The sequence below is a fragment of the Dermacentor silvarum genome, chromosome 2 (assembly GCF_013339745.2).
Source record: "Dermacentor silvarum isolate Dsil-2018 chromosome 2, BIME_Dsil_1.4, whole genome shotgun sequence".
NCBI classification, from domain to species: Eukaryota; Metazoa; Arthropoda; class Arachnida; order Ixodida; family Ixodidae; genus Dermacentor; species Dermacentor silvarum.
The window spans coordinates 43920648-44047278 of NC_051155.1; the positions used below are offsets into that span (position 1 = coordinate 43920648).

A 126631-nucleotide genomic window follows, 5' to 3' on the forward strand; every position below is an offset into this window, starting at 1 on the left:
GTCAAGTAATCGGTGGCGACAACAATCCAGCGGTTATCAGCTGAAGACTTGGGAAACGGGCCGAGTAAATCCATCCTGACCTGTTCAAAAGGTGAGCAAGGAGGTCGTACAGGCTGAAGCAGACGGGCTGGTTTCATTGATGAAACTTTGCGACGTTGGCAATCACGACAAGTTCGGACGTACTGCTTCACGCTTTTTGTGAGTTTTCGCCAGTAGTACTTCTTCTTGATCCTTGCCAGAGTACGCGTGAAACCAAGATTCCCGGACGTGGGTTCGTCGTGGCATGCACGTAAAATGTCGTCGCGGAGAGAAGCGGGAACAACGAGTAGAAAAACGGTTTCCGTGGGATGAAAGTTCCGCTTGTAGAGGATGTCGCTGCGTAGGCAGAAAGAGGACACGTGACGCGCGAACTGCCGCGGGGGTTGTTGGTGGCGTCGTTCAAGGTATTCGATCAGGGGTTGCAGCTCTGAATCCTGGCGTTGCTGTTGAGCTAGGTTTAGAGATGGAAGACTACAAAGAAAACCGCAGTCCTCGTCAGTATCTGTTGGTGCGGGTTCGACGGGGGCGCGGGAGAGACAATCGGCGTCGGTGTGTTTCTGACCAGACTTATAGACAATTGTCATGTCAAATTCCTGTAGCCGAAGGCTCCATCTTGCGAGACGTCCCGAAGGACCCTTGAGATTCGCCAGCCAACAGAGAGAGTGGTGATCGCTGACGACTCGGAAGGCGCGTCCGTACAAGCATGGCCGGAACTTCTGGATAGCCCACACGACCGCCAGACATTCTTTTTCAGTTGCTGAGTAGTTTTTTTCAGCAGCAGACAACGTGCGGCTGGCATAGGCAATAACGCGCTCAACACCAGCTTGAAATTGTACGAGTGTGGCTCCGAGACCAACGTTGCTAGCATCAGTATGCACTTCTGTGTCGGCCTCTGTGTCAAAGTGACCAAGGATCGGTGGTGTCTGTAGACGTCGCTGAAGGTCGTGGAAAGCGTGGGATTGAGCCGGGCCCCAAATAAATGTCACGTCGTTCTTGATGAGTCGTTGCAAAGGTTCGGCAATCTCAGAAAAATTTGGCACAAAACGGCGGTAATAAGCACAAAGCCCTAGAAATCGGCGTACATCGTGCTTTGTCTTCGGTATCGGGAACAAACCAACTGCCGTGGCTTTGTCAGGGTCAGGGCGAATACCGGTGCTGCTGACATTATGACCCAGAAATTTAAGCTCCTCGTATCCGAAGTGACATTTTTCGGGCTTCAGAGACAGGCCGGCGGTGCGGATGGCCTGAAGAACAGCCTCAAGCCTCTCGATGTGTTGCTCAAACGTGGTTGAAAAAACAACTACATCGTCTAAGTAGACTAAACACGAGTGCCACTTGAGGTCAGATAAAACTGTGTCCATCATGCGTTGAAATGTGGCCGGAGCGGAGCACAGTCCAAAAGGGAGGACATTAAATTCATAGAGGCCGTCCGGTGTTATAAACGCCGTTTTTTCCTGGTCCCGTTCGTCAACTTCAATCTGCCAGTACCCGCTACGTAGATCCATTGAAGAAAAGTAACGGGCATTCCGCAGACGATCCAAGGAGTCGTCAATCCGAGGAAGTGTATAAACGTCCATTTTCGTGATCTTCTTGTTCAGTTTGCGATAATCTACACAGAATCGTAGTGAACCGTCTTTCTTCTTAACTAGTACAACAGGTGATGCCCAAAGACTTGTCGATGGTTGAATGACATCATCATCCAGCATTTGCTTAACTTGATGACGAATAGCATCCTGTTCTCTCTGTGACACGCGGTAAGCGTGTTGGCGAACAGGTTGGATGGTCGGTTCAGTGATGATTCTGTGCTTGGTTAGAGGAGTCTGCTTGACCTTCGACGTGGTGGCAAAACAGTCGGTAAATGATGATAGTAGGCTGAGGAGCCTCTCCTGTTGGGGTTGTTTCAGCTGTGGATTGACGTTGATGTGACTGGTCAAGTCCACATCGCTGTTTTCCTGCATCGAGATTGTCGTTACCGAAGCACATGCGTTGGACTCGTCCACTGTTTCAAAGTAGGCAATGGTGGTATGCTTCGCAAAGTGCTTGTATTCGCCGCTGAAGTTAGTAATTAGGATCGTGGTTTGCCTATTTTGGAGCTCTACGAGACCTCGTGCGACGCCGACTTCTCGATCCAGCAAAATGGTGAGGTTACCTTCGGCGATGCCCATATCTAGGTGGTCTTGAGGGCACTCAACAAGGACGAAGATGCTACTTCGAGGCGGTAACGTTACGCAGTCATCGACCACGCGTAAAGCCGCGCGATTATGTTCATCCTTAACATCAGAATCCGAAGAAACATTGTTCGAAAAAGTCACGAACAAGTCACGCAGATTAATGATCGCCCCATATTCCTGAAGAAAATCCATGCCCAATATAACCAGTCGAGAACACTTGGGCAGCACAAGGAAAGACGCTACGAAGGTCGAAGTATAAATTGTAAGTCTGGCGGTGCATCCTCCAATGGGTGACACGAGTTGTCCTCCAGCCGTGATCAGATGTGGGCCGTCCCACGCTGTCAGCACTTTGCGTAACCGATTGGCCAGTGAGGCACACATAACCGAGTAATTAGCTCCCGTATCGACAAGTGCAGTTACCGGATAACAGTCGACGGAAACAGTAATAGCAGCAGAAGCTCTTTTGGCGAGGCGTCAGCGGTACGTCGCGAGGGGGTGGCGTCGGCGGAGGATATTTGACGGTTCGCATGACAGCGGCCTCACCCCCGGAGGTCGCCGTTTTCAGTTTCCCTGGCGCGGGCTTCCGCCGGTGACTCCAGTGGAATCAAAGGCGGGTCGAGCGCGGTTTGGTGATGTGTACCGACGAGGTGACGGTGACCGCGACTGTCTTCGCTGAGGGACAGGAGGAAGACGGTTGCTTTCTAAGTACTCCTCGATTTCGTGTGGGCGTTCGCCATAGCGCGGGCAACGGGCGTCCGGATGGTATCCCCGCAAACCAATCCGTCGGTAATGGCAGTCGCGATAGAAGTGTCCAGCCTCCCCACAGTGATAACACAACGAACGGACTGTTGTCGGGAGCGCGCCATACCGTTGACTTCCGCGGACCAGGACGAAAGTCTGATTGGAGAGTCGTGCGGTGGCTTGGGCTTGGGAAGCGTCGAGGAGGCTCTGTAGGTGGATGCGGGAAACTGGCCGTCGACGGCGTAGAAACCCGAAGAGCATCGGCGTACGAGAGCGTGGGAGGTTCGGTTCGCGTTGGTGGCGAGGGATGAACCACCTGCCTGATTTCCTCCCGAATGACGTCCGTAAGGGCCGCGGCACTCGGAGGTGCCGATCCATAATACTTGTGGAGTTCTTCTCGAACAACCTGCCGTATTAGTTCGGTAAGGGACTCCCTGTCATCCCTTGCAGGTACAAGCGAGCATGCCGCAGTCATGGTGGTCTGGTGTTCATACTGCGATAGCCGCTGCCGACGCATGCGCTCCATGACTGTTGCCTCACGGACGAACTGAGACACCGTTGTAGGAGGATTGCGCACGAGGCCCGCGAAAAGCTGTTCTTTTACGCCTCGCATTAACATGCGCACCTTCTTGTCTTCTGGCATTAGTGGGTCGGCCCGACTGAACAATCGTGTCATGTCTTCCACGAACATGGCGACGGTTTCGTTCGGCATTTGGAACCTGGAAGATAGTGCCTGTTCGGCTCTTTCTTTCCTTTCGGGGGTACTGAAGGCGTCACGAAGCAGGCGGTAAAACTCCTGCCAGCTGGTAAACGAAGCTTCGTGGTTCTCGTACCATACCCTTGCCGCGTCTAAAAGGGAAAAGTAGACGTTCTTCAACTTACGGCGAGCATCCCAGTCATTAAAGGTGGCGACCCGGTCGAAATGGTCTAACCAGTCCTCTACGTCCTCAAAGGCGTCGCCGTGGAACGAGTTAGGCGTGCGAGGCGCGTTGACAATGCAAGGTACAGCAGCATTTGGGATCACCTCGGTTTGGCTTGCGGTTGTTGTTGCCATTTTCCTCGCAGAGTTTGCCAGGGGACTGTACTGCGGTGGAAGACCTTGGAGGCGACGGCTGCTTCGATGGATTTCTGCAGTCTCTGAGGTACTGGCGTTGGTAGCTTCTGGTTCAGGATCAGCAGGCATAGGGCGTATGTGTACCCAGCACCTCCACCAGTTTGTCGCGAGAGGAAAAGGCAGGCAGTCAGTTCCGAGCGAACGGCTGTTTACTGTTTCGGCCGCAGCAGCCAACAACACTTCTTCGTCCTCGTCCTCTAGCGTTACTAACGCGTGGCAATATATATATATATATATATATATATATATATATATATATATATATAACCTTTAATAACCGTTACATGTGAAGCTTCGTGTGACCTCGAAAGATGGTTCACTGAAGTGACGAGCTTATATGAGTATGTCCTCAGAGTAGGCGACAGTTCAGTTTTACAGGCTGACTCTCCTCGCACCGCCAAGAGACTGGCGTCTCTCGGATAACCCATGCGACAAGCGGATTCAGTTATATATACGTGTTTTGTGCGTATTAAGACGCACAAATACACATCTATGAAAAAGGCAATGTAACGCCTTGTAAAAGTTTTAATACACAAAGATACAACCAAGAAATGTTTTCCTGACGAAAGGTCAGTTGAGCAGTTAAGACATAGCATATAAAAAATTGAGCGATATATAACAATTTCTGAACACAACTTATGACTAGATTTATTACCATAAAATAATGTGATTCCAAACGCAAGAGTTTCATTACTTGTCAAAGCATGTCTTATGCCACTGGTTTCGTTTGTTTTCCGGAGGCAGAAAAAAGGATTATAGAGTAAAAATTATCAGGTACCCAAATAAACGAACATATTGTCACGCTGCACGGCGCAGCCCGAAGGAAGAGAAAGTAGAAGGGTGCGCGAGGAGCTGGCCGCTGCCTGCTGGGCCAACACCACCTAGAAGAAGCTGCGCCGTTAGAGCAGCATCGATCGAAGAAGAAGGAACTGCGCTGGGAACCGACCAGTCGTCGCCCCTGCAACGCCGCGAAGATTCTTGCCAGGCCGGCTCGACTGAGGCGTTCGATTCCTACGTTCCTGCGTTTGATCCCTGTAATAGCATCTCCTGCTTTGTGGGCTTGGGTCAAGTATCGGGTGGTATTTTCTTTGTTCACCTTGATCTTACGTTACTCTTTTTATTTCCGTTTGAAGAATTCTTATGTGTTTTTGAGTTATTCAGCCTTGCTTCATGTCTGTCTCATCACCTGGCCTCGGGGCTTCCCCGTGGTCAGCCTCGGTGGCTCCCCAGGAGCTACTGCTTGAGTTTTTTCTCCGCAGTGGAACCGGCTACGTTCCCGTGGCCATGGTGCCTACCGACGGGGGTATAATTAACATGAAAAACCCGAAGACGATTCAGGTGGAGTTACAGAAGGCGTCAACTCACTACCGACAGATCACTGAGGTCCGCCAGTTCGGCAAGGGAGGTATGTTATGTTGCTCGCCAGACCACAACTGTGCCAAGGAACTGCTCAATTGCTCAACATTCGCTTCACATCCGGTGAGATGTTTCGTCCCACCGCATCTTGCATGCTCTAGAGGCATTGTACGAGGTGTAGACGTCAGTTTAACCCCGGAAGAGTTTTTAGAGATGTTTTCGGTGGCTGGTGTCATCTCCGTTTACCGGTGTAGCCGAGTGATTGATAATAAGAAGACTCCAACTGAGTCAGTGATAATCACATGTGCTGGTACATTGCGACCGACAGAAATCAAGGTCTGGCCCCTTATATATAAGGTTGAAGCTCTGGCTCCACGCATTCTACAATGCGCCAACTGTTGGCGATTCGGTCACAACGTGAGGGGCTGCAGATCTGCCCCACGTTGCCGTAATTGCGGTGACAACCACAATTTTACTGATTGCTCATCCGAAGAAGAGAAATGCTGTCTCTGTAGTGGTGGTCACCACGCTAACTACTCGAACTGTCCTGCGAGAACACAGGAACTTCAAATCCTGGAAGTAATTGAAAGCAGACGTTGCTCACGCCGTGATGCTGTTGCTGAGGTCCAGGGAAGATCTAAGGAATATGCAGGAGTGACAGCCCGTCAGCAAATGGTTGCAGACTCAACCCTTTCCGATGCTATTGCGATAGCTGTCGAAAAAGCGCTGTCAAAAGCTATGGAACGACTAACATCAAACCTATCGGAGACTCTAGCTCATGTGATGACATCACAAATGATTCAGCTTTTCAGTTCTGTAACGAGCCCTAACACTAGCTCACAGATTCCTACAAATCCCATTACATCGAACGCTGGGCAACTAATAGATCCCTCGCCAGTCATTGCAGAAAGCACTAAAAATACAAGACCATCAACTTCAACTCAGCAGACCGACAACGGATGCTTCTCTGGATCAGTGTCGGAAAACAACCAGGACGTAGAAATGGATCTTCCGACGTTTAAACGCACAAGATCACCTAATGATAATTCATCCACCTCTGTCCCTCACTCCCAAACCAAAAAAATTGTTAAAGATAACATTTCAAAATCCGATGCTAACCCCAATTCCTCAAGTTCTATCCATAAGTCAAAACCCGCAAAACACGGTAAAGACAGTCTTTCGAAGAAAGATTTTTTAAAAGACAGTATCTTAGAGCAAGTGATTTCTGCAGTAGGCATTAATTCATCATGGGTGTTTTAAAGGTATTACAGTGGAACTGCCGTTCCATTATTTCTGCAGCCACAGATTTAGTATATTTTTGTTCTCAATTTTCTCCCGACATTATTCTTTTGCAGGAGACTTGGCTATCAAATGGCCAAGATTTCGATTGGACCGTCCATCGAGAGGCGGAGGACTCGCTTTCCTGATAACAAATAAAATATGCCACAAAGCAACAATATCATATCAGTACATGTCTACGGAGTGCGAGATACTAGCAATAGATGTAACTATTCCTGGTTGTTCTCCGTTTTCTTTAGTTAATACATATTTTCCCGCAGGTGTTCAAGATATTCGATACCTTAATACCGTTGTCAAATCTTGTAGGAAAGAAATCTGTAGGGAGACTTTAATTCACACCATGTGGCTTGGGGTTTCCGAACAGACTCATGTGGAAAAAGATTATCGGACTGGGCAATTAATCAAAATTTTTGTTGCTTAAACACGAAAACAGTTACGTTTATTCAAGGCCGTTATAAATCAGCATTGGATCTAACATTTGCCAGCTCGAGGATGTGCGTCACTTCCTGGTCTACAGTCGACTCTGCTTCAAACAGTGACCATCTACCCATTAGATATGATATTCTGTGCCCTCTTACTTCTTTAGAGTCTCCGGCGCGAATTTTTGTCAATTACCAGAAATTTCAGAGTGTATTAAAAGCGACCCTCAACTCTCAGATAACGGTGCCGGATGACATCAAAGCCATGAGTCTTTGCGCGGTATTAAAAAGTTCATATGAAAGATCTCAGTTCAGTATTAACAAAGATAAACGCACTCATTCTCCTTGTTGGAATTCGGAGTGCACGCGGGATTATAGAAGACGAAAAGCCGCTTGGAAAAAACTACTTTACAATCAGTCTCCGAGTAACTGGAGTGATTATAAGTTTGCAGCTGCCACATTCAAGAGAACTGTATCGAATGCCAAAGACGAATATGATAAAAAAACATCATGAATTCCTCTCTAAGCCTAACAACAAAAAAACACTGTTCAGATTCCTTCGGTATAGAAAGTTCATACCGACATCAGCGAACTACTACATCGATAATTCTTTCACCACGCGAGATATCTGCTTCATTAGAATTCATATGAAAGGAATTAGCTCAACGCTTAACATCACGTTTGCCGAATCGACAATTAAGACCTCCCATCGCGGATGACTTTGTGGAAGTCACAGTGTCGGAGCTTTCCAATATCGTTAGATCTTTGCCTGCCTCAGCACCAGGTCCTGATGGCATTTCCAATGCCATGCTAAAAATTTTGTTTGCAATGTCTCCTGAGGAACTTCTAAACACCGTGAATTATTCTCTAAAAAATGCTTGGATTCCTCAAGAATGGAGGACAGCCAAAATAATTCCGCTACTTAAAAAACAAGCAGCTGGCTACAATCTTGACAATATTCGACCTATTTCTCTTACCTCAAATATGGTAAAACTTATTGAAAGAGTTCTATATGATCGCATGATAGATCATATATCTAAAAATTCGTTACTGAGCCCAAGTCAAATAGGTTTCCGGCCTGGTCTCTCTATTTGGTGTGCGCATGTAGACTTGGAAAGCCGTATCCAACTTGCTAGAAATAGAAAAGAATTGAGTGCTTTAGTGACTCTTGACGTGGCGAAAGCTTATGACAGTGTCGAGTACCCACTACTACTGGACAGATTACAGTCCTACAATTTTCCGAGATATATAACGACATGGATTTTTGCATTTTTAAGAAATAGAAAATTTTATTGTTTTCAAAACGGCGTTTCTTCAACAAAATTCGATCAGACAAGAGGGGTGCCCCAGGGGGCTGTTCTGTCTCCTGTCCTATTTAACCTTTTGATGAGTTCAATTCCACTGAGCCGGGAAGTTCATCTCTATGTCTATGCAGACGACATCGCATTTATCGCGACAGCAAGAGACATCAATTCCCTTTACCTGTCCTTGCAAACATACCTCAGTATGCTAGAGACGTGTCTTCACACTCTTCACCTGTCTCTAAACGTAAACAAAAGTGCAGTCCTTGTCTTTCCGCTTTCCGGGCCGATACATTTATCATTAGTATATGATCAGAGAACAATTCCACAAGTAGAGTCGCTTAAGTACCTGGGTATCACATATGATAAAAAACTTAGCTGGCGTTCTCACATAGAAAATATTGCAACGAAAGGGACACGAGCTGTAGGTTTATTACGTAGAATCAGTAACCGGCGATCTGGTATGCGAAGTGACACATTAATTATGATCTACCGTATGTATGTACGACCGATTATAGAATTTGGATGTGTTTTGTTTTCCGGAGGTGCAAAATATAAAATAAGACCACTTGTTCTTTTAGAGAGAGAAGCTCTTCGAATATGTTTAGGCCTGCCTAAATTCGTTGCTAATAATGTGTTATACCAGGAAGCGCGCTTACCTTCTCTTCACACGAGATTCTGTATGCTTATAATATACGGTTAAAACCTACTTAAGGGCTTATGAATCGCCTCTTAGACGTACAGAATATATATTTATTACTGAACCAAATTCATTTTTTGAGATCACGTGGCCTCGGTTACATACCCCACAGGTTGTATTTGTGCAGGCACAATTAGCACCTTTAAATGTTCACATTAGGGAAATCATTCCGTTTGATAGGTCCACATTGTCCTTTAAAATATAATTCGCGGATATTTTCCCCAATAACGCAAAACTGCTGCCACCAACATATTTGAATGCCCTTTTGCAAGATTATTTGGCCCATTTCCCAATAAATGTAATAGCGACTGATGCTTCCTCGTGTGAAGAGAAGGCAGGCGTGAGAATACACTCACCATCCCTCGATTGGTCTTTTTCACTTCGCCTGCCAGATTACACATCAGTTTTTCAGGCCGAACTTCTGGCAATAATTCTTGCATTGAGAAAGTTACCGCCATATGTTACAAAAGTTATTATTGTCACAGATTCACTTTCTGTATGCAGCGCGCTTAACGCATCTACAAATTTGACAGCTTTAAACACGTTTTATACATTAGCTCCTCCCCACTTAAAGTTAGTTCATTTAGTATGGGTACCAGGCCACCGAGACATCCAACTTAATGAAATAGCTGATTCTTTAGCACGAGCTTCTTTAAAGGGTCCGGCGATATCTGTGCTGCCGGCAACTGCGTATATCACTGCAGCCAGATATAGGCAGTTTTCTTTGACTGAAGACAAGAAAAGCCTCGCACTAGCAAAATCAACAGACTTTATACATCTAAATTATTCTTGGAATCGACAGTGGTGTCCCAACTGGCAATTCGAAGTAACATTTACAAGAATGCGTTACCGTATTCCACAACTAAATTTTTATTTGCACAGATGTGGTCTGGCGGCATCACCATTATGCTACCTCTGCAATGAACCAGAATCTATCGATCACTTTTTACTATCCTGTCGGCGGTTTTCTAATAATCGACAACTATGTTTAGAAATCCCACTTCGTAATCTAGGACTGCCGTTAAGCAGTTCAGTTTTACTCTCACTTGGAGCCACGGTGTTAGGATATGGCCACGGGAATGTTTGCCGAGCCATTTATAACTTTTTATGTGACACAAAAAGATTGCCTTATTAATATTTTCCCATTGTTACGTGATTACTTTACTTATCCTTCAATAAATTATAGCTTTAGCAAATTCAAAAAGTAAAGTCACAAAACCACAATTATATTATTATTATTATTATTATTATTATTATTATTATTATTATTATTATTATTATTATTATTATTATTATTATTATTCAAAATCTACGTATTTCCTTTGCTGTATTTAATTTATTATTAAATTCATATTACTATTCCTATTCAGGCAAGGCTGACTAACTTAGTATAGACTACTTATTTCTTTTATTATTGCTTTATTTCTCATTTTCAATTAGTCACTTATTTTTATTCTTATGCTTATGTATTTATAAATTAATTTATTCCAAATTTCTATCATAATACCACCCGGTTCGTGGCCTATCCTCCTCAGTGGGTTGTGCCAAGTGTTGAGGCATCATCATCATCATCATCATCATCATCACCACCTAGAAGGTGACCAATCCCCCCTGTGGCTACGAGCCATGTTTTGAGGCAACAACAACAACAACCTAGAAGACTTAAGGCCCCCGCGCCGCTTCCTCGCCCAAGCGCCTACGTCACCAAGCTCAGATCAACGCTCGGATCGACGCAACGCCACCTAGTTGGTTTCGACCATGGACGCGAGCGACGCGAGTGGCGTCGCTTGACGCGTTTCGACCATGGACGCGAAGTGTATAAATAGGGGACCACCGCTTGCGCTGGCTCAGTCCGACGAACGCCGTAGGCACGCTTTCTGCTTTGTTCGCTTGCGTTAGGGCACAAGTCCGCCCAATAAACTCTCTAAGGATAACCGTAGATCCCATTCCAAAAAATATGCACCCGGAAAAGAATCGAAATAGGCGCTCAAAAAGAACAAGTGTAATGCAGAGTACAGAGGATAAAAGCACGTACTACACAGATGCCAGTCATAATGCCGTAATCAGCAAAGCAGCGGTCGTGGGCCATGACTCGACGCTTGTGAAAAATTACTTGGGAGTTCCAATGCCTCACGACGCGGAATTGCTGGCAGTAATGCTCGCCATAACGGAAATGACACACACATCTGACACGATCACAATCCGAACAGACAGTCAAAGCGCTTGCAGAGACATTCAAAATGACGATCTTCCTTACCACATACGCACAAAGCTCCACATGTACATGCATGCTCACCCCCTTCTACGCATACGCATACAATGGGTTCCAGGCCATCAAGGATTGCGAGGAAATGTAAGAGCACACCAGCTCACCCGCGCAGAAAATCCGGGACCTCCCATCCTTTGGCCTGTTGAAGATACGTACAACCCCAGAGAAGAGCAGAAAATGCAGCGGAAAGAAAGGATACGTATTTTGAAGTCTCGCAGGGAAGCATCAACAATTCTCAACACACCATCCTGCACGCATTCGAGAGAGGACGCCTCAATCATACGAAAAGCACAAACACACACATTACTCACACCACACTATACGCATTATATTAACAGGGACCCAGGGTCCCCCACTTGTAAACAGTGCGGGGCCTATCCATCAAGTAAACACATCTTGTGGGAGTGCCCTGAAAACGCCATCTTGAAAAAGACAATACTTTCCAAATTACCACACAAACAGCGTCCTGGCAGCTGGGAGGAGTGGACCACTCCCCCACGAAGGTTTGAAAAACTATGGTGGCCGCTTCTGGTGCAGCACGTCAAGAACGTTCTGGGCCAGGAGGCATGAGCCTACCAGGAGGCCCGGACTTGGGCTTTAGTTCCTTCGGGGCTAATAAATGTCATTTCTCTCTCTCTCTCTCTCTCTCTCTCTCTCTAAGTTTACCGCCGACGCAGGGTCTCTTTCTGTCTGCTGCTTACCAGGTAGCTCACCGTCAGCTACGTGACAATATTTTTGATTCCGTGCTGTGTTTGTGCACGTGAACGAACTGCAAGAATGCCCGACTGCTGTTGCGCTCCCAACTGCAAGTCGAACTATGTGCACATGTTTCCGAACGACCCGGTGCGGCGGGCGGCATGGACAGAAGCGGTTTCCCGAAAGGATTTTGCTCCGACGAAGAACACAGTGGTAAGATATGGCCTATGATTCGATACGGGGGCTTTTTATTAACACTGAAACTTTTCATTGTAACTCGAATCAGTAAAAAAGCTAGCGCCAACGTGTGTTTATGAGCCCTTCCCTCCTCACGTGCAAGTCTAGGTGATACGTGCTCGCAGTTGCAAAATTGTTGTTTCGCGTGCGTGTAGCCGAACGCCATGTCACCAGATTTAGATTGTTCTCCATGCTGCCGATACGAATGTTCCTCTGTGCAGTTAATTTTGTATGACTGTGATACGCCTTTGTTGGCGATGTGTCAAAAATTGGTGTCCTACATATAGGACGCTAGGCAGATGGGGTGTCGGCGTTGTGTATATTTGGAACGCGTGCCGCGTCGTGCCCGTTAGGCTTGTAGTACCGTAATGACATACGTATGGATGCATAGTACATTCCTGTTTTTATTTTACTTGCAGTCATGAGATTCCCTGCAGTTCATTTTATTGCTCAACGACGTTTTGAATCGTGTGGACGCTGGCGAAGATGTGCCTTCAGTTGTGACCATTCTTCCGCCCGACAATTACGCTGCGGCTGTGACAGATGAAGAGAGCGGTGACGAGGAATGCACCAACATGGACCATCTGAGCACTCTTCGGGCCGAAGTCGTGGACTCCTGTTCGGAGCCAAGTGACAGCGAGAACGAGGAGGAGCCGCCATCTAAACTGAAGAAACGTCATGTCAAGTGGGATAAACGTGACTTGAACTCAAGCTTCCCAGTTGGTGACTCGTGTGAGCAGGATTCCGCCGAACGAGCACCGCTAACTCCTAGAGGCATTTGAAAAATTTTTCGATGAAGAAGTCGTCAACCTGCTTGTTGAAAGCACCAACACCTATGCACAACAGAAGAATAGGTCGCTGAACGTGAATGCTGGTGAGATGAATGTTTTCTCGGCATTTTACTACTTAGTGGTTGTGTACCAGTTCCAAGGCGTCGAATGTTGTGGGAAAACTCACGTGATTCTCACAATGAGCTCGTCGCGAACTCCATGAGGCGTCGATTTCTCTCTCTCTCTCTCTGCGACCACTGTTTAGGCTGTTGAATGAGCGGTTCTTGTTGTATGCTCCTTTACTTGATTGCTTCAGCATTGATGAAAGCATGTGCGAGTATTTCCATGGATGGTGAAAGGGAAGCCTATCCTTGGCTCTGCATTTCTGCTGCTTGAGCCCTATCAAGGTACGGCGTCAACACCGCTCGGCCAGCTCACCGTGAAAGAGCTCCAATATTGTTTTCATGTGTTTTTCGACAACTTCTTTTCAAGTCTAAAGCTATTCGAACGCTTTGACAATGGGTGTGAAGTGCACAGGCACCGTGCGAGATAACCGCATAGAAAACTGCCCCATCCTCACGCAGAAGCAAATGAAAAACAAGGCTAGAACGACTACAGAGTCGACGCCGAATCGGAAATTTTGGTATGCCGTTGGAAGGACAATAGCACGGTTACCGTGGTGTCAAATGCGCATGGGCTGAACCACAGCTAATGGTGAAAAGGTATTCCAGAGAAAACAGATCCACGATCATGGTCCCAAATACAATGCCAACATGCGTTGACCGACTGGATCAGAATATTTCAAAGTACCGCACTGCCATTGTGGCACTATGACGTATCTTCTTGATGCGAACAATGCATTCCAATTATACGGAACTGCGGCGCAGGACTGTAGCGATAGCGTACATGAAGAGCTATGGCTCCAAGCCATTGCGTGGGAGAAGCCGCCAATCTGTGCCGAGCCGATTTGACCGCACTGACCACATAGTAATCCCTCAAGAGAGGCAAACAAGGTGCGCTCATTCATGGCGACGGTGTGAAAAAGAAGTGCATGTCATGCTTCAAGTTGTACCATTCAACTAAGTAGTGCATCTGCCTAGTGTCCTACATAGGACGGCGCAGAAACCGTTGTTCGAATTTATTCCCGTTTCTGAGGCGGTAGAAGCAATCATTTCTCCCTAAGTTCAGGCATAAATGGGTTAACGTAATGCGCATTCTTTTGTCGCTGAACGCATCCAGCACCAGCTTAATCGGCCTGCTGGCGTTGTCGGAGCCTGAAACGTGAACATACGTCTTTTGTTGTGTGGAAAGCCAAACCGAGCCGTTTACGTTTTCGGCATTATGAAACGTGTTCCCACATAATTCATTTTTTTTTTTGTCATTTCAGCTCTGCGAGAAGCATTTTGCAGCCAGCGACTACGTTAAAACGCCAAAGTACACAGACGTGAAGACGGGGAAGATTAATAAAGTGCCGCTGAAAGCCTTCCGGCTGAAGCCGGATGCGGTACCGAGTGTGTTCCCGAATTGCCCTCAATACATCTCTCGGCAAAATGCATGCACTCGGGAAAAAAAAGAGAAAAGAGAAAAGAAAACGTGTTGAGGATGAATCGCTCAGCATTGCCATGGAAAAATATCCCGAAGAAAAGCAACAACAAGACAAGAAGAACTAAGTCGGAAGCTTTTCTGAATTTCTTCATGCTCTGCCAAGCTTCAACACCTCAATGTATTGGTCTGTGATCAACATGAAGTGGAGCTCATCCTTAACAACGCAGCACGCAACGCAGCACACCACTTCGCCGCACGCATACCGATTCCTGAGACGTTCACTGAAGGTAAATTTGCCTCATCGTGAAACAATAAGACGTCTCTGCTCCGCTCAACAAGTTAGCCCAGCCACAGAACAGCAAGACTCCGGTTTTTTGTCATATGCTAAGAAGGTTGCTACCGCAATGAAAGAACATGAAAAGATGGTAACTTTAATGATGCATGAAATCCACATTCAGTCATACTTTGATTTCAAAGCTAGATCAATAACAGGTGCAGCAGTGAACACTGCAAGCCCGGCAAAAAACAGCTTATGTTTTTATGACTTGGAGTATCTTTTCTAACCACAAAGATGATGTGCATATTTTGCCAGTGGCTACAATTGATGCAAAATGCTTGCATGATTTTTTGCGAATGCTAGTTGTCAAGCTTGAGCATACTGGGTTTAAAGTGATTGCTGTCATATCTGACAACAATTCCATCAACAGAAAGACAATGTGGTTGTTTTCTAGCCCCCCGAGACTAAAGATAGTTTATCAACATCCAGCCGACCAATCATGACCTTTGTTTTTGTCGTGGACCCTGTCCACTTGTTGAAATGTGTCAGAAATAACTGGTTAAACTAGCGCAATGTAGGAACGTGCATGTACTTCCCAGACCCAAAAAGTACAGACCCCAAACCCAAAATTTTGACAGCATCATTCAACACTTTATGTGAGCTGCATGAGTCTGAACAAAATGAGCTTTTGAAGATTGCTCCGACATTGTCATTGAAGGCATTAAATCCTTCCAACATGGAGAGGCAAAATGTAAAGTTGGCATTGAGAATTTTCAATTCAGCTACTGTGGCAGCACTTCGTAATAGCAACCTTCAGCATGCTAATAGCATGGCTCAGTACATAAACACGCTGCTAACATGGTGGAATATTGTTAACGTTAAGACTCCACGAAAGGGCCAGCAGCTTTCAGACGACCTGCAAAAGCCTATAACCTCAACATCTTGTGCCCAATTACAGTTTGTGGAGAAAATGATGCAGTGGCTAGAGTACTGCGAAAGCTTGAAGCACGATGCACGACATTTGACAAGGGAAACGCACCCAGCTTTGTCACACAACTCATGCGCTCCACGAGATCACTATCTACTGCCTTGAAGAACTAGGTATGCAGTATGTTTTGCTGGGCAAGTTTCAGACAGATTCTCTCGAGGATCGCTTTGGTCTGTACAGTCAGTTGTCTGGTGCAAACTATCATGTGTCAATTAGACAGATTTATGAGTCGGAGACAAAGCTGTGGTTACAGAAAGTGCTCGAGTTGCGAGACATTGACATGCTGTGCGATGTTCCTATCATTAGTGCCAGGTCGCTGCTAAGCCAGTTTGATGTCACAGTTAGTGACAGCGATATTGAGAAGACAGTGGCACGGCTTCCAGCTGTGGCATGTGTTGCAGGCTACTGCGCTCATTCAGCTCTAAAGAAGTTTTTATACCAATCAGGCAAAGAGAGAGAGGGGGGGGGGATTTATTTAGACCATCGAGGTTCGTTGACCTTGAGGACGAGTGGGTGGTGTCCTCAATCCAGGACTCCACTGGCCATGGCTGCTCGACGTACTTGCTGGACGAGAGCTTCTTGTCCCGCCAGGGTATCGCCGGTCAGCTGTACCTCCCACCGCTCAAATGACGTGTTAGGTGTCTTTAAGTGTTGAGTTCTGCCCCCGCACCCCCACGAGATGGGGAAGAGTGTGGGGCGTGTGTCGCCGCACCAGGGGCAGATGCCGCGATATGTTTGTGGGTATATTTTGCTGTATCTGTGTAGGTTTGGGAATGTGTTTGTTTGGATAAGCCTGAGAGCTACTGTCTCTTCAGTGCTGAGCTTTTTGTGAGGGGGAGGATAAATCCTGCGGTTGAGTCGCTGGATCTCGAGTCGGTCGCAGTAATTTGATGGCAGGGGCACGAAGGTGCCCCTGCCATCAGGTGGTGGGGTGGGGATTGATGAGACGATTACTGTGGGGGGGTGGGGATTGATGAGACGATTGGTTTTGCCCGGCTCGGTTGATTAGCGCTCGAGCTAAGGCGTTCGCCCTTTCGTTCCCCTCCAGTCCCGCGTGGCCCGGCGTCCACGTGATTTGATGGGATTCTTGCAGCCTCGGGCCTAGAATCTGAGCCGCCAGCAGCGGTGTTGGTAAAGTTACGGCAGGCCTGTTGCGAGTCGGTAACGACATGAACTTCCCTGCCCACCCTGTCATATTACTTTATTACTAGCGCCGCGGCTATAGTGTCAGCCGCAGCTGGGGTCTCTGCGCTGACGGAGGCCGCGAAGGTCAAGGAGTTGTCTCTCCCGTTCACGGCGGCTACCGCGAAGAGGCCCCCTGCAGGGTACGCCGCCACGTCCACGTACGTTACGTACAAGTCACCCTTGAATTGTCGGCGCTGTCGGTCGACGCGAGCCTTGCGTCGTCTTTCGAGGAGTTCATGACTCATGTGCCTTGTATGGGGTTCGCCTTCATCGTGCTTCTGACCTCGGGCGGGAGTGATCGATGCCCATCGAGGGCACAAAGCACCGTTGCCGTTCTGGTCCGGTGGAGGATGGCTCTGCCCGCCGCCGTGTTCTGTAGTCTAGCTTTTGCCAAAGCCATAACCGCGTCCGACAGCTCAGCGAAGGTGTTGTGGATCCCGAGAGCCGCTAACTTCTCGTTTGAGGTGGTAAAAGGGAGACCCAGGGCCTCTGATGATGGCATCGACTTGTTCTTGGTCGCGTTTGTTTAGCGAGTCGTAGTGATACGGCATGCTATACGTTACTCTGCTGATCACCAGAGCCTGGATGAAGCGGAGCGTGTCCTCTTCTCGCATGCCCTTGCGGCTTCTTGTTATTCGTTTGATAGGAACGCCCCTTGCGGCGTTCCTTTGTTAGGCTTGTCGATCTTATCCGATCGAGTCTGGCCTATTCCGATGGTTGCCGTCCGGCCCGTCAGGAACGATTTGACGTAATTAAAGATGCGCTCTCCGCAGCTGATGTCGTTCAGTCCCTTGAGAATGACCTCGTGAGAGATGTTATCGAACGCCCCTTTCAGGTCGAGTGCGAGCAGGAGGTGTTCTCCTCCCTTCGGGATGCCCTTGAGAACTTCTTCCCTCAGGATTAGGAAAGCATCTTGCGCAGAAAGTCCCGGCCTGAAGCCAAGCATGGTGTGCAGGAAGATGTCACCGTCCTCTATGTAGTGTTGGAGGCGGGCTCCGATGACCCTCTCGTACAGCTTGCCGAGGCACGAAGTCAGCGAGATAAGAGGCAGGGCTCGATCGCGGGCTTCTTGCCTGGATTAGGAATGGTCACGACTTCCGCGTGTTTCCACTCGTTCGGTACGTGGCCCTTGCTCCAGAGTTCCTCGTTTAGGTATTCGGTCAAATCCAGGATGTGCATTGGGCTCAGGTTTCTAATCTTTGCATCGGTAATTTTGTCAGCCCAGGGAGCAGTGTTGCGCTGTGAGGCTCGTGCCGCGGCATACACCTCTTCCTCCGTGATCGCAGCGTCCAGTTCTGGTCTTGGTTCCCCTTCGTATTTTAGGAGGCATGGTCGTATGGAGTCGCTACCCGGGTATCGAGTTTTTATGGTGTCAATCAGATCCTGGTCATTCCCGGGGAATTTGTGAGCGATTTCTTGAAGCGTCCGACTGGTTGTCGATTTGGCCTTGTCGGGCTCGATCAGACAACGCAGGATGGCCCACGTCTTCGCCGTACTCAAGGTACCCTTGAGCGAGGTGCAAAACTGTACCCAATTTTGCTGCGTCAGCTCGGTCGCGTAATCCCTGGCTTATGTTATATGCGCCATTCGTAGACGCAGTTTCCGGTTTAACCGCTGTCGCTTCCACCGTTTGAGGAGGCCCTCACGGGCTTCCCACACAGGCTTCCGATAGAGCCGGCGGTCGACTTCGGGCGTCTCGACCGTGCGCTGGTTTTGGTGGTTTGTATGTGGGCGTCTCGGAGGTGCTGCATCCATTCCGCTATGTCCGTTTGTATCAGCATGACACCATGTTCTGGGTGGCCAGGGCACGAGTGCCCAGGATTTATTGATCAGCTCCACCGGCGCAGTGGTTATACCATCACGATCAATGAGCATCACATACAAGACTTCTCACGTGACATCATCGACCGCTTCGGAGCTTGTTGCCCTCCGAGGTGCCATTGATTATATTAACAACCAACCGGCTAATCGGTGGGTAATATTATGTGATTCAAAGGCGGCCCTACAATGTCTTTTGTCAGCTCTCCGTCGCGGGTCCTGCGAACAACTCGTCTCGGAGATACGAGAAATGCACCACCATACGATCGCAAAAGGACACGACGTCGTGTTTCAGTGGCTGCCGAGTCATTGCGGTATCACCGGCAACGACATCGCCGACGAAGCTGCTAGGAAAGCACACGAAGGAGCAAATATTGTTTCTGTACCTTTATCGAGGACTGACGCAGCCCAACACCTAAGCAAGCTGGCGCAAACTATGACATTGGAGAAGTGGCATACAACTGAATTCGCCCAACATTGGTTGCATTCTCTCGACCCATCTATGCAGCTGCGGCTGTTGCCTGGACTTCCTCGAAATGAGGAAACAATGCTGTGCCGCTTACGCTTGGGTGTTGCATTCACCAATGCTTACACGTGTTTGATTGGAATGGCTGATAGCGCCGAGTGTAATGCCTGCGGTGTCGATGAGACTATAGAACACCTACTATGCTACTGTCCATCTTTTCAAAACGAAAGACATGACCTATGTAACGTTCTCAATAGGCTAGATAGAAGACCGTTCACTTTGAGCAAGATCTTGGGACCATGGCCTCGAATATCACAGCTGCAAAAGGCCACAAACGCGCTGCTGCGATTTTTAAAAACTACAGGACTGAGTGACCGTCTATGACCCGAACTGATTGATAATCAGTGATAGAACAGAGATCTGTTGCTACGTCGGCGATATCAACAGTGGACTTTCTATTCTTCTCTTAATCTCTCTCTCCCCTTTTTCCTTCCCCCAGTGTAGGGTAGCCAACCGGGCTCAGTCCTGGTTAACCTCCCTGCCTTTCATTAAATCATTTTCTCTCTCTATTGATCAGTTCTTTTATACTTTGAAACGGGGCAACGCCCCTCAGATAATCATGCTACGATATACAGAGAAGTTGGGCAACACCCTCTCAGCTTATCATTCGTAGCACGATACATCCTCTTTCCGTTACGAGACAGAAAATAAAATAAACCATGCAGGTATTTACATATGTTATATTAATGACTCCTCGAGGTTACACATTTGTAACGAAAGTAAAGCATATAAATACTGACACAACGGGCTTAATAAATCTGATGGAAGTTTCGACCGTACTCCAGTCGTCGTGGTGGTCTTATGGCGAATTCCATTGGGAGAACAGGAGCACTCAAAAGCACGCTGAAAGTGCTCGTTCTAGAGGCGACGTGTTTCAGTGGTCGAACAGGAGTGGGAGCGCCGTCATCCAGTGGTAGAACAAGAGCAGTTTCGCGGCGCCGAGAGCAGCTGGGAGCAGTCCGGACTGTACTCGCTTGAAAAGCGGAGTACGGAGGAAGTCACGTGGCTTAAACCGTCATATCCTCCTCATTTCTTTTTATTTTGCTTCAGCCGGCGCGCGCGGCGGCAATGGCGGCAGCCTAGCGTGGTTTGTGTTTTGACACCGCTGATTTTGACGTCGGTGATACGAGCGAGCTTCGCAGCGATTTAGCGACAGATCCTGGCATTTCTAGTCCGCCTTGCTTCTCGTCGGATGCGCGGGGGACAGCGGCAGCAAAGCGTCTTCGCCTTGCTGAAGTGCTTGAGACGCTCGACGGTGACAGCAGCGAAAGCTGCTAGAGCTCAACTTGAGATGATCTTCGCTGGCGGAAACGTTGAGGAATGCGTCGGCGCTGCACAAACGTATGTAGTACGTGGCCGCAAACGGTGACAGCGTTAAGCCCGACAGATTACAAGATTATCAGGCGTGTTTTGCCGCTCTCCTGCAGAGAATGGTGGGACGTCGATTGCTTTAGTCACATGGTACATTTCTCCTCACAAGTCCCCCTCCCACCTGCTCTCCGAATGCACGCCGTATTCCAGTGGCGGGTCGAGTGTGCCTGCTCTCACTGCGCTGTCACCCGACTCCGCACTGCGCGGCGCCCTGTTCCTCTTCTCCCAATGGAATTCGCCATTAGTTGCCTCAGGGACCTTCTCCGTGCTGGCGTTGGCGGCGACCCGTCCGAAATGTCCGCGGTTGCCGTAACACTGGCTGGCGTTGGCGGCGAACTGTTCATTATGTCCGCGGCTGTTGTAACACCATTACTCGGCGCTTCATCATCGATGTGCTGAGCAGATGTCGAGCACTGGGGTTCCGCGTCGTTGGGAATGAAGTCGCGCCGGAAGGTCTCCCCGGTCGGTAGCAAGTGTTTGCGATTGCGCCGAAGGGACCGTCCTGCATGCGTGATGACATGGTACGACGTCGGGTACTTTGACGGTTTCAGAACCTGTGCTTTCGTGGCCCACGTGTCGGTCTGGACTCGCACGACATCGCCTTCGTGGAGTGCTGCTACTGTCTACGCAGAGGTTTAATGCTGACGATGCTTGACGACCTGGTGGGCTGGTCCACATTGGAAGTCAGGCAGCAGTGTTCGTAGTCGGCGGCCTTGGAGGATCTCTGCTGGCGCCCGGCAACACTCGAAGGGAGAAGTCCTGCAAGCCAAAAGTGCCAACCAGAAATCCTGTTTAGCTTCAGTAGTTTTCTTAAGCAGTCTCTTCAACACCTGTACCCCCTTTTCGGATAGCCCATTGGAACGTGGGAATCCCGGACTTGAGGTGATTGAAGTCGTAAGTGTGTGAAAATGACGCAAATTCTCTGCTCTAAAATTGGGGACCATTTAAAAAAAAACATTGGTATGCCATAACGATCGAGCAAAGATAGCACTAGTCGCGTCAACGACGGTCCTGGCTGTAGTGTCTCGGAGGCATTCTACTTCTGGGAAGTTAGACAAGGCGTCATATACGCACAGGTCGGACTTGCCTCCGTAGTGAAAGATGTCGATTCCTACGCGATACCAAGGCTGGTCCGGAACGGGACGCATCATAAGTGGTTCCTTCGGCTGGTTGTACGCATACTTTTTGCATGCGGCACACTTCTGAGCGAATGCCTCAATTTCCTAGTTCAAGCCAGGCCAGAAGACTAGAAGACGAGCCCTAGCTTTGCATTTGGCGATTCCCAGATGACCTTCGTGAATCCTGTGCAAAGTCTCTCGTCTCATACTGCTTGACATTACGATCTTGTACCCCTTGAATAGGACACCTTTAATATGAGACAGCTCGGATGAAAAGGGTTTCAACGGAGCATCTATTGGTTCACTCGTTATTAACTTCTGCAACACCACTTTCACATAGCTATCTTTGGGCGTTTATGCTGCGAGACACTTCCAAGTTTCATCGCTGATAAGTGAAGATACCGTACTCCACGGCGTGCACTTCCACGTCAGCGGTGCCAACAGCATCCGTGCCCCGACTGCTTGGTGCTTGAGACAGCATATCCGCGAGCACGAGCTGTTTTCCTCGAACGAATTGCAGATCGCAGTCACACCTGAGCAATCGCATAAAAAATCGCTGTAGCCTGGGTGACATGTCACCGATCGCTTTCTTACAGATAGCAATCAAAGGGTGATGGTCGGTCTCAATAACGACCTTTCGGCCGTAAACAAAGTGGTCGAATTTTTCGCAGCCGTATGTAATGGCCAGTGTTCCTTTTTCTATTTGCGAATAGCGTCTTTCCGCTTCTGAGAGTGTTCTTGATCCATACGCGACTGGTTTCCATGTGCCATTGTAGCTCTGCAAGAGTGCGGCGCCTACGCCACTGCGTGACGCGTCACACGAGACCTTCGTTTCTCTTGCTGGATCGAACACCGACAGCAACGGTTGGCTACTTAAACTGTGGCATATCTGACGCCATTCTTCCGCGTGGTTCGGCGTCCATTCAAACACCGCGTGCCCAGGATTTATTGATCAGTTCTTTTATACATTGAAATGGGGCAACGCCCCTCAGATAATCATGCTGCAATATACAGAGAAGTCGGGCAACGCCCCCTCAGCTTATCATTCGTAGCACACGTGTCAGACGTGATACAATACACGTTATACCGCTTTCGAACGGGGGTTACTGCCTGTACGCCTCCCAGTTCGTGAGCCTAATTTCTCTTGAGTTTCGGGGTGGACACCGAGATGCTGATGATGTAGTGATCGCTGCCCAGTGTTTCGCCCAGGTGCGTCCATGAGTATCCCCTTACGTTTTTGACAAATGACAGGTCCGGAAACGTGTCTCGACTAACACTGCCTACTCAGGTTGGTTGGAGGAGGTTGGTTATTTAATTCGAGGCCCGTTTGGTCAACGGCATCGATGAGCGACCTCCCCTTCTGCGTGTCTTGTTGGTAGCCCCAAGCCGTGTGTCTAGCGTTCATATCTCCCACCACTACCAGCTGGTTGCAGCCAGTGGCTCTCGCAATGTCGTAAATGATGTTGCGGAAGTCGTCCTTTTGAGCCCTCGGCGGACTGTACAAATTCAGGATGAAAGTGCTACGTCTATACCCCTCTTCTGCGGGAGAACTTCCACTAGCACGTGATTAATGCCATGATGTTGATAATGTTGTCCCGCGGCCGTCACCGTTTTGAGAACCAAAACCGCGACCTTCGGTGATCACACGTGTTTAATTACGTAGTAACCCCGTAGCTTTATGGGCTGGTTGCCGACCTCTTGAAGGCAGATGAGATAGGGGGGGGGGGGGGGGTATGGGTTATTTTGGATGAAGAGCTGGAACGAACTTGCCGTCTTGTTGAAAGAGCGACAATTCTACTGTCAGATCTCGAGGTGTTCGTGGGTGCTGCGTGTGGTGTTAGCCATTGCTGACGTTCATGCCGCCGCCGTCGCAGTTGTTGGCGGCGCTGACGTCACCCGTATTGTTTATGCGCCTGTACGCCTTGATGCGTGTGTTGCTGCTCTCGTCGTCAACCCGCTTGCGCGAGCCAAACTCAACCTTGCGTATTCTTCTTTCAAGGTCTTCACTGCTTAGAGTGTTCTCCTTGATTTTATTGTTTAATTCGCCCATCTGGTAAAGCATATCTGTTGCATCGTAGCATAAATGCTTTCGAGGATGATGCAGACATATATATATTACGAGAAATGGCCTTATTACGAGCATGACCAGGGGTAGGCTAAAGTTCCCGCGTGAATTTATTATAAATGCTGTACTTACCACAGAAATAGTGCTCGACAAGCTTAGGAGTCCACGCTTCGCCACTCAGTTTTTTGCACTTGCTAAGCAGAAAGAAGTGGCTCTTTGTATGGTTTCCTCAATGATACTGATGACCTGGATGTTTGTGTTAATGGGCATTCCCTTCAACAAGTCATGCATTACATTTTGAGTGCAGCAGCAAACACCCTTCTAAACAACTTATTCAAAACAACAAACGACAAGTTGTCTGCCATAAAGGCATAGCGAAAACTTGAAACTGTTAAAAGTTGAGGTGTCTTCTATGCAGTTTTGTTTCCACAGTATAGTTTGTAAATAAAACGCTTTTTTCTCTCATCAATGTCAAATAAAATACCCAGCATCCTACCATTCTCCAGAAGGCTTCTAATCTCTATCTTTCTGTTCTGCTTCACGAAAATCATGCACGTCTGTGTCCCGCATGCTCGAAGCAATAATTCGCGCCAAAGCAGTAAGTGCATTCATAGAAATGTTATTGTACCGATTTTTTCCCGACACTGAGTTGCATGTGCACCTTTACTAATACAGTGGAATCTCGATGATACGATCATGGCTAATACGAATTTCCGGATGATACGAATTTTTTTGTGGTCCCGGCCGAGCCCCATTGCTTTGCAACGTGCTAGAGAACGGTTGTTACGAATCAATTTTCGACCCGCCTCGGTTAATAGGAATAAACGCCGCCCCATCCGACGGCCGCGAAAGAGAACAGCGCGCAGTCACGCGCTTTCTCCCTTTCTCTTTTGATGCGGAGGCGCGGACGCGGCGCCGGACAGCGCGGAGGCCGCGACTGGGCGCGAAGAGTTTGACGCGGAGGCGCTTTTCTTGCTTTTGCGCTTTCGTGGGGAAGCGCGGCCGCCGCAGCGAGCGCAGGGCAGCGAGCGAAGGTTCGTGCGGTCTATCGCTTCAACGGAAACTGAGCGGCGTAAGCACAGCGCATACAAACGTCAGAGCCGTGTGGAGATCGCTTTCAAGCAAGATACGGTGCGCGCGACAACCCCGACAGCCGGCACAAGCGCAAAGTACAAGAACGCATTTGTTGGCAGAGTAGAAGCCGCCCCCCCCCCTCCCTCCTTCCCTCCCACCTGCGCTGCCTTCCTGCTTTGCTTCTTTCGCGTGGGAGATAGCGTCGCCAGTTACGCTTGCGCCTGGTTCCCCCCCTCCCCCCGGCCTTTCGCGCGACGGAAGCAGGGCAGGGCTCGACTGGCGCGCCCGGCCATGACGGAAGTCGCGTTTGATCTCCGCTGTGCGTTCGCTCTCCGTGCGTGAAGGCGCGTGTCCCCCGCGCGAAAGGCACTCTTTCACTCGCACATACGGCGCGCGGCGACGTTTTTATCGCCCTTGGACTCATGCTCCACGTCTCATGCTCCTCCTCCGCATCGCCCTCGTTGATCTCCTCTCCCGTCGGTGGACGCACCTGGTTGAGAAGCGTGCTCGCTACCGCCCTTGTCGGCGAGATTTTCCAGCGGAAGCCGCATTATAACCGGTATTTCGTCTCACGCGGCTGCACTGTAAGCGGTATGCGTATACATGGAGTTCTATGGGAGGGTAAACGGCAGTCGAAAAAGGCCGCGTTGTAGCCAGTTCTGCACTATAAACAGTTACGTTATAAGTGATCTATACTGCAAATGCTTTTTACGTGCGTGTGCCTGAGTGAGTTCACCTCCGACTCTATAATTTAGCTAGTTTTAATTGTGTTTCGATGATACGAAATTCGGCTAATACGAATATTTTTCGTGACCCCGTGAGATTCGTATCATCGAGATTCGACTGTAATGTGTCGCTCTACACAGAACAGACTGTCAAGCTGTATATAATAAGCGATCTTATATTGCTGCTGGGCAGAAATAAGTGTCATTTTATGAGTATTCGTGTTCCTTCCACTTTCAACTGCTGTCATTTAATTTCATGTAATGTTAAATGTTGTCATTTTTCCAACAAACCTGTTAGAGTTTTTGAAGGTTTAGAAAAGAACATCTGGACGTATTAAATATATAGGAATCATGGCAGGGTTGAAAAGTGATTACCTCATACCTGCGTGATATGGAGGGGATACCCAACACTGATGATAAAAGTTTAGATTAATTCCTTCCAATCATTTAGAAAACGCTTTCTTACGTGTATACGTAAAGCGTCTACTTAAGGCGCGAGGCTACAAATTCTCACGATTTTTCCTGACCGAACTGCGTACGGTAACTGTAGACGCGGCATTTTGGTTAGTTTATACGTGTAACACGAGCGAGCGAGTTTATTTCGCGACAACGCGCCGCTGATATGGAGTGAAGCCAACTTCCAGTACGATCTGACCTGCGTGACGTCACGCCGCCGTGTTGGGGCCTTCAGTCTTTTTTTTTATAGGAGGTGTTGGCTGGACTCGTATGACCTTGCGCCACGCTAACCAAATCCAGCCCATCCTTTACAATATTACGAATAAATAAATAAGAGAACGATATCTCAAAAGCGCGAAAGGACTCGATAGCAAATATAGGAACAGCGTGGATTGCGTTATTGAGCAGCTAAAGCAGGATACGACGAATAAAAATTAATGAGGAAAATGCACAGCATGGACTCGGGAGTTTTACAAATAGCGCAACCACGCGTCTTTTCTTGCCCAAATAGCCTCACTCTGCTTGCGCTGTTATGTACCCCATTTTAGTTCTTTCGTGTAGCTTTTTGCGTTGTTTTCTAAGCCAGGTGGTTTGCTTTGACTTGAAGGTTGGTGCCTTTCTCTCTCCTATTAAAGATATCAGTTGGTTGTCTGATGCCATGATTTCAGCATCATTGAAAAAGTGTTCGTTCGGGCACTTGATCTGGAAATGAAGTCGTCGGCAATCTTTACCAAATTGATTTTGCGGGAGAGTTCTTTGTGGGCGTGCAAAATTGCCAGATGGTTCAAACGGTCTTGTCCAGTCGTCGACCGCAAGTACATTTTCAGTTGCCGAAGGTAAGAAAAGGACCGCTCGGATGTGGTCGACGAGAGCGGTATGGCCAACGCAATTTTTTTAGCTTTTTTTTTAGCTCCATTTCCGGCAAAAGGTTCCGAAGGTGTTCGCCCTTGACCCCCCGTAAACATGTGCACGACGTCCTCGAATGTGTGCAATGGTGCCGACCTTTTCTTGCTTAAAATGTCAATCAGCATATCTCTATGCAAAATCAGGCGTCCTGCTTCAAGGTCGTCACCGTAGAACGCTATCACCATAGAACATCTCTATGGCAAGCTGCTCAATGTGGGACTTATGCTGCCACATATCACGTGAATACCTGGTGTTTAATGAATACAGTGTGCCAAGTACTTCGTAGAAACTCGGGCGGTACATGTCACTCGCTGATGGGAACATGTGAGCTGACGAACCTTCTTGATAGCGGCGCGGAGTCTTCTTTCGCCTAGCAGCTAGAACACACGGGTCCTCAACTCCTACTTTTCCTGCCTCTGTCATACATACGCGAGTTACGTGCTTTATTTTGGAGGTAATCTGCGCCGGGTTCAAGCTTGGACCAACCGAGATGGCTGGTCCCTTCGCGTGCGCTGTCTCCCCGAGCGCTTAGTGTTATGTTTTCGCTGGTGCTTAACCGGCGCAAAATACGCTTCATTTTCAGACGGGTTCTGGCGATAAGCGGCGTGCCCACTGTTAATTGGCTTTGTCGTTGGTGTTCATGCTGTGTTTGTTGCCGGTGCACATTGCGAGTCCGCAGCCGCGGTAGAAGCGAGCTTCGACGCCTGTTTTCTATTTCTCCTTTTATTGCGACAGCAATTGTATCGACACCCCAGGCAATTTTCGCTGTCGTCGTCGCCGTGATATTCCGTATAAAGTCCTAAAGTCATATGAGCGAGCGACCCGAGCGACCCATGGGTGCGAGAAAAAGCCCATAACACTGAGCCGAAAAGGATGGCGGCTTGATGGGCATCATCTTCCCACGCGCTCAATATTCGGGTTGATGGAGGTCACGTGATCAAATGCGCGCACGGGGAGGAGAGCGCGCGTCTTATTCTTTAGCCCAGCCGCAGCTGCGAACGACTGTGCGCGGTTGTAATTGTTGGTAATCATTGGGGGTGCAATGATAAAGGGCGAGCAGGGATGTCTGCTAACTTCATGCGCACAGCCTTCCTTCCTAGGCTGTCTTTCAGCGCCCCAAGTGTTGCTGATCGCATAGTCTAAGTTAAGAGAGGGGTAATTGGAGAACGCTGACAGAGGCCATCCTGTAGTGGACATAAATATATGCAGATGATGATGATGAATCTAATTGTCGGAGTCGCGGTGAATCGCGCGGCTGTACGAACTCTTCGCCTCCACTGCCGGCATTCTTCATAATGCCAGCGTTGTGACAGTGACTGCTCGTGGCAGTGGCGCACCGACGGGGGGGGGGGGGGGGGGGATTCGGGGGTTGTAACACCCCCCTGAGGCCGACTTTGCTTAACCCCTTTTCTTTCCTTACGCATTTGAGTACTGCAACTAAGATGTAAGACGCGCAATCGTCTGCACACTCGCAAAAAACGCATTTTTTTGACAATTTCCCGCGAAGAAATCGAAATTAGCGCTGTTTAGATGGTATTGGCAAACTGTCAACCCCCCCCCCCCCTGGCAGAGATCCTGGGTGCGCTACTGGCTCGTGGTCATCCAGTGAGATATTTACATGTTTACATGGTCCGTGCATTGCACAATGTTTGTTATTTTAATTAGTAAGTCAATATTACTACAATTTGTATAGGGGATATAATTAACTAACGTATAGACTCGTGTGAGGGCCTCACTTTTTGCCGCGATTTTGACGCCATATCATTAGACATAATTGTTAGTTGGCTACCTCCTTCTCTTTAAAAATATAATAAACTTTGTCCTGTATTCACATTGAAATATAGTGCGTCTGTGCATGGTGTTCACAGTCGAAATTAAAAAAAAGATTAAGTGAGAAAATACGGATGAGGTAGCCACCATTTGTTCTTCTGGTGTGCTTGTCCTCCTATTCTCAGAATTTTCAGAAATAAAGCGAAAGTATGAATAAAAGCCGTGCACGCGTCCGCGTCAACAATAATGCAGTTAGCTTTTAGCCACAGTAAAATTTGAAGTGAGAAGGTAAAGGCAACTAAAAAGAAACCATAAATGATTAATTTAACAGGACTCTCGTAATGACATTTTATACGAGGGTGGGGGGATGTGGGCTTCGGCATATCGCCGGGGGAACCCCGGAAAACTCCGGAGGGGGCTCGAGCCCCGGAGCCCCCCCCCCCCCCCCCCCCCCGTAGTGGGTGCCTATGAATCTACTGAACATGCATTTCCAAGTGATGAGACGTGCTTTTGCATAAAATGAAGCGATTTTGCATCAAATTCAGGAGCCGAGTTTTTGCACACGCAGATCTGTTGACGGACACGAAAAAATACATAGTACTACTGTAATAGAACCCTAGCAATAGACCAGCGATTTCCCTAGCTCCCCCCCCCCCCCCCCTTGTTTTTCTGAAGGTACCACCTTAATACGCATCGACTTTTCTTTCTTAAGTTTTTACGCGCGACGGAAAACTTTGTGTAATGGCGCCGGAAGACGGGGATATGCACGCGAAAGAACACATTGTCCATAGCTTGCTTGTGATGGGAGACTACAACACGAAAGAAAGTGCGGCGAATGCGACGACCACCCGGGCTTTAAAGCGTCAGGGCCAGGGCGCAAGCGTGGAAAGCGTGCAGCAAGGCGGTGCTGCCGCGTGGTGGGACGTACAGAACGCCGCATCTGTCCCCGTCAACGGCGCTGACACGCCGTCTGTAATAGGGAGCCTACATGCAACGCCGTTTTAGGGTGGTGACAGCCTTTGTAAGGGCACTTGCCACCGCCAGCTAAATTGGCGGGTTAAATCTGGGGCACAAAATGGCGAAAGACCAGGTGACAGACCACATTTCCCGCAACCCTTGGTGACGTGAAATGAATTAACTTATTTTAATAAACTTTGGCCTCAGCAACCAGAGACAAATGGCGCGTCTGAGCGCCGTACACGGCACGTCTACGTTTTAGTTAAACAGGCTAGTAAGGCCAGTCTTTATTACAGCACACTTCGAAAAGCACCCTTTATATATTATGTACAACAGGAAGGCAACGACAATGCTTAATACAGTTCACGTTCTTGGCGTGAGATAATGCTGCCACGGGCACGCCATCGTGCATTATAACTTGTTGTTTTACATGTGTCGCACGACATGCAATAGAAAAGTAAGTTTGATGTGTTAAAATAAAAGGAAAACGCAACTAGTATATTAAAGATGTATGTAGGTTTCTTGTGCGCATTGGCGCAAAACTAAATTAAAGAAATTTAACAGATCGCGTGCCAACATGAGTACACCAGAGCGTGACAAAAAAAAAGGGAGAAAGACTGGGGCCCAAATGGCTACCCACCAAATTTGGCGGTAAATAGCGGTCAAAATCTAGGTGTTGTCAACACCCTAAGAGGCGTTGCATGTAGGTTCCCTAGTCTGTAAAGCCGCCATGGTACCCATTCTATCCACTGTAGCTAGGGACAACGCCGAGCGTTTACGGCGCGCGCGTCGGTGAAATAGAAATAGATGCTTTTCGAACAAACTCCTTGGCGCGCGCGCCAGCGAACATGTCCCAGTATACGGCCCTCCTCCTCCTCCCCGTGACCTTGGCGAAGCAGTGCGCGCCGACGGGAGGCTCGGCAAAGTTCCGGAGCTGTCAAGAAGACAGAGGGAAAGGGACGTAGCCTTCCACGTACTGCGGCGCCCACCCACATTCTTCTGGGCGCCCCTTTCCGTTTCAAGATTTTTCGAGCGCGCATATAAAGGAGCGTGCCCCATGATGTACTAATACGGCTTTAGGTCAGACACAGGTAGATGGGGCAGTCAAAACGTCCACCACTCGATGAACTTGCTGTTTCCACCCACTTCTGACCACAGATTTTCCGCATTACGATAAGTAATCGTTTTGCTACTCGCCTTCGTACGCAACATTTCTTGCTTTATTTCGATTTTTGACTTCGTATTAATAACAAAACCTCGAGTATCGAAACGATACTCAAGGTTTTGTTATTAATACGAGTATCGAGTATCGATACTCGTATTATGCTCGAGTATCAAAACGATACTTGAGCATAATTCGATTGCTTCATAATTCGCGAGTTACCCAATATGTCGCATTTCTTAATATCTCGTTGAAATAGATGGTGCAGAATAAACTGTTCAAAATTTTTTATCACAATATTAGATTAGATGACCAACCTTTCTGGTACTGTTTTCGATTCAGAGGGCTTAAGGCACAGAGATATATGCTTTGCCTAAATGTATATAAACGCTGATTTGTTTCAGCCTGGTCGATAACAGTCACACCTTTCATTGTTGGTATCCTGCGCAGAATATATTGACCTCTGTTCATAGCATAATATCCCTTGTATGCTACATGGTAATCTCTCTTATTCACAAATTTATTATTTCCCGGGTCATCAAATTATTTCTTTGCATATGTTTGCAGTGCTTTTTTTCTGAACAGCAAAATAAAAAGTGATAAGCGTTGTTGAAACATTTATTTAGTCTAATAACAAAAAGTATAAGCAACAAACTCATACTATCGATTCTAATTGGAGAGGTCTTTCAGCGCAAGGTGAAAAACAATTTATAACACAGGAAAAGTGTTCTGCCTCAGAAAACAAGAGTGAGTGAAATGGGCTAACCCACGAAGCAGACTCGTTACGGCAGATCATACAGTAGATGTAATTACCAAACAGATATAAGGATTCAATGATCAGGCTTACATTTTTTTTTGTAGGTTATGCTGGCAATGAAGCGGCAACAACCTATCCGGAGCTTCTTCCTTCCTTTGAAAACGTCGAAGCAAGATGAAAGTGTAAAACCATGGAGACGCTTCCACTAGTGCATCTGAGTGTAGTTTCCCGCCAGAAAGCCCGGAACCGACCACCGAAGACCACCTCAGCTGAAAGGACATTCACGGTGTTCATCGGTCATGAAATTCCCTTTCATTGAGGTTAACAGTGACGGCTACAGGTGCAAAGTTTGCAAAAGGGCGTATAATGAGGGGAAGCTTCTAGTTGACGGAAAAACGGGCGGTGCATGGATCATCAAGCCAGTCAGCAAGTCCAATGCATCCAAACTTGGTGAAAAGGCCGCAAAGCACGCCGCCTCAGGGCACCACAAACATGCTGTAAACATTTTGAGCCAGTCGTAGACAACTTCAGAGGTCAGAAATGAGGCTGCAAAAAGTGCCGACGATCAAACTAAGGTTATGGGAAAGAACATGACTGTAACATCCTTTCTTTTCAAGCAGGAAGTAGCCCACACTACGAACTGGAGATCCTGGCTGAGTACGTTTTCCATTATGAATCCCGAAATCGAGCAGTTAGTGAGTTAGACAAGTACAAAGCCCTAATTCTGGACAACCTTCAGCAGCGACTTGTCGACCCCAGCTCAACCCTGTAATCTATCTACGTGTGCCTATCGCAAAAGCAAGACAGAGTAAACTGGAGGGAAGTCCTCCCAGCAATTGGCTTGCCAAACGACGAAGAAAACATGAGGAATTTAGATGTGGAGTGGAAGAGCTTCCGACGCATGAAGGAAGATTTGACATACACAGCATTTTTATCTTCGCTTTTTGTTCTTCCCCACTTCGTCGTTATGTTTCCCAAGTTGCAAGATGTCGGTTATCTTTTGTTCCTACTCTTCACCACAGCCACCGTGGGGATTAGCAACGCAAGTACGTTCACAAACTTGATCTGTCTATTGACCGTCCAGCGCTCCTTTTCGTCCCTGAACCGGATTTTGTCGTTAGAAAGAAGCCGCCTTCTCCCTAACCAAGTGAATGAGCTGCTGAGCATCACCATTGAAGGCCCGGAACTGCCAGACGTCCGAAATGCCACTGACAGTGACCGACGCGTTTTTCAAGATTTTATCGCAGAAGTGGTGGGGTGTTACAACAAAAAACCCAGGCGGATGTAACTGTTCGTAATCTGGTTGAGAATGCCTACATATATATGTGGTGGTTTTTTATTGGTACGAAAGACATTGATGCCCACTTCTTGGTTCATAATTCTTTTATTAGTTTAGTTATGCAATGAATCGTCGGGATGTGCTTGTACATGCATATTCAACCAATTGTGCGTAGCAGCCGTAAATTCATATCTTGATATGTGAATGTCATGCATATCGTCGTGGCCGATATCGAAGCTCTCATATATATACACCTTCCACGTGCGCCTACAGTGTTCAGCATAGATTAGACTTCCTGGTGTTTGTGCTTAATTAAGAGTTGATATGTTATGCCTAGTGCACAAGCACGTGTTTTACAGCATTTTCCACGTCTGCGTTCCTGCGAGTGGGATTGAGCAGCTAGATTTTGTAGGCTTTATTGCAAGTAGCCTGAACTGCCACGTAGTTTCTCGACACGCTTTATGTAGTAGTTCTTTAATTTTGACTGTTAAGAAATCACTTTCGTCCTTGTGTAAAGTAACTGTTCGCAACCTTTGTCGCCAGTGTTGGAGACAAGGACACAAATAAAAAATAAGGATGACTACCGCTACTAGATCCTCTATTCTCAATGCCTCCCCCCCCCCCTAAAAATTTAGACACCGCCCCCACCCCCCTAATTTCTATTCCTGGGAAAACCCCTGCAGCAACGCGTTCCAACACAGTTTCAACCGCTCTATGAACTTTCGCTTAATGAGGTGGGCTGCTTCACCATCAGAAATTCCTTTAGCTCCGGTAAATTCCTGTGCATGGCAGTTTTCTAATTACAAGAAATCATCCGCGTGCACCTTCAGAGACGACTGCAATTTCATGGTTAAGCTAAAATGGGCCGCACTCTTGACGAGATGATCCAAAGGCTACTCTCAGCAGATGCAGTTACCTTTTACGATAGCTGAACACCAAAATAAACCAAGAAATGAACCCTGACCACACAAAGCAAGCGAGACAGCCCGGTAATAGCGTTACCTTAATGCAGAGAGCTGCAACTTGTATAATACCCAGCCAATTTTGTCGCTCGGCACCAAGTCGTCGCACAGTGTGTTGAAAACTCCTCTGTGTCAGGCCCATGACCCTCATGACAATTCACCAGGCCCTACGTACTTGACGAATACTTTTCCAGTGCGAGAACTAAGCACAGAACTCAAAACAAAGTACAGAACGAGCGAGAATCGTGTTACTCTACGGGCCGACGTCTTTTCCGTACTACCCTGCCAACTTCGTTGACCGACGCCATGTCACGCCACTGTGCGTTCAAAACTCCAGCCATAAAGCCCCTCCACCAGCTCCCGCTTTTTTAACTCACGGCGGTAGTACAATGGAGGGGCTTTAGTCAGCCCCCATAGGTGACCTACCTCCTTGCCGACGTTGCTGCACTCGAAAGCTTTTGCTGGATGACTCAAAGAAAGTCTGAAGAGACTGACCGATGTTTTTAAAAGCGTGTAGATGGGAATAAAACGTTTTAGCATGCTGGCAGGTGCTGATTGCAGTACACGGCATGCAAAATCCCTCCGACAAAGCATTCCCCCTGCACTGCGGAATTCTTTTCGCATTTATTTTTTGGCGGTAATGCAGAGCATCACCGCTGTATTCTAATGCAGAGCATTACCATATACACCGTTTATCGAGGGCACCGCAGGATGAATGGATGCTATGAGAGTCTCCTTTGAAACGGTGCGGTGGGTCACCACCATGCTCTTGTTACCTATGTTAAAAAAAAACACACTCAAAGAATTCCCAGCAATTAACTTTCTGAACCACTATTGGCAGCTGTTTTTGTACGCCTCCGTTGTTTGTGGTATCCCTACTTTTCTGCCACCAAACCTCCAACCGCCTCTAACTAATCTCTATTGCGGACATGTTTACTTTCCCTCTGCTATCCCTGAACCCAAAGGCTTCAACGAGGTCAGTGGAGCCTAAAAAACAGACAGTTAGGTAGATATCTTCATATTCCAATAAAACATGTTCCATTGTTTCCCTACCTTTACCGCAGCAAGCACATGCTGCTGCTTCTTTGGTTTGTAATTACACGTTCTAAGGCATCCTGATCTTGCTCTGAAAAGTAGAGAGCTTCCCTTTGAGTTATAAATTTTCGTTCCCAATTTCGTCTTTTCCTCTTAAGTAATTACTCATAGCAGGTTTATTTTCTATTGCCATCACCCATGAGATTGTCTCAGGCTCTCCGACTTTGCCCTTGACAATTCTTTGTTGTCATGTTGCTTACTATACCAGTCGCATACTTGCTGGTAAGCTTTTTAGTTCTTTTTCTGGAACAAGATGGAACACAACCTTGAATCCTGATTCATATATACTGTCTTTGAATGATTGTTTTTGATTTCAATATCAATGTTAACAATACTGCACATACATAAGCATGTCAACCACGCACATTTGTACATAATTATTCAGCCCTCGACCTTAATAAGGAATGGTGTAAAGGTCAAGTTACGAGCGGATGCGTTGCAAGCTAATATATAGTCAAATTTACATGACCACAATAAAGTTTATGTTGTACACTCTCATTGTCACCTCTGCCTTCACATGAATGACTGTTACTTGTAAGTTGACTGTACTGCCCCCTTCAAGCATCAGCCATGACTAGAAATAACATTTCAGCCAACAAACTCAAGTAATGGCCTCAAGCTGCAACAGCATGTGTTGAATTAAATGGAATATTAAATAAATTTAGAACATTGCAACCTCGAGTTTTCACTGCTTCACCCCCTTAAATAACTCTTTGTTTGATTATATATTAAAATATACCGCGCTCCTTAAGTGGGCATGTCAACCATAAATGGTCATAATGACTCATCCCTCAGTCGTAAAGAAAACTGGGGCAACAGGTTTATTCGTGATGCTGGAAGGCTTTGCCAGGGTTGTAGTACATCTGCGTGGAAGTCTTCAGCTGCCAACCGGAAGCACGCAGCTCAATGAGTTCAAGCAGGACCATGCGCATGCGTGGCGGTATGCTCGGCTCGAGGTAGGCATCGTGCAGTCGACCCATCAGTGCACACATCAGATGTGGCGCCACACGTTGCATGGTCTGGCCAGCGACCGTCACCACTGACCGCAGACACTCTATCTGTGGGCACAAGTTGAGAGTGCAGTTGGATCTTTAGAGGCATGAATGATCTTTGAAAGTGCAGTACCCAAGAGCCCCTTTTAGAGAATATAGTTTTAGGATAGTCGAACCTCATGATAGCAAAACCACATACAACAAAAAAATACCTTTGTTATACTGATACCTGTCGTAAGCATATATATTTGTTACGTGTGCTTATTACCGGTGGCAAATATTTTCATTTACATAGTTATATCCAATAATTTGTTACAGTTAAATGTCAATATAATATGGATATAAGGAATTCTCAAATATAGAGTGAATATAAAATGTTTCTCGGCAATATCAGCATGCAAGTTAAAAGTGTAAAATAATGAAATACAGCTTATAACAAATATTGGATATAATGAAGGTATTTTCATATCAGATGTGACTTCACTGTAAAGAGGTTTGACTGTATATCAAGAAAAAAAGGGGGAAATTCACAATAATAGGTTACGGAGACAAATTGGGAAGAAATAGCTATACATGATGATAACAAAAAAGTGGTCTTTTAAAATCAAGTTATGCCAAAGTGTCCGTGCAGACTTTTTGTTGGAACTTTGCATTGGCAACATACCACTCCAGTCAGTGCCTGCATAATACAGCCAAGCAAAGAACGTTGTTAAGCTGCTCATCTCTCAAACGTGCAGAATAGGCGACAGGCACACAAAAGTATACAAGCACTTTCTCGGTTCTCTCTCTCTGCACGGTAAGTGACTGCGTGAAGCGATCGAATGCAGAGGTGATTGCCTACTGATCCCTACCCATGAATGTGGAAGCGTTGACACCGTCACTAAAGGTGGAGAGCGATGAATTCGTGCACCATTTTGTCAGGTCCAAATGCCTACGGCAAAGGAACCACAATAACAAGCACTTCTCACGCGGTCTAATGACCTGCATGGAGACGGTGCCAAGAATTCCCCAATTGAAGAACAGCTTCCTTGTTGAAACCTCATAGAGGCCAGCGTAGAGACAGCATAGGATTCGCCAAAAACGCTGCTTTGACAGAGTGCTTGCAAATTGCCAGTGTGTGCGTCACTTCTGGCATTCTATGAGAGTGAGCTTGCGGACAAATTGTGCAGAAACGTGACGAGAGAAATTAGAGGCCACCTTGCAGCAAGGAATAGCTAAGAGCATAGGAATAGCATAGAGCACCATGATAGGAATGAAAGCTGGATGCTTGCCTAGAGTCTAACAACTATGCTAAAGAGATTAGGCACAACCCAGTAGATACCTAGGTGGTGGCTTAAATTCAATTGTAACCTCAGTGGCTAGGGGAATGTCAAGGTGGGCCAGAAGATGACACCTCCCCTTCTTATTTGTTTACTGAAATGTACTTAGAGGCTGTAATCACCAAACTGATAGATCAGTAAGACTCCGTACGATGCAACTCTTGTCTGGGCCGTAACCACTTGGTGGTCGACCAGCAGTGGCGTAGCCAGAAATTTTGTTTGGGGGGCGCTCAGGTTGCAGCGCGGCCTCCTCCTTATAGAAGTTGTCGAGGGATCAAATACATGAATAATAACTGCATTGCCAATGCCATTGTATATTAGATGCTGCAAACGAATTATTGAACGCTACGCACTGTCAAGTAAAATATGTATTTTTTCATAAAAGAATATATTCGGATGTCCTAAAAATTCTGGCAGATATAACTGATATCAATGCGGCCGCGTTTATTTTTTTTGTCTATTTAATAAGGAAAGACAATATCACACAGACATTAGAACTATATCAGTTCGAAACCAGCAAAGCAGTGTATACAGCTGATATTAAGAACGTAAAGGCCACGAAATGAATAAGTTGAGGACAAATATTTTGATGAATCTTCGTCATTCAAGAACCTTGTTTACATTTTTGAACATATGCAACGGCCAGGAAAAAACCTCAATGACGCTGTCCGTCGTTACAATAGATTGCGCAGGAGCAGCTGTTACCGGTCGTGTATTGTAATTACACCGAGATTATACACGCAACAGTGAGTACAAATAAAAAGTAGGAGAGAGAGAGAGAGAGAGAAGACATAAGGGAAAGGCAGGGAGGTTAACCATGCTGAGCCCGGTAGGCTACCCTGCACGCGGGAAGGGGGAGAAGGGAGTGAAAGAGAAGGAAGAGCAAAGTTCACAGTTCACACGTTGCACATTTAAAGTTAAGCGTTCATCGCTGAGTTTCGTCACAGGCGGTCATACAGGCTTGCGCACTTCAAAAAACACAGCAGCGGCTTTGTAGCCCTGCACACAGCAGACGCACGAGGCCACGCGCCCAAGATCGTTTGCTCCGTAAAAGGCCTGTCGTCTAAGTGCCCCAAAGCCGTCCGAAGGGCAATCCTCTCATCTTCCTATCTGTGGAAGTCACATAAAAGTAGGAGTTCTGCAAAATATACATTAGAAATGCGAAGACAGAATGGAATATACAAATGCGAAGATACAACTCGCTAAAGGGCAGAAACGAGTCGCTGGAAACAAAGTTCACTGCTTGTATACACAACACCTCGCAACAAGATATTTAAATATACGTCTAAGTCTCCAATTAATCTACGTATTTAAGCAAACGTCACTGTATATTATGCGTCAAACAAGACAAATAAACACGTAGCGGAGTCAGAGATAGTAAACTTTGCGTACAGAAAGACAGATGATCTAGGCTAGAACAAAACTATGATCACAGAAACCGTGTTATGTATTCGGGCCATGCGGCGGTCGCGACAGCGCCATGTGGGTAGAATAATAAAGGAATAATGCAGAAATCAGTACGAAAATGTGTAATTTAACTGCATGCACAGCAGCAACAAATATTCTGCACCCAAAATTAAACTGGGTATTGCTTCGGTTCAAAAAAGAATTAAAATCAGGTAGCTAAAAATGGAAAGAAAAAGCCAAACTAAAGCCACAGATGATGCGGCAAGTTATACTACCCAATATCCGAGTGTGTTTTTGGCAAATGCCGCGTGGGCCGGGCTTTCAATGAGCAAGGTCGGTCAAAATTGGTTATTGATGTCCTCGTAATTTTCGTATTCGCATGATAATTTTGATCATGATGCTAACTGCTAGAATAAACGGCTAAAATGTCTGCAGTTTTAAAAGCTAACGAACACTCATACGTTTTCATAATTACGAGATTATGGACCTGAAGGAACAGAGCTTTTTACTTGCATTGATTTTTGCTGCTTCGCTATCTAAAGGACAAACTTCTCTCGGCGGGGAAGTTGAGCGAAGCGGTCAATGACTTCGGACACGTTGATGCCGACGTCTTTGTGGGTGTATAGAAGCACCAGTCTAACCATGCATTTCACAGACATTGTAGAGCGCAAGTAGTTTTTTAGTAAACTCTTGTTAAAAAGTATTCTCTCTGCGCTGGCAGTGGTCACTGGAAGGGTGACTAGAATCTGGAACAGTTTGTACACATTTACATAGAACCTGCAGTCGCAGAGGGACAGGGCATCTATTCCGGTGCTAAAACCTAAACACACTCCTTCGATGTTGTTTTCATCCTTGTTTAGGTACCTTGCACAAACAGTAGGCTGTTCGATTCCGGCGATGTCCGTCGTTTCGTCAGGACGTATGGAGAAGCAGCCTGCTTTTGCAACTAGGCTTTCTTTGATAATTTCACCACAAATTTCGATAATTTGGTTTTGTGCATCTGGGCTTAAATACGAGGCATTACTGGGGCAACTTTCCAAATGGTTCTTCAGATATGTATCTCCACAATTAACTCGTATGCGAAGAAGCGCTCTGAAAATACCTGTATTTTCAGCGGGGCCTATGCTTAAATCCATAGGACCACTGTCCTTATGGCCAACGAGAGCCAGACCTTGTAGCCCGTAAAAAGAATTTCCTCAATAATAGGCCATTTCCTTTCTCCTGTTTTCTCAAATTTTATTTTGCCTGCCCTGGTCCAGCTGATCGATCACATTGGGCACGCGTCCTGAAAATGTTTGGAGAAAATTATCAGCTGCTAGCTCACAGTCACGGTAATATTTAGTATTTTCGTGCGTGTGGAAGATTGCGAGCGCGTGCTTTCATTTCTGGAACGGCTTGGACACAAGGGCTCCAGTGCACGCATGTTGGTCCAAGTTTATAACAGCATTAACCCCATAAAGTTCCAGAATTGAAAATCTTTCAAAGCACGCCTTTGGAAATGTCAGTGCACCTTTCGCGTCAAAAGTTTATGAGAACGTTACACCCATACAGTTTCGGAATTGAAATCCATGCGCTCCGTAGATTCCACGGCCGCTGCGAGATGCCGCAACGCGCCCGCACGCTATCGATAAGCCCTTGAAAGTTCGTGCTCGGATGGGGCTCCTTGCGTTACGTGACCCCAGGTGCCACGAAATCCACCCCAGGTGCCATGAATCCAGCCCGAGTTCGCAATGTTCGTGCCGAAATGTCTTTCGAGCGTGAAAAAGACATTGTAGACAGAATGCAGAATGACTGAACATAGCTCACCTACACGAACATGTCGCAGCCTATGACACTAGGACACCTGAGCAATGGAACATTCCGCACTCAAAAACGAATTATGGTCAACAAATGCTTCGACATACACTTCCGACTTTACTCAATAACCTCGCCTTACGAGAAATAGACCTTCTGTCTTTATGCAGCCTGCACAACTACTTTCAGTCAAACTAATCCTTGTTGTGTAATGAGTTTGTTCATATGCAATACTGTATGACTTTTCCCCCCTTTATTTGCTTTAGTTTATGCTGCACTGAATATAGTGCTATGTTATGTTTTTTTCCCTATATTTCTTCCTGTTTGTGTATAATAAGACTTTCTTTATGTAATCTATAATGCTCATGTATAAATTGAATATTCCCTTGTTAATGCAGACTACTTGTTTTTCTAATTGTTAAAGTGTATTACTACCTGTCTCGTATACACATTTTTTTTGTAAATTGACACCTTCCCATCTGTTTACTCACATGTGAGCGCCCGACGCCCTCTGTTGCCTTTGATGGGTTTTGGGCTGGTCAAGTTGCCAGCGTGCAACTTTTTATCCAGAACCCCACCATGTAATTCTTTCCATGGGAAATAAATTATTATTATTATTATTATTATTATTATTATTATTATTATTATTATTATTATTATTATTCCCGGTGTCGGTGGTAGTTTTGGTCGGCGGTGCATGCCGGCACGAAAAAATTTCAGGGGGGGGCTGAAGCCCCATCAGCCCCCCCCCCCCCCCCCTGGCTACGCGCCTGTCGACCAGTGAGACTCGGTTGTATGCAGAGACATTTGTCCTAGGCTCTAACTTAGGAAAAAGTAAAAGAGTAAGGAGCTGTTTACATTTGTGTTTATCATTAGTGCATGTTGTTCTGCAAACTCTGCATTTGACTGCAAATATTTTCACTGCAATATATACAAGTTTGTTACCTCCCATCTACCTCCTGATTCATGAATGCTAATTATCACCTTGAAGAGACTTGATAAACTTCAAGGAGGAAGAACAAACTTTACTGCCTTCCTTGCACTTTTACTCGGAAGTTAAAAGATGCTTACGCTCCCTGAAGTTGTTGTTTGCATCAGTGCTGGCACTTCCAAGTGAGCATGTCGTGGCTCTCGACAGTATCGGGTCATTGATATTGATAATACTGTTGCACGCATGCGTGAGCGAGAAGAACGATGACCGGTGAACGTGCTTGCAGTCCCGGGTTGGAAAAGAAGACAAGGACGACGCTGAGTTGATCAACCAGCTGGCCGCTCTTGCGCTCACCTTCGCGACCTACAATAAACAGCCCCCTTCATCCGTAAGGGTGATAAACGGTCTCCTTCGCGCATAACAGAGTGGTGGAGGTGCTGGGTAAGCGTTCACAACAACGGAACCGTTACTGCTGCAGTTTCGTCGAAGCCGTCGACTTGCCGGCCTCCCGCCATCTGCCGCGACCGTCTTCGACATGCCTGAAGAAGGAGCCGCTCCGAGGGCAACGCCTAGTCCACTGCAATACTACCGAGTTCCACCCACCTTCGGAGGAAAAGCGGGAGAAGATGCCAACGAGTGGCTCGTCCATTACAAACGAGTGAGCAAGAAGTCCAATGGGTGGGATTGAACCTCAGCTCCAATGTGGTGTTCTCCCTGACCGACACCGCACTCGTGTGGTACGAGAACCACGAGGACATGCTTACGACGTGGGAACTTTTGTTGAGGAGCTCAAGGCGTGTTTTGGGGACTCAGTCGCCAAAAAGAAGCGTGCTGAGCAGACATTGTCGTAACGGGCACAGCTACCAGGTGAGACATGCACCACGTACATTGAAGAAGTTTTAAAGCTGTGCAAGGTGGTCAGTGCTCGCATGTCAGAAGAAGATAAAGTAGGTCAGTGGCTGAAAGGAGTGGCTGAGGACGTGTACAATTTTCTCATCGGTAAAGAAAGCCTAAGTTCCATGTCTGACATCATTCAGCATTGAAGAACCTTTGAAACGCTGAAGATGCGTCGGATTACGCCAAAGTTTGGTCGGTTGGCAAACGTTACGACGGCTGCCAGTGTGGACACGAGCCCTTGCCTTGACCTTCCCTCGACCATCTGACAGATTGTCTGCGAGGAACTTTCCCGCCGCGAAGAGATGTCGCGTCCAACAGCTGACCACCATGGCATGTACACGTCGCATGAGGCTATGACTGCGCCACATTCGGCCCCTTGGCAACCGATGGTTAGCGTAGCAGCCGTAGAGTACAGCGCAGCCCCACAGTCTCGGATGACAACACGCTCTACAACTCCGCACTATGACCGATGCGCTCAGCACACGCCTTCTCTATGCCCGATGTATCGTCATGACAAACACCATGAACCAACCCACTACACAAGGGAAAGTGACAATGTTCGGTTCATCGACGAACAACCAAGGTTTCGACCTCCCCCGGTGTGTTACTCTTGCGGTGTCCCGGGTCATATATCGCGGTTTGCAACCAGCGTATGACCACGTGGTATGGCCAGCCCTCAGAATTTTCACGGCCCTCCGAACGGCCCCGTGGTGTCCCGTGGCCAGCACACGCACCGTCTGGCGACGAGTATTGGCCGCGCAGCTCCCGGAATCACTACCCGGCATCTGACAGGAGTTTGACGCCCACTGCGTCCTCGTGCTTCCCGTTCTCCCTCACCGCTGCGTCGCACCACGTCCCCTTCGTCACCGGAAAACTAGCTAGCGCGGCCGATGGAGGTGAGGTCGCTGGAGATGTACTACTGACAGAAATACCTCCTGTGTTGATGCTGAAAAACAAAGTGCGCGTTTTGTGGATAATGTGCCTGTGATGGCTCTGGTAGACAGAGGCGCAACAATTTCGGTTATGAGTGTCTCTTTTAAAGACGTGTTAGGGCAAAAGGTCATGTTCAAATGGGACGAAGCTTCAAAGTTCTGTGGAGTGAGTGGCGAGCCATTGCGACCTATTGGTGTGTGTAGTGCTGACGTGTTTTTGGGAGGCCATATTATTACGACAGAGTTTGTGATTATTCCTCGGTCGACCCATGATCTTATTCTTGGCATGGACTCCTTGCAGGAGTGTGGTGCCACTGTTGACTGCCGCCCAGGGAAGGTATTCATAAGTGGTAGGATGCCATCAGCACTCCTGGAAAGCCATATAGATCATGAAACCACACTGTGTGTTTGTGGCGATACGGTCGTACCTGCATCATCTACCGTTTGTGTACCCGTTGTCTGTTGCGGCGCCGATTCTGACAGCTTCGATGCTACAGTAGAACCGATGCACATGAACTGTCTGAAGAAGAATGTGTTGGTTCCAATCTGTGTGGTGTCAATCAAAGGCGGACGCGCTGGCTTGTGGATCATAAACTGCTCTGCGGAGCCCGTGATACTACCAGATGGCTTGGAATTAGCCTTCGACCGGGAACATGCGTATTTATCGGTGGTTGAACTTACAGAAGTATCGGAAAAACCTGATGGCCACAGTTTGGAAACGGCACTTTTGTCCATGATAAATAAATCGCTCAGCATAAGTAAACGCCGAACGTTAGGGGGTGTGCTTTCGAAGCATGTCTCGGTATTCGACTTCGCACAGAAGGACAAAATACCTGCTATCCCCACGTAACGAACCCGCCATACCATCAACACGGGTTCGGCAAACCCGATTAGACAAAAGCCATATCGCGTTTCACCATCAGAGCGCCAGATTATCAATGACCAAGTGCATAAAATGATGAAAAAAGGAGTCATACAAGAGTCAGCGAGTCCGTGGGCAACTCCAGTGATCCTTGTTAAAAAGAAAGATGGATCTTGGAGATTTTGCGTCGAATATTGCCAATTGAATGCTGTAACAAAAAAGGACGTGTACCCACTCAGTTTGCTGATGTCGCGTATCCGCTGACATGTCTGCTATGAAAGGACATCCCCTTTGAGTGGACTCCGGAGTGCGACTCTTTACGTCAGTTGAAGTTTCTGCTGACATCACCGACCTGTTCTTCAACACTTCAGTCCTTCAGCTGCGACGGAACTCCATATGGATGCCAGTGGCACAGGTATTGGTGCCGTCCTAGTTCAACACCACAGTGACCGCGAACACGTGATCGCATATGCAAGTCGCTTATTAAGTAGGCCCGAGCAGAATTACACTGTCACAAAACAAGAATGCCTCGCGGTAATATTTGCGGTTCAGCGGTATCGTTCTTACCTGTATGGACGCCCCTTCAAAGTTGTCACCGACCACCACTCATTGTGTTAGCTTGTAAATCTTCGTGACCCTTGTGGCCGCCTTGCGCCCGACTACAAGAATACAGCTTCAGCGTCTCTTATAAGAGTGGTCAATGGCACGCTGACACGGACTGCCTCTCGCATATGCCACTTAGCACTACGGACTGTGACGCCGATGACTTCGATCACCTTGTGGCTTCTGCATCGCCGAGGTTTCCAGACCTCGACTGTTTCAAAGCCAAACAGCTAAAGGACGCTAAATTAACACCGCTTTTCACCGCTACGACCACCTCTACTATAGCAAACCATTTCTGTGTACGTGATGGACTCCTCTATAAGAAGAACTTTTCCAGCACTGACGCATGTTTTCTTCTTGTGGTACTGGAGAGTCTTCGCATAGCGATTCTGAGTGCTATGCATGGTGACCCTACGTCTGGCCATTTAGGTTCGCCAAGGACGCTGTACCAGATTCAGGAACGCTTTTATTGGCCTGGAATACAGCTTCAAGTTTGCCAAGGACGCTGTACCAGATTCAGGAACGCTTTTATTGGCCTGGAATGCGACAGTCTGTTGAGACGTACGTGGCCAGCTGCATGCAGTGTCAGCGCCACAAACGTCCATCTAATGCTCCAGCTGGTCTCCTGCAGCCGATCCCACCTCCAAGCACACCTTTCCAACAAGTGGGCATTGACTTCGTGGGACCTTTTCCAAAATCAGCCAAGGGAAATCGATGGATAATTGTTTGTGTCGACTACCTCACACGCTACTGCGAGACGGCGGCCGTGCCCTCAGCAACTGCCACTGACGTTGCAACGTTCCTGCTGCAATATGTCATCCTGCGACATGGTCTGCCTCGCGTGATCATCAGCGACCGTGGATGACAATTCACAGCAGATGTCATGGAGGAGGTGCTTCGTTTGTCTGAATGCCACTTGCGTCACTCGACACCATACCATCCACAAACGAATGACCTTACGGAGCGCAGAAACCGAACAGTTATAAACATGCTATCTGTGTATGTTTCATCCGACCACAAGAACTGGAATGACCCATACTGCCTTTTATCACGTACGCATTCAACACCGCCAAGCCCAAGACTACCGGCTATAGCCCTTTCTTCCTGCCGTACGCACAGCCATCCCAGTACACAATCGACACTATTTTCCCTTTCTGTAGTCGCGAAAATCCCACTGTCGCCGAGACCCTCTGCCTTGCCGAAGAGGCGCTGTCTATGTATCTGCTATCTGCTATGCTATCTGCTATGCTATCTGCTATGTACATGCTATCTATGTACGACAGTGGGATTGCGAAAATCCCACTGTCGCCGAGACCCTCTGCCTTGCCGAAGAGGCACGCCATATTGCTCGTTTACGCACTTTGGCATCGCAGGACAGATCAAAAGCACGCTACAACATTCGCCACTGTCCAGTGACCTATCGCCCTGGTGATTTAGTGTGGCTGTGGACTCCTTTAACGGAAACGCGGGTTATGCCAAAAGCTTTCGGCCACCTACAATGGACCGTTTGTTATTCTTAACAGACTCACAGAGGTCACTTATACCATAGCTCGCCTCACAGCGAGTGGTAGAAGAGCTGCAAGACCCAAGTGGTCCACGTCGCCCGCTTGAAATTGTTCACGTCAAGACAACTGGATTGACTCGACTGGCGGGCTTTGTCTGCGACGAGAGGAATGTTGCATGCATGCGTGAGTGAGAAGAAAGATGACCGGTGAACATGCTTGCAGTCCCGGGTTGGAAAAGAAGACAAGGATGACGCTGAGTTGATCAACCAGCTGGCCGCTCTTGCGCTCACCTTCGGGACCTACAATAAACAGCCCCCTTCATCCGTAAGGGTGATAACCGGTCTCCTTCGCACGTAATACGAATTACTCCTTGAAGTGATGTGTGCTGAAAATGGTCACCAATTTTCTAAAATATCTAGGCATGCTGGAATAAAATTTGATTTGATTTAGCATGCTTGAATTGCATACAGTATTTTCTGGTCTATAAGTCGCACCTTTGTATAAAATGCACCTTCCTCAAAACGGCAGTTTTTCCCGAAAAAAATGTATATAAGTCGCACCACCGGTGTATAAGACGCACATGTTCCTTCGGTAAGCGATTTAAAAAAATTACAGTGACGTTTCACTCCGTGAACCCCTCGGAGGTCACGCGTAAGCGTATGGGTGCCATATATTTCCACTCCAGGCGCATTTCTGCCGTCGTTGTTGCCGCGATGTTCCGTATGAAGTCCAAGGGTGATAACAATGTCCTCACGCGCCGTATGCTGCATGTGCGAGTGAGAGCATCCGACGGTGAGCGGAATCGCGCACATGGGAGGAAAGTGGGAAGGCAGCGCGAGGGGGAGGGAGGGGCGTCTGTACTCTGGTAGCAACTGCGTAGTTTGCAGCAGTAGTGCGCACTGTATCTTGACAGCGATATGCAGATGCGACCAATTCGGGGTCAGCCGACTCGCAGTCGGCCTGCCACCGCTTGCGCTGCTGCTCCGTCCTTCTCGTAAGGCGCTCGGGAACTCGATCACGAGAAGAACGTATACCCGCCACCTCAACAGCACGCACAGAACCCGTAGCAATTAAGTCAACCAGTGAGCTTCGCGTGGCCATAGCATTGAATCCGATTTTTACGGCAGTTTTTCAGAAAAAAAAAAAACGTACATAAGCCGCACCATTCTATAAGACGTACCGCCGAAAAATTCAGAAAAAAAATGTGTCTTATACACTGGAAAGTATGGTAATTTAGCATTCTAAGGGACTTGACAATAAAGTGGACCGTACAATGAGGGACATTTTGGGTCCTGTTTTTCTTCATTATAGACAGTGGTTTATGGCAGTCATCTTGAGTGCCTTCACCTTCACTCCAAGCCATTCAACTGAAGCCTTGAGTAGCAAATGAACATTAGCGCAACGACAGCTGCAACAACCGAATGAGTATTGCAATATTTCAATCTTAGAACAGCTGCACATTTTACTTGCTTTCATGCGTCATTTCAGGTGTCTACAATCAATGAGAAACACGATTATGGCAAAACAGAACAATGATACTTCTAAGGATAACGCTTCTGGAATAGCACACCAGCCAACCTTAACTCTGAGACTTGCTTGGTAATAGTATGCTCAACTGGTCGCCACGATTTTCTGGGGAGTGAGTATAACCGAGTGCGAGCTAGAGTACTCCGGCACTAGCTGAATGCGTGATGCACTCTCCGAAATGTCTGGTACTTTAAAATTAAAATTTTTTGGTTGGTGTCGAACTCGGTTCTTTCATTCAGCTATATTCCCAACCAGACAGGTATCTGTGGAATGTTCTCCTTTGATTATATTGTCTCACAAAACTGACTTCCGAGTTGCTGTTTCCATTGTTATTTCAGTGCTCATTGCTTGTTATTGATTTTTATATTGACACAATGATGTATGGCTCCCGCACCGCGGGACGGCGCCCGAAAAGGTTGGCGCCATGAAAGACGATGAAGCGCGTAGGCTGCACGCTCTTTTTCTGGCCCGCCATTAAAGAGAAGCGTCTATTTTTTAAAGACTCCGTCTTCGATCTGCGTTACATTTTTCTGGTGGAGGTGCTGGCTACATGCTACCGCTTCCAGATCGAACCCCGTCTACAAGCCCAGTACGAAGTCCGGTCGTGCTGACTCCTGTTCACGTACGGACAAGCCGTCGACTTCAAGGACAGCCACCTGAGTACGAGCCTCTACCCAACCGAGTCAGAAGGATGAGTACATCAGTTCCATCTTCTTCCTCAACCGCACTGACCGATGTCATCCTTAACCAGCTGCTAATCCCCAAATCCTTCCATGGGGCCACCTTCGAGGATGTTGAGGACTGGCTTGATCACTTTGAGAGTGTCGCAGAATTCAACGGCTAGACTCCAGAGTGCAAGCTATGCAATGCCTACTTTGCCCTCGAGAACTATGCGCGGACATGGTTTGAGAACCGTGAGGTGGTCTTATAATATCAACATGGGACGAATTCCGACCGCAGCTAATCAGCACATATGCCAGCCCCGATCGCAAGGAGAGAGCTGATGCTGCAATTCAGGCGAGAGTACAGCGGCCGAACGAAAGCGTCGCAATGTTTGTCGAAGATATGTGCCGACTTTTCCAACGCGCGGATCCGTCCATGCTGGAGGAAAAGAATCTAAGGCACTTGATGCGCGGTGTCAAGCAAGAGTTATTCGGTGGCCTAATACGCAACATACCAAAGACCATTGCAGAGTTTCTTGCAGAAGCCACATCAATGGAAAAGGCACTGCAGCAGCGAACAAGGCTGTACAACGGCGACGTGTCGACCCTATCGCGTGACCCTCTCACTATACCTTTTGACAATACCGACGCCTTGCAGGAGCTTATTAGGCTTGTTGTTTGAGAAGAGCTTTAAAAGCTTCAGGTGACTCCGGCATCGGTACCACGACTCGCTCTGGCTGAGGTCGTCCGGGAGGAAATCAGGCAGGCAGTCCAAGTTCCAGAGCGAAGCGAGACATCACAGCCCGAGACACGGCAGCCACAGCCTTGCATGTCGTATGCAGAAATTGCGCGAAGTTCGTTGTCCCCGACTTTTGACAGTATAAGCAACGTCCCGGACTTTCATGGTGTGCGCGCCGTGGAACAAGCAACTGGTGACTTCAGGCCTCGCCGCACGCCATTCATGGCTGAAGCACGACCACCCCACAAGAGCAACGTATGGCGCACTGCAGACCGGAGGCCCTTGTATTTTCATTGCGGTGAAGCCGATCACCTTTACAGGGCGTGTCCTTACCACCGTGCTAGGCGCCGTGGATTTTTATTCAATGCGCCGTGCCCACGCAATGGCGAACACCCCCTAGAGATTGAAGCCTACCTCGCGGACGCCAGGACCTCGCTTGCCCCACGATTCCGTGACACCCAGTCACCGTCACCCGCCCGACACAGGTCTTCCAGCCCCCTCTTCACACCGAGTGCAACAAGGCGTCGCTCACTCAGCCCTGCTTCCCGGGAAAACTGAGTCCAGCGACCTGCGGAGGTGAGGTCGCTGACGTTGCGAACGCTGAAGATCCTCCACTACGACGACCGCGATATGGCGCAATCAGGCACGGATCCAGGGGGGATGTCCGGATGTCCTGACCCCCCCCTCAGATTTCTGCATCGCCCCCTCGCTGACAGGGGGATGGCCCTGTTGCAAAAAAATATGGCCACCAGCATTCTTCAAAAGTATTTTTCGGGAGTACCAGTGGTAGCAGCCATGTAGAAGTAAAGCTAGCTTGCTCACAAGCTTAGTCTATTCCGTAGGGGTGTGGTGTCACGAAGTTGCCGTAGTTATTTTTCTCATGAACACCTTGGACTTCCTGGCGCCGGCCTTGCGTGACTCGTCCTGTCGGTGGCGTCGAATGAATGAGGGGACGCCCCTTTTGCCAAGCACGCCGATGTGTGCGCGAGCGCCTTTGCACCTGATTAACTTAGTTCCCCCTCGGGGTGTCATCGGTTGCCTCATTGGATGTCATCGGTTCCGCGACCAACCTGCTTAATGAAAGAGATATCTCGCTGAAGTGTTTATATATAAATAATAACAACAGCTAAACTAAGAACTACGCATAGGCAACTTCTTAAAACTGTTATCACAGTTACACGTTGACAATATCCAGCACGAGCACAGTACCGTTCGTACGCTACAAGTTTTTCATTGTAACTTCGCAGTTTTATTGTCATACATTAACCATAGGAAGCTCAAACCCACCGGATCCTTTTATCTGAGTGGGCGTTCTCGCGGAGCGGGGCGAAGCGTTCTTACATTAACCATAGGAGGCTCAAACCCACCGGATCCTTTTATCTGAGTGGGTGTTCTCGCGGAGCGGGGCGAAGCGTTCTTGTGGGAGCGTGACGTCAGCGGCCAACGCCAGCGCGCAGGCCTAGTATGGCGTCACGTGGTTAGAGAAACGGGAGCAGATGCGCACCTTGTGTAAAAGGATGACGTCGAGTGGGAAACAAAACATGAAGACGCTGGCTCGCGCTCTCGGCTAACACGCCACATCGTTCTTCTTGCAGGTGGCGTCGTGAGTCTTCATACGCGGTGATTCGCATATCGTAAACACCCAGCGTAGTGGTTGCCGCGTTGGAGCGGGTCGTTACGCCCATATTCAAGAACGTTCCTCTAGTCAACACAACACCTCGACTCAAGAGGAAAGATAGCACCGCCATCCCTCCAAAGAAGTGGTCGCTGAGCTTCATGATCATTCAAGGGAATTCTTTAGAATTGTCGCGTCTTTATCAGTCGAGAGGCGGCGCTGTGCTCAACAAGGTGGAGTGGAGGAAGAGCTGCGAGTCGAGGGCTGTTTGAGAATAGGGGAGTTAGTCCTCCAAAGCAAATGAAGGTGTCTCAGCCGAACACAAGGATCTTGTTAAGGAAATCAAAGTGTCCCAATAGAACTCCAAAAACGAATGCGTGCTTACGCATTTATAATGAACCTGCAACAGATCATCCCAAATTTTATTTTAAGAAACAATACAGGCTAGATATACGGGGTGTTCAAAATTAAGCTTTATGGTTTTCTTAAAATTAGGCACTGGGAGGCACGTGAAGACCACCTGAGCAAATAAGTTATGTGGCCAGGGGGACACAAAGTGAGATGATAATTATTGCTGTTAGCAGCTGAATTAACTAAAATTGAATAATTAACTTTTTATTGACTGCAGTAAGTGTGTATGTTTGTATTCAAAAGTTAGAGGCAGTCGTGTTTCTGCACAGTTTCACTTGGAAGAATTCTTCTAGCATGTCTGTGCTCCGAGATATCCAACTCCAAATTTTAATTGTCGTTCGCACGATTACACATGCAACTTGCAAGAGAGTGAGGATCGGCGCAAAGCTCCTCCCTGATGTGACGCAGCTGTTGCGCGAGGCATTTAGTCTGACAACGGGGCGGAGGCATTGGCAAAGATAATAACTGTCCCCCTTCCCCTCACGGCTGGCGAAATGAAAAAAAAATCGAGGAACCCGTAACCGCTGTCGTAACACGCGACCGCGCAGCCTGTAAAGATGGCGGCAGCTGCCATGCCGAGATAATGGCGCGAGTGGAGAAGCCGGAGGGCAGTGCGTGTGCGTAATGGTGACTAGACGACCGGGCATGGTCCTTGCCTGGGCTACGCAAATAAAGTGACTGCTGATTTCCAAGTATGGTAAGTTTTATTGAAATCAAGAGCAACAACTGCACCATCAACAGCAGAAACCTTTTTAGCTATGCTAACGAATATTTCATACTGCCGCTTTAAGTTTGGTGTTGTCATGCACAAATCTCATGATAACACTTCACCCATCAAGATGTGAATGCCCTAAAAATGTTCAAAATGCCTCCCTTCCACAGCAACACAAAGCATAAACCGCTCTCGCGTCGACTCGATAACTCTGCGCAGTACGACAATTGAAATTTGGAGTCGGATATCTCAGAGCACGGACACGCTAGAATAATTCTTCCAACTGATACTGTGTAGAAACACGACTGCCTCTGAGTTTCCATTACAAACATACCCACTTATTGCAGTCGACAAAAATAATTGTTCAATTTTGGTTATTTGGACTGCTCACAGCGATAATTATCTTACTTTGTTCCGCCCTGGCCACATAACTTATTTGTACTGGTGGTCTTCGCGTGCCTCCCAGTGCCTAATTTTAAGAAAACCATAAAGCTTAGTTTTGAACACCCTGTATTATCAGGCACAGCCGCCATGCACCTGGTTGTACTGGGTAACGTCCTTTTCCTATAAGCTCGGAGAAACCGATACCTGGCTTCGCTACAGGTCTTCTTCCTCTTTCTGGGGTTTCACGTGCCAAAACCAGTTCTGATTATGAGGCACGCCATAGTGGAAGGCTCCGGATTATTTTTGACCAGCTGGGTTTCTTTAATGTGCACTACAACGCAAGCACGCGGGCGTTTTTGCATTTCGCCTCCATCGAAATGCGGCCGCCGCGGCCAGGATTCGATCCCGTAATCTCGTGCTCAGCAGCGCAACGCCTGAACTGACTGAGCCACCACGGCGGGCTACAGGTGTTGCTCTAGCCGTATAAAATGCGGGTTTGTCATGAGCAGAAACGGTGAATTTCGGTAAATAAGAAAGGCTACTATCATCATCATCAGTGACAGAAGCTGACCCCCCCCTCAGAAAAAACCTGGATCCGCCCCTGGGCGCAATTGAGACGCAGAGAAATCGGTGCAGTTCGGTGTCAGTATCTTGCGACGTACCAGTTACCATAGATAACCATGAGGTCATGGCATTGATCGACATGGGTTGGACACATCTGTTATGAGCCAGAATCTCGCGCATACACTGAACAAAGTTTCGACGCAATGGGCCGGAACTCAGATTCGTACTGCAGGAGGGCACCTCATATCTCCAATGGGCCGGTGCATGGCACGAGTCAACATTCGCGGTTTCATGTACATGGGTGACTTCGTCATTCTTCCTGAATGTTCAAAGGACCTTATACTCAGCATAGATTTCCTTCAGGCGAACGGTGCCATCATCGACCTGCAAGAGTCTAGGGTCAGTTTTTCTACTACACAAGCCATAGTGAACAGTAATGACGACCGTGACATCGCGCTTCATGTTGCCGACGATCACGTCACGTTGCCACCCCAAGAGCAGCATGCTTACCCTTGTCCAATGCGACATGGAGGACAACGCCAAAGGAATTGCTGAGGCAAACATCCCCCTGCTCCTAAAAGAACGGATTCACGTTAACGCTGCTCTGCCAGACTAACAGAAAGACCGTCTGAGTCTCGTGAATGAATTTGTCGAGTGTTTTTCAACGTCGTCCAAAGTACGGCGCACGTCCATCACAAAGCACCGCATTATTGAGGACGAATCTGCACGTCCTGTTCGCCAGCATCCTTACAGAGTGTCTCCAGTGGAAAGGGAAGCGATCAAGCAGCAGGTGAAAGAGATGCTCCAAGACGACGTGATCCAGCCGTCTACAAGCCCGTGGGCCTCCCCTGTAGTGTTAGTCAGAAAGAAAGATGACACACTACGTTTCTGTGTAGATTACAGAAAGTTGAACTGTGTCACCAAGTGCGATGTTTATCCATTGCCACGCATCGACGACGCATTGGATCGTCTACAACATGCCAAGCTTTTTTCTTCGTTGGATTTTAAATCCGGGTATTGGCAAATCAAAGTTGATGAACAGGATCGTGAAAAAACAGCGTTTGTGACACCTGACAGCCTTTATGAGTTCAAAGTTCTCCCCTTCGGTCTCTGTTCTGCACCTGCCACCTTTCAGCGGATGATGAATACCGTGCTTTCTGAACTCAAATGGCAAACCTGCCTCGTATACTTGGACAATGTCGTCGTGTTTTCGAGCACGTTTGACAAACATCTCACACGACTCGCGAGCGTCCTCGCTGCGATCCGTACTGCCGACCTCACCATCAAGCCTGAAAAATGCTACTTCGTGTTCCAAGGGCTCAAATTTCTTGGCCATGTCGTTGGTCCTAAAGGCGTCCGACCGGACCCCGATAAGTTAGCTGCCGTCGCCGACTTTTCACCACCAACAGACAAGAAGGCTGTCCAACGCTTCCTTGGTTTGTGTGCCTATTATAGACGCTTCGTCGAGGGATTCTCGAGAATTGCTGAGCCTCTGACACGGCTTACACGCGATGATGTGCCTTTCATTTGGGCGGATGAGCAGCAGCAGCCGGTCAATGAATTGCGTAAGCGTTTGCAAGCTGCCCCAATACTTGCTCATTTCGACGAAGACACAGACACAGAAATTGCTGGTCTCAGTGCAGTTCTTGTGCAGTGGCAGGATGTTGCGGAACACACCATTGCTTATGCAAGCCGCAGTCTCACCAAGGCCGAGAAAAACTACTCAACCACTGAAAAAGAATGCTTAGTGGTTGTGTGGGCAATTAGTAAATTCCGACCCTACTTGTACGATAGAGCCTTTAAGGCTGTCAGCGATCACCACGGCCTGTGCTGGCTTGCCAACCTCAAGAATCTTTCAGGCAGACTAGCCCGTTGGAGTCTACACTTACAAAAGTACGACATTACTGTTGTCTACCGATCTGGAAGAAAGCACCGTGATGCTGACTGTTTGTCACGCGCACCGCTCCCTACGACATCATCGGACCCTGATGACTATGACTTGCCATTTGTCGGCGTTGTCGACGCCGTAAAGATGGCTGAGCACCAGTGCGCTGACCCTGAGCTGGCCGCTGATTGAGCACTTTCAAGGAGCTGAAGGTGTTTTACCTCACTCGCTCTTGTGCGGCTTATCCTAGTGTTTGCACAACAGCGTGCTTTACAGGAAAAACTGAGCAAGCGGTCCAAATACGTACCTCCTTGTCGTGCCGTTGGCGCTGCGCCAAGATATTTTGCAAGCCTGCCATGATGAGCCATGCGCGGGACACCTGGGATTCGCTAAGACATTAGCAAGGATACGACAGAAGTATTACTGGCCCTCGGCTTTTTTCTTCTGTGCAACGGTACGTAAAGACCTGCCGCGATTGTCAGCATCGCAAGAAACCGCCCTTTAAACCAGCTGGCTTTTTACACCCTGTGGACCCTCCTCAAGCACCGTTCCAACAAATAGGAATGGATCTACTTGGGCCATTCCCAGTGACCTCATCGCGCAATAGATGGATAGTTGTCGCTACCGACTACTTAACCCGGTATGCCGAAACTGAAGCTATTCCACAAGCAAACTCATATGAAGTGGCCAAGTTCTTCGTCCACCACATCGTCCTACGACATGGTGCACTGTCTGTTCTCATCACGGATTGCAGTACAGAATTTACAGCCGAATTTGTGCTGGACGTTCTCCAGCTGACACATACCTCTCACCGCAAGAGCACTGCCTATCACCCTCAAACCAATGGATTAACGAAACATCTGAACAGAACGCTGGCTGATATGCTCTCCATGTATGTTGATGTAGAGCACAAGATGTGGGACGAGATTTTACCGTATGTGACCTTTGCGTATAACACTGCTGTACAGGAGACTACACAGTTTACACTGTTCGAACTTGTATACGGGCGCCACGTCACCTAAACACTTGACGCCATGCTACCTGTGTCTGATAATAGCTCGACCAGCGAAAACATGGAAGAGTTTGTACAAAGAGCCAAAGAAGCCCGCCAGTATAGTGAACTAGATAGGGGTAGTGGGTCGAGGAAGAGCGGATAGGGGCAGCGCCGGCGAGGCAAAACACACGGAAATATTCGCGTGCCGTGGCGCGGCGCCAATGTGCCTTTCACCTGAAGCCGCATCCCCGCCGCACGCGTCCAGAAAGGTGCAGACGTGTTTACCGATTGTAGTTGCACGTGCGTGGTTTTGTTGGTGGCGTGTGCGCGTTGATTTGGATGAGATAGGGAGACCTCGGCAAAAGAAGTATTGCTTTGCGCTTGGTTGTAAGACTGGGTACAGCAGAGTGAAAGATGCCCTGAAGTTTTCTCTGTTCAGTGTCCCTGAGGATGAAGAAATGCGCCTGACATGGGAGCGGAATCTATGCCACAAGGACAAGCCGCTGGATGCCACTGACGCCGTATGCGAGCTTCATTTGAAGGAAAGTGTGTACTTAGAGAATACGTACACGTGATCGAAGGCAAATAGGTACGTACACCACGCGGAAAGCCCTCTCTCTCGACAGACGCCGTGCCCATGATTCTGCTTAATCTGCCCATGTACCTTTCGGAAAATCCATCGCGCGAACGGTCCACAAGGAAAAGGGCTGCCTTACATCTCCATGGCGAACAGATAAAAAGGCAGTGCCATGCAAGAGGACGACCTGCAGACCAGTGAAACTGTGAACATAGGTGACGGCGCTGAAAATAGCGCCTTTGTGCTGAATGAAATTCCCAAATCCAGTGAGCATTGGGCACTGCTCACGTTTCCGAACTATGATGGTGTTGAGTATGTTTTGCCTTTGTTGGAGAGTGAAAAAAAGACTGTCAGCATTGAGAAGACTGTGCTGATGAACTACGGCGAGAGCCCTAGTGCAGTAATTTGCCGCACGTACATACGAAAGACGTTCGTATGTGAGAGTGTGTCACGGACGATGGACGAGGCAAAGCAGGTGCTGGAGGTAGCACATTCATTGCAAGGGAGCAGGCAGGTTGGAACTCCACGGCGACAGGGCTGAGAGTCACTATTGCCAGTACATTGTCTCTCCTGAAGTACTTGGCAGAGAATGTAGGGTTCAAGTACTTGGTGACTGCTCATCTCAGCACCGGCTCCATAGAGCACATGTTTGGCATTATCCGCCAGTCCAGCGGCTGTAATGCCCACCCCCCACCAGATCAGTTTTTTATCACAGTGAACTGTGTCATTTTACAACATCGCAAGGAGTGTGGACGGTGCAAATGGCGCCCCAGATATCATAAATGCACTTCTCAGCGTGGACGATAAAACTCCCAACATTTCTCCAGTGTTGATGAGCTGCTCGCCCGAGGGAGGTTAGAAGAAGCTGAAGAGTCTCTAGCCACAGTAGAAGCTCCCCGTGCTAGCCACTCATCATTAGTGATGGAGAGGAGTGACTCGCGGCTAATATATTACATAGCAAGCTACGTAGCAAGAAAGTGCGTCCTAAAACTTGAATGTTGTTTATGTGAGCTCATCCTCCTCGTCAGGCGAACAGAAGCCACACCTGTTACCCTCAGAGTACACTGAGCAGTGTGACTGGGGTGGACTTTTGTATCCTTCGCAAGATTTGTACTCATTTATTGAAGCTCTTGAGAATGTATTCACAGAATGCTTAAGCATTTTAGAGCTGCACACGAACAGCATCTGCGATGTTGTGGCTCTTGTAAAGAGTAATTTCCTTTGCTCTAATGGTGCTGGATGCGACGCTCACAAGGAAGAAGTAAGCGTGCGATTGTTTCTTTCTATGTCCTCACGCGACTCCACTTCTTAGTCAAAAGTTAACAGCTCGAGAAGCGCAAAGCCACAGAGAGCTAAGCACCTTAAGCTGAGCAGGACGACCTAGGGGCCTGGTTTTGTTTTGACGCCGCTTTTGTGATCTGAGCATTTGTCCTTAATAAAATGGTTTCGTACCGTCCTTCAGAGCCTCTCTCTCTTTCTTGTTTTTTTTTTTTTGCAATCACGTCCCCGGCAGTACCCTTTCGGTGTACTGGTACACCCGTTCATTCCGAGTAGCAACGCGTAGTTCCGCGAACTTCCTCATACGCAGATTTGTACCTAAAATCCCATGGCTGGGAGCTTTAGGGACAAAAATATTTATTTACACAAAGGTGGTTGCTTGGACTAGTTGGTAATCCATGGTAAAAAACGATATCCAGCGCGAAGGATAGGAACTGAGAGAAACGAAACGCACTGCGCTGTGTGTGTGTCGTCTCTCAGCCCTTGTCCTTCGCGCTGTACATCGTTTTTTACTGTTTATTCACTATAGACAACACTGTAGAAATATAATTATTCTCCTTTTGCTGACATTGTGAGCAATGTAAGCATTCAGGAGTCAAGCATGAGCTTCAGATCTATCGTACTCTTCCGATGAGTGTGCGGCAAATAAGCGCGCACTGCGGGGCGGTTCACATGAAAGGCGCAGCAGCGCCGCCTGCCGGTTTTCGTGCAAACGACCTCGGCTCCCGGATCGCCCTCGTCCCACTACCCCTATCTAGTTCACTATACCGCCAGCTTGCTCGGCATCGTATCCGGAGCCAACAGCATACCAACACCCTTCGATACAACCAGGGTTGACGCGACGTCCATTACATTACCGGCGACTGCGTGTGGGTCTGGACACCCATCCATCGTCGTGGACTCTCGGAAAAGTTGCTCCGCCAGTATTTCGGTCCCTACAAGGCTACACGCCGCCTCAGTGACGTAACCTACGAAGTCGTCCCCTGCAGTTCCGACCCCAGTTCGCTCCGTCGTCGTCCTCACGCTGAAGTTGTTCATGTAGTGCGCATGAAACCATACTATGCGTGTACGTGAATGCCAAGATGCACCTGAGGAGCTCCATTTATTATCGTGGTTGAAAGAACTTTTTGACGCAACTGAGACGGTCGCTTTTCGCATGGGGGGCAATTTATACAATGATGTGGGGCTCCCGCACCGCGGGACGGCGCGCGCAAAGGTCGCCGCCATGAAAGACGACGAAGCACATAGGCTGCACGCTCTTCTTCTGGCCCGCCATTAAAGAGAAGCGCCTATTTTTTCAAGACTCCGTCTTCGATCTACGTTACAATATGTCTACCCACACTTGAGTTCTTTTTAAAACATGTAATGTGAGAGGTTCCACTACAATAACGTCACTTAAGAACTTCCTTCTGTATTTTGTCATGAATGGACAATAAATGACATTGTGGCTACCAAACAAAACACAGAAAGTCATGCATCAAAGTCATATCAGAGCCACCTCTGAGCAGATGCTGACGCCTGACTGTCTCAAGTGTGAAGGATGCACTCGGGCTGATGCAGTGGTGTGAAGAAAAGGAAGCGAAGGGTAGCCATGTGACTGGAACTTGGCTATCTCGAAGGCACTCCCTCAAGAAAGTCAGCTGGGAGACTGAGCAGCAGCGCAAGTGAAACGAACCGGTCAAATGTGGACAAGACGCCCACTTCCAACCATGCAGAAGAATGTAAAGCACTCGAACAGAGAGCTCCGAAGTGACCAGTCAAAGTCAAATGCACCATATGTCAGAAAAGACGCAAGATTAAAGTAGATGTACCATGACGTTCTCATGCCAGATTGCTGTGACACATCATCGAATTTTTCAGCGTCTGCTAGTGTAGTTTATTGTTTTCGAATTACAAGGCTACACTGCATTGTAAAAGAACTATGATCACTCAACCGAGGAAGTTTCGAGTACTTTTTCTGCTGCAAATAAAGAAAATGTATTTCAAAATCTATGACTTTAGAGTGTGCTGTACTAGCTGGTACAACAGCTTCAGCACAAAATTCAAGAAAGGGTAATGGGACCTTCATTTTCTCAAGTAACGATTTTTTTTTTTTTGCCAAATGCATGAAAATGCAGTTTGGAGGAATACATTACCATTCTCAACTAATTTAGTGTTCAGTGCCCCTTTAACCCATTAAGAGATTTGGAGAACCTCAGCTCGTCACGAGTGACCCTTGCTCTAAAGCTTACGAGCCCACCTTGTCGTCGGTATTTCACAACTTTATGAACGACCTGCGATGCACAGAGGCCATCAGAGCGGACTCTTTCTTCCACAACATAGAAGGCAGTAGCTGTTCTATTGTCAGTGCTCTTACTGAGAAAGATTTTTAACAGCAGATGGCAGCAGGTGATCCTTACGTAGTTGAGTAAAACTTGTTGCTGGTTGAGTTGGTTGAGATCTAAGGAATACATGGTTGCGCTAACAGGAAAACAAAGACTTGGAAAGAAAAGCAGGAAACGACAGGTCGGGCGCACTGAACTTCAACTGTTTTATTCTTGCAGCAGAGCAAGAGGGATTCAACAAATGTGTGTGTCAGTGTCGTCTAAAGCAATTACAGTGACGTTTTTAACAGCTGCATCTCGTTGTCAAACGGAAAAACAGACTTATCACTAATACAACTCGTGCCTCTCTCTTTTATGTGATAAGCGTCCAAAAGTTCTCTTGCTAACGTATCACCACTCCTGCTAATTATCTTAAAGGGACACTAAAGAGAAACCGGAAGTTGAGCTTAAATGGTAGATTATCCTTTCACGATCACAGCCATACCATTCTTACTGCAAACAGATGTTTAATAAGCGAGAAAATAGCTAAAAACTGAAGGATAGGTGCTGACGCCCCTTCGAAATTCCCGCACTACACGTTCGCGACGTTGGAGATTACAAATGCAGGCCGGTCACGATTGGTTGAGAGTGATTTATCACTGTTAATAAAACGCAAAATGAAATACACCTTAAACGTACATAAACAGCATTTGCCAACTTTTTAAACCGTTTCAAGCGAGGAAGTACAAGTTTAGCACAAAATTAAATAAATAAGAAAAAATGTCATGGCGATACATGCGGCCGTGATAGTTTCGTAGTTTCGTTTTTGGTCAATGCATCGTCGCGCGGCCTGTTCCACTCTACGGTGTTTGGTTGCGTGTTGCGTGGCTTGAAAAACGTTGACTTCGCGGGAAACAGCCAGAAAATGCCTCGTGTGTGTAGTGTTGAGGGCTGTATAAATGGCCCAAGGCGCTTGTTCAGGGGCAGTGGCAGTGTTGAGTCAATTGTGTCCTTTCATGTGGTGTCGCGCATAGAGCCCCGGCTCCCCAGCATTCGCAATGGCTCAGTGCTCTGCCGATGATAAAATGGCAAAAGAGCCAGAGAAACCCATGGTGTTTCTTGCATTTCTTGCCCTTGGATTATGTGTATAATCTTGCCCTCGGAAAGTATCTTGGCGTGCCCCAGAGGCCACTTCTTTCTCGAGCAGCTGTTCCCTCAATGCGGCCTTCATCGAACCCCCTACCAGTGCCCCTGTAGCAGCAAACTGGCGGCTCGATGAGTGCTGAATATCATTAAATAAAGCCACGAAATAACCATACCGAGTACGTGCGCAACTTTCTACGCTTGTTCTGTCGGGAACATCGTCGCCTCGCGGACCGCACGCTTCGCCTTCCATTGACGAAAACGAAGCTCTGCTTTCCGCCAGCGCGGCCGGTGGCTCACCACCATCGCACGCGGAAACACTTACCGCTCGAGCACGGAGGATCATTTCGCACTCCGTTTCACTGAATATTGCTGAAATGCAGTCCTGCTTCCCTGGCAAGCTCTTCGTTGCAAGGTTCAGCGGTAGCAACGGTATCCATCGCGGCGAACGCTGCCATGATGCATCCAGCGCCTCGGTCGTTTACGCAAGCGGTTATCATGGAGCATTCTGATTCGCTGAGAGCAATGCAATCTGTGACGACACTGCTTCAGTGCCAAATCTGAGGTGAGAGAAATTGAGCAAGAGATATTTGGTCTTTGTTTACGAATTTCTTCGCTAATAACTCATATTTTTGCACACAACAAAAACTGCATGCATTCCTGAAGGTCCCTCTTTTATTCCAGCTGAACTTCCTGTTTCTCTTTAGTGTCCCTTTAATGTCACGCAGTAGTGGCTCACATCTGCCGGCCAAGCAAACCATGCAACGCACAGGTAAGTGCGCATTACCTTTGCTCATGATGGACAATTCATGCTCCTGTGCCCGGTCATTGACACATCTCCCCGTTTGGCCCACGCAGGACTTCCCACATTTCAGCGGTATCTCATATATAACGCCAGTCACACATTTCACGTAAGGTCTGGTGTGGTGTTTCTGGCATCCTGACTTTTTGTCAGCGCGGCTAATGCACAGACACAGTCCAGCCAACTTGCCTGACCGAGAAAACAACGTTGAAATGTGGGAAGTCCTACGTGGGCCAAACGGGGAGATGTGTCAATGACCGGGCATGGGAGCATGAATTGTCCATCATGAACAAAGGTAATGCGCACTTTTCTTGGTCGGCAGATGTGAGCCACTACTGCGTCACAATAAGGTACAGTATAGAACACTTATAACGTAACCGCTTATAGTGCAGGACCGGATATAGTGCGGTCTTTTCAGACTCCCGTTAATTTTCCCATAGCACTCCATGTATACACGTATCGCTTATAGTGCAGTTGCGGGAAACGAAATACCGGTTACAGTGCAGCTGCCTGGGAGTACGGAAGTCAGCGGAGACCCCAAGTAGTGCTCGAGGAAGAAAGAGAGACGAAGTGGAGGAGAAGGGCACGTGGTGCGAACGAACAGCCAGTGAGGCTGAAACCAGAATCTTGAGTGTGAATCAAGTCGTGAAATATCACGGCGCGCATAGCGAGCGAGGGCCACGAAACGGCCAATGCTCGCTTCACGATAACGGCAGTTAACGAAGCTTCAGCGAGCGAGAAGGCGGCGCCGGCACGGCACGGCGAAGGGCGCACGCGGAGACCGTGGAATGTGAGGGAGGAGGGCGGCAGGAAAGCGGATTTCGCCTTGGCAACTCCGCCGCTTCGGTGGCTCCCCTCGCCCTCCCTCGTAGCTCTCTCACTTTCGACTGTCACCGTGCGCGCCCGCTGCCTTGCAGGCGCCGCCGCTACAGCCGGCCCGGCGCCAGCTCCCCGAAGTTTCGTTTTCTGCCGTTATCGGGAAGCGGGCGTTTGCCGGCGTGGGTAGTTTAGTTGGCCGGCCTGGGAAAGCGCCGCTGCTTCCCTCTGCACCATAGCCGCAGCGTGCAAGGTCAACACGTGACAAACAGGTAGAGGAAGCATAAAGGAGAAAGAAGGGTTCACTGCCATTTTCTACGCGTGGCTATGGTAGCATGGCTGAGACGTTGGCACGTACACGCATGTTCCGGCGCAACGCAGAATCGGCGACCTTGCCATTTGAGAGAGGGTGAAATTTCCGGCGCGTTTTTTTTCTTTCTATTTTTTTTTCGTTTTGTTCGTTTTGTTCGCGCGCGATATTGAGGGTTCTCTCCTAATCTTTTACTCTATGGCGGTGCCGGAGCAATGCCGGTCGGAGGCGCCGCCGCGTGATTTGGTTCGAATTAACGAGATTCAACTGTAAATTGAATGCAAACGTCCTTGCCACATTCCTCGACTGTCACATATGCGTGGCGGCTCGGTGCACATGTTTTGCATATGTGCGGGCCTTGAAAATTGTTGCTTTGGTTATAGTGCGGTACCGCTTATAGTGCGGATATTCGCGACTCCGGCGACTTACGTTATAAGCGGTCTACACTGTAATTGGCAGGAGTGGTGATATGTTAGTAAGAGAACTTTTGGAGGCTTATCACATAAAAGAGAGTGGCACGAGTTGTATTAGTAATACGTCTGCGTTTCTGTTTGACAACAAGATGCAGCTGTTGAAAACTCAATGTAATCGCCTTAGACGACACTGACACACGCATTCGCTGAATCCCTCCTGCATTGTTGTAAGAATAAAACCGTTTAAGTTCAGTGCCCGACCTGTCGTTTCCTGCTTTTCTTTCCAAGTCTTTGTTTTCCTGCTAGCGCAACCATGTATTCCTCAGATCTTTATGTACGGGGGTGTACACCCTATTCGAATGAGAATTTCTCGCGGCTTCAGACATCTGTGCAGAGTGCCATGTTTTGAGCGCTGGCAGTCTCCAATAGTTTGCATGACCTCAATGGATGAACACTGCCATAGAAAACTTACGTCAAAACTTTGTTTTCACAAAGTTGCAAAGCAGGAAGTGGGTAGCTTACAAGAGTAAATGAACAATTTTCTGTTGCATACAAGGTTTGTGGAGATGTTGGTGCATTTTAAACATGTTCTTCAAGCATTTCACATCATAGAAGCCATATTGATAGCAGTTATAAATAAAAAGCCTTCAAGGGATTAAATGCAGTCTACAATCAGAATCTTGGCTCCATCTATTCGGCGGCGACTTACATCAAAAATCCAACCATGCAACACATATGCAGACAAAGAATATGCATGTCAGAATGGGCACCAATTTTCTACCGAGTTAGGCAATGGTCACGTGATTATAGTGAACGCTCTCATTACAAAAAATAAAGAGTGACACACTATAACAAACTATGACACACTGTGCATCTGCTAAAGTACATACACAGAATGCATACACAGACATTTATTCTGTGCTACAGCGCTTGTTCATTAAAGGAACAACCATGAAAAAAATACACCAAGCTAGTAGAAAAATAGAGATCGCGTTTTGTACCATTTATACTAAGATGAACCCATACCATGTAGGCCGACAACAAGTCCTACTCAAGAGACAGAATCTAGCAAGTTCTGAAAACTTCACATGCACCACAGTGACCCAAATATAAGAAAATACTTCTGAAACCAACAGTGTCACACCGACGTACCAGTGCAAGGGTACCAGTGCGAAATTCGAAAATGTGGAGCCTTGTCCTTCCTTTTTGCTTCTGTCAACAAACCTCTAACCTCGAAAATAACAAAAACACAATTTTGAGAGGATACTTTGGTAGTCTAAACTGACTGTATTTCTCTCTTGCATTCCTTTAAAGCATTGGCCGGATGACATACTTCCTTACGTACGTGTTCGATGTCAGTGTTCATCTTGTGCCAATTCATTCATTTCTGAAGTAGAAGTATTCAATTACCTTTAAAGGGATGCTGAAGAAAAACTTTAAGTTGAGCTAGATTGATAGATTATTCGTCTAGAAGTCTATATTTTTTTTCTGCCGATATGCCACTTTATTGAGCAGTAAATTGCCGCCGAAGGTCCCACTGCTGCTCCCCAATTCGCACCAATCACGCCAGAACAGACCAGCTGACATAACAGCCACGTGACCTCCCTCTATGCCATTTTGGCCAATGCTCGCATCACACGAGAAGTGCCATAGTCCACAACAGGTGGCGGCACCGGTCCAAACTTCTGTTGATCTTTTTCTCACTTACAATAGCTCTGTTATCGCTACAAATCACAAATTCGTTGTTACAAAACCCGAATTTTTCGATCTAGATTGACTTCATATTTTCTTTCAGTTAAACTAGTGACCCATAAGGCGAACAACTTCTTGCCTCAGCGGCGCTGCCCAGGGATGGAGGGCGCAAGATGACCTGCAAGCAGCAGCTGAGCAGAACGGCCAGTGACTGCACAGTTCTCTTCCAGGAGCCATTCGGCGTCTCGACACAGCTGGCATCGACGGTTGCGCTGGCTGCATTGGCACCGTCGCCGCCCGACGACTCGAATTCCACCAGGAGCCCGGCCACGAAGGTGACATAGGGCGTCCAGCGCTTCGGCACGTCTGTCGCCACCTCGTGCGTGCCCATCAGCTCCTCCCGCTTCTCGAACAACTCGTTGCAGATTCTCAACAGGGCCTCGAGGAACTCGTCCTTGCACACCTTATGGTGGAGATATCAAAAGCAGGCTATCTTTAATGTGTCAGCATTTCCTTTAGTAGTTCACCCACTACCGGGGACTATCTATCGATCTATCTATATTTGGATCTAACAGTTTTCCCGCCTGGTGGGTCACCGGGTGGTCAGTGGTCAAATGATTAACGCATCAGGCTGCCGTGCTGAGGTAACAGGGTTCGAAACCAACCGTCGGATTAACTTGGGTCATCAAGTATATGTACCAATGGGTACATACGTGCCTCTATTAAACGAAGCTCTCTCATGCAGACATGGGTCATCGTAGAAGCAGGACTGGGTAGGTACTGCTGTTCGAAAAAACTCTTTGATGCCAACTTGGGTAACTAGGCAGGTGCCACTGGGCGAGTGCCGCTCTACAATGACAAGATCGATCCCTTAAATTTCTCCGATGCTGGGCAGAATAGAACCCACACCGCAAGGGTTCCTCCAGGACAGCAACCTGACGCTTTAGCAGTCTGCGCCACAAATGCACTGGGTATGTGCCGCTCTTGAGAGAAAGCTTTACCTCGGGGGCTCCTATCTAAATACATGGGAACGAAGAAATCATTTTTCTCGCCAAGCACCGCACCAAATTTTGTTAGGTTTGTTGCCTTTAAATGAAAAAGTTCAAATTAGTGACTGTTCGCAGTGGATTTTCGATTTAGACCCTCAATTTTTAAAATAAAAATTGTTGAACATTGCAAATTTTCAGAAAACGTAACCATCAAGTTTACAACTATAACTAAGCAATGAAAAGTGGTATCACAATTCATGGAACAATTGTACATCTTAAGCGGCGAAAATTGGTGTAATATACATGGCTCTCAAGTATACCACTAATATGTAAGTAGGGCTTTTCCAGAACCCTTGTCAACAATATAACAAATTTACTTAAGATATAAATTGATATATCAAGTGTGTCTACTTTGAATGCTCTAATGGAGGCAGTTTACAGAACTGCAATATCTGTTCTTCGTGCAGAGCTACGAATTTGTAAGCTTCTTGCTTCTATCTTTTTCAGCCTTATGAATATTTGAAAATTTCCGTCAAACAATTCAGGCCTTAAATCTAAGTTATGCATCCAACAGTCACTAGAATTTACCTTTTCTAAAATGCAACAAATTTCATTAAGATCCGCCCAGGGGTTATCCTAGAAAAGCATTCCTGCATTTTACGTGTATCTGAACAGGCGGAATCGGAGTTGGGCCCAAGCTAAAGCTTCCTCTTAAGTGAACCTCTCACCAACTTGGTTCACCGAGTACGTGTCACTCGGGAGTGCACCGAGTGAGGGAACAATTCTCGGCGTTCGCAGGCACCGGCGCACCAGTCTGGATTCTTGTCTCAAGAGGCCACACCAGTTTCACCAGCTGCCGCAGCACGTCCAGAAAGAAGCGCGAGAGAGGAGCCCGGTTGCTGCGTGATGCGTTTCTCGGCATTCGTACGCTCCAGCGTGCAGGCATCGTGGCAGTGGTGCCAGATGGCGTGCGAATGTTCTTAGGAAAGTATAAAATGGGAGTCTCACTGCAGTGCACGACTCTTACATAACTCGTTTCGACAGTGGCAATATGCTGTGTCGCTATTTTGATTCGATGCTAACGCACTGCCGTTGACAGTCATCGTGAGACAGCTTCTGCCGCAATGTTTTATCACTAGTATTATGACCTGCCAACTGTAAGGTACGAAAAATACTACAGTCAAAGCCCAAAAATATTGAGTTTTGGTTCGAAATGCTAGAGTAAAGATAGCTTTAGTACATATACTTAAGATCTGGAACATTTATTAACATATTTCATGGCTATTGTCCTGCAGGAATGCTGTAAACAAACGCACTATATTCACAGCCAAAATTATGTGCGTACACAGACGGAAATATTCGCATAACAGCACCTCATATACTTGCTGTTACACATGGCTTCAATGAAGTGGGTGGTGCCGTTGAGGGTATGTGTCCGAATAATCGAGTTGGCCCATAAATTCCAGCTCTCAAAGTCGGTTGGCAACTGTATTTGCATTTTTTTAAATAGATTCTGCTTATAAGCTGCATCCACATACAAAAATATTAATACCACTAGTACCTATAAAAGAATCGTAAAAAAGCTCTAAAATTCTAGCATTTTACGACAAAATCAGCAGCTATGAGTACTGTTATCATTGCGATTACCGCATTTTAGTTGAAAGGATCCTTTGCTCCTGCTGTTATAGTGTTGTACGCAATTGTATATGAACGCAGGCAAAAAGTATTCAATTTTCATTGGCACAAAAGGACAAGAATATGACACCTGCATTCCACATGAGCGTGTGTTTACAGTAAAACCTCGTTGACTCAGATTTCACGGCACAAAAAAAAAATGCCCGAATTGACTGAATGTCTAGTTATCGAGAGTATCAAGAAAACCATAAACAAATGGTAACTCTGTCGACCAACGCGCTTTTATTTACTGAATTAATCAGCAAACCCGGTTTCTATTTTGCTCAAAAGCAGTGCGAAAGCTGCAATTCTCGGCATCTCATGACCGATTTTGCACTCGCAGTGGCAAAGGCCTTGCGACTTTCTTCGCAGCGCATCCGTGGCGCGTGTCTTCATCTGAGACACTCCTCTCATTACCGTGCGCACATCCCGATCATTTTTTTTTCATCAGTGAGCCGGTCACCTATAGATCGTCCGTCCACCGCGATGCAGCTGGTGCTTTCTTCATCCCTCGACAGCTTTGCGCTGAGTCATAGCGAAACTACTGATCGCTGAAACTGCTGCAGACAAAACCGCGGATGCTGAAGGCACACAGTCGACGCGCGCACCGAGACAAAATGAAACTACCGTTTACTGCAACAACTGCGGACAAAACCGCGGTTGCTGTCGACACGATCAATGGTGACTACTCACATTTGAAGGCACATGGCCAACGCACGTGCCGAGTGAGAACAGAACTATACTGTTTGCCGCAACGCCTGTGGATGAAACCGTGGTGGCTATTGACGCGACGATGGATGGCGACTACGCAGTTATGAAGGCACGCAGCCAACATGGTGTCAGGCGCAGCGATAAACGCAAGAAGAAAGGCTTTAAAAGGACACTAAAGGTGAATGCAAAGTCGACGTGGACTGCTAAAGTAACATTCCATAAACCTGTAAGCGCTTGTTTATGCCAACAAAATAATTATTTTATGAGAAAATCGCGTCTGAAGGGAGGGTGCGCATACGTTTGGCGCAATTCAAATCGCCCGCCCCCACAGCGAGGAGTGGTGACGTTGCATATGCCATCACTGCCCTTTACTGCCGTTGGTCCGGTGGTGAGCAAAACGCCAACGCACGACCATGGAGAAACCGAGCCAAGACACAGCGTTGGATATGCCGCTGCAGCAGCTCTTGGTCAAGTGGCATGAACCGTTCGGGAAATCCCGCGACATCACAGAGACGTGGCCTTCTCTGCTACTTGCATTTTGTGTGAGTTGCGAGTTTCGCAATCCAGCAAAAGCAGCGCAGCACTACACAACAACGAAACTACTGAAATGTGAAAGCAAGGGCGGCGCAGAGTGCAGAAAACAAAACCTCGCGACCGCCCGCGTCGTCAAGGGTAACGTCAATTAGTTTTTTCTAAAAATCAAATAGAACTGGACAAGTAGCATTTTCTTTTGTCTTATAATACAGTACAATGATGTTTTTATAACGAGTGGTTGAGTACTGGTGACAATTTAAATGAGCAGTGCCTTTGTCATCGGGCAAGTAGTTCAATGTCCCAGGGAGTCTCTAATCGTGTCCTGGGCCGGTATTTTGTAGCAATGCCTTTCCGGTGCTAATGCCTTTTCGCGCTTATCGCGCTTTGTCATTGGTCAGAGCGACGGTCCGCTCGCGTTATCAACGGGATCAGCCGGCCGTGAGCGGTGGATGATAAGACTAGTATAGAATAAGTCATAAGGCATCACTACAACATCGCGGCCCTGCATTTACCTAAATTTCTCGATTACTAAGGCTTTTTTCGTGATAATATTGACGCCTTAGACGTTCTCGAACACTAATCCATCACTTTACCTTGACTTAATATTTGCCTTTAGTGTCCCTTTAAAGCTCACAACAGAGCACTGATTGCTTGTTGCCACAAAAGTTAAGCGAGGTGCTTACCAAAGCAATCCGGTGGCAAAACTTGGCTGCTGGCTCAGCGTGCCCAATGCTCTTGGATGCCGCGTGACTGATGACGCGCGCCAGACTCTGAAGCTGCTGCGAGTTCAGTAATGTAGGGTCTGCACAACGGGAAAGGAAAACCCAAGTCGCATATCAAAACACAGTAAGCTTCTTCAGTCATGCAAGGCACCGCGTTTAATTCTTTCCCTACGGCTATCAACAAGTGGAATTCCCTCTCCAATGTTGCTGTATCATATCCACATGTCAGTCGATGCATTCATGCACAGCACTGGTGGTGGTGTGACAACTAGACAGAAAATGCCATTACAAGGTATTTACTGGCGCAGCAATCATTGTTTCTCATGGTTTTGGGTGCTTTTCTGCTCCTGTCATTGTTTTATCATTTTCCTGTCTTTTATTTCTTCGTTTTTGGTGTATTAGTAGTTTAATATTGCTTTCCTTGCTTTGCTGACCTTGCTACTCTGACACATGCATTTTTGTCACACTGTGGGCGACATCATCAGCTGCCGTTGCTGAGTGGAGGTGAAACCATTGCAGGTTTTGCTTGGTACCACCGATGTAAAGATATCACGGACATGGCTTCAAACCGCTAAAACTAAAATAAAAGTTTCGTCAATGAAATTCATTTCTTCCAACTGCCTGATAATTCGGAAATTTTTACGGCCGCCTCCATGTCAGAAAAATCCACTGCCAACTGTACATTATTAGCATGACGTTCAATATCAATATGACAAAATTTAGATATAATGAAGTAAACTGCCAATATAAACGACTTTGTTATATCAAGCTTTAACTGTAGTACATTTCAATGCACAGTCCAAAGGCACAGTATTACTTGCATGCTTGTAGTCATGGCGTAGCCAGAGGGGGGTTTAAGGGGTCGACCCACTCCCCCCGAATTTGTTTAACGAACCCCTCCCCCACTCTCCCCCCTTCCCACGGAACAGAAAGTTTCAAGAGGCGGGCTCAGAAAGAACGCCATCGATGAAAGGAAGAGCTTGAATGTGTGAAAGCAAGGCAAGGTCTAGTGGCAGTCCGAAGGGACGGGGAGGGGGGGGGGGGTTGTCATAGGGGCGATACCCTCTCCCATGCACAGAACATTGCGGCCCCACTCATGACGCGCCTATACCTCATTAAGGATCAACCATAACTGCTGGTTAACCATTCTGGTTAACCATTCTTGATGCCACATAAAGGGCATCAAGAATGTTGCTGGCAGATAATTATGGACATAGGGAGAGCGTCTGGTCACTGCCCGATCGCTCAACACCAGACATCAGCGGCCAGTTGCCTATCTGAGGCTCACCTATCCCGTCGTAACACGTGCTGCTTGCTGCGGAGAGCCCATCCTAATTAAACGTCTCGGCAATTTTGAGAATAGCCAGGTGTCAGGACACTTTCAAATCTCTCGGAGCTACTGGGCCTTATTTTACTGCAAACTACGGATGCCGTAATTTTTACAAAGGCTTCTGAACAGGAAGCAGCCCTGCTTCGACTGTCTGCCTCATCAATTCCCGAGTGGGATTAAATAATATGCGTCAAGCGATGACTACAATACCATGATTGCAAGTGACTTCCAATCATCTCTTCAAACAAGTCAGACAGCAGGTCACCGAAAGTGAGAACCTTGCATCATATGACACATTCAAAGTTCAAGCGAACAGCTTCGTTCCTGTATTTTTATATCTAGAATAATATAGCATGCCCACAAAGCCGAAAGCGCCGTTGATAGGCGACTTGCAAAATCGTTCCCGCCCTCTTCTGTACGTAGCCGTGGATGTACCACTCAGTAGATCTGGCTGAAAAACAACGGTTATCTCCACTGTTACCTGGGCTGCAACAAGTCTGGGCTGAAAAATGCAAAGAAGAAGACAAACGATAGTGTGCAATCTTGCTTTTGCTTGGTCCCGTTTTTAGCGCTGTTTCGTTTTTCCAGGTCATGTACCAGCTAGAGGTCATCAACATATACATCATATGTATGCATCAATTCATAAACAAAATTTTTGTTTCTTTTAATATGATCATTTTCTTTAAATAGCATAAGGATGGTAGCATAATTTGATGCGTAGTGGCTGCACGCTTTAGCAATGAAAAACTTTTGTCAGAAGTTAAGCAAAGTGTTGTTTCTGCAACGTAAACACTTGCATCGTAGTTGTTAAAGCATTCTTGTCCGGGGAGTGCTAGGAGTTTGTCTATATATATGTATAGGGAGAGAGAGGGAGGGAGGGAGGGACGTGAATGAGGGGGCGGAGTGGTAATTGTTGGCGGAGAATGCCTCCCCCCCGAAGTAGATTTCTGGCTACGCCACTGCTTGTAGTGCTTTGCACCGGAAGTAGCCAAAACGCAGTTAGGTACTATTCAGGGTGGCCCAAGATAAACCGAACCCAAAGCAAGGGGACAAGGGTCATTGGACGCATTTTCTTCAGAGATACAGTGAACTTGGAGCATTAACCCTGTATTGCCCTCACTCAGTTTACATCAACGAAAATTATAACTTGTTCACCTGTATTTCTGTCAAAGAGAGTGCACTTGTACAGAGAAACGACAATTAAGTGGTATTTTAGTTCTAACCTATTATAGTAATTAAATAATTAGTAACTTGTTTTGCTGTAGTGTCCACAACTTAAATCTCGCTCTGACAATAATTTGCACTTCGACTGCATGACAGTGTGCTAATTTGGCCTCCGAGCCTAGCAGAAATAGCTATATTTTCGTTTTGATACGTCTCTTGCATGGTCATCGGCCATGTCACTGACACCTTCTCAAAACCTAAGCTAGCGAAGCATAGTCAATCTAGCTGATGAAGATTTGGTGCATGCATTGACTACTTTTATCTGTACCGACAGTATGACACTGGTCGAGATACGGGCCACAAATTCGTAGCGATGCTTTCCGCTCGATTGTATGTCATTCTTATCGTCCACTGTCTGTGGCCGGCTGATCTCACTGATAACGCATGGAAAACGTTGCTCTGACCACTGACAAGGTGTGAAAAGCATGAAAAGGAATAGCATAAAAGGCATTGCTAGAAAATCGTGGCCACAGATTGTCTAGGCAGAAGGCAAGCGTATGTGCGCACAACAACGCATTCACAATCTGGGGCCATATTCTTGTACAATCACTTTTGAAAACACTTTAATTTTCACGTTACTAGCTCTGGACGCATCGACTGGTGGCAGCATTTCCACACTATGATAAGATGGCGTGCTTGGCACTGTGCCAAGAATGCCATCGCTCAAAAGAAGCCGATGTGTCTTGCACTTGTCATGCAAAGTTGAAGGTAGGTATCCCTGAAAGTGATGTTCCGAAAATAAGGCACACCTTTTTTTTTTTTAACCACTTTTGGAATAAAGTTGCTTGTTTCCTGGTGAGTTCGTTATTTCGGATTCCTGATTATTCTATTTGCACTACCCATATATAGCCTGAATTATGTGTGAGTGATTGTACAGGCTACGCATTAAGTTTCCCAATGCCAAAGTCAGAATTTTCGAAGTATAAAAATAGCGTAGCATATATGATGCATTGGGCATTACAGAGTTAAGTTGCCCACATCGTCTAGCCCTTCATAGGGAGCAACTGAAACAAGATGAACAGCATTTCGCATATTGATATCACCATATGTGTTGCGTTTTTCACTTGTTCTGGGGTCGGTTTATCTTGGGCCACCCTGTACAAAGCCCAAAATTGTAGCCAAGAGTTTTCAAAAAGTACTCAGTATGGCGTAAAGCAGCCAAACACGATGACAAGCTGAGGACCATCCAATGAGCAATGGAACGAAAAACTACAGGCATAATGCTATGTAAGAGACAGGAAGAAAGTGGTGGGGATTAAAGTGCAAACGGGGGGTAGCCAATATTGTAGTTGAAATTAGAAGGAAGAAATCGAGTTAAGGCAGGCCATGTAATGCATAGGGCAGGTAACCGATGGTCTATTAGGATTACAGAATGAGTGCCAAGGGAAGGAAAGTGCCATCGAGGACGGCAGAGACTTAGGCAGTGTGATGAATTTAGGAAATTTGCAGGCATAAGATAGCGTCAGCTGGCACATGACAACGGTAATTAGAGATCAGTAAGAGAGTCCTTCATCCTGCATTGGAAATGAGTTAGGCTGATGACGAGCCAAAGTTTGACAACACTGCTCACAACCATTCACTCACCACTCATTGCCTGCTTAATCAGGCTGTCGTACATCACCGGACTGTCCTCATCCCGCTCGTAACTACTGTGCAACTGTCGGCCGCTGCCAGCAGGCTCCAGTTCATCATGTGCTGACGACGGAGTCTGTCGAGCCAACACATTTGGAACCTGTGCAGAGGTCGTTCGTTCAAGTAGTTGATTAGCAGAACACTGGAACTAAAAGAGGGATTTCTTGTGGCGGAAAAGGTAAGAGAACAATTAAGGAAACAACCGGACAGGAAAGAAAGTCAGTCGTAAGTAGTTGCGACACTCTTTCCTGTCTGGTCATTTCCTTAATTGCTTCCGCATCTCATGGACGGCAAGAAGTATGGACCAACTAGTCCAGCAACAAGCAGTAAAAGAGGGATGTTAAAAGGAACACGAAAGAAAAACAAAGAAAAAAGAAAAAGCAAGTCGAGATTTATTAGTAAATTACGCTTATATAATGCCAAAAAAGCAAATTCTATCATGTGAGAGGCCTGACAAGCAAGAACACAGGCCAAAAAACAGACGCCACCTCGAAGTTCCTGCACACCAGCTTGCCGTGACACCAACTGCTCAGGCCTATTTAATTTTCTTTAGCTGCGAAGATGGAACACACTGTATACTGAAGGAGTCAAAGAATGAACTCGGAAAGCTTAGAGAAGTTCCGCAGTGCCACAACGACCCAAGTATGAAGAAACACTGAAATCTGTACGACATATCAGAGTGAGGTACCGCTGCTTGGAGTTTTGGCACAGAATTCCAAAAATTTATGTTGGGTTTTTGTTTTATGTTCAAGTACTGAACATTTTGCGGTGAAATTTATGCAAGTACAGTTCTGAAAGATTTTATCAGTCTAGTTTGAACAGATAGTAGTTACACTATGTGAAGCAATAAGTTGACAAAAAAACTGATGAGCTATACACATCAGCAATATGTGAAGCAATAAGTTGACAAAAAGACTGATGAGCTATACACTTCTGCAATAGCACTTCAGCAATACATTTCTGCTATAGCAAAGTGCACAATGAGAGGAGGCTTTGTTTTGCAGAAGGATGCAAAATGAGTGTTTGGACGGTTTCTACACCCAAACTTACCACACCAGCTCGCTGTGATGCCTTGGGATTTAAACAGCACCTACCAAGGTCTGCATGGTCAACTGTTTATCAGTAAACAAAGACAACCTAGCAAGTGCCAATAACGTTTCCTGCTCCAAAACAGCGAAAGTACAAAAAACAAATTTGTATGTGTTATATCACACCAGTGTGCCGATGCCGAGTTTCAAAATTCAAAATTCATTAATGGAAACTTGGGCCCTCATTTTCTTCAGAAATAATTAAGCAGCCTTTTTCTGCCGACATAAAAACAAACTTATAAGAATGACTTTACCAGTCCAGATTGATTTAATGTTGCTCTTGTGGGGTCTCACACATGCTCTTGGGACAAAGGAATGACAACACAGTAGTGCAAACAATCAAAAGGGCATTTATTGCACCTTTCATACAGTAATGCACACTAGCCGAATTACAACCAATAGAACATTCACACGGGCGCGCGACAAATCAAGGAAGTCCGACTCATCGGGACCCGATGGCGAGCGAATACATTCGCCCGATGCTATGACACCATCGCCTAGTCGTTCACGTGTACAGTCACGCGAACGGTGGCGCGCTCGAACGATTCGTGTTCGTCCATACCGGTGTCCTGCTCTTAGCCTCACGCGACGGTCGCGCGAAGCGGGCCGGCGCACGCGCAATGCGTTCGTGCGTGTTGACCGCCAATCCCAAGCCAAAGAGAGAGCAGAGCGCCTTTGACCTTTTTCTCCCAAGTCACCCCGCCGTTCAGTGGCGCTAGCATCGCGACACTCGCGCCATCTCTCGCAACGCGCCGCAACCACTACAACCACCGCCAGCACTTAGCCACGCGGTGAAGCCGGACCACAGGAGACGCGTGAGAGTCGCGGATCCCCACACTCTCTAGCTAAGCCCATCTAACTGTAGTTGACAGCGATAGACAAAGCTTTAACTGTAACAATGAGAAGTTTGGGAGAGGTCAAGATTTCCAGAACTGCACATATACAGAAATACTATGCAGGTGAACCTGTTGTGGGCATGGTTAGTGTGAACTTGAACTGAACAAATCTTAACCGCTCACATTAGACAATAAAAGGACAAGAGATAAGCACTGCCGGTAACTGCTTATTTAAAGGTCACGAGAGAGAGATAGAGACAAACACAAAACAAACACAAAAGGGGGAGAGGCTAGAGGTTAAGAAAAGGAGATATGTAAAGAAAACAAGCAAACAAGAGAGAGGGGCACAATACACAGGCCCTGTGGTTGGCACAAGTTAACACCAGTGAACGTGAAAATCATTTGCACAAGCCTGTCGCCCTTAGAAAGTGCAACAATGCCTTTGTGACACCCGCAGCTGCAACAGCTGCATGCCGAGGTTCAAAGTGCAAGGTGAGATCTATTCCAAAGGTGGCCTGTTATCATTGCAATCTAGGACAGTTGTGAGTGTGTCTGCATAGTATGTGTCACAAACAAGTCACCAAAAATGTGTTTGTCTTGGTTCGTGTCCAGTCATCAAAAACAGCATTTTTGTGCTGGCCAAGCGCTCCATCCTCCATCTATGCAACCCTCCTCCTCCTCCTATGTGAACTTCGAGCCCTCTGTGGTCCTCAGCTCTCAAAATCCCCACTCTACATTCCTAAAGCCATGTACTAACTGCACCTGTTCTTTTGTGGTGATGCTAAATAAATCTAGTCAAGCTCTGTTTAAAAAAACATCCAATGTTCTATCATGCACTATAAGTTAACAAACATATTTTTTTTAAATGCTGGTCATCCCTTAATGGAGCGAAAATAACTTCATAGAGGCTAGTAGTCCTAGCCATAACCAAAAAGGCAAGGTAACCTCGCATAAGGACAGCTAGATGGGATTCAGAAGCACACGAGTCAAGGTCATGCAGTCGGCTGTTTTGAAAACTTGCATGTTTCATGCAGCTGACATATGATGTCTTGTGCAAGCATGCAAAGTTTTCAAGCTGTATCTGTCCTTGTCAACAGGATCTATTCTTATGTACAGTCTTTATAAGCTCATAAGTTCAAAGATGAACATTTAACAGATATCTGTCTGGTTGGGAATCATTAAATTTCAAAGGACAGCAGGTTTGATACTAACCAAAACATTATTTAATGTACCCGATGTTTCAGAGTCGGACCGGCTCCTTCAACAAGGGTGAGGTTCAGTAGAGCCAGCAGTGTTGTTCATAACTTTTTCTTTGACCCCTCTAAAACTTGCTGGGAACACGATGGCTCCAGCCAAGTCACTGAGTGTGGCCGAGTCATCAGGACACCGTCGAGGCGTATTTCTCGTACAAAAGGAACAGAGAAAGCAGAAATGACAGCCCAGATTTGTTTTCTTATATTCCAGGTGTGTCAGGCCAACTTTTTTGAACCAGGCAACAAGAACAAAGCGATGGTTGACTTGCGCCAGTAAATGATGCAATAAGCACAAATAGTTGCACAAAGTGATGTCTGTGGCCTTTCTGCTGGTGTCAAGGCAAAATCATGCTTAATGTGCACTCTTAGCGCTTAGACTGCAATGTATATCTGCACTAGATAGTCCAGAGCGATTGAAATAGTTGCAGTTGAAGCTCATCTCAGGAAAACCAAGACAAAGAAGAGAGCCTACAGTGCAAGAAGATTTGTTAGGATGTTTGGTGGCAATGGACACTACGGTTCACCAGTTATAGAATGGTGAGCCATAGTGTCCACATTAACAAGGCCACCAAACATCCGAACGCAGGGAGAGGCCTTCGTCCTGCAGTGGACATAAATATAGGCCGATGATGATGATGATGGTTCACGACCAATACGACCGTCATAAAGTGGGTAATCCATCATGAATCTTGAGGGAAAACTAAGAACATTTATTGAGAAAAAGAAAGCGCTGTAAATTTTTTAGTGCGGCTTGCATTGTGAACTGCGAAATTTAAGAAAATCTGACTTGTGAACTGCATTACTCTGGTCAATGCTATATGCAAAACAATTGCTGCGCAATTTGAATCCCCCCATGTGCCATTATGGCTGTAACAGTATGGAGCTTTCATTAAAAAAAAAAAGTAAATTCAACAAAAGAGGAACGCAGTACTTTTAAAAAATGTTATTCTGGGGTCTTAACGTGCCAAAACCATGATCTGATTATGAGACACACCGCACTGGGGGTTCCGGATTAACTTTGACCCCCTTGGGTTTCTTTAACGTGCACCTAAATGCAAGTGCATAAGCGCTTGTTCATGCATTTTGCCTCTATCAAAATGAAGCCTTCGTCACCAGGATCAAACCAGCGACCTCGACCCAAGCAGCACAACGCCGCAGCCAATGGGCTACCATGGTGGGTTATGTAGGATAAGGAGAACTACAACAAATTGCAAGAGGAAAAGCTGCTTTGTCTCGAAGGACTTTAGTGTACAGGACGCCAGTAGAATAACTGGAAGACATAGAAGTCCCAGTCTTTGCCTCAGAAAGCATGTACGCTTATGAAAACACTGGAGAACACTGAAGCTGTCAAGTGAATGCCACAGTAGAAGATACGCTGGACAGTTTGGTTGTATTGACAGTGGTGCACATTTGCTACTGCTAGCACACTGCCAGCATTTCACCACCAATGTCAGAAGGGCTTTTGGCTCCCTTTATTTAAATGAGAAAGCTACCTATCAACAAAGGGGTCAGGCAAGAAGACACAATCTCTCCAATGCTGTTCACTGCATGCTTAGAAGAAGTATTCAAGCTGTTAGACTGGGAAGGCTTAGGAGTCAGGATCAACGGCGAATATCTTGGCAACCTTCGACTTGCAGATGACATAGTCCTGTTCAACAACACTGAGGACATATTACAACAAATGATTAACGACCTTAACAGAAAAAGTGAAGAGTGGGGTTGAAGATTAATATGCAGAAGACAGACATAATGTTCAATAGCCTGGCAAGGGAACAAGAATTCAGGATCGCCAGTCAGCCTCTAGAGTTGGTAAAGGAGTACATTTATCTAAGTCAATTACTAACAGGGGACCCTGATCATGAGAAGGAAATTTACAGAAGAATAAAAATGGATAGGAGTGCATGCGGCAGGCATTGCCAAATCCTGACTGGGAGCTTACTACTGTCGTTGAAAAGAAAAGTGCACAATCACTGCAGTCTACCAGTGCTAACATATGGGGCAGAAACTTGGAGGTTAATGAAGAAGCTCGAGAACATGTTAAGGACCGCACAAAGAGCGATAGAACGAAAAATATTAGGCTTAACGTTAAGAGACAGGAAGACAGCAGTGTGGATCAGAGAGCAAACAGGGATAGCAGATACTCTAATTGACATTAAAAGAAAAAAATGAAGCTGGGCAGGCCATGTAATGCGAAGGGTACATAACCGGTGGACCATTAGAGTTACAGAATGAGTGCCAAGGGAAGGGAAGCGCGGTCGAGGACAGCAGAAAATTAGGTGGGGGTGATGAAATTATGAAATTTGCAGGCGCAAGTTGTAATCGGCTAGTGCAAGACAGGAGGAGGAGGAGTAGATTTTAATGAAGAGAAGGGAGGAGAGGTCGGGCTGGAGAGCGTGCTCTCTAGCCTGCTACTCCTCACTGGGGTAAGGGGAAGTGGGAGATACAGGGAGAGGTAGGTGGCAGGTGATTATGATATCGTACAATGAGCTACTATTTACACACGTTGTCCAATACGCGGTTGTGCACTTTTCACTCACTACACGCAGGAGTAGTGTTGTCCACACAGAACGCCACCGCACAAACACATTTCGCACATTGCATACTGCACACTGCACAGGTCCTAGAGACGACCGTCTAGGCCCGTCTCACCCGTCTCAAGTTCAAAAGTGATCTTATGGAGCGCTGGGCATGATCAATGCTTCTCCACGCGCCTAAAACCTTTGCTTCTGAAAAGGGGCGGGAGTCCAAACAGTCAACACTATGCTTTAGTGTCCTTCGCTCCGCCGCATATTGAGGGAACACGCAAAGTATGTGGCCTATTGTCTCGGGAGTGTGACAGACGCTGCAATCAGGGTCCCGTTCTCGTCCAATCTTGTAAAGGTATTTGCGAGTGTACGCCACACCAAGCCGTAATTGATGGATCAGTGTTTCCTGGCCTCTCCGCATCCGAAGTGGAAGTCGGAATCGCAACCCGGCGTCAAGTCTATGGAGGCGCTCTTGCCGATATTCGGGGCTGTCCCATTGTCGCGCCATAGACGTTTTGATGGGAGTTGTGTAGCAAGGCGTTGATGTCATAACGGCAAAAGGGAAGTTTTATAATCTCCCCGTCAGTGTGCGCCATTTTTGCTTCCGCGTCAACCTGCTCATTTCCGGCTATTCCACAGTGGCTGGGAATCCACTGCAGCGCAATGGTATGTCCGGATTGAGACGCCTCAGTAAGCAGAGTCATGATGTCGTAGATTAGAGGACTTTATGCGCTTCTGTGATTCATATAATTGATTATGAGTTGCAGCACCGGTTTTGAGTCGCAGAACACTGTCCAGTTAGCGAAGTTTTGTTGCAGTATGCAGCGGACTGCTTCTCGAACGCCGGTCAACTCAGCTGCTGTAGACGATATTTAGTGTCCTATCACATGTCAAGACAGGAGTAAGTAGAGAGTGAAGGGAGAGGCCTTCGTCCTGCAGTGGACATAAATATGGGCTAATGACGATGATTTAGATGAGATCCCCTCTATATGTACCATTGCTTTATCGAAACAAAAACATGGGCTTCTACAAGCTTGGTGCTGTTCCACTCCATCCGGTCTCCACAAAGCAAGTGTTGATATTAACGAGATGCAAGTACACTGGAAAAGTTTGGTGCCCGCAATAGTTGTCCATAGGTCAAGTCTTCCATATGAATGAATGTCACGATGGTGCATGACTGTACACACAAGCTGTATCTGAGAAAGTCCAGAAAGAGCGCCTTGTACTATAACTCCAACATTGCATGTACAGACATCATTCATCACTTGTGTCTACCCTCGTCTCCCTAGCAGAAATGGCGCATCATGTTCGTCTTCTGCGTGCCCGGGATTCCCAAACTGGGATGCTCAGACAGCAGGGGACAAGGTTGAAGGTATGAGGAATGCAAGCACTGGCAGTCAATTTGTCGAAGAGTGGTTTTTGCTGAAGCTAGCTGGATGGGTGCTGCGTGTGCGGTAATGTATCGGGCGATTAGGATGATGTTCAATCCAAGATGCCGGAGGCTCACTGAACGGCTGGTGACTCTTGAGATCATCACAAATATATGTAAATCGACCTAAATTGCAGAACCGTCAGCTCATGGATACTACACCAAATAAAAAATGTGTGTGTTCATGTAAGTCAATCGCTTCACCCTCCATGCTTTGCCCTCTCCCACGCATCTGTCTGATAATGCACACTGTGTGTGAACCAGAGAGAGCCATCACTCAACGAAAAGTGGTGCTCTCCCTGGCCGCAATTTAGATGCGGTATACCTAGGTCCACCGCAATTGTACAGCTAGTTCATGCTGCCAGTGTATGCTTCAAGTTTATCCTAATTGAGATGCTATGTATTCTTAAATATTTCATAAACCTTGAACACCACTTTGTGCTCATGGTCTCCTTAAACTCCTTAAAGGTCAATGGCAACAAAATTTCAACTTGCATAAGTTGACTATAAATAAGTACGAGTTCAAAAGTGTACGAGTTCAACGTCATGCCTTTTGGACTCTGTAATGCGCCCGCGACATTCGAGCGCATGATGGACACAGTTCTGCGAGGCTTAAAGTGGCACACGTTTGTGGTATCTTGACGACATTGTCGTTTTTGCGCCTGACTTCACCACGCACCTGGAACGCCTCCGGCGTGTTTTGACGTGTTTATCGAACGCCGGCCTACAATTAAACATAAAAAAGTGCCGATTTGCTGCGCAGCAACTCACGATACTTGGCTATGTGGTATCTAAGGAATGGAATTCTCCCCGACCCCGACAAACTTCGTGCTGTTGCCGAGTTTCCCAAGCCAACGTCCATCAAATAATTGCGCAGTTTCATCGGTCTGTGCTCCTACTTCCGACGCTTCATTTGGAATTTCGCCGCCATCGCATCGCCCCTGACGAAGCTCCTTGGGAGCAACGGGCTCCTCACCTTGTGGTCATCAGAGTGCGACGAGGCATTCACGAGTCTTCGTAGTTTGCTGACTTCCCCCCCAATTTTGCGCCACTACAACCCAACGGCCCCTACAGAGGTCCACACAGATGCCAGCGGTGTTGGCCTTGGCGCTGTCCTCGCGCAACGCAAGCAAGGGTTCCCTGAGTATGTCGTTGCTTATGCCAGCTGAATGCTTACGAAAGCCGAGAATAATTACACCGTGACTGAAAAAGAATGTCTCGCGATCATCTGGGCTCTTAATAAGTTCCGGCCATATTTGTATGGCCGCCCATTTGATGTCATCACGGACCACCACGCACTATGTTGGCTGGCGTCATTGAAAGATCCGTCCGGCCGCCTTGCACGTTGGGCACTTCGCCTGCAAGACTACGACATCCGCGTACTCTACCGCAGTGGACGACACCACTCGGACGCCGATGCCCTCTCGCGCTCTCCCTTGGCTGACAATATATCTCGGTTGACTGCGTCTGCCATCGACCTTCGCACCACGCTTCTGAGCAGCGCAAGGACCCCTGGATTGCGTCGCTTATAGGCTGGCTCTCTGATCCATCGACCAGGTCTACAACCCGCGCATTGCGCCGTCAAGCTCACCATTTCGCCATTCGTGACAACCTGCTTCACCGGCGCAATTACAGCTCCTACGGTCGCCAGTGGTTGTTAGTAGTGCCTCGCAGCCTGCGTTCCGAAATGTGCGCAGCTTTCCACGCCGATCCCCAGTGTGCCCATGCTGGCGTTTTCAAGACTTACCAGTGCCTTCAACAGCGGTACTACTGGCGAGGGATATACAGCTACGTTCAAAAGTTTGTACGCTCTTGTGCCGATTTCCAGCGCCGGAAATCTTCATCCCGCCTCTCGCCAGCTGAGCTGCAACCTTTACCTTGCCCCACCCGGACCTTTGGGTGCGTCGGTATAGATTTGTACGGGCCCCTTCCCATGACTTCGGCTGGAAACCGCTGGGCCATTGTGGCAGTACGCTGAAACTGCGGCGCTTCCGGCAGCTACAGCGTGTGACGTTGCCTCCTTCCTGCTTCGTCGATTCATCCTACGTCATGGGCCACCCCAGGAGCTGCTCAGTGACCGCGGACGGGTCTTCCTTTCCGAAGTAGTCGAAGCTGTTCTCAAAGAGTGCCACGTCGTTCATCGCACAACTACGGCTTACCATCCTCAAATCAATGGACTCACAGAACAATTCAACCGTATGCTCGGTGACATGCTCTCAATGTACGTCTCCTCCGACCACACGAACTAGGACGCCATTCTACCCTTCGTCACCTACGCGTAAAATACCGCTACGCAGAGCACTACTGGTTTTTCGCCATATTTCTTATTGTACAGCCGGCACCCATCGCACACCATCGACACAATGCTACCATACTGGCCCGACGCATCTGAATGTGCGCCCATTTCGGTGAGACATGCCGAAGAGTGCCGCGACCTCGCCCGTGCCTTCACCTCCACTGACCAAGAGCGCCAGAAGAACACTCGCGGTGACCCCACCTCCGCACCCACCTTTCTTCCTGGAGCGCTTGTGTGGCTCTCAGTTCCTTCCGCTGCACCTGGTCTGTCTTCCAAGTTAATGCTCAAGTATGAAGGTCCCTACCGCATCGTCGAGCGTGCATCACCCGTCAACTATGTGATTGAGCCTGTTGAACCATCTTCGGACATGCGCCGTCGCAGACGCGACATTGTCAACATCGAGCGCCTCAAACCGTACTATGATCCACTAATAGTGACGAACTGTTAGGTCACCGGACAGCTCCCTTTTTCGTCCCCGGGGTAATTGTAGTGAAGAAGAGGGACGATGCAGTGGGACATCCTTACCAGCGTTGTCTAGTGGGTCAGTCTCTCCAGCGCATTGCTCGGACTATGCCGCTCGCGCTCGCGTTGCCTTGAACTGATCCAACGGTTGGCCCTAACGCCTGTGTGCAATAAACGCCTTTACAAGTGTATATATTAATCAAGCAATCTTGAAAAACCTACAGGCCTAGTAATTGTCCAACTTTTTTGTCCAACTTTTTTAGTAACAGCCTTTGAATAGCCCCCAAGCAGACGACACATACAGCTTGTAGTTAGCAGATATAAAAATTTCAGCACATCACTACCCAGATATTTAGTGCTCTGCAAATTCCACCCAATCATGGAGCTGATACCGAAGAGCAGGCTGGCTCTCACAATTCTTGGTTCTGCATCAATCATTTCATACAAGTGGTACAGGCAGCACTTTTTTTCCGGTTTCAGTATCAAGAACATCTTTTTTTTGCAGGCTTTTCATGGTGTCCACTCGAAATATTTCAAACGCATAAAATTCTGCACTATAGTACAGTGTAGACCGCTTATAACGTAAGTCGCCAGGAGTCGCGAATATTCGCACTATAAGCGGTACCGCACTATAGCCAAAGCAACAATTTTCAAGGTTCACACATATGCAAAACATGTGCACCGAGCCGCCACGCGTATGCGACAGTCGAGGAATGCGGCTAGAACGTTTGCATTCAAAATTTACAGTCAAATCTCGTTAATTCGTACCAAATCACGCAGCGGCGCCTCCAACCGGCATTGCTCCGGCACCGCCATAGAGTAAAAGCTTAGGGAAGACCCCTCAATGTAGCGCGCGAACAAACCAAAAAAAGAAAACAAAAACGCGGTGGACATTTCACCCTCTCTCAAATGGCAAGATCGCCGATTCTGCGTTGCGCCGGAACATGCGTATATGTGCCGACGTCTCAGCCACGCTACCTCAGCAATTCGTTTGCCTCAGCAATTCCTTCGGCGTTGTCCTCCATGTAGCATCGGACAAGGGTAAGCACGCTGCTCTCGGGTGGCAACGTGACATGATCGTCAGCAACGCGAAGCGCGAATGTCACGGTCGTTGTCATTACGGTTCGCTATGGCTTGTGTAGTAGCAAAACTGACTCTAGACTCTTGCAGGTCGATGATGGCACCATTCGCCTGAAGGAAACTTATGCCAAGTATAAGGTCCTTTGAACATTCAGGAAGAATGACGAAGTCGCCGATGTACGTGAAACCGTGAATGTTGACTCGTGCCGTGCTCCGGCCCATTGGAGTTATGAGGTGCCCTCCTGCAGTACGAATCTGAGTTCCGGCCTATTGCGTCGAAACTTTGTTCAGTGTATGCGCGAGATTCTGGCTTATAACAGATGTGTCCGCACCCGTGCCGATCAATGCCGTGAGTTCATGGTTATCTATGGTAACTGGTACGTCGCAAGATACTGACACCGAACTGCACTGATTTCTCTGCATCTCAATTGCGCCCAGGGGCGGATCCAGGTTTTTTCTGAGGGGGGGGTCAGCTTCTGTCAATGATGATGATGATGATGATGATAGTAGACTTTATCATTTACCGAAATTCACCGTTTCTGCTCACGATAAACCCGCGTTTTATACGGCTAGAGCAACACCTGTAGCCCGTCGTGGTGGCTCAGTCAGCTCAGGCGTTGCGCTGCTGAGCACGAGATCGCGCGATCGAATCCCTGCCGCGGCGGCCGCATTTCGATGGAGGTGAAATGCAAAAATGCCCGTGTGCTTGCGTTGTAGTGCACGTTAAAGAACCCCAGGTGGTCAGAATTAATCCGGAGTCTTCCACTATGGCGTGCCTCATAATCAGAACTGGTTTTGACACGTAAAACCCCAGAAAGAGGAAGAAGCCCTATAGCGAAGCCAGGTATCGGTTTCTCCGAGCTTATAGGAAAAGGACGTTACCCAATACAGCCATGTGCTTGGCGGCTGTGCCTGATAATACAGGTTGTTCAAAACTAAGCTTTCTGGTTTTCTTAAAATTGGGCACTGGGAGGCACGCGAAGACCACCTGTGCAAATAGGTTATGTGGCCAGGGGGGCACAAAGTGAGGTGATAATTACGCTGTGAGCAGCCCAATTAACTAAAATTGAACAATTATTTTTTTGTCGACTGCAGTAAGTGGGTATGTTTGTATTGAAAACTTAGAGGCAGTCATGTTTCTACACAGTATCAGTCGGAATAATTATTCTAGCGTGTTCGTGCTCCGAGATATCCGACTCCAAATTTCAATTGTACTGCGCAGAGGTATCGACTCGACGCGAGAGCGGTTTATGCTTTGCGTTGCTGGGGAAGGGAGGCATTTTGAACATTTTTAGGACTTCACATCTTGATGGGTGAAGTGTTGTCATGAGATTTGTGCATGACAACACCAAAGTTAAAGCGGCAGTATGAAATATTCGTTAGCATAGCTAAAAAGGTTTCTGCTGTTGATGGTGCAGTTGTTGCTTTTGATTTCAATAAAACTTACAATACTTGGAAATCAGCAGTCACTTTATTTGCGTAGCCCAAACAAGGACCATGCCCGGTCGTCTAGTCACCATTACGCACGCACACTGCCCTCCGGCTTCTCCGCTCGCGCCATTATCTCGGCATGGCAGCTACCATCATCGTTACAGGCTGCGCGGTCGCGTGTTACGACAGCAGTTCCGGGTTCTTCGATTTGTTAAATTTTTTTCGCCAGCCGTGAGGGGAAGGGGGGCAGTTATTATTTTTGCCAATGCCTCCGCCGCGTTGTCAGACTAAATGCCGCACCCAACAGCCGCATCACATCAGGGAGGAGCTTTGCGCCGATCCTCACTCTCTCGCATGCGTAATCATGCGAACGACAATTAAAATTTGGAGTTGGATACCTTGGAGCATAGACATGCTAGAAGAATTCTTCCAAGTGAAACTGTGTAGAAACACGACTGCCTCTAACTTTTGAATACAAACATACACACTTACTGCAGTCAATAAAAAGTTAATTATTCAATTTTAGTTAATTAGGCTGCTGACAGCAATAATTATCTCACTTTGTGTCCCCCTGGCCACACAACTTATTTGCGCAGGTGGTCTTCACGTGCCTCCCAGTGACTAATTTTACGAAAACCATAAAGCTTAATTTTGAACACCCGGTATATCTAGCCTGTTTTGTTTCTTAAAATAAAATTTGGGATGATATGTCGCAGGTTCGTTATAAATGCGTAAGCACGGGTCCGTCTTTGGAGTTCTGTTGGGACACCTTGATTTCATTAAAAAGATTCTTTGTGTTCGGCTGATACACCTTCGTTTGCTTTGGAGGACTAACTTCCCAATTCTCAAACAGCCCTCGACTCGAAGCTCTTCCTCCGCTCCACCTTGTCGAGCACAGCGCCGCCTCTCGAGTGATAAAGACGTGACAATTCTCAAGAATTCCCATGAATGATCATGAAGCTCAGTGACCACTTCTTTGGAGGGATGGAGGTGCTATCTTTCCTCTTGAGTCGAGGTGTTGTGTTGACTAGAGGAACGTTCTTGAATACGGGCGTAACGCTCCGCTCCAACGCGGCAACCACTACGCTGGTTGTTTACAATATGCGCATCACCGCGTATGAAGACTCACGACGCCACCTACAAGAAGAACGATGTGGCGTAGTAGCCGAGAGCGCGAGCCAGCGCCTTCATGTTTTGTTTCCCACGCGACGTCATCCTTTTACACAAGGCGCACATCTGCTCCTGTTTCTCTAACCACGCGACGCCATCCTAGGCCCGTGCGCTGGCATTGGCCGCTGACGTCATGCTCCCCCACTTCCAGCCGCTGCTCGAGGCTTCGCCCCGCTCCGCGAGAACGCCCACTCAGATAAACGGATCAGGTGGCTTTGAGCTTCCTATGCTTAATGTACGACAATAAAACTGTGAAGTTACAATGAAAAACTTGTAGCGTATGAACGGTACTGTGCTCGTACTGGATATTGTCAACGTGTAACTGTATTGACAACGTGTCAACGTGTAAGAACGAGTGCTACAGTTAAAAAAAAAAGTTGCCTATGCATAGTTCTTAGTTTAGCTGTTAGTTGTTATTATTTATATATGGACACTTCAGCGAGAGATCTCTTTCATTAAGCAGGTTGGTCGCAGAACCAATGACAGCAAATGAGGCAACCGATGACACCCCAATGCGGAACCAAGTTGATCAGGCGCGAAGGCGTTCGCGCGGACATCGGCGTGCTTGGCAAAAGGGACGTCCCCTCGTTCATTCGACGCCACCGACGGGACGAGTAAGGCACAGGCCGGCGCCAGGAGGTCCGAGGTGTTCATAAGAAAAATTAACTACGGCAACTTCGTGACACCACACCCCTACGGAGTACAACTAAGCTTGTGAGCGAGCTAACTTTACTTCTACATGGCTGATACCACTGGCACTCGCGAAAAATAATTTTGAATGAATGCTGGTGGCCATATTTTTTTGTGACAGGGCAATCCCCCTATCAGCGAGGGGGCGATACAGAAATCTGAGGGGGGGGTCAGGACATCCGGACATCCCCCCTGGATCCGCGCCTGCTTTCTCCTTTATCCTTCCTCTACTTTCTAGTCACGTGTTGACCTTGCACGCTGCGACGCTGTCCCAGGCCGGTCAACGAAACTACCCACGCCGGCAAACGCCCGCTTCCCGATAACGGCAGAAAATGAGGGGAGCTGGCGCCGGGCCGGCTCCGGCGGGCGCGCACGGTGACAGTCGAAAGTGAGGGAGCTACGAGGGAGGGCGAGGGGAGCCACCGAAGCGGCGGAGTTGCCGAGGTGAAATCCGCTTCCCTGCCGCCCTCCTCCCTCACATTCCACGGTCTCCGCGTGCGCCCTTCAGCGTGCCGTGCGGCGTGCCGGCGCCGCTCACTCGCTCGCTGAAGTTTCATTTACTGCCGTTATCGTGAAGCGAGCGTTGGCCGTTTCGTGGCCCTCGCTCGCTATGCGCGCCGTGATATTTCACGACTCGACTCGCACTCAAGATTCTGGTTTCAGCCTCACTGGCTGTTCGTTCGCACCACGTGCCCTTCTCCTCCACTTCGTCTCTCTTTCTTCCTCGAGTACTCCTTGGGGCGCCTGTTTGAGGGGAGCATTCGCCGTCTGCGGTACCCCCAGGCAGCCGCACTGTAACCGGTATTTCGTTTCCCGCAACTGCACTATAAGCGATACGTGTATACATGGAGATAAACGGGAGCCTGAAAAGACCACACTATATCCGGTCCTGCACTATAAGCGGTTACGTTATAAGTGGTCTATACTGTATGTACAATACCTCAAACTAGCCTTTTTACGCAGTCAAAATTTTGCAGCAGCCAGCCTGTAAAGCTGCATGCTCCTGCGTAATTTCTCATAATTTGGAGAAACAATGAGAGCATCTAAGGGTAACAGCATTATAGCAACTACAGGGCTAAGAAAGCAAATGAACAAATAGAAAAACAAACAAGCAATATGACACACTAATCCTAATAAGCCAAACTCGTGGTCCAGAAAATGTGAAAAAAAAGAAGAACCACCCCCCCCCCCCCCCCCAAAACAAAAAAACAAGATTGGTTAACAAGATGGGACCCTCATCGTGATGGGTTGGTCTTACATGTTCCAGAGTTAAGAACTGTGCGTCTAACCTCAGAATGGTCCAGTCTTGGCTTTGGATATGCCATGGGGCCGCAGTTTATTGCGGTCTTGCGGTTCTCAGATTGGTTCAATCTTGGCTTCAGATATGTCACTCTGTTGCCGTCAGTTGCGGTGTTTGAAGGTTGGCATTGGACATCGTTGGTATCAGATGCCTTGATATCCTCGTTTTGTTGGCACTGCATCTCTGGAACCAACAGCAAGCAAGAACAGTGAAAGACTTCTCCGTTACAGCTATAGACCGTTATTTCATGGGCGCCGCCATTGCGTAGGCACTGGCGCCATCTATGGGCAGTTGGCATGCTGGCTTGGGCGAACACCCCTGTTGTATGCTATGGTGTACACTCGGCGGCAGTTTCTCGTGGTTTTTTCCGCGCTCGCGCAGTCTATTTAGCATGACATAGCGTCTTCTACTGGGGAACGGTCCTGTGAGGCGTAGTGAAGGCATTAAAGTGTGAAGTAATTAAGCGGCTGGAGTTTCAGCAGGTGTTAGGGCGGAAAGAGCACCCAGCGCGATGTGTGCACGTTTGTTTGAGCCTACATCAGCCTCGGAGATCAGTTAGGTATTTCTAAAAATTCGTTTCACGAATGTTACCTTACTGTAGCATTCTCAGCACTGTAATTCTAAGCTCTGGTTTAGCAGCAATGAGTAGTTACGAAACATGATCCTAACAGCTTGGGTACCGTTCTGCTGGAGAATAAGTTGTGCTGTTTATTTGGCAAGCTTTCAAGTTGTTATCTGTAGATACATTAGGTGCCTGCCTTGTTTGTGGGGCAAGGTTTCCTCCCACAAATAAAATAGTCTGGTTTATAATAACCGCATACCGTACAGTGTGAATCACACTTTTCGGGTGTTTGAACGACCAGCTGCAGACTGAGCGAGCGACCGAGGCAGTACTAAATGCTGTCTTATAGATCTGTTTGGTCTATATAGCGCATGGTCCAAGTGCTCCAAGCATGCAGCACGACCATGCGAAGTCTTATTGTGGCATTATCCAGTGTTCCGTTTTATTCTTCCGCAAAAGAAGCACTTAATAACTTATTTTTTCTTTTTTTTTTCTGTCTCGTAAGTCCAGTCTTCTACGCACACTCACCCATCTTACGGAAATTGTGTCCATACAAATAGCTGTTGGGTTCTTTTTATGCGATCCCCTTTGTATATTGTGCCTTACAGGGCAAAAAGGTAATGCCGATCGAAGCACAAAACTTGTATCAAGTCGGCTTACCAACCGCAGTGCTCGCCGTGTTGAGCAAAGCCTTCGGCCTCATACAGGAGGCTAACGTAGACTTAGTGGTTTGAAGTCTACTGGACTTAAAATGCGTGAGAACATTGCCGGTGGCTGATGCAAATGTTTCACAACAATTGGTGCTTAAGATATTTCAGGGCTTATTTGGCTGTACACGAGCACACTCTCATGTTTTAGTTTCCACGTCAAGCAATCAGACAGAGAGAAGATTTTCCAATTCACACTGGCAATTCACAGACGTCGGTTCTCTTCATCGAGTGAAAAACCGATACATCCAACATAGTTCACAACACATACACACACCGCGGTTGATGGTGCGCGTCACACTTTTGCAAAGCCAAGAGAAATTTCCATATACTGTAGCTACTGCTGCACCTAAAGGCTACACAGTGCTTGTCCGACGACCTCGTAAGAACTGACATCCCGTAAATTGTACTCGGAACTAGCTAAAACGCCTCCAAATCATTCCCCAGCGTGCGACTGGCAACACATTCAAGCAGCGCCGCACCGGCTCACACAAGCCAGAGAGGAGGAAATGCTCGCTGCCCGCCCTTTCCTCCTCGCCCAATGAAAAGGTCTATAGCTAAGTTGCTTTTGAACACACCAAATGCATCTTCTTGGCCCTATAGTCAGCCCAGAATAAAGAACAGCCCAGGTTTTACAAAGAGTACTGTAAAAGAAAAGAAAAGCCAGTTTATGCAAATGCACACTGAGATGTAGTGAGTCAAAAGGATGAAGTTGATTTTTGATGTTTATCGAGATGAGACTGTGTAGGAACTCAAAAACAGAGGTTAAATTAATGCAGGCATTAACATGTACGTTGAGGATTGCCCCTGCTGCCAGCATTCGATGATCGCCACCAGTCAGTCTGTCCCGGCATGTCTCGGTTCATGATGCATGCAGCGATAGGTGAACTGAAATCAAACTGCTGAGGCCCCCGCAAACGGGACACTATAGACATTTTTATCGCGAGGAGGAACGTAGCCTCTAGCCAGTGCAATCCTGCCGCTGTGCTGCTATCCTTGTAGTGGTACGTGTGGACAGCCATTTGGGAACAGTAGCAGTGCCATTGCAAATTACTGAAATTCTAATGTGTTTCATGTGTGATTGCTGTGATGTCAGATGACTCAAGGTTAACGAGCTACCACTGCGGTGAATTTGGCTGCAAAAAACCTTTTCGGAAGTCGTGGTGGTTGTGGACACAAGCTGTTCCTGCTGCGCCACTTAAGTTGCAGACGAGCATCAGCTTGGGATTGCCAGCGTAAACAGAAAGAACTTGATGCCATCGGCTTCGCCGCACATGTTCAGGTCATTTCATTTCTGGTGAGCGCATGGCAACAAACTCGGCACCCATGATAACCATGAGACATGAACGAAAGGTGCGTATTCAAGTCGATCAACTAATGTGAATGGTTTAAAGCCAAATATTTCATTGTGCACGCACATTAAAGTTAACCTGTCCAAATATGTGCTAGGATTATCGTGCTTGGGGACCAACGTTGTGGTGGAAGTTGGCTGGCGACGTATTATGAAAACGGAGTGCGTGCAGACGAGGAAAATTAGACGTTCTTTGCTGAACAATGTTGAAATGTTCAAGAAAGAAAATGTTCTTTTGCGTTCTCGAACCAAAGCCGTGCTGACCATATGCTGGTTGCCCCTTACTCTTTGAACTCTCCCATGGACCCCCATCTCGCCAGCAAGCTGCCTGACCGATGACACGCACCACGCACTATCCTATAGCTTCCAAGACTAAAGTTGTTGTTGCAGGCAGCAATTTTGCATTCTGCTCTCCAGAGTCGGTGAGGTGCCCTCGCAGGACGAGTGAGACTATTTTCTTTCAATATGCTTCACACGCACTTGGTTAACTCTGTTAATGGTCCTGTTAACGGCTGTTCTGAGCGACTTATCTTATTTTACAGTTCTTTATTTTTGTAAAGATTGATGCTGGCGTGTCAGGTAAATAACGCTCAGAAAAACTTGAAGGACGCTTAAGCTTCACCTTTAAGAGTGGAACACGATAGCATTCGAAGATCCCCTACTACTTCTCACACTTCCCGGCAACTACAGTTTATGTAACCGTAATGTTTACCGGGAAACGCTGGCGGCGAACGCTATGCACCAAGGTGGGCCGATCCTGGCAGCAGTGCAGGGCAGAGCAATGGCTCATAGCCCCATAAGGCAGATGCTACAAGCAGTGACTCATCACAATCAAAGGGGTTTCTGTTTGAGTTTCCGCGTAACACAATTGTCTTTTCTCGTACATTGAAATTACAATCCGATGCTATCATGTTTGTAGGTTGTGTTTAAATCGTACTTTATGAATTTCCCGACGCATCTTACTTTGAGAAATCCAATTAGTTCAGTAACGCCTATGCACCCCCACATGGATGACCTGCGTGGTTCGGGATGAGTTTTTTCTCATGGACAACGCTGGCCGACGTTGACGCTCGATTTTCTGCGACACGGGGCCCTTAATGCTATTGCGTTAAAATTGTGCGGCACACTGCGTGGGATATGGAGAGACCTCCGATTGTTGTCACAGTAGTGATCCCTTGATATAGTTCAAGACCAGACATGTTGTATATTGACAGTGTTCAGATTTGACTCGCCTCCTATTTCGATAATGGACACAGCTATGGCAGCACCAAGGGGCCTGTCGCCGTTTGATATTGCAGCCATTTCAAAGCTCCCAGTTTAGCAATAACACGCCAAGAACTTTCCCAATGGCAAAAACTTGTTGAAATCTCTCAGGAAAACGCGAGAACTCGCAGCTCCGCGTTTAAAGTATACGTTTCGCTTTGCAGCCGCCAGCATGATCCCACATACCAGCCTGGTGGTAAAATGTGTCGGACGATAGACGGTGCTGTAATCGTAAAATGACTGCACCCTTGATGGAACGGTCTATATACAAATTGATGAGGAGAAGTGTGTGCAAGAAGCATAGTACAATGCGTAAGATATTGGTAAGGTTGACTAGCATGCATCCGTTTCATTCCAGAGTCTTTGGCCTGATGCTAACTGGCACACACACAAATGCCAATCGTCTCAAAGAGATAATTAGAGTTGGTATGGGAGAAGTATGTACGCGATTGCAACCCGACGGTTAGAATGTCAGGCTGTTGTGCTGGGACACCACGGTTCGATCGCACCATTGGACACATAATCGTTACCTATACGGCAAGACAGCAGCAAGAAAGCAGAGATAGAAATACTGGTTCCGATAAAATGTTTCCGATTTGTCTCGGTCTGCTCTTTATAAGAGTGTTGATGAGCAACCAGCTTCAGTCAGATACTGACTGGAAAAGCTGATAAATTAAACGACAAAATGACAGAAGGGTGCAAATGTTCACAGCATAAAAGAGCCATTCAGAACACACGGTAGGTTATGCCTCATGGAGAAGTGTTCCAACACTGGGTTACCACACCACCAGCTGCGAAACACTACTGCCAGTGTCGGCAAGCAAACAGCATGTACATTCTAATCAGGCAGCATCTGCTACCATGACCGAGTGCGGCACAGCATCTCTGGCAGAGTAAAGGGACTTAAGCAGTGTCAATCCTGGCAAGTAGTGAATAAGAATGGAGTGCTGGGCAAGTTGGAACAGATTCACAATTTATAGCGCAAAAAAAAAAGAGGGAGACAAGGAAAAGGCGGGGACGACAGGAGCACTGTCTTTCAACTTAGTGCTTACTGAAAACGTGTGCATATAAATTTACAAAGTCGCAAAAGGCAAAACGATACTCGTAAAAGTGGTCACACAGGCGTGGTGCAGTTATATAAGTGTTTTTATCTTGAAAAGCAAGCTCCTGCAAAGTCTGTGTAAGCCTCTGTTGCTCTAACAAAGTGGGAGTTCGCGCTTACCTGCGTGACTACCGATTTTGCCACCCCACTTTTAACACAAGCTTCCTAGTTTTTTTTTTTTTTTGTGAGCTTGTAAATTTAAGCGGCACATGTTCTCAATAGACATTCAGTTGAAAGACAGCGCTCCTGTCGTCCCAACTTTTTTTCTTGCCTTCCATCTTCTTGCACTGTAAATTGTGAATGGCAAGTACGCGTTCTGTTGGGTCTCGAGAGCAAAGCTCTAGCTCATAATGCACGGTTTGGGCTGCGCAACCAGTTCAGCTTGAAGGTATTGTGAAGCCTACAACAGCAAGGATTCACTACTGCATTTCAGTAGCAACTACTGCATATTGGAGTACTACTTGAAGTAGTGCGGCAGATTTTTCGGAATATGCAACTCACTGAACAGCCATTGCACTTCGATGCCACGATGTTCTGCTCCCAGGTAACCACCTTCTGCATCCCGACTCATATACGTCATGGACGTACAATCATTGCACTCTACCGGTGCTAACATATGGGGCAGAAACTTGGAGGTTAACAAAGAAGCTCGAGAACAAGTTAACCCCTTAACCATTTCAGATGAGTGCAGCTTGTCTTTGCCAAGCTGTCCCAAAAACGTTTTCTCGTCCCCTCGAGATAATACCTCCTTTTGAGCGTTTTGAACGAGACATGCTTGTTTGCAGGCTAGTTGGTGTGTTGCTTCAAAGAGGGCAGCACTGGGCAGGTACTTTTTTTTTTTTCAGCCGCCGTTTTACAATTCTTTCGGGGGCAACTCGTGCTTAAAAAAATGGCATCCGGTGGAGGTGACGGATGTGTTGCTGGTCCATTGTCGCGGAAAAGAACCCTTTCACCGTCATCCAGCTTTTCGGAGGATAATGATTCAGACACCGAAGTTTACTTCATTTCTATAAGCGAAAGCAATAGTGATGATTTCAAAATTAGCTATTCATCAGATGAAGAAGATTGCTCAGAAGAGACTATGCTGAGTGCGCGTCATTGGCGGCGCATAAACATGAATGACATCGCCACGAAGTCTCCCCGGTTTCCGTTTTTGGGCGTCCGGGGTAAGGCGTTCAATATAACTTTGCCTGATGACTTGATAAAACTTTCGGAACTGCGCTCTTGCTCTGTTTTTTTATTGTTTATTACCAGTAGCCAGCTGGCCTCATTTATCATGAGCAATAATAAACTTTAATATGCCAATTTTATTTAGTATGCGATCGAATTTTCTTCTCAACATCAAAAATTGCTTTTTAGAAGAAAAATATTCAATATCAAAAAAAAAATTAAGCAGTTTGGCATAGAATTTGTCAAAATAATGAAATGGTTAAAGGATTAGGGACCGCACAAAGAGCAATGGAACAAGAAATGTTAGGCGTAACGTTCAGAGATAGGAAGATCGGAGACCAAACGGGGATAGCCAATATTCTAGTTGACTTCAAGAGAAATGGAGCTGGTAGTGCGTAGGGTAGATAAACGATAGACTATTAGATTTACAGAATGAGTGCCAAGGGAAAGGAAGCGCAGACGAGGACAGCATAAAACTGTGTGGGGCGATGAAATCAGGAAATTTTCAGGTGCAAATTGGAATCGGCTAGCGGAAGATTGCCCCTGTTGTCCTGCAGTGGACATAAAAATAGGCTGCTGCTGATGATGAAGATGTCTGTTCGCTGATGATGCATGTGAAATGTTCACAACACCACAGCAACATAAATGATGGGAGAAATACATCAGCAAACTTATCCCTATAATTTACGCCCCAAGACTATCACAAGGAATCAATTAGGTAATCATTAGGGGCGTGCAAATACCAAATAGTAGATTTCAAAACGGGTATCGAATCTAATCAAGAATGAAAAAACCCGAATATCGAAAAAGTTTTAACAAAATTTAATGCTTGCTAATCTTGGCCAAAAAAATATGGTGCTGCACATGCTTGTTGCCTAGCATTACATAACAACAACGTATCAAGCTATCAATACCACAGGTACATAGAAATCAAGATATACAGTACGGTCTAATCTTCTTAAACGGAACGCTAAATTAGTAAGCCAGCACTGATTACAGCTCAGTCCTAGTACGTATATGAAGGTCTGCAAAATATTTTCTTATCAATAAAATTTCTTTTGAATAGAATCAAGTGCTTTTTTTCCCTCTGAAACTAATGAACTAGTGATGTTCTATTGTACTGAATACCAACAAGGTTCCCAGTTTAATACTGGACCTATGTTTTACGACAAACTGATTTATTGTGTAGAAAGTTTTGCTTTTCAGTTTAGTTTTCTCCAAAATACAGTAGGGCTATCCCAACTTTACCGCAGGTGGGTTATCGTAAGGCCAATCTGTGTGACAAACGAAAGGACCACGCATCACGTGACAATCACCGCTTGACTCGTCACCTTCGCCGACAATAAAAGGCAGGCACCGTCCGTGCCGTTTCAATGTTAGGTTCGGAGTGATTTGCCACCTGTCAAAAATCTGAAATCTTCTGCAGGGTCTCGTCAGTTTGCGACGAAGTACCCTTACCTGCGTCAAATGGCGCGGCCGTCTGCAGCGTGCTCGTTGCTCTTTTTTCGTCCAAAAAACTAAGTGAAACACTCACTTTGGCAGCATCGTGCACGAGGCACTCCGCAGCGCACGCAACATCTGGCACTGCGCGGGTCTCTACACCGAATATATCGAAAAATCGAATAGCAGATAATCGATTCGCGAATCGAATTATTCGAATGTTTACTATTCGATTTGATTCGGCAATATTCCATATTCGCACACCCCTAGCCATCATGTGATATGGCCATTTCAGTGTAGATATGTACTTGGACTGTAGCTTTATGCCTTGTTGCTGTTTTGTAATGGTGTGGTTGATATTCTATTGTTTTCGCCCTAAAGGGTAACTGGGCGCAGATGCCAAATGAAAGGAAATGGTAAAAGGGCAGCAGTGGGTTTGCTTGAGCAATGAGATAAGGAAATTTTTAGTCATGAAGTGGAGTCTGAACACAGGAAACATGACTGGCGATCACTGGGAAAAGCCTTCATCCGGCAGTGGATAAGTATGCTGCTGCTTAAGGTGATTATACTCTACCTCAAGTTGAAACGTCAGGAATATGCCTTTATGGATCTATAACTACATACAATCCTTATTTTTAAGGTTATGATAAAAGGACTACATAAGAAACCTGTCATTTATATCGGGCATTAAAATATCGAGTGCAGAGGAAGACGTCCTCACACCTCTACCCAACAAATTTATTTCAGCTTGGTTATTCTCAGCAGAAAGTTTGCAGAACTGAGTCTTGCGGCACATTTATACTCCACATTGCCGTTGATGACTCAAGCAAGCTGAGCAAGAAAAGTACTTACCAGCAAGCCTAGCACCTGAGACCAGCGATGCCAAAGGTAGGCACAGCGTGCGAGTTGGCAGCAACCATGGAAAGAATGAAACATGAGAGAGGAAAGTGTGTAAAGTGGCTGACACATGTACGGCATTTGTTTTCTTTTTCGTTTCTTAATTTGCGTTTTTCTTACACAAAAACTGCTAAAGGTCAAAGGGTATGCATAACAGTAGGTGACTGGGTCCCTAATTCCTGTGCAAACAGTAATGAACAAAGAGACATGATATTTTGCATTTTGGGTCCTTTGGGCTAAACTGCTCAGAATGTTGGTGGTGCGTTATGCCAGACCGGTCTCTTGAACATGAACTGCCATGTTACGTTATTCAAACTGCATAGTCCACCCACCGTGCACGTTACTTGTGTATTCCAAGAATGTAGCACAACCCAAGCAAAATTGGCTGAGGGCCGACCATCGGGTGGTGCTCGGCAGATCGCTGGGAGCCGATCATGTTGGCTTGAAGAGCTTGGGCCGTAAAAAGGCCGACTTATGTTGCCGACCCCCTCGGTGCTGGCTTGGTCACGGATGCTAGCCCGGATGCGTATGGCTCCATAATGCCTTGCACAAACGTTTTGGCTGGCCAGAGACGTCTGCTCCACGCTGGCCTGACGCTGCTGGCCCCACTGCCTAGTCGGTGCCCGAATAGAAGTCACTGCCTAGTCGGCGTCATTTCCGACTTGAGGGGACGGATTGGGGAGCGAGAGAATAGAGAAGGAGGTCGCCTCAACCGTCTGTGGCAGTCCGCTCAGGCCATAATCTAGTAACGTTGGTTCAGGCAGCATTCACGGGGAGGAACCAGCAAGAGGCAGGTGCGTAGATGGTGGCTGTTCGGGGGAGCTTTTGGTGGGAAGAGACGTTCAGTGGCTGCTCGGTCGGGCCAGCTCCGCACGGTTTCTATGACACTGCGCTTCTTGTTCGCGAAAAATGGACATTTCCAGCCTGCGGATTTTCACCTCCTAAGGATGTCCACATTTACTCGTAAGTTTCACGTATTATTTATGCTATTAGAAGCTATCTTTTGCAGCGTTAATTTGGAAGGAGAGCGCAGCGCGTAAGGCTGCGTTTCTTTGTTTCGAGAGCTCGTCTGCGCTTTTCGATCTGTTGAAAGCGACATTATAAAAGCGCGGCCAAAATGTCATCTCTTGCACTTTCTGGAGCCACACTCAATATGCAAGAATTCGCATGGCAAAGCTTGTCGTGCAAGCGAATTAAGAGACTGGGTGCGTCGTGATACGCATGAAGCACCAATGTGTGCATGCTGTACACGGGGGGGGTCCCAACTATCATGCACCAATATTTGAAAATATGCAAATGCCACGTAATTGAACAGAACCAAGGTAATGTTGTTTGCCGTCGCTTGAAGATACTCAGATTATTTCTTGCATTCTGCTTAATTACATAATTAGTCTTCATTAATTATTGAACTTATCAAATATAAAAGTGTAGAGAAACATGAAAAACTCCTGATACAGCTTTCTGTTTCAATTAATATGTGCTACATAAAAGTGTTTTCGGAGTGTGAAGAAGCCTGCGAATACACGCAAAGTGCCTTGAGCAGCGAGTCGAGCGGCCATTTTGCGTGTATTCGTGGGCTTCTTTCACGCTCGGAAAAACACTTTTATGTAGCACGTATTGAGCAACAGAAAGCCATATCGGGAGTTATTCATGTTGCCCTAGAAATTTCTCGCTGACACTTTTCATCTAATTATAATATTTAAGAATGAACTAATTAAGCCTAATTATGTAATTAGCCGGAATGCGAAAAAATTCTCTCGAGTATCTCCAAGCGACGGCAAACAACATTACCTTGGTTTTATGCAGCTACGTGGCATTTTCACATTTTAAAATCTTGATGCATGATAGTTGGGGCACCCTACACTAGTATATGCCATGCGCACGATGTATGTACTGCGTTGCCGTCGTAGTAAAGGTAATTTGAAGAAAGGCGAATTTTGCGCCACTAGCATCAGATTTTTGCGACGCTTGTTTTGAGGCTACATAATGTGAGACTGCGTTTGCATGTGCGATGAGTGCTTAGGGTTTGTCATGAAAAATCATGGATTTGTCAGAACTTGTTCATAATTAAGTACAATGCTTAACTAGTTATTGAGAAGCCATGAAGCATCTGGTACAATATTCAGCACCCAAACAATAGTTATACATGTCCCATTTCTGAAACTTGCATAGTACATGTCTGTATTTCAGATACCAGAGCGTGACCGTAGCAGAATCAGTCAAGTGACCTGGCTGCACAGTTCTCTTGTAAATGGGCTTACACAATTCAAGGAAGGTCATTTTCAAGTACCCATACAAGACTGTCATTGATTATTTCACATTTTATGTTTGCCACAACTACTAACCTACTAATATAGCCCGCTTAAGGACAATAACGTGTGCATGAATTAAATAGTGAATTATACAGGGTGGCCTTTCTTATGTCAAACAATTTTTTTTATTCCTGTTGCAGATGCGAGCATTCCGGTTATTCATCTGGGTTGCATTTAACAGGAGGACATTACTTTCTAAATGAAAGTAATGTGCAAATATAGTGCATAAGTTGCTAATTGACAAATTGGTGCCAATTATCTTTTTAATTATTAACATTAGTGCGCATGTTGCAATGGTGGAAATGAGCCCGTTAACATACAGGGCCTATTCAGTTGCAACCAATTTTGTAACTAGTACCAGTTTCAAGGTATACGTCAAAGTATGGGGCAAAAATGCCTTGGTGTCATCTGTATTTTCTTGCTGCACTGCAAATAATATGCAATGCTCGAGGGTGGTATTCAAGATACCAACTAATTTTGCTCACTTTGACTTCGCATATCTCGCAATTGGCACTAGTTACAAAATTGGTTCCGACTGAATAGGTCCTGCACGCTTACGGCCTCTGATTCCGCCATTACTACATGTACCCTAAAGCGATTAATTGAAAATATAATTAGCGTGACTCTTTCAATTAAATGCTGCTGCACTTACAAGTTATCCAGAATGTAATGTCTGCAGTAAAGGTAACTCCGCTAAACAAGCGGAATATTTTGTATCTGCACCAGGGGCCTTAAAAAACCGACATAAGAAAGAAAAGTACTCAGTGTATGTGAGCAAAAAAAAGCCTACATATAAATGCCGGCAGAAGAATGCTGGCTGTGGGCAAGTCACGTTGTGACCGTCATGCGGAAGTCGTCGGCCTGTACGACGGCCAACTACGGTCACAATGAAGTAACCGGCGGCCATGACATCGGCCGATGCCGACCACCTACTGGTGCTCGGCAGTCGGCGAACAGATTGGCCCCATGTGCAAAAACAGAGCCCAGCCCAACCCAAAAGGCCGAGATCGGGCCTTCGTCTCTTTAACTGGCCATGGGCATCCGCCCGATTTCCTGCCGAGCTATTTTTTTTGCTTGGGAAGGACACCGAACTCCGCATTTATTCAAATATAGATCGATCTCATTTTTTATTATTATATGCTTATGCGCTAGTGTTAAGGGCCCCGCGTCGCAGAAAATTCGGTGTCGGTGGAGTTGTCCATGAGCAAAAATTTCCATATATATCTAGGTGTATGTATATGCCACGCCTTGCTATATGACATGTGGTACATGCAGGTTTAAAGTGCCACACCATTCTATCCCTAAAGTTTCTGATACCTTGTCTTACATTCTTGACAGAGTTATTCCTTGGAATTTTGAGAATGACAGCCCATAAACAAATGTCATGAAACAAAACGCTGATAGCGCATGCCTTTTATGATGTCTTCTCAGACTGAAATACTAAAAGTGTGAAGCAGTAACGGAAACCTGAAAATGATGTAACATTTTTTGCGTGGTTGTGCAAAACCTCCAGGATCGGCCCATGTAAGAGGCCGCATTTCTACCAGAAAGCTCTCCTTCGTGCATAAAGTTTGCCGCCAGCGTTTCCCGGTAAACATTACTGTTAAATAAGCTGCAGTAGCCAGGAAGCGTGAGAAGCGGTCAGGTATCTTTGAATGCTATCACGTTCCACTCTTAAAGACAAAGCACGCCCTCCAAGTTTTTTTGGTTTTTTTTCCGGATATCTTTCCCAAAACGAGTTATGCGTGGCCAAACAATCTCAACCTACATTTGTGAAGAAAGTACCCCAACGGAGCTCTTTCATCACACTCCTCCAGTCTGGGGATTATCCAAACTGCCTTTAAGAAATGCTGCATATACAATGCACATGACGGCACCGAGGACAACATTTTTTGGGGTGCTGAGGATACCTGCAAAGCATCCAACAAGGCAATTTAGTTCTACGTTTAGAATTGTGCAATCTGCCACAGGCAACTTCTTCAAAGTTTGGTGCAACTAAAAAGAAACCTGGTATTGTTGGCTGACGTAGAAAACACGTCTGGCAACTGTGGGCATGTGGGAACAGAAAAACAAGGCGTGACAATAAACGTGTTCGTACCGTTGTTCGTTGTCGGCGTCATTACCGCGGGGTGGTGAACCAGGGTACACCACAAGTGGACAACTAGTCAACAAGTGACGACGAGGATGGGATCAAGACGGAATGTAAGCAAAACAACCGCCAAGCAAACCCGACTACTCGGCGTGAGATGCAAGAAGCGGCACCGGCGCGCAGCAAGTGGCATGGTGCAACCAGGGAGCGCACAGCCATTGTTCGTAGCACCTCCGCAATTTGATTCGAATGCGGAAATGTGGACAAACTACTCCGAGCGTCTAGAATCCTACTACGACGCAAATGGAATCACCGACGACGCTCGCAAGCACGCTATTCTCATAACATGCCTCAACCCTAAGGTGTATGGTCGTCTTCGAAGTCTCTTGGTGCCGAAAAAGCCGCGGGAAGAACCTTATGGGGAAGAACCTTATGATGCCATCATTGCACTGCTCAAGCAGCACCTGAATCCGGCACCGTCGGAAATATATGAAACGTACCGGTTTCAAACCCGCGTACAGAACACCGGCGAGAAGGTAGGCGAATACTCGGCAGAACTTCGCAAGATCGCAGACAACTGTGGCTTCGGTAGAGCCTTCGGTAGATCCGATTCGTCATCGGATTGCGAGAAAAGATGGTCCAATGGGTACTCCTCGCGAAGCCAAAGTCCCTTACCCTACAAGATGCAGTGGATATCGCCACTTCTGCACAACTGGCGATACAAAACATGGAACGTATACCTCACGTGAACGCTTCGGGATTGGCGAACTAAGTCAACGCCGTAGCCTTCAAGAAGAAAATGAATCCACAGTTTCGGCACGCCAAGGCAAAGACACCGCGGCAGTGCATTCGTTGTGGCGACTGCTCGCACAATGCTCCGAACTGTCCGCATAAAATGTCGACGTGCTACAATTGTCAAAAGCAAGGGCATTTAGCCAAAATGTGCTTCGGTGGTGGAAAACCAAAAAAGCCAACGAAGCTGCAGGCTAACGTTGTGAGTGTCGAAACTGGCAACAACAACTGCAGTGAAGTTCTGGACATATTCACAGTAAAAAGTGAAGGTACTGTGGTCGAGCCGGTCTACAAAACAGTGAAGTGAAACAGTGGATCTTGACATACAGATGGATACGGGTTCCCCAGTCTGCATATATTTTCTGAAGAAGCATATCAACTTCATGCCAAGCAGTGGCCAGCCCTGAAACCCACAAACAGGGCGCTTCATTGTTACTTGGGAAAGCTACCCGTCAGCGGGGTGCTTCACACGACAGCCCGGCACCAGAACTACAGGGCAACTGCTGAACTGTACGTTCTGGACCTACACTGTGTGGTAGAGATGTCATCCAAAAGTTTCCTCTGCTACCCGACCAGGAGGTAGGCACAATTCTGACTCCGGACAGTAAAATCTCAAGTGTCCCAGAACGGCTGAAAGAAAATTTCAAAGACCTCTTTGAACCAGGAACAGGGCTGATGAAGGGACCTCCTGCCAGCATTGTGATGAAGAAAGATGCAACTCCAAGTTTTGTGAAAGCCCATTCATTACCGTATGCACTATGCGAAAAAGTGGGTATGGAACTCGACGTTCTATCTCCAGTGAGCCACAGCTGTTGGGCAATGCCAATTGTCCCAGTGGTAAAAGCAGATGGAAGCTTGAGAATATGTGGGAATTTCAAGGTCACAATCAACCCCGAGTGTGATGTCGACCAGTATCCGCTCCCAAAAATGGACATCTTCGCCTCTCTCAAGGATGGCTACTGGTTTTCAAAGTTGGACCTACGGGAAGCCTACTGCCACATACCACTGGATGAACAAACGAAGCAAGTTGCAGTACTAAACACCCATAAAGGCTTATTTGCTTATAATAGACTGCCATATGGCATTGCATCAGCCCCTGCTATATTCCAAAGGAAGATGAAAGAACTTCTGAAAAACGTACCAGGAATTTCAAGTCTTTTTAGACGATGTACTGATCACAGAGGCAAAGAACAGCTATGGGAAGACGATAAACAAGGTACTGGAAATCTTTCGGGAAAATGGTATCCGGTTGCGGAAAGACAAGTGTGTGTTTGGAGCACAAGAAGTGACCTACTTGGGACACAAAATTGACTGACATGGCTTGCATCCAGCAGAAAAGAAACTGAACACTATCATGGAAGCACCAGTGCCCATAAATGTCCAAGAACTCAGATCGTGCCTGGGTCTGATCACCTACTGTATTTATTCGAATCTAGGCCGATAGTTTTTTTCAAATAATCACATACGAAACTCCAGGGTTGGCTTAGATTCGAGGATTTTAAAAAACGCGCTAGTTTTTAACTGAAACTGATAAATATGGTGCATAGTTAGCGCCATATAGAAAGTCAGTATCGCAGCCGCTATTAGCCGCGCCAGTAGCCAACTGAAGTACACGAGCGACGTCGCCATTTTGACCTGCGTCGTATCGGTAGTATCGGTATGGTGCAGCATCGGCGCGCGGTGTGGCGTTATCGTAATGGCACCAAATGGGCGATGCCACTATAGTGCCACTTTCTAAACGAATACTGTATTTACTCGAATCTAACGCGCACGTTCAACACGACCCTAAATCTGCGTCGGCATTTCAGAATGGCCGCCTCGCACGCGCGTCGAGCCTAGCTACCGTAGCATGCGGAAGCTTCCTCCGTGTGCTGCAGTACACGTGCTTAGGCAATAGTCTACCGTCTGTCTTCACGTTCTCAGCGTCTGCTCTATCTATCAGCATGAAGTACCGAGTTCATCATGATGCCGCATTTAAAAGGAAAGTGATCATCTGTGCGGAGACAGACGGAAATCGGGCCGCATCACGGGCGTTCGGAGAATCCGAAACTTGCGAGCGGGACTGGCGCAAACAGAAGGAGAGGATTTTCGCCAGCAAAGCAATGCGGAACGGTTTCAGTGGACCGAAGCAGGACGTAATCTGCGACGATCCGCTCCGGCGATACGATCGCCTTGGCCCTATCTTGAAAGCAATCTGCGACGGGTAAAGTCCGCCGCGCGCCGTGTTTTCGCCGCGTTGAAGCGAGAGGCATGCTAGCACGAAGGCGCGCTTCGTCTCCAGCGTTTTGACAGTTCGTTTCCGCTGTCAACGAGCGAGATGTGTTCATGTTTGCTTGAGCGCGCGTGACACCGTGCTTGTTAATAGCGGTCTACTAATTTGCTACCGCATTCGATGCATCGCCTTTCGGGCGAAACTGCGACTTTTTTTTTATTCATCGCAACATCAGTGCATCGGGAGGAAATTATTTTTCCAAATGGCAGAAAGTTGTATTTCAGTTTGAAAGCATGAGGTGCGCGGTACTGGTAAAGGACTTTTTCCTCACGGAAAACGGGTGCGCGTTACAATCGAGGAAGCGCGAGAATCGAGTAAATACAGTAGTTGTGCTAGCCGTAGAGGCATCGTCATACGTTCAAGCCGGGCGGAACTTCGGCATCGGTCTGTCGTTGGAGGGGGCCACGGGAGATGGTTTTTGCGTGCGCCGCAACGTGCGCTCCTTCCAAAAATGCAGCATCTCTAATGCGCTGGATGGTACTGAATATAGCGCACTGTTTGAAGATGTCAGTAGTAAGGAAGATAGCGACGAGGCTAGCAGCGATGGTGACATAGAATGAGCTCGGCATGTTCATATTTAATAAATGCTGTTTCATTTTGCGAATGCTGTCCTCGCTTTTTCGTTCGGCCTACATTCGAGGTAAGTTTTTTTTTTTTCTGACTTCGAACTTTTGGGGGGTCGGCTTAGAATCGGAGTCGGCCTAGATTCGAGTAAATACGGTATTACCGCAGCTTTTTGCCTAACATGTCCAGTCTCCTAGCACCCCTGTACCAGTTGCTACAGAAAGACAGCAAATGGCTGTGGGCAGCTGAAGAGAAGACAGCGTTTGTAGCTGTAAAGAACGCTCTGATAAATTCAAATTTGCTTGTGCACTTTGACCCCATGAAGGAACTAGTGCTAGAATGTGATGCCTCACCAGAGGCCATTGGTGCCGTGCTATCTCATGTGATTGATGGTATTGAGAGACCAATAGCATTCAGATCCTGTACCCTCACAAAGACAGAAGAATTATTCTCAGTTGGAAACGGAAGCCCTGGCCCTCGTGTTTGCTGTGGTAAAATTTCGTGACTGTTTGTTATGCAGGAAGTTCACGTTGAAGACTGATCATGAACCACTGGTGGGGCTCCTCAAAGAAAACAGGCCCATTCCTAGTACTGCTGCATCACGCATTCAGAGGTGGGCAATAACCCTTGGGGCCTACAAGTACACCATAAAATACAAGCCTGGATCCAGAAACCAAAATGCAGGCGCATTGAGTCGACTACCTGTGCCAGCCAGTGAGACGGAACAGCAAATGCAAGACTCTGACCAACAAGACAGTGCACCGGTAGCCAGCATTTTGGACACAGCACCTGTCTCAAGGAAGCAGCTGGCAGACATTACTGGAAAAGACCAACTCATGCAATGCCTTCGTGTATACATACAGAGGGGGTGGCCCAAGAAACCCCCATGGTCTAACCATGACCAAGTACTGCCATTTTGGAGATGAAGGAATTCCCTTACTACAGATGGGCAGTTCATCCTTATGGGAGACCGACTAGTTGTTCCTGAGGCAGCTAGAAGAATATTCCTGCTGGAACTGCACGAAGCACATCCTGGAGTCAGTACCACTAAAGCGTAGGCAAGGAAACTTGTGTGGTGGCCTGAAATTGATCAAGATATTGAACAGCTTCTACGCAATTGCCCTATCTGCCAGCAGACAGCATCTATGCCACCATCTGAGAAGCCAGCTGCATGGCCAGCAACAACTGGCCACCAATGACCGCATGGCCAGCAATGGACACGTCTTCACATAGACTATGCCGGCCCAATTGAAGACAAGATGGTGTTGGTTGTTGTCGACAGCTATTCAGGCTGGATTGAAGGTGTCGCAACAAACAGAGCAACCACCGCAGCAACTATTGAGATCTTAAGGAGCATACTTGCTCGATTTGGTCTGCCCAATTGTCTAGTGTCCGACAATGGCAGTGCCTTCATCAGTGCTGAAGTTGAAGAATTCATCACGAAGAATGCCATCAGGCACATCCGTACAGCACCCTTTCATCCCCAATTTAATGGGTTAGCAGAAAGAGCTGTCAGGGTAGTCAAAGATGGTCTAAAAAGGCTCACAAGTGGAACACACTCCGTGCGCTTAAACCGATGGTTACATGACGCAACACACTCAACACGCCTAAACCGATGGTTTCATGACCACAGACGCACACCATCTGAAGGTAGGGACAAGTCTCCTACTGAAATGCTTCTGGGCTATCGACCCAACGGATGCCTAGGACCTGGTTCTGCAGAAACCGCAAGGACCGAAGATTGAAAGGCACACTGCCAGTGAAATGGAAATAGGTCCGTGGCCAGACTGTCCTTTTTCGTAACTTTGGCCTCGGTCAGCGTTGGATGAAGGGGATTGTTGAACATGTCTTGGGAGACAGAATGCTCAAGATCACCACAACGGAAGGATCCGTCACCCGACACTTCGACCAGGTTCGTCATCGTGATGATGATGAATCACTAATCACTGAGCAAAATGCATGGTGGGACATACCAGAACCACAGTCAAGCTCAGCACCAACCCCTCCAGGTGAAGCTCACTCTGGACGGCCCACTCGTATCCGACGACTGCCAAACCGACTGAACTTGTGACCTGGACTTCAGTGGTGTGGCTCTAAAACCAAGTGTGGGGGAGTGTTGGCCGACATAGAATGTCTGGCAACTGTGGGCGTGTGGGAACAGAAAAACATGGTGTGCCAATAAACGTGTTCGTACTGTTGTTCGTTGTCGATGTCATTACCACGGTGTGGTGACCCAGGGTACACCACAAGTGGACAACTAGTCAACAGGTATAGGGGTAGTGTTGAAGGGTTTCCACGCAACCAGTCATCACACAAGGCATTGTTGGCTATTTGAAGCACTTATTAAGAGGATCGGTATGAATACAGGGCCAAGTTTTCAGGTTCCGTGAATACCTTTCTAGTTTTCATGAACTACCCTGTACAGACAGTACGTGAATTAAGGCACATCAAAGGGAATCGAACCTCAACACTGAGGTTAATGTCGAGCCCACTGCAGCACCAGAACGTACATTTGTGAAGAAAGTACTCCTAACGGAGCTCCTTCATGCTCACATGCATGTGGAAGGATCTCGTACCTCACAACATAGCTTGTGTGCAGTGCGCATCCCACAGGACAAATGTGGGTGAGTGACTCACCAGGTGGCCTGTATATCTGCAAGGTGGGCTTGGTCGACCTCTGGGAGCCAGTGGTCTGGGGCAAACTGCTTGTAGCACTTGTCGTGCTATCCTTTAGCGCAGGCTTTCGGGATGGAGCGCTTGCAGGCGTTGCTGCGGCATTCTTTAGTGCAAGCTGGATGGCACAAAGGAGATATGCAGTTATTTGACATGGTCTATCACACCAGAATGAAACATAATAACATGAAAGCAAACTATCAAATGCATTTCCCTGCCCATATTTGCAAGAGTGTAGCTGTCCTGGTCTTACTTGACTTTATTTTGAATCCCACTACATCGTAATAAGAATGTGCTAACTAGTCCAGCAAGAAATAGTGCTGCCAGAGTGCATATGTCACAGAGTAACTACAATCAAAATACTAAATACAATCACATGTGCTCAACCTTGGAGCGAGACCATATTTAACTGCGGGAAACATCACAGTTTACACACAGCAATTTTCAGCATTTAAAGATTACCTTATTCACAAAGATTAACCAACAAAATTAAAATACACTTCTACAAAGAGCCAGAGCAACATATTGTATCGGGCAGCTAGGTCAATGTGAGACCGTGTCACTGAGACAAAAATTGTGCATTGCCAAGAACCAGACTTAAAAGTGTTATCCTGTACCAAATGTCTAAAGTATACTCCTCCTCCCGTGTGAAACTAGAGGCTCTATTCGCGACAATTCTTCATCTATGTAGTATTGGCCCTGGGACGCTTGCGTCCTTTCCAACTGGCTCCTAAAAGAAAACATGGTGGTAGGCAGCAGCACAATGTCCAGAACAAAGCTCCAGGTTCAAATCATCTGCAAGGGCCGAGCCTCACAGTCCTGAAGAAAAGTTAATTGATGATCATGAAACCAGAAACAACTGGCTTGCAGTGCCACCATTACAGCTGCCACGTTGAGGTGTGTCTTTACCAAATCCTCTCACATCTGGCTTATCTCCAGCAGCACTATGGAATTGGTGACCGGTGCTCCATTTGTGGACTGCTCTGCATAATGAGCCAATTGTTCTGTGCATCAGCACATACTGAGAAATGTGCCGGCTGAACTCAGCACTTCGCTCTGCACCTACACACCTGTCGACGGTTTTCCATCTGCATCTCCTGGAGCTTCTTCATGAACCCATGCATCATGTCAAGTCCTGGAAAAGGCCGACGTGCAACCGACTTGCTCTGTTTGGCCAGTTTCGCAACATCGGCCAATCCCAACTCGTCGGCTCCAAACTGCATGGCTCGATTCCGCAGCTCTCTGGCTAATTACCAGCAACTGCATGGGAAGAGAAAAGTCCTGTTCACAGACAGACTGCATGAAAGGCATTCTCTCCCCAATCACCTCCTAAAATAAACTGTGCTAATTCTGAAGAAAAACAGAAAAATAAAGTTGAGCAGAGCCAGTGTACAGTGTGAATAAGCAGTATTCGAAACGTTAGCAATGAGTACACAGGCCGCACTACCCACCACCAGCCAGATCACAGGTGAATCCTGCCACATACCGAACCACATTTCCGACTGTCTTAAGCAGTGGGCCATGATTCAAGGATTAAGGAAAGTGGATATATATATATATATATCCATCCGTAGTAATGATGTGTATCCATATGTATGGTCATATATAGCAATAGCTGTGGTGCAAGAGGCCTATATATCTATATATATATATAGATATATATATATATATATATATATATATATATATAGGCCTCTTGCACCACAGCTATTGCTATATATGACCATACATATGGATACACATCATTACTACGACATTATTCAACCAACTCCATACTGCATGGTGTGTATGAGAGCATGCACTCCACCCCTCCCCTTCAAGATGTGCTGTATCATGCAAGACAGGTGCAAAGTTGAAGGAAGAGGCATAGAAAGCTTCGCGTTAGAAATGTTCCTGTAATGCCCAAGAAATGCACCCTTCGTCGACGGAAACAGCAGTATATGCTGAGCTAAGTATTCAAATACACCCGCAGAACCCAGGGCCTTCTTTCCGCACTTCTGTCTGACGCATTGGGACTACCTCTGCATGGTGTGCATCTGCTGTGAGCATCTGCTATGCTTGAGTATCTTTCATGCAGTGCCTCAAGCTCTAAAGAGCCATGTATAGTTAGGCAGATCTCTCGGAAAGAAGCTTGGCCAACTGCACGACCTTGCAACAGCAGTGAAGCAGACGACCCTGCAGCTCCGTTGAAGCAGATGGTGCCACAGGGTGCTCTCGCTAAATTATCTCCATGGTATATTTCTGTGATCTGAAATGTGACCGCAATAAAGAAAAGACACGCTTGCCGACATTCAGAGATGACAAGACAGCTGCAGCGCTTTCTGAACCAGCCACCGCAGGCGACTGATAACCGCAGACGTGCCGCGCCATTTCCGCAGTCCCCTCACCATCATGATCATCATACAAAGAACATGGCTGCCGCCTACAGGCGCTGGAAATTCTGGTCTATAGTATGCATGTGCACTTAAACCACGCATGCCCACACGCACGATAGTTGTGTCCCATGTGTGCAACAGTTGCTACAATGTGCAAGCTATAAAAATTCTTCAGCCAGATTAGCATTTTGCATAACATATGTTACAGCTACCTGCTTCTGCAAATATGCATACCCACACTTTGGGCACATTATATACATATTTAGAGCAATGCATGCATAATGCAGAGCTTGTGGGTTGGTCTCCCACTGGCAACAATCTTTTTGTCCACTTTCATTCTCACTTTTTACTCATTATTTTCTACACTTCACTTTCAACGACAGCTTTCCCAGGATTCACTGCCTGCTGGCTTTATATGGTCATGATTAACAAAAGTCGAACCCCTTCTTTTTCATTCTATATAAAGTATATACATATATATACATATATATTATGTATTGCACATACTTCTGTATATAAGCTGCACTCGTTATACCGAAAAATAGAGGAGACGCTGCTGTGAGTGTGAGTAGGCGCGAGTGTGAACATAAGTGAGTGTTGCGGACATGAGTACAAATCTGAGTGGGTTCCGATGAGTGTGAGTGGATGTGAGTATGAACGTTAGAGAGCATCTGTGAGTGTAAGCACGAGGGTGAGCAAGAGGGAGTAGCTCTTAGTGCGAGTAGGTGTGAGTGAATGCCCTTGAGTGTGAGCGGACATGAGTATGAACGTTAGTGAGCACCTGCGAGTGTGAGTAGGCGTGAATGTGAACATGAGTGAGTGCCGCTGTGAGTGGACCGGAGTATGAACGTTAATGAGCACCCGTGGGTGTGAGTAGGCGTGAGTGTGAGCGTGAGGGAGTAGCTCTGTGTGAGTAGGCGTGAATTAGAGCCGGTTTGTGTTTGTGGATGTGAGTGCGAACGTACGTGAGTGAGTACAGTGCATTATAAGAATTTCCAGTGAAAAAAAACACTAAGGAAGGAAGCAAGTGGACAGAAAGACGAGCATTTTTCTGCACTCTTGCTTCCTTTCTTAGTGTTCTTTTCGCTGAAAGTTCTTTTAATGCACTTAATGCAGAACCAACTAGTCCAACTTCCAGCTCGGAGTGAGTGAGTTCTGGTGAGTGTGGGTAGACGTGAATATGAATGCAAGTGTGAAGCCTGAAATAAATAACAGTGAGTGGGTATGGTGCGAGTGTTTGCCTATGCTGCCACACCTATGCACTGAAGACTCTGGAGAAACCAGCTAGTACTAACCTCACAAGACATGAAAATATGAAAAAAAAAAAACGAGGGTTTAGTAATTGTTTCAAACTCGTCTATTTAAGAGATGGATGTGAATTTTTCGCCCCACATTACACTTAACAGTACTCTTATTTTCTCAGAATTTCAAGGTCATGTCTTGAGCCGTTGTATAAGGCCTCTGGGAAACATTGCGGATAACGGCAGTATGACAACTGTTTTGCTAAAAATGAGGTTGCATGTTCGATTGTGCACCATTTTTGCACCATTTTTGTGTTCCGATGGTGTCAGTATTGTGTTCCAATGTAAAGGTTTAGGTGTAGGTTAAAGAAACCAACGTGGTCGAAAAGTGATCAGGAGTGCTTCACTGCGGCATCTCTCATAGCATGTGTATTAATTGCTCCTGGACGTTGAACGTCATAAATTGTTTGATTCAAACTATACTTGGCTTCACCGAATCCAAGAGAAAAAGGCGTACTAGTTTGCACCTAAAATTCCAATAAAACTCCGCACTTGTTCCACAGTGCTAAAACCATATAGCAGCCCCAGGTTTTCTCATGAAAGCTAGAAAAATAGCTCGAGTTATTTCCTTTTTATTTTTCAAATACAGTTGAACCCGGATATATCGAACTAACATATAATGAATTATTGTGTATAACGAACAGCAGTAAAATCCCCTTGAAAATATTAAAATAAAATTTTCATTTTATATATCGAATTACCTATAGTAGCAGAATGGAAAACACCGGCAACCTGAAAGACACCGCCTGTCTACACTGCGGTGCGGACGACGATGCACGCAGAAGCACCGTCCTACTGACATGGATGGATGGATGGATGAGGCTAAACCCTTTAAACCGGGCGGTGGCATACGCCACCTAGCCATGACTATTAACATATTTTGTACTTTGTGGTGGGTGAAATTTTACCCCTGCCTTGATTTTATCCACCAATCAGATAACCTCTGTTTGGTTATTTCTACCCGCTTAAAGTCTATTTTGCCTTCACTGTCCCTAAACCCCAATGCTTTGAAAAAATCAACCCCGTTGCTTTGCACAGTAGGGTTAAGCCCTTTACAGAAAAGTATGAGGTGTTCAGCCGTTTCCTCTTCTTCTCCACACTCACAGCACAACGTGTCTATACCTTGGTACTTGACTCGGTACATCTTAGTCCGCAATACTCCCGTCCTGGCTTCAAACAACAAAGAGCTTCCCCTAGAATTATCGTAGATATTTTCTTTGGCAATTTCTTGCTTGAAAGTTCGGTATGTTCCCAGTGCTGATTTCGTCTGCATCCCTGTTTTCCACAGACCCCTCTCTGTTTCCTTAACCTTTTTCTTAACCGCTGTTTCCTGGTTTGCACCCCTCCTGCAGTCCAAATATTTGACAGTTTTCTGCTCAGCTTCCTCCATTTTGTGTCAACATTCCCCATGTACAAATAACTGAAAACTCTGCTCGCCCACCGCTTTTCTGCCATTTCTCTCAATCGCTCCTCAAATTCTATCTTGCTGCTAGCTTCCCTGCCCTCGAATGACGTCCATCCCATGTCACCCTGTACCCCTTGATTTGTGTATTTCCGTGTGCTCCCAAAGCAAGCCTACCTACCCCTCGCTCCTTAACTTCCAACCTTGCTCGAACCTCTGATCTCGTACACAGGACCGCATTACCGAAAGTCAAACTAGGGACCATCACCCCTTTCCAAATACCTCTCACCACTTCGTACCTATTGTAATTCCACAGTGCCCTATTTTTCATCACAGCTGCATTCCTGCTACCTTTAGCCGTCACATATTTTTCATGTTCCGTTAGGTACTCAGCCCCATTGTTTATCCACACTCCAAGATATTTGTACTTATCCACCACCTCCAGCGTAACCTCCTGTATCCCATGCTCGCTGCCCTGATTATCATTAAAAGTCATGACTGCCGATTTTTCTTTACTAAACTTCAAACCTCAGCTATCTCCCTCTTTACCACAGATGTCCATTAATCTCTGCAAGTCTTCCTTGCTGTCAGCCATAAGTACAATGTCATCCGCATACATCAGTCCTGGTAATGCCTGTTTAATCCATTCTCCTTGCTTGAAATAGGAAAGGTTGAAGCCAAGTCCGCTCCTCTCTAATTTTTTCTCTAACCCTTGTAAATACAGCATGAACAACAGAGGTGACAGAGGGCACCCCTGCCTAAGCCCCTGCTGTATCTCTATAGGCCCAGATACCTTGTTTTCCCATTTTATAAGCACCTTGTTACTTTTATAGATATCTTTTAAAAGATTTCTTACTCCATCTTCCACATCTAGAGTGCCCAGTATGTCCCACAAATCCTTTTGGATTACACTGTCATAGGCTCCCTTGATATCCAGAAATGCAAGCCATAGGGGCCTGTGCTCCTTTTCTGCTATTTCAATACACTGTGTCAATGAGAACAGATTATCTTCTAACCTTCTTTGTTTCCGGAACCCATTTTGTAGTTCCCCCAGCACCTCCTCGCTCTCCACCCATGCCTGCAGTCTGTCCTTTATAATCTGCATCACCACCCTGTAAACCACTGACGTCACTGTTATGGGACGGTAGTTGTTTATGTCGGCTTTGTCCCCCTTTCCCTTATATATCATGCTCATCCTGCTCAGTCTCCACCCATCGGGGGCTTTACCGTCCATTATCATTTTGCTCACTGCCTCTCTTAATGCTTTCTTAGATTTTTGGCCCAATGTCTTTATCAACATAATTGGGATGCCATCAGGACCTGTCGACGTGCTACTAGGAACCCTCTTCTCTGCCCTTTCCCACTCGCTTTGTGCCAGTGGAGCCACTGCACTAACTAGTCCATCCTCACCTGATTGAGCACATGCTATGTTTCGTTCATTAAATTTTTCTGTCATCATTGTTCTTATATGTTCCATTGCCTCATCTCCCTCTAGTCGAACACCTTGAGCTGTAACTATAAACCTCTGCTCTAGGCTAGTCTTATTACTCAAGGAGTTGAGATGTTTCCAAAATTTCTTCGCTGCTTTTCTATCCTTTTTGTTTACTTCTGACAACCATTGGCTCCCCTTTCTTCTGATCTTCTCATTGATCAAATGGGATGCTTCCCTTCTACAGTTTAAGAAGTTATTCCATTTTCTGCCTACATCAGCTTTTGGTTCACCCCTCTGCTTTGAATATCTGTGTTCCCTGGATGCTTCCTGACATTTCTCTATGGCCTTCTTAACCTCCTCATCCCACCAGCTCTTGGGCTTACGTCTTCTGTTCCCTTTTGTCCTGACTCGTACCTTAGTAAGCTCTAGCTCAAATAGCCCTGTTAAATTTGCATATGTCCATTCTGTTTTTGTATCCTCTGAAATTACTTCCTCAATTTGCTGGGTTGCTATTTCAAGCTGCTTTTCCGAGTAAAATATCCCACCTGGTTGTTCATCTTGCCTCCTACCTACGTTCATTTCCCTTCCAAAACTCACCTTAATATGTTTGTGATCACTACCTAGACTTCTGGAGCCATATTCATCTATGCTCATTACATTTAGCCTATCGTGCATCCTATGTGACATTAGTGCATAATCTATCGTCGACTGCAGGCTCCCTACTCCCTACCTCCCATGTTATGTGCCCTTCACACTTCTCAGTACTGTTGCATACAACTAAGTCATGCATTTCACACATATCCAGCATCATATTGCCTGTTCAGTCTGTGTACCCGTCCATGTCTTCTATGTGTGCGTTCTTGTCTCCTAGTATAATAATCTCGCACCCTTCTCCTAGCTCATTAATGTCACTTGATATGCATTCCAGCATTTTTTTTTTGTTTTCCTCTTTGGCATTTGCTCCTGTCCACAGGTATACAAAGCCAAGGAGTGTCTGCTCTCCTGCAACTTTCCCACAGTTGCAGCTCTATTTTGGCGCCATGATGCAGGGAAGTGGTGAACTACGCTGGTCGGCACACCTACTCTTCTTGCCACCATAACTGCACAATGGGCCTCTTGAATTCTGACGTTTTACGTGACAAAACCACGATTTGATTATGAGGCGCACGCCGTAATCGGGGACTCCGGTTTAATTTTGACCGGGATCAGTCTTTAATGTGCCCCCAATACACGGGACACGGCGTTTTTTTGCATTTTGCCCGCATCGAAATGCGGCCGCCGCGGCAGGTCAATGGCCCTCTTCGATCATCTTGTCCCGGTTTGTCCGCAAACCGTCTGCGCGGCTACTGGTCTGACCACACATGACAGAAGTGCACGTCACAGACACGTGATCCAACTGTTGTCCGAGATTTTGCTTGAAAGTGCACCGTGACCAGAAGTCACTCTCCTGGCTGCCGTCGTCTGCTCGTAGCCAACCCAGCGAATTCATCAGCGTGGCCTCCGGGTCATGGTGCAGCCTCGGAGGCCACGTAGCCGACACAACCATAAAGTTCGCACAGCGGAATCGCAGCCCGGGTGGCTAGAACGTACGTGTTCGCAAAGCACGGTTTACGTCGAGCTCTCGCTCTTCGTGCCGCTTAAACACTGTAATTAAGCTAGGTCATTGACTGCGAAATTTAGGCGGAATTCCCCCGCGAACGTAAGCAAAGTCGCGATTGTGCCACGTCGCTGTTCACGCCGAGAGCGCCCGCCGTTCTAAGGAGTCCCTCACCAGGTCTGGCCATTTCGAGCTGACAAGCGCAGTGCATACAATGCGCGCTAACGATCGTGTCCTTTAAGTATTTCATCCGCATACGCGCCGCGCGAAGAGCAAATGCAAGCGCCGTTTGCGCTTCTCTTCGCGGCCGGAGAGTGACGTCACTCGCACAAGTGCGCTACATGGCCGTGCTGTGACGTCAATCTTAGTGACACGTGACTTCGAGAATTATTCACGGCAACATCAGTTAGATGTTGATTTGTTTAATGTGTTGCTTCGGTAGACGAATTAAAGTTTAGATAACTAATAAAACATACCAACCGAATGTCTGCGTCTTTGGTTTACTTGGTACCATAGCAAGAGATATGTATTTCCGTTTCGTTGGATTGTTCCCATATGTCGTATAGACGCGCGCGCAGAGAACTGTCATTTTCTACCGTGTTCCAGCGCGCGATCATGCTATGTGATCCGCTTACGTCTGGCTCAGTGTTCGTGTAGCACTGACCTGTACCGCTAGTCAGGTGTTCTCGTGCACAGAGGCACGGACAGAGGCGTTTGCACAGCGCGCAAAATCGTGCGCTGCGCCAATGCCTTTGCTGCGCGAAAAGAGACAAACCCAACAGCTCGCGCGCGAGACCGTCAGCGGAAGTGCTCCGCGCAGCAAGAAAACGAAAAAAAAAAAAAAAAAAAAAATAGAAAAAAGAAGGCGGGGCCCGTGACGTATCCGTCAACGAGAACGCGGGGAAGGAATTTAGCTCGCGGAGGCTGGACGGGGGCAAGTTGAGAGATATCTATGTAGGCGGTGACGCTCGCTTCCCGAAAGCATGGGTTTGCGGCATGTGGAATATTTGTCTCGGCTATTAATGAACCAATTAAAAAAAAATCTTCCAGTAGAATGCTCCCCAGAACGCACATAACACCTTCCAGCATATGCCAAAATTTGCTATGTGGCCTGGTGAGGGGCCCTTTAAAGTTCGTAAGACCGTCTACGAAACACCTGACGGGAGGGCAAAGCTAAGGAGGTCTAAAAAAATTGCATATAATCATTATAGCTGTACACTGTCTACTAGTCCTCCTGCACATTAAAAAGCAAACGCTCAAACTTGGAAACAGAAGGGATAATCGGCTAAGCTCCGATTGCATGCCACACCAGCTACCAGCGTGAAATAGCCATGCAAATCGATATGATTCACTCACCTGAAACGCGAAATCAACCTGCTTGCTACACATACGGCATGACAAATTCATGGCATCTACGGCTGGCCGTTGATGCCATGATCGGCCGTTTCGGACCGCATCAAGAAAAGCAAGCTTGTGCGCCTGATCGCTGTACCTGCCCCTTAAAAAACACGAACACTAAAGCTGCAATTACACGGATCACGAGAAGCTGGCATGATGGCACACAAAGCACCGATGTAACAGACGCGATAGGTGAGTCATTGCCTTCGCTGAGTGCACAATATTTGCCGTCTGGAACGCGAAAAGTAAGCAGAAGCAGACGGCATCTTTCGCAACATGGCGAACGCCGCGCGCATCTTGAAATTTCAGACAGCCGTCGTGTCAGCTGCTTGCGCTGGTCCGAGCAAAAATGTGCAGACAGCTCCGGGAGTCCACGGACAGTCCGCGACTTCGATCCGGTCCGCGCAAAACGAACGCGATTCTGGCAGCACGAAGCAACTGCGAGCTTGCGGCGAGGTCATGAGGTCCGCGCTTGCCTGTGAGAAAGCTAGGAGACTCCGCAAACGACGAAGTATTTTAGCATTCGCTAGCCGCAAACAATTTCAAACTACCAAAGCTTTCCTAACACTCATGCGTCAAGTTCGATCGAGCGAAAAAGCTCTGCACGAGATGTATGGATACCGGCCTTACAAGAGCAACGCCAGCACAGCTAACGCACAGCTTGAGCAGAAGACTCAAGGCACTACACGGGCAACGAAAAACAGACAATTGCCCCGTTTCCTTCATTCGTAACTAGTGTGCGCTCAAAAGCTCACCCCAATATACAATTGGTACTTACATTGAATATCGGTAAGTCGACAAATCATTTAGTGCGACTGCGATCCTTGGAACGTCGTCCACTGCTGTACAGGTTGGCAGTAAACACCACTCAAATGACGTACGTACTTCGTGAACGGAGCCCGGTGCAGCACAGACGACAGCGATGCGGAAAACGCTGCCTCGGGCGCCGAACGCAGCCCAACTGAATACCCGTTTAAACTGAAATAGTCACACAACGGTCCCAACGCCAACAAACGCTCTCGAGGTAACGGCGACGGCGACCACGATAGAGAATTGGAAGGCGCACCGGTAGCGGCGCGCGTCCCGTCCTAATTGGTCGGAGAAGTGTCACGTGAATGCTCGGCACCCGCCAATTGAGATGCCAAGGCGAAGAGAAAATTTACCACCATGCCTTTTGAATGTAGAAGAAAGAGGTGTAGGTATTATTTTTTCTCCTCTTCCCTCTCTTGGGTATCTCTGCGCTCTGCCGCCTGCTTTATCTGCGCTTCTTCGTGCGTTCTCTTTCCTGCAGCTTCGCTTGCATGTACGGGGAAAGTGGCGAAAACGCTCCACGATTCTTGCGCTTCGACTCACTCTACTGCATGCGCCGCTGCAGAGACAATAATATATTGAGCATCTGCGCGGCTTCTGCCCTGCCTATTCCGAGAGGGCTGCTCGCCTCACGTCGTTTAGGCGCTTGTGCCTTCCTGCGGTCTCGGCGTCGCAACTTGTGTTCCCAGGCCGGCACCATAGCTTCAAGCGCCTGATTAGGTTCCTGGAGGAGCGGGGCTGGTGTCTCAGCTGTAAATGCGCCGCCTGGCTGTAAACTGTGTGTGCTGCGACTGGGATGACCGTATTCATTTCCCTTCTTTCCTCTTTATGTCCCCCTCCGGTTCCCCAACCCAAGGCGCTGAGGCGTGCTCCCTAAACCTATAAGGGGCTGCAAAAAAAAAAAAAAAAAAGAAGAAGAAGAAGAGCGCTTCTGCCTCTCTGCAATAAATCTCTCTCATCCAATCGTGAAATGACGTCCGTGCCGGTATGCGCGTACATAAATCGTTCGTTTAAAGTTTTGCGAAGCGGCGTGCAACGAGGGAGAAAGCACATATGCCGTGACTAATGTTCACGTAACGAGGCATTTTGAAGGGCGCCGGCTTATCGTACGGAGCTGTGGCGAAGAGAGAGAGAATGAACTTTAATGAAAAGAATGGCTCAATGACCTAAGTAGGGGTAAGGGTCAATGGCGGGGTTCACAAGGAAAAAAAAAAAAACACTACATTCATAACCTGCCGGTCAAGCCGGCCTCGCGCACAAACTCCCATATGGAGTTGATAGTTCGTCGGGCATCGGCCTGAGGGGGCGGCGTGGTCCATGCCTCCAGTGAGGTAATGCCGCGTCCCTTGTGTTTGTCTCTTACTGCCGCGAGACCGGGACAGTCCCACAGTAGATGTGTGATTGTCGGTCGAGCACCGATGTCACACGTACTGCACGTCACTGATGTTGACATCACGTTCGCCTCCGTCTCTTCCTCCTCCTCATTGTCCAAACGTTGCCTCTGATGGCCTCGCGTCTTCCTTGAAGCGGCGTACGCGCGTCACTTAGCCAGGACGTCTTCGGTGAGTGCTGCGCCCGTCCTGGCCTTATGCATCAGGACTTGCGCGCCCCAAGGAAGCCCCTTGGGCAAAGGGTGGGCATTGTGCGGTACCTTCGCCTTCAGCTCCCGTTTAGCTTGCACTTTAAGTCGCTCGCGCTGCTCCTTCGGATCCAGACGCACAGGAGTGAGATGGACTGGGCCCAGGGGAGATGAGCGGGAAAATAACAGCTCGCTCGCTGCACTGTGGGCCGCACCGTTGCCGATGCTGCCCGAGTGCCCCGGGACCCAGTCCACTCGCACACCCATGCCGTAATCCCGATGAAGGGATGCGCATGCGACCTTAATATCATACGCCCACGTGCCTACTCTGGGCGTCGCCGTGAGCGCCTTTAGGGCATCTAAAGAGTCGGTGAATATCGTGAACTCTTTGCCCCTGTGGTCTTCCGTAATATTTCCCGCCTTTTCCTTCAGCTTCTGTATGGCAAATAGGATGGCCTGCAGTTCAAGTGCCTTAATACTCGGTTCTTGCTGGTGTTGGTGAATCCGGACGTCTTGCTGCTCACCACTAACGACTGCCAGCGCCGCTCTGGATGTAGTAGGATCCCAGGCCGCATCTTTGAAAATGGCATATTCTTTCAAGTCAACCCGTTCTGTAAGTTTGGATCGATAAGCGCTGTGGTACTCTTTCGTCTGCCGGCGTGTGCCAGGCTTCGTGACTCGAACCTGCACCTCATCCCAAGGAGCAACAGCCGGAAGCACTTCCACCTTGTTCGACAAGCGTTCTCCGTCTAACTCTAAGAGCTGCTGTCCAGAGCGTGTGTAACGTCAACGGTGGTCATGTCCCTCCTTGCGTTCTATAATAATGTCCCTGAGTGGAGGAAGTCCCGCGTACCGGTGCAGGTCTTCCACTCGCGTGTGGCGGCGAATACCCGTGATTACTCGAAGACACTCCCGGTGCATCCTTTCGAGCTTGTTGTATTGTGCTTTGGTGAGGTCAAAGCATACCGCACCGTAACAAGCCCTCGACGTAAGCACTGCCGACGTCAAAGTCCGAGCGGTATCGGTGCCAGCTCCACCGCGCTTCTGCGATATGCGTTTCACCAAGTGCAGAAGTTTCTTCCACGTAGGTTCTAGTTCTTTGAGCCAGGTAGCCGCTCCACCGTCCTCGTGAATTGGAATGCCGAGTATCTTGACGTGTTGTTGCGGAGCTCTCTCAAGCTTCTGGCCAGCTAGGTACAGTTCGACTTTTTCCTTTTCTTGCACCGTGCCACCGGGGAGGATGTACTTTGTTTTTTCCGGAGACAGCTGCATGCCTGTTCCTTTCAAGTAATCAGTCAATGTGTCGAGCGCATGCTGCATTGCCTTGGTTGCTATTTCTGTTGTTTTTAGAGGGCCGCCAGGTTCCGTCCACAGTGTCACATCGTCCGCATAAATAGTAAAATGAACGTCGTGAACCTGTCGTAGACGCACAGCCAGTCCTCGCATGACTAGATTAAACAGTGTAGGCGATAAAATTGCGCCCTGAGGAACACCTACATTGTTCGTGAATGTCCTTGGACATGTGTTGTCACTACGTATCTCGAATGTCCAATGCTCCAGGAACGATTTCACAATGTTTACAATTCGTATTCCAGGGCGCTATTCTTCGAGCGTCGAGATTACGGCTTCGTGTGTGACACTGTCGAATGCCTTCCGTAGGTCCGCGGCTACCAGGATGCCGGGAACCTTCTGCCTACCTCGCCGCTTCCTAGTGCAACGACAGAGCAAAAAGAGGCTGTCTTGAGTGCAAAGGCCTGGTCTGAATCCAGTCTGACTTGGGTCAAAGTATGGTTCGTTGTGACTTTCCTCGAGATGGTAGGTGAGCCGCGTAACGACTAAGCGTTCGAGAAGCTTGCGAAGTGTTGATGTCAACGAAATCGGCCGCAAAATGCTGACATCGTTTGCAGGTCTGCCTGGTTTTGGGATAGGGCTCACCACGGAGTGCTTCCACTCGACGGGAATTTCACCTGATAACCAAACTTTGTTTATCTCTTCCTTTAACTGTTCTTTTCCTCGTTCGCTGAGGTTCCGCAACAACTGCCGGGTAATACCATCCTTGCCCGGTGAACTCTTGGCGTTGACAGAATCAAGAGCCATGATCAGTTCTTGCATAGTGAAAGCTGATTCAATATCTGCTTCCGACGTAGGAACCATGCGTTGGTAAATTTTAGCATCAGGTGGTAGGTCTGGCTGAGGGAAGAAAGTGTGCGCCGCCTTCAGTTCGAACTCGGAGGGTGAACAGCCAGTAGCCAGCATTACATTCCTGACGATATTGCACTTCTTTCTCTTTCCAGACATGCCCTTGAAAGTGGACCACAGCTTCCGTGTCCCAGTCCGGTCGTCAAACGAGGCGCAGTGGTCGCACCATCGTTCTCGGTCAAGTTCCTTAGCATAACGACGCGCCTGCGCTGTCTTACGAACCTTGAGCAAGTCGACGTGTTGCTTCCCATTCTGGATGTATACCTGATGTAACATGGCTCGCGTGTCCCACAGATGGAGGAGATGCTTGTCAGGTGTTGGAAGGTGCTCGTTCACTTCAATATTTCTAGTGGCTTTCCGAGCTGCACTTGAAAGTTTCTCTAGGAACGGTGTGTTCTTGTCGCTGGCCTCAAAACAGGAACGGAACAAGTCCCAGTCTACGGCTGACGTCATTCTTTTCTTCTGTCCGGTGGCCTTCGCCTCGACTTCAATCCATATTGGGTAGTGATCGCTGCCCATTGGGTCGGCGCCACACCTCCAGTCATTCACAAGTCCCGGTGTCGTCCCAGTCAAGTCAGGCGTGCTGTCACGCTGCCCCGAGTGGAGTGCGTGGCGAGTGGGGTAGTCCAGGTCGTTCGCCAAGATAATGCCGGCTGCTTCAACTTCTTCAAGGAGTAAACATCCCCTTTCTGAATTTATGTCATATCCCCAACTTTGATGATGAGCATTGAAGTATCCTCCAACCAATAGTCGATCCTTAGGGAAAATGTTTCGCAGTTCACGCAACCATGCGAAATTAGCTTTCTTCGCACCACATTTCTTGTAGCAATTGGTTTCTGGGCGAAAGTAGGCGGACACAAGTAATGTTTGACGACCGCTCAGTTTACATCGCACCGCCACCACCTCTTTGATTTTGCTACAATACTTAGCTGTGTCGAGCTTTGCGTGCGGCACATATCCCTGCGCACAAAAACAGCCGCCTGTGCTTCAACTTGCTCTTCTCTCTGTTGGTCGCACTTTTTCTTTCCAGTATGCGCGTGTAATATGCTGGGTTGAAAATACCCTTCGTAGCCCCGGATGCCAGGAGTGGTGCCCCTCGTCTCTTGCAACAGAAGCACCGCCGGCCTGCCCACATGTTCAAAATGGGCGTTGAGTTCGGCGGCGCACTGGTTAAGCGAGCGGCAATTCCACTGCAAGACATCCGGGGACTGTTTAGGCACTGCATTGCGGCCGCTGCTGTTTGGTGAGCTCGCCATGCTGAGACAAAATGGCCATCATTTGATCCTGCTGTGTCTGCAGGGTTTGCATAAACTGTTGCATCATATCCTGCTGTGCCTGTTGCATTTAATGCCATTGCTTTAAAACTTGTTGTGTCTGTAAAACTTGCGTCTGCGCCTGAGCTTGTTGTTGCATTACCTGGGCTCTCGTATCGTTCAGAAATTGCGTGATCCACTCGGGAGCGCGGTATGCCTGCGGTACGACTTCCACTGATCCTCCTGTTTCTTCTTTTGACGGCTCTTGGGGTGGGTTCTTGAGCTTTCCCCCGTTCACTGGGTGCGGCCGTGTATTTTTAGGAGGTGGGGCAGAGCCTCTTCGTGGTGACAGAGATTGTCGTCTCTTCGCTTGGTCAATCAGCGTTCTCTCCTCTTTCCATTCTGCTAGGCGATGCTGGAGTACTAGCTTTTGCTCGTTTCGCTCCTTAAGTTGTTGGTGAAATCGTGTCCGAGCCGTGTCTATGAATCGCTGGATTTCCGACAGCTGCTTCTGGAGACGAGACAATGTATTCTCAAAATCACGGGTGCTGACTTCGGTTTCCATGTCAATCTGCTCCAGCTCCTTTGCGATATCTTCTCCATACCGCGGACTGAAACGAGACGTTTTCTTCGAAGTCTTCTGAGCACCAGAGGTTATCGAAGCATAAGACACCGGAGAAGGCTGTGATGTTGACAAATGAGCACCAGAATCCGGGGGTTTGCTTGATGGTCTTGATTTCGAGCATGCCTTCTGTTGCTTACGGCTTCCACTCCTGCCTTTAGATAAGTCCTTTGATTGACTAGACGACTTGACATTCTTGCCTAATTGTATGGCACTGCGGGACTGGTGTCCCTGTGCCATGCGCCGTGCTTTTGCGTGTTTGGCAAAAAGCTTGCGCTGTGGGCACGAAGCGTCTGTAGCCAGGTGGCCGTCCTTCTCGCCGTTACGGAAGTATTTCTTGTCCGTCTGGGGGCATGACTCAGGGGGTTCCTCATGCTGGGAACGAAGAAAGCGCCGCACGGTAAAAGGGTGACGTAGCTTACTGCGCCAAGGGTCGCATTCTCGACTCGGCTCTCGGGGTATACTTTTGCGTGACGTGGCGTCTGGCGCGACGCCTCACTAAAGGTGGCGCGATGACGTTACCTGTGCTAGGGAGCGTTGCATGCAGGCTCCCTAACCTGTGCACCTGGCCATTTTTTGTTTGCCCCGACACCCGTCACGTTGCCTCTGCGATGGTTTGATACCCTGTTGCGACTGCAGCGTTTCAATGGGCGTGACGGGATCGCCAGGTGACGCTTCGGAAACGCCGGTAGACAGACCCCTCCATGTCGCGCTTGTCGGTTTCGGGTATAGCACAAAATGCGAAGCCCTGCTGGCGAATGCTAAGGCGCCGCGTTATATCTGCTCGTCTGAGGTGCGCTGCGGTGGCAATCGTGGACAATTCCGAGCCTGGGAGGCTTTACTTTCCGTCGCCAAGGAAGTAAAGTGTTGCGCCGAATACGTGCAGTGCGGACGAGAAGTCGCAGACGCACTTTCGCTGCGCTGCGACTTTCGCCTATGTACTGCTCAAGTCACGCGATGCGAAACGGCAAAGGCAGACTTGCAATATGTGTCTATTGACGCTGAGACTGCCGACCACATACATGCTTATGCCGCATGTCGCAAAACGTTTTCTGTACCCAACAGAGCAAAAAATTCTGATGCGGTGTACGCGCATTGACACGTTTACAGATCCTTGCCAGCTTTTCCGGGGCTCAGAAAACCGCAGTGATTTCTGCACGCTGCCCAATATTTTTTAGCCGATGGGAGACATCATGAACATATATACGGGACATATCTCTCAAACTCCGGAAGCAGCGGGATCGAAAGCGTGATCAGTGCAATCAATAAATACCAGGAAGTCATCCACAAAGCAACACACTTTGACAACCGGAGACGCGTCCAGGTGACCTTGAATATTGCGGTCATGATGAGCTATAGATAAGCATCACTTAGTAGCGGCGCCAGGCACGATCCTATACAAACACCATTGCTTTTAATGCAATTTCGCTCATTCCACGCGGTAAGCGCGAGTTACACTGCCACACCATTCTATCACTCAAGTTGTTCATACCAGGTCTCACATTCTTGACAAAATTATTCATGAGGATTTCGAGAATGGCAGCCCGCAAACAAATTTCATGAAACAAAACAGCGACAGCGCATGTATTTTATCTTAAACCATCTCAGACTTAAATACTAAAAGTGTAATCAATAACAGAGCTCAAACCTGTAAATGATGTAATTTTATTGGCGCGGCTGTGCACCACCTCCGGGGTCGGCCCAGGAAAGAGGTTCGAAACATACCCGATACGGAAAAGTAGGTCTTCATCTTCTTTCTGGGGTTTTACGTGCCAAAACCAGTTCTGATTACGAGGCACGCCGTAGTGGAGGGCTCCGGATTATTAATTTTGACCGCCTGGGGTTCTTTAACGTGCGCTACAACGCAAGCACACGG

At 47.4% G+C, this 126631-nt stretch overlaps 1 protein-coding gene across 1 annotated transcript; it reads right to left on the minus strand.

The window, feature by feature from the left end:
• Positions 1–65320: 65320 nt before the first annotated feature.
• LOC119439989 (uncharacterized) lies at positions 65321–119349 on the minus strand. Its single transcript, XM_049662702.1, has 8 exons — positions 119071–119349; positions 109858–110047; positions 108752–108905; positions 98041–98055; positions 89583–89776; positions 73986–74133; positions 69809–69927; positions 65321–65680 (listed from the first exon to the last, which is right to left on the minus strand). Exons 2-8 carry the CDS (start codon positions 110008–110010, stop codon positions 65321–65323), a joined length of 1143 nt encoding a protein of 380 aa, XP_049518659.1. The 5' UTR covers positions 110011–110047; positions 119071–119349.
• Between the last annotated feature and the right edge of the window lie 7282 nt (positions 119350–126631).

Bases quoted from the DNA above. Each gene is read 5' to 3' on its own strand.
- LOC119439989 (XM_049662702.1), bottom strand. From the start codon at position 110,010: ATGCAGTTTGGAGCCGACGAGTTGGGATTGGCCGATGTTGCGAAACTG. The intron at 108,906-109,857 runs GTGTGTAGGTGC...TGTGCCATCCAG, and splicing joins AGATGGAAAACCGTCGACAG to CTTGCACTAAAGAATGCCGC. The intron at 74,134-89,582 runs GTTAGACGCACA...ACCTCTGCACAG, and splicing joins CAAGACTGGACCATTCTGAG to GTTCCAAATGTGTTGGCTCG.